This window comes from Oncorhynchus gorbuscha, linkage group LG20 (genome assembly GCF_021184085.1).
Source record: "Oncorhynchus gorbuscha isolate QuinsamMale2020 ecotype Even-year linkage group LG20, OgorEven_v1.0, whole genome shotgun sequence".
NCBI lineage: Eukaryota > Metazoa > Chordata > Actinopteri > Salmoniformes > Salmonidae > Oncorhynchus > Oncorhynchus gorbuscha.
The window spans coordinates 16,267,661-16,411,839 of NC_060192.1; the positions used below are offsets into that span (position 1 = coordinate 16,267,661).

At 44.2% G+C, this 144,179-nt stretch overlaps 7 protein-coding genes across 33 annotated transcripts in view; 2 read left to right on the top strand and 5 right to left on the bottom strand.

The window, feature by feature from the left end:
• Positions 1–24,493, bottom strand: part of LOC124006701 (far upstream element-binding protein 3-like) — a 27,457-nt gene extending 2,964 nt beyond the window's left edge. Inside the window, exons 1-15 of one of the 11 annotated variants that reach the window (XM_046316784.1) lie at positions 24,169–24,493; positions 20,678–20,789; positions 17,646–17,679; positions 16,254–16,303; positions 16,017–16,088; positions 15,596–15,653; positions 13,386–13,548; positions 12,968–13,066; positions 11,604–11,811; positions 11,136–11,260; positions 10,853–10,987; positions 10,346–10,487; positions 696–856; positions 354–427; positions 67–143 (exon numbers count right to left, since the gene is read on the bottom strand). In XM_046316784.1, coding sequence (XP_046172740.1) covers positions 67–143; positions 354–427; positions 696–856; positions 10,346–10,487; positions 10,853–10,987; positions 11,136–11,260; positions 11,604–11,811; positions 12,968–13,066; positions 13,386–13,548; positions 15,596–15,653; positions 16,017–16,088; positions 16,254–16,303; positions 17,646–17,679; positions 20,678–20,789; positions 24,169–24,267 — 1,609 coding nt within the window. In that variant the 5' untranslated portion in view covers positions 24,268–24,493. The remainder of the gene's footprint in view (positions 1–66; positions 144–353; positions 428–695; positions 857–10,345; positions 10,488–10,852; positions 10,988–11,135; positions 11,261–11,603; positions 11,812–12,967; positions 13,067–13,385; positions 13,549–15,595; positions 15,654–16,016; positions 16,089–16,253; positions 16,304–17,645; positions 17,680–20,677; positions 20,790–24,168) is intronic. The other 10 variants (XM_046316785.1, XM_046316787.1, XM_046316789.1 and 7 more) reach the window with 10 other exon arrangements.
• A 17,272-nt stretch (positions 24,494–41,765) lies between these two features.
• ass1 (argininosuccinate synthase 1) lies at positions 41,766–72,521 on the bottom strand. Its single transcript, XM_046317027.1, has 15 exons — positions 72,364–72,521; positions 71,625–71,756; positions 66,870–66,938; positions 64,714–64,902; positions 64,153–64,209; positions 63,939–64,013; positions 61,678–61,748; positions 61,282–61,312; positions 56,257–56,347; positions 52,897–52,981; positions 50,523–50,587; positions 47,699–47,830; positions 46,444–46,600; positions 42,133–42,198; positions 41,766–41,988 (listed from the first exon to the last, which is right to left on the bottom strand). Exons 2-15 carry the CDS (start codon positions 71,724–71,726, stop codon positions 41,940–41,942), a joined length of 1,239 nt encoding a protein of 412 aa, XP_046172983.1. The 5' UTR covers positions 71,727–71,756; positions 72,364–72,521; the 3' UTR covers positions 41,766–41,939.
• A 2,160-nt stretch (positions 72,522–74,681) lies between these two features.
• surf4 (surfeit 4) lies at positions 74,682–81,639 on the bottom strand. The gene is made up of 6 exons (XM_046317870.1): positions 81,417–81,639; positions 78,646–78,832; positions 78,205–78,281; positions 78,003–78,046; positions 76,690–76,876; positions 74,682–75,895 (listed from the first exon to the last, which is right to left on the bottom strand). Exons 1-6 carry the CDS (start codon positions 81,462–81,464, stop codon positions 75,629–75,631), a joined length of 810 nt encoding a protein of 269 aa, XP_046173826.1. The 5' UTR covers positions 81,465–81,639; the 3' UTR covers positions 74,682–75,628.
• A 1,876-nt stretch (positions 81,640–83,515) lies between these two features.
• Positions 83,516–87,155, bottom strand: LOC124007254 (surfeit locus protein 2-like). Its single transcript, XM_046317686.1, has 7 exons — positions 86,906–87,155; positions 86,534–86,685; positions 86,287–86,390; positions 85,919–86,098; positions 85,631–85,752; positions 85,405–85,499; positions 83,516–83,648 (listed from the first exon to the last, which is right to left on the bottom strand). Exons 1-6 carry the CDS (start codon positions 86,981–86,983, stop codon positions 85,407–85,409), a joined length of 729 nt encoding a protein of 242 aa, XP_046173642.1. The 5' UTR covers positions 86,984–87,155; the 3' UTR covers positions 83,516–83,648; positions 85,405–85,406.
• A 460-nt stretch (positions 87,156–87,615) lies between these two features.
• Positions 87,616–89,346, top strand: bbln (bublin coiled coil protein). 6 transcript variants are annotated; one of them, XM_046317162.1, is made up of 3 exons: positions 87,616–87,757; positions 87,990–88,104; positions 88,287–89,346. In XM_046317162.1, the coding sequence occupies exons 2-3, from the start codon at positions 88,017–88,019 to the stop codon at positions 88,511–88,513; spliced, it is 315 nt and encodes a 104-aa protein (XP_046173118.1). In that variant the 5' UTR covers positions 87,616–87,757; positions 87,990–88,016; the 3' UTR covers positions 88,514–89,346. The 6 variants fall into 6 exon arrangements, with proteins under 6 accessions (XP_046173118.1, XP_046173123.1, XP_046173125.1 ...); XM_046317167.1 differs by having other exon boundaries at positions 87,990–88,095; XM_046317169.1 differs by having other exon boundaries at positions 87,620–87,638; positions 87,990–88,095.
• On the bottom strand, positions 89,194–104,975 carry ciz1a (cdkn1a interacting zinc finger protein 1a). 2 transcript variants are annotated; one of them, XM_046317160.1, is made up of 15 exons: positions 104,839–104,975; positions 104,118–104,371; positions 101,482–101,606; positions 100,020–100,195; positions 98,506–98,614; positions 98,160–98,250; positions 97,898–97,989; positions 97,701–97,768; positions 97,364–97,567; positions 94,042–94,187; positions 93,663–93,870; positions 93,327–93,464; positions 93,085–93,166; positions 92,279–92,400; positions 89,194–92,141 (listed from the first exon to the last, which is right to left on the bottom strand). In XM_046317160.1, exons 2-15 carry the CDS (start codon positions 104,279–104,281, stop codon positions 91,668–91,670), a joined length of 2,199 nt encoding a protein of 732 aa, XP_046173116.1. In that variant the 5' UTR covers positions 104,282–104,371; positions 104,839–104,975; the 3' UTR covers positions 89,194–91,667. The 2 variants fall into 2 exon arrangements, with proteins under 2 accessions (XP_046173116.1, XP_046173117.1); XM_046317161.1 differs by having other exon boundaries at positions 104,802–104,941.
• Positions 104,976–112,059: 7,084 nt separating this feature from the next.
• LOC124007462 (dynamin-1-like) overlaps positions 112,060–144,179 on the top strand; it is a 108,544-nt gene continuing 76,424 nt past the window's right edge. For 6 of the 11 annotated variants that reach the window (XR_006833936.1, XM_046318056.1, XM_046318054.1 and 3 more), the window contains exons 1-5: positions 112,060–112,510; positions 136,883–136,956; positions 142,524–142,673; positions 143,202–143,405; positions 143,565–143,663. Coding sequence is in view for 10 of the 11 variants with exons in the window: in XM_046318056.1 (XP_046174012.1) it covers positions 112,350–112,510; positions 136,883–136,956; positions 142,524–142,673; positions 143,202–143,405; positions 143,565–143,663 (688 nt within the window). In the remaining variant the exon portion in view is untranslated. The remainder of the gene's footprint in view (positions 112,511–136,882; positions 136,957–142,523; positions 142,674–143,201; positions 143,406–143,564; positions 143,664–144,179) is intronic. The other 5 variants (XM_046318060.1, XM_046318059.1, XM_046318055.1 and 2 more) reach the window with 3 other exon arrangements.

A 144,179-nucleotide genomic window follows, 5' to 3' on the forward strand; every position in this document is an offset into this window, starting at 1 on the left:
TGAAATGGCGGACCGATATTGGTATTAAGTGTTATGGGTATCCCACCCTGAACCTAACTGACTTACTGGGGTCTTGCTGGCCCGGAGCCTGCCATGTCTGATATGTTGTGCCCCATCCTCCTGTCAGGAATGTCTGGGGTCCACTAACACCACAAAAACAGAGATAAGCATGTTAGACGGTTTAAGAGACCTACGGTCACAGTTTATATTTATACTAATTGTGTTGGCATGGGAATTGTTAAATCATTGTTTTCATATTTTGGTCAGAGGAAGTAGCAGCCGAGAACGTAGATGAAGGCATGTTAGACAAATGTAATAGTAGTAAAAAGTGTGGAGACCAAGAAGCTACTCACTTCTGATGCGGGGTAGTTGGTCCTTGTCCAAATGGGTTCAGACCAAAACTGCTGTTGCCCCCCATTCCTGAGGCCTAGACGAGAGAGCAAGAAAGGACAGGAGAGACCACACTTGTGGTTAAACGGGGGTGAACAGGCAAGGCCAAAGGGCAGCGCTGGCCGCTGACGCACTCCATTAAGTCCATTTGATGGATTCTTCATGTTTAACCCCGGGTGACATACTGGTGGATGGTAAGGGGCACAAGAACCAGTTGCACCCCCCCTTTGACATGTGCCCTCATGAATATCAGGTCAGACAATAGCTTTTTTTTTGGGGGGGGGGTATAAAAAAGGACCACCTACCCCAATCTTCTCATCGATCAGCTGGCGGGCCATTTCCATCTGCTGGTGGGTGCCGCGGATGGAGAAGATGCGCACGTTGGGGTCAGTGTTAGGTGGCGGGTTTCTCTGCAGCTCCACGTGCGCTCCGGACTGCTGGTTGATGTTCTTGATGGTTTCGCCACCTTTTAGGGAAGAGGAAATACACAAGTTTACATTTTTACCACCAATCAATCAGTTCTTAAAAACCACCAACAGTTCTTCCTCTGCTGTCTGGTTCTTAAAAACCACCGACAGTTCTTCCTCTGCTGTCTGGTTCTTAAAAACCACCGACAGTTCTTCCTCTGCTGTCTGGTTCTTAAAAACCACCGACAGTTCTTCCTCTGCTGTCTGGTTCTTAAAAACCACCGACAGTTCTTCCTCTGCTGTCTGGTTCTTAAAAACCACCGACAGTTCTTCCTCTGCTGTCTGGTTCTTAAAAACCACCGACAGTTCTTCCTCTGCTGTCTGGTTCTTAAAAACCACCGACAGTTCTTCCTCTGCTGTCTGGTTCTTAAAAACCACCGACAGTTCTTCCTCTGCTGTCTGGTTCTTAAAAACCACCGACAGTTCTTCCTCTGCTGTCTGGTTCTATCCTTTACGCTCCACCATACGTACCTAAACTCAACCGACTGAGGGTTAGTTGTAGTGATACCTACACCTTCATCCCCATTCTATTTTAACATCCGTGCTAATCAGAGACAAAGGACGACAACACTTCTTCCCCCACGCTGACGAATCAGACGGCAGCTTCCTGACGTGAAGGAGAGCAATTAAACCAGCAGGAAGAAATGAAACTTAGATGGAGGAGAAAGGACTAATTAAAGCGTATCCTCTTTCTGGGATGTCGTTAGTCTCCTTTTGCTTTCCCGACTCCATGTTGCGTTGTGGGGAGGGGGGGATACAATTACAACCCCTCTCCCCCCTCCTGCCATCCCAGTGAAAGGAGCGAGGGGGCTGTCCCAACATCAATTACACATTTGTTCACTGGTGGCTGACACTGGGCTGACCCCAGCTGACCTCGCAGTAAAAACGCTCATCCAAACCTCTCCTCCTCCCGAAGCCTCTTCCCTGCTGCCAATAGACTACACATGGGCCATTAACCCATTGTCAACCAAATGAAACTTCTGCCTTAATGAAGCCATTATGAGGTCCCCCCAGTCAGACAGCAGAGGGGAATGAAGAGCCACACTATTCATTTCATGAACTGGGCCTCGCTGGGACCACATCATACGGCCTTATTATTGAGACTGGTTTAGTAAGCTGGACAAAAAAAGGAGGGGATATAAAGTGCAACTGGCGAGGGACTTAGGATAAGGGGGAGGGAGCCCAGACAAGTTGGCCAGCAGTATGGGAAAAATCAACCAAGCACTTAAACTTAAGTGAGAATCAAATAAAATGTTTTGTCAAATGCTTCGTAAACAAGTGTAGAATAACAGTGAAATGCTTACATACGAGCCTTTCCAAATGCAGAAATAAAATAAGGAAAAAATACAATGAGTAACAATAACAAGGCTATATAAATGGGGTATCAGTACTGAGTCGAGGTGCAGGGGAACGAGGTAATATTGGTAGATATGTACATATAGGTAGGCATGACTAGGCAACAGGATAGATAAACAGTAGCAGCAGCGAATAATATAATAAAATAATAATAATATATGCCACTTAGCAGACGCTTTTATCCAAAGCGACTTAGTCATGTGTGCATACATTCTACGTATGGGTGGTCCCGGGGATCGAACCCACTACACTGGCGTTACAAGCGCCATACTCTACCAACTGAGCTACAGAAGGACGAATGTGATGAGTAAAAAGTTAATGCAGATAGTCAACCAAGAGCTACACGGACTAACTATTTAGCAGTCCTATGGCTTGGGGGTACAAGCGGTTCAGGGTTCTGTTGGTTCCAGACTTCGGTACAGCTTGCCGTGTGGTAGCAGAGAACAGTCCGACTTGGATGGCTGGACTCTTGGACAATATTTAGGGCCTTCCGCCGTAGAGGTCAACCGATTAATTAGGGAAGATTTCAAGTTCATAAAAATCGGTAATCTGCCTTTTTGGACACCGATTACATTGCAGGCAGACCACCTGTTACGCGAGTACAGCGTCAATGGGGCCTTGTGGCTGCAGTGAGTCAAGGTTAAGTTACAAGCTAGCATTAAACTTCACTTATTAAAAAAATATATACATCTTCACAAAATCACTAGTTAACCTAGTAATATCATCAACCATGTGTTATAACTAGCTTGTCCTGTGGTGCATATAATCAATGCAGTGGCTGTACATTTATCATAGAATCACAGCCTACTTTAACCCAAACGGGTGATGATTTAACAAAAGCGCTATCTTGGCACAAATGTACCTAACAATAATCAATGCCTTTCTTAAAATCAATACACAGAAGTATATATTTTTTTAACCTGCATATTTAGTTAATATTGCCTGCCAACATGCATTTCTTTTAACTATGGAAATTGTGTTCCTTCTCTTGCATTCAGTGCAAGCAGAGTCAGGGTATTTGCAACAGTTTGGCCTACCTGGCTCATTGCGAACTGTGTGACCGTAACTCATTTGCCAGAATTTTACATAATTATGTCATAACATTGAAGGTTGTGCAATGTAACAGCAATATTTAGACTTAGGGTTGCCACCCTTTCGATAAGATACGGAACGGTTCCGTATTTCACTGAAAGAATAAACTTTGTTTTCGAAATGATAGTTTCCGGATTTGACCATATTAATGACCAAAGGATCGTATTTCTATGTGTTATTATATTATAATTACGTCTATGATTTGATAGAGCATTCTGACTGACCGGTGGTAGGTAGCAGCAGGCTCGTAAGCATTCATTCAAACAACACTTTACTGCGTTTGCCAGCAGCTCTTAGCAATGCTTGAGGCACAGCGCTGTTAATGACTCGAGCCTTTCAACTCCTGAGATTAGGCTGGCAATACTAAAGTGCCAATAAGAACATCCAATAGTCAAAAGGTATATGAAATACAAAATGGTAGAGAGATAAATAGTTGATGTGTCATAATTCCTATAATAACTACAACCTAAAACTTCTTAACTGGGAATATTGAACCACCAGCTGAGCAAGGAACATACATTAATTATTATTATTTTTTTTACATGGCACATAGAGAAGTAAAAGTGCGCTAACAGTTTTTGCATTATTTAAACCAAATTGAACACATTTCATTATTTGAGACTAAATAGATTTGATGTATTATATTAAGTTAGTGTTCTGTTGTAATTGTCATTATTACAAATATGAAAATCCGCATCGGCTTTTTTTGGTCCTCCAATAAAATCGGTAACGGCGTTGAAAAATCATAATCGGTCGACCTCTATTCCCCGACACCGCCTGGTATAGAGGTCGTGCATAGCAGGAAGCTCAGCCCCAGTGATGTACTGGGTCATACACACTATCCTCTGTAACACCTTGTGGCCGGACGCCAAGCGGTGATGCAGCCAGTAAGATGCTCTCAATGGTGCAGCTGTAGAACTAAGGGGCCATGCCAAATGTTTTCAGTCTCCTGAGGGGGAAAGGCATTGTGTGTGGACCATTCCTTAGTGATGTGGATACCGAGGACCTTGAAGCTCTCGACACGCTCCAATACAGCCCTGTCGAAGTGGATGGGGGCGTGCTCCGGCCACCGTTTCCTGTAGTCCACGATCAGGTCATTTGTCTTGCTGACAGTTAGGCAGCTCGACCATTTAGCTCAATGCAGATGTTGCCTGTAATTCATGGCTTCTGGTTGAGATACGTACGTGTCGTCACTGTGGGGACGACCTTGTCGACGCACTATTCATGTAGCCGGTGACTGAGGTGGTAAACTCCTCAATGACATCGGATTAATTCCATTACATATTCCAGTCTATGCCAGTGAAACAGCCATGTAGCTTAGCATCCGATTCATTGCACTACTTCTATATTGAGTGTGTCACTGGTACATCTTTTTTTTAGTTTTTGATTGTAAGCAGGAATATATACACTGCTCAAAAAATAAAAGGGAACACTAAAATTAATGAAATATTCTTATTAAATACTTTTTTCTTTATAGTTTAATGTGCTGACAACAAAAATCAGGCAAAAAATTATCAATGGAAATCAAATTTATCAACCCATGGAGGTCTGGATTTGGAGTCACTCAAAATTAAAGTGGAAAACCACACTACAGACAGATCCAACTTTGATGTAATGTCCTTAAAACAAGTAAAAAAATGGGGCTCAGTAGTGTGTGTGGCCTCCACGTGCCTGTATGACCTCCCTACAACGCCTGCGCATGCTCCTGATGAGGTGGCGGATGGTCTCATGAGGGATCTCCTCCCAGACCTGGACTAAAGCATCCGCCAACTCCTGGACAGTCTGTGGTGCAACGTGGCGTTGGTGGATGGAGCAAGACATGATGTCCCAGATGTGCTCAATTGGATTCAGGTCTGGTGAACGGGCGGGCCAGTCCATAGCATCAATGCCTTCCTCTTGCAGGAACTGCTGACACACTCCAGCCACATGAGGTCTAGCATTGTCTTGCATTAGGAGGAACCCAGGGCCAACCGCACCAGCATGTGGTCTCACAAGGGGTCTGAGGATCCCATCTCGGTACCTAATGGCAGTCAGGCTACCTCTGACGAGCACATGGAGGGCTGTGCCGCCCCCCAAAGAAATGCCACCCCACACCATGACTGACCAACCGCCAAACCGGTCATGCTGGAGGATGTTGCAGGCAGCAGAACGTTCTCCACGGCGTCTCCAGACTCTGTCACGTCTGTCACGTGCTCAGTGTGAACCTGCTTTCATCTGTGAAGAGCACAGGGCGCCAGTGGCGAATTTGCCAATCTTGGTGTTCTCTGGCAAATGCCAAATGTCCTGCACGGTGTTGGGCTGTAAGCACAACCCCCACCTGTGGACGTCGGGCCCTCATACCACCCTCATGTAGTCGGTTTCTGACCGTTTGAGCAGAGACATGCTGGAGGTCATTTTGCAGGGCTCTGGCAGTGCTCCTCCTGCTCCTCCTTGCACAAAGGCGGAGGTAGCGGTCCTGCTGCTGGGTTGTTGCGCTCCTACGGCCTCCACGTCTCCTGATGTACTGGCCTGTCTCCATGCTCTGGACACTACGCTGACAGACACAGCCAACCTTCTTGCCACATCTCACATTGACTTGCCATCCTGGATGAGCTGCACTACCTGAGCCACTTGTGGGTTGTAGACTCCTCATTCTACCACTAGAGTGAAAGCACCACCAGCATTCAAAAGTGACCAAAACATCAGCCAGGAAGCATAGGAACTGATAAGTGGTCTGTGGTCGCCACCTGCAGAACCACTCCTTTATTGGGGGTCTTGCTAATTGCCTATAATTTCCACCTGTTGTCTATTCCATTTGCACAACAGCATGTGAAATGTATTGTCAATCAGTGTTGCTTCCTAAGTGGACAATTTGATTTCACAGAAGTGTGATTTACTTGTGGTCGGATTTGCCAAATGGAGGGTGAGGGAGAGCTTTGTACGAGTTTGTGTGGAGTGAAAGTGATCTAGAGTTTTAGCCTCTAGTTGCACTGGGGACATGCTGGTAAAAATGAGGAAAGATGTCAGTTTCCCTGTATTAAAATCAATGGCCACTAGGAGCACTACCTCCAGCTATGCATTTTGTTGTTTGCTTATGGCCCGATACAGCTCATTGAGTGCAGTCTTAGTGCCAGCATTGGTTTGTGGCGGTAAATAGACAGCTATGAAAAATACAGTACCAGTCAAGAGTTGACACATCTACTCGTTTAAGGGTGTTTCTTTTTTTATTACTTTCTACACTGTAGAATAGTGAAGAAATCACAACCATCAAATAACACATATGGAACCATGTAGTATCCAAACGTGTTCAACAAATCAAAATATTGTTTATATCCGAGATTCTTCATAGTAGCAACCCTTTGCCTTGACAGCTTTGCACACTCTTGGTATTCTCTGAACCCGCTTCACCTGGAATGCTTTTCCAACAGTCTTGAAGGAGTTCCCACATATGCTGAGTACTTGTTGGCTGCTTTTTCTTCTCTGTGGTTAAAACTCATCCCAAACCATCTCAATTGGGTTGAGGCCGGGTGATTGTGTAGGCCAGGTTATCTGATGCTGCACTCCATCATTCTCCTTCTTGGTCTAATAGTCCCTACACAGCCTGGAGGTGTGTTTTGGGTCATTGTCCTGTTGAAAAACAAATGGAAGTCCCACTAAGCGCAAACCAGATGGGATGGCGTATCGCTGCAGAATGCTGTGGTACCCATGGTTAAGTGTGCCTTGAATTCTAAGTAACAGTGTCACCAGCAAAGCCCAATCACACCACCTCCTCCATGCTTCGCAGTGGGAACCACACATGCAGAGCTCATCCATTCACCTAGTCTGAATCACAAAGACGGTTGAAAACAAAAACCTCAATTTGGACTCATCAGACCAAAGAACAGATTTCCACAGTTCTAATGTCCATTGTTTATGTTTCTCGGCCCAAGCAATACTTCTTATTGGTGTCCTTTAGTAGTGGTTTCTTTGCAGCAATTCGACCATGAATGCCTGTTTCACGCAGTCTCCTCTGAACAGTTGATTTTGAGATGTCGGTTACTTGAAAGCTGAAGCATTTATTTGGGCTGCAATTTCTGAGGACGGTAACTAATGAACTTATCCTCTGCAGCAGAGGTAACTGGCTTTTCCTTAACTGTTGCGGTAATCATGAGCCAGTTCCATCACAGTGCTTGATGGTTTTTGCAACTGCACTTGAAGAAATTTTCAAAGCTTTTGAAATTTTTCAGATTTACTGACCATGTCTTAAAAGTAATTTTGTTTCTCTTTGCTTATTTGAGCTGTTCTTGACATATGGACTTGGTCTTTTTTACCAAATAGGGGTGGTATACAGAAGATGATCCTATCTTGTCACAACACAACTGATTGGCTCAAAGGCATTGAAAGAAATTCCACAAATTACCTTAGCAAGGCACACCTGTTAATTGAAATGCATTCCAGGTGACTAACTCATGAAGCAGGTTGAGAGAATGCCAAAAGTGTGCAAAGCTGTTAAGGCAAAGGGTGGCTACTTTGCCAAATCGAAAATCTATTTTGATTGGTTTAACACTTGGATACTACATGATTCCATAGTTTTGATGTATTCCTTATTATTCTACAATGTAGAAAAAAGTTAAAAGAAAAATCCTGGAATGAGTGGGTATCTAAACTTGACTGTTACTGTAGATAAAAAAATCTTTGTAAATAGTATGTCCGCAGCTTATCGTGGGGTATTGTTACTCTGCCATGAAAACCTAGAGACTTCCTTAACATTAGAGATATAGCAGACCAGCTGTCGTTAACAAAAAGAAACAACCCCTCTAACTTTACCCGAAGCAGCCTTTCAGTCTTGACAATGCATAGAAAAAACAGCTCGATAATTATCCATGTCCCTGTTCAGCCACAACTCAGAGAAACATAGGATATTACAGTTCTTCAGGTCCCACTGATAGACTCGAACAGAGCTTGTCCAGTTTCTCTAGTAATTGTACGTTCGCCAATAGAACCGAGGGTAGAGGCAGTTTATTTACTCGCCAAAAAAGTCATCAGGAGCCCAATCATTTGTCTCTCATTTGTCTGCTTCAAGAATGTTTCTGAATATAAACTTTTTCTTGAATTTCATTTGCAAAAAAAGTAAATCCTTGAATATGAGTTGTGGACACGAGAGTAGAAGTACTCTTTCAGTTGAATGTTTATATCTCCACAGTTAACATAAACCACAAAGAGATGGGTCTAATACCTTACACATGTTCTGAAGATCTTTTTACATTTTATACCATTTTATACCTTAACCGGACGATGCTGGGCTAATTGTGTGCCGCCCTATGGGACTACCAGTCATTGCCGGTAGTGACACAGCCTGGCATTGAACCCGGGTCTGTGGTGACGCCTGAAACAGACCGCTGCGCCACTCGGGAGGCCGGAAGATGATAGTTGATGACTTGTCTAGAGTTGAATCTCACAAACAATTACCCCCCCAGCCAGTCACTACAAAGACAACGCTCCAACATGTCAGACTCAATCTCAACAGCACAAACATGACTCGAGCCACGCTACGTACCATGGTAAATTCCCGCCCTTAAAAGGGGCAGGTGAATTTGTCACATCTGTGATATTTTGGTTAAATGACCGTTTAAAAATACATTGACAGTCTACCACATTACTTCTTACTAGTAATGCATGTATTGCTTCAGAAACATTACAAAGCATGCTCAGCCGTTGTTTTGTTGGTGTCATTTTAGCAGGGGGAACATGTTGGTTGGTAGATTTTTTTATCCATCTACCTGCCACAGTGGCTGGTGGAGCAAAAAGTACATTTTATGCCCTGTATGTGTGGGTGGGTGGCGTGAGCCCCAAGTTACCAGGCTGTGTGTATTTGGGGGTGTAATCAGTGGGTCAAGCAGCTGCATAAAGGCATCGTAAAGATATTAATCACCTCAGTCTCTAAGGCCAGGCTGACAGGACCCAGACCCACAGTCATATTGGACCAGTTCATATGCTAATGCAGGGAGGGGGGTTCGCAGGGGGACGCAACGCCCAGGTTTATTCGCCCCCCCACCTCACAAAAGCCACTTGACATTTCTATTGCCTTGTTTCTATCATAGGTAAAGAGCCCCCCCCCTCTAACCACGCCCACCACAGCACACACACCCATAGGACAGGGACACACTCAGGGCTCCTCCGTAAGCGCAATGGTCAATGACTTTTAAATAGCTGGCAATGGAGTGAGCATGAATGGCCAATAAGCTAATTCCTCTCATTCATTCCCTCACTCCACTCCATTGAGCTGAAAGGGCCTCATTAGATGCCAGGAAACCTTCCACGTGATTGAAGGCTGTTATTATGAACCTTTAACAATTAATGTCACATTACATGCATTATCCCTGTCATTAAGCCCTTAGGGATGGGACACAATGCCACTTGTGCTGCATGCATGAGCCAGTGGAGGGGGTGAGGTGAGGGGGTGGCTGGACCCACACCATACGGGCTCATTGTGCAACTTTAAATGGCATTTCATCACGAGAGAACAAGCACAAGCTAATGGCCTGGCAATGATTCACTTTGGGCATAATCAAGGTTCTTGATAAATTGCTTATGCCTCTTTAAGTGATGAAGACCGCTGGTAAAAGAAAGAATCGACTGAAAGACAACATTATGCATTAAGGCTTGGTTTTCCCCGAGTAGGCACAGTAGGGGATGGCCTCGAACAATAAAAAAAAAAACTTTTCCTATTGGAAGTACACACACACACACTGAAGGGTAAAAAAAATTTTTTTTTTAAATAAACACTATTTTGCTCAACTGAACTTTAAGGGCTTTCAAGGAGTTGGTCTGACTCACACCTTGTTCCCACCCCCCCACTTGTTCCATGTCATACCTGGACCACCATATGACATGTGCCTTTTGTTCATTTACTCAGGTTTTAAATGAGGTGAAAATGAGACCAGAATAGGACTTTAAATGGGTTAATGGCTTTACTCAAAAATACATCCAAATGACAAAGATTGTTTTTGCTGGTGATGGATCTTGACAGCACCAAATGTAAAACTTGCAGAGTACTTTACTCACTGCGTTTGCTTCCTCACCTTTTCCAATCACCAGGCCACACTTGTCGGCAGGTATCGAGTACGTCACTTCCTGCAGGCCACCAGGCGCACCCATGTTCCAGTCTCCACGGCCTCTGCCCCGGCCTCTGGGCCCCACGGGACTCCCAAAGCCATCCCTCTCCTGTAGAGAGGAACCAGTGGGTGAGAACAGGCTCCTAGACATACACCACAGCACAAACATTTGACCCCCCCCCCCCCCCCCCCCAGTATCACCAGTGCAGCAAAATCTTGTCAAATTAAACCGTTCAGATTGTTAGGCATTCTCTTCAAATTCATGTGACTTGCATTATTTTACCTTCGACCCGATAGAAAGAGAAAGCCATGGGATATGACCAAGAGCGCCACCATGTGGGAGATTCTCTATGTTCTAGGGTTGAGACATGCCTCAGAGACTAAGCTCACCCACCCAGTGTACATTCTCTGCTCAGGGGCAGTGGGTCAGGTGGCAGAAACTAGAAAGGAGGTGGAGACCCACTGCCCTGTTACCTGTCTGTACACCTGTCTGAGGAGGTCCCCCCCACCACCCAGCCACAGGGCTAGGGGGTCCAGAGAAGCTTGAGAGGGGGCCAGGCTGGCCCTGTCCGGGAGCCAGCCAGCTAGAGAATGGTCTGGGGAGGCCTGCTACACAGGCAACAAGGAGTTTAAGGGGGGCATAGCTTACTTCAGAAATACTGTAAGGCAGGAGTGAACCAATCTGATACGATTCATAGGGGGTTGTTCATTTCATGGCAAAATATTTAAAGTAAAAAAAGTGGAATCCGTGCTGTACCTGTACCTGTGCCGTTTGGACCAGCTCATTGATGAGATGCACTGCATGCTGGCAACGGTCAGACTGGCCCATCACCTGGGCAATCCGGTCGGGACTGATGCCATCGTCTGAAGGAGAGGGGGACACTAGTCAGAACTGTTACATTAAACATAGTCCTTTGTCGCCCAGTTGGAAGAGCATGACACTTATAACACCAGGGTAGTGGGTTTGATTCCCAGGACCAGCCATAGGGAAAAAGTATGCATGCATGACTAAGTCGCTTTGAAGTGTAATCATGGCACAGCCTCACTGAACATTACAGATTCTCCAATATATTTGTTGTTACAGCCACCATGTGAGTCAATTGAAGAACGAGACAGGCAAACAAGAGATTCCAGATAGATTCAAGATTGAGGCCATCACTGACATTGACAATTGTATTAGCCAAGCACACGGGAAAACACCTTTAGTAGAGGGGAGCGGTCTCACCTGGTTTGAACTGGATCCTGACCCCAGAGTCATTCTGGATCTTCTTGATCATCTCTCCGTTCCTGCCAATGACGATGCCCACAGCAAACCTGGGGACTGCCACATCCAGACTGCTTCCCCCCAGTCTGGATCCAAAGTCTCCCCTGCTGGCCCGGAAGTCTCCCTGGTCCTTGTCCCGGATGATCTCCACCACCAGCTCTCGTGCTTGCTGCAAAACACCCATGCCACCAGCACAGAAATGTTTACATATTTTAACTGTAATATACAGTTGTATATTGTGGGAGGGGCCAGGTCCACATAATGGTGCAACTTTTTTTTAAATCCCAAAAGCTCTGACGAAGGCCGTCTGGCCGATACATAAGCTTATTAAAGATCGGTGATACTATCAAGAGCAGTGTGCCGTTTCCTTTTTCCTTCATCTTGTTCAATTGTTGCCATGCACCTGCAAATTAGATTGCTCAGACGTGCGAGTGCCTTTTGGAATGTTATATACACAAAGGCTGATTGATACCTTGAATCCTCTATCCTTGCCTTTTTCAAACTCATTGGTCTGACATGTTTTTATGCTTTACAAAAATAGAAAACGCAACAATTTCAACAGTTTTACAGTTCATAAGGAAATCTGTCAATTGAAATAAATTAAGTCGGCCCTAATCTAGGGATTTCACATGACTGGGGAGCCCGGCCCAGCCACTCAGAATATGTTTTATCCCCACAAAAGGGCATTATTACAGACAGAAATACTCCTCAGTTTCATCAGCTGTCCAGGTGGCTGGTCTTAGACCATCCCGCAGGTGAAGAAGCCAGATGTGGCGGTCCTGGGCAGGTGTGGTTACACGTGGTCTGCGGTTGTAAGGCCAGTTGGACATCTTGCCAAATTCTCTTAAGATGACGGAGGCAGCTTATGGTAGGGAAATTAACATTCAATTCTCTGGCAACAGCTCTGGTGGACATTCCTGCAGTCAGCATGACAATTGCACGCTGCCTCAAAAACATAAGACATCTGTGACATTGTGTTTTTTGACAGAACGGCACATTTTAGAGTAGCCTTATTGTCCACTGCACAAGGTGCACCTGTAACGATCATGCTGTTTAATCATCTTCTTGACATGCCACATCTGTCAGGTGGATGGATTATCTTGGCAAAGGAGAAATGTTCACTTAGAGGGATGTAAATAAATGGGTGCACAAAATGAGAGAAATAAGCTTTTTGTGCATATGGACCATTTCTGGGATCTTTTATTTCAGCTCATGAAACATGTGACCAACACTTTACATGTTGCCATTATATTTTTGTTGCGCACACGAGCAGGCTTGGAGTGTCGATATGAAGGAGGGGATCCAGGTTTCAGGGACTGACTGACCTGCACTTTGTAGGGGTCCCCAGTGATTCTCAGGGGTTTGTCTGCTCCAGTGGGCATGGGGCCATCCTGGATCATCATCATCTTCACACCGGTTCTCTCCTGTGGGGAGCAAACATGTCAAAAATAATCTGACCTACCCATTCCAGATGTAGAGGAAGTGAGATGGTTGAATAATGCTGACAATGAAGCACAAACGAGTAGATATCTTCTCATTGCTTATTGACAACTTCCTCCATTTCAATACCAACGGTTTCTGAAGAACTGCCTAAACGAATGTAGTTAACTTCAATAACCCAAAACAGTGGCATAAGGAGACATTTATTTCGCCACTTTAAAAACAAAATCACTAAGACCGGAGCATTTTGTTAATACACACGTGCCTCAACCACAGAATCCACTGAGCGTCTCGTGGACGTACCTGCAGTTGTTTGATGGTGTCCCCTCCCTTGCCAATGACCAGGCCCACTTTGCTGGCAGGGATGAGGATCTCCTGGATGGCGCTGTTGCTGTCCATCTCGCTGTGGAACCCCGGGCCGTTCCGACACCGGTCCACAATCTGACTCAGCAGCCTCTTGGCCTGCCTGGTGGGAGAGGGGCACAGTCCACTCATGGCCATGTTCATACACAGCCAGACCATGCATACAAACTATACCGGATGGGTTTCTCCATGTGCAAAAACTAGATATTGAATAGTGTCAACGGATTGTAAGGTGGTGCCACCTAATAACAGCACTAGACCATTCATCCGGTGCTGGTCATTATGGTGGAGTTCAGGAGGGCGCAGCGTAGAGCATTACGATAAACCGACACAGCCTTCCTCTTGCCAAAGCATTTTGCTTAGGTCTGTAATTGTGGCCGATTTTTGCTAGACAACGTTCCCGTAGATTGTAAAAGCATTATTTGGTCAACAGTAATAGTCTATGCATTATGTTGATTCCTGCTATGAAAGTATACACCGGTCTCCGTTTCGCTGCCGGCTCCCACTTCCCACAGCGAGCACAGAGGGAGAGATGCAGTCGGGAGAAGCATCAGCATATGACCTTTCTTCAAAATGCTATTGCGGGAAAAAAAACACCGTTTTCAAAGCAACCAATGTTCTTGTTGCAGAGCAGAGAGTGACAGCTTTCTGAGAGTATATCATGTATTTCTCACCTCATAATATTGACTTCATGACAACACTTTTACAACCAGTGTAGGCTGTGTTGTATGGGCTTTACGCCACTGCGGAGCAGAGCGTGCTGTTTACAGTGAATAGGCCTACATCACATAGCTTGGGCATTGCGCTGGAAAGCATTTGTGGGACTTTAGCCTACATTTACTGATACATTAATCAATTAGCCTACATTGCTATATAGCAATAATATCATATTTAGAGTTAGCAATCTTTCTAAGGGTTTATCAGCTGGCGAATAATATAACATAGGTCAATACGGACAAAGATTTCAGCAAATTCTCTGGAGCCAAAAATAAATCTGATAATTATGGATACTATTTTTAAAGGTTGCATTTCCAAGATATATTAGATGTAATTGCTTACTTTATCAATCATGGGCTACCATCTCAGTTATCTTACTTGGCACTGGAAAAATGTTTTGTCTAGGGAATCCTTTTTTGTTATCTGGCATAATAGTTCCATTTATTGTGACTGTGTTGCAATAAACTCAAGTTCTGATTTTCACGACTTGTGACTCAACCATTGGGTCCTTCTTGTGACTTGTATTTGCACTTGAACTGGATAGGCTACTATGATAAGCAGAATATTAGCAGCACTGGATGTGCTCAGCAAACGCAGTGGGAAGGACTCGCCACACTGGCACACGCAGCCTACATCAGCTGGTGAGCAGTGGAGGAGAAAGACATGTGGGCAGACAGGCAGGCACCGCTCGTAGGCGACAAGACACCAAAGCGACTCGCTTGCTTCTCCGTAACCACCAGTCACCAGCCTACCATTTAGCTTTGCCTGGTTATGAAAAAACAAACTGTTTATGAAATTGAAAACTATACTATTGTGTTTCCCTCCCAATTTCCCCAGTCTCCATTTAGTCTTCACTCTGGAAAAAAAAAAAACTACACAAATAAAACGGGCATTACAAAAAAGTAGCCAAGAGCCCGTCACAATTATTGTAAATTATAATATGGTCAATCTGACAGGAGCAATAGCCGACTCCGTAGAGAGACCATTCATCCCTTCAAAACAGCATTACCGATTACACATAACTATTGAACATTATATAAAAAGTGTGCGTTAGCCTGTGTGAGAAGGACTTGTTTCACAGGCTATTACAGGCAATCACGACCACATTATCATTGGTTTCACACAGACTAGAGCACTTGACCAGGACTCTAGCACTGGGGCTCAGTCTCATGACTCGACCTTGAGCACACAGGACTAGGCCTTGAGTGACTCGACTACGACCCCCCCCCATAAAAATATTTATAATTAAACCGCTGATTTACCATTATCACAAAAATTGTCCATTTATGGCCAAAAATCCATATTGTCATATCATCCAGCTCTAGTGCCACTTTGCTGAGCAGACATGTTTCCTTACAATATATTTCCATCTGATCACTATGTAGCCAAAACCAAGGTACCAAATCCCCGAGGGGGAATGTTCTGTAACTTACTCAATGTTCTCTGGACTTCCGGTTAGGGTGCAGGCCCTGTCCATCATGCCGCCGCTGTCTGTTACACAACACAACACAACGCTCCATTATACACACCTCCATGTTAACAGCCTACATGCTACCTTATTATTGATTCATGTTTATGAAGTCACATTGGTTATTTCACTACAAAATGACTCAATATATTCATTGTGGGCATATATATGGTTGTAGATAAGATTTGACAAGGCTTCAGTTTCTCTCAGCTGAACCTGTTGAGCAGGTTGTGTCATGAGCTTGCCTCGTACTCAGGGTGTGCTTCTGGGCTTCCTGGAAACGCTATCACCGATAACAGGAAGGACCTTAGTAGCAACTCAGTCAAGTACCGACTTAACAAACTAAGGTATAGAGGGCCACTGTCTCTTCTTTAGGCAGAACTTACCTGCAGCTATCTGAATCTTGCAGCCTGACTCCAACTGAATTCTCGTGATCTGCTCTCCTCCTCTTCCAATGACTGAGTGTGGGTGAGAGGAAAGGGAATTACAACAGTTACAATGTCAATATCCCAGCCCGTGTTTGTTGCAAATGACTCCAAACAGTTCATGTGAGTACTGTAAGTTGGACACAATCACTAGAATGTGTGTGGGAGTATTATCAACAGCTAAATAGTGTTACTTACTGAATCCAACCATCTTATCAGGCACTTTGAAGTCTTCTGTCATAATAGCCCTGCAAGACACCACGACAACAATCAATGACAGAGGCCCCAGTACAAAACCATTAAGGGTGTATACCGTATCTACTGGGATGTAGTATGGCCTACTTATAAATGATAGGATTGTATTATCATACTTATGAAAGCTTGACAGGATAGTTCACCCTCAACCCAAAGATGCATCTCAGTGTTCCCCTAGGATTTTTTTCAGCAGCAATGACAAAGTGAGGTTTTGGGGGGGTTGGGTTGGTAGTGGGCTTGGCCAATGGCACTGTCTCTGACCAAAACTTTAGATAACCTGACATATTTGCTGTTTTAAAGCAATTTTCCTGCAACCCTACACATTTTGCAACGGGGCTGAGAAAAAAAACGTAAGCCAAAATAATATTTCATGCGAACGCAAAACGCAAGTATTATTTAATAACTTTGTCAAATGAACAATACATTATACAAGGCATAAAGCTTAAGTTAAAAGGCAATACTGACATTAACAAGACAATAATGTAGGCACCAGAGACTGAGTGTTCATGGCCTGAGTCCCTAGGGAGGAGAGAGTCAGTACTGCATCTCACCAGAGCAGGTCAAGAACAAAATGCAATTCATCTAAAACCCCTTCATAAACATTGAGCTGTTTCAATAAAAAAAAATCTGCATAGTTAACCAATACTATTACAGATATCAGACCTACAGGAACTAAAGACAACAGAACCTCTGCTTCAGAGGTCTATGGAATTGGGGGATAGGGAGAGCAACACAGAAGGCTAAATGGTATTTGCCATGGTCTTATGCTATCCGACTGACTCAAACAAAATCAAATGGGGGGGCTCCATGCCAGGACTTTTTATTTTACGTTCTGCACGTCTAGTTTTTATTATGGGGATTGTTAGTTCTCAAAGATGATCCATTATCTTTACTACATACATTATATCTGGTTTGAGTCTTTTAAGTTTACACTGAAATCGTTTTAGTCACGAAAAATATATAAATAAATGCATCATCTTTTTCTGGAGTGGTGGCCCGCCTCGGCATCTTACGTTGCGCCCATATTCCCCATTCATTTGGATTGATGGCAGCCGATTTCTACACAACGTGGACTCTGGTCAACTTGAGACATGAAAACTTCCAACTAGGTATCCCTTTAATTCATGAAAGTGTCATTCTGTGCCAAACTTGATGACAAGAAGAACATGTGTTTGACTAAAACCACAAAGGCCTATTTGTTCTGCATGCAACTATCTGAGATGCTACTGGATACAGGGACAATAGTGAGGTTCATAGCCTGATTGATCTACTGTGAAATCAATATCTACTCACACATCCATCAATAACAAAGTCATTCGAGAAGATGAGTCTCACCTTTGATGTACCATTCCACCCAGCTGGTTACCTACTGAGAAACGATATGATGGGAAAACAGGAAGGGGAAGAGAAACAGGGGGAAACAATTAGCTTGAGACCAAATTAACTCAATGCAAAACTCAAAAATACAGAATAACCATTGTGGCTGCGGGACCAAGAGAAGTGACTCCGGGTGGATTGGATAAAAAAAGAAACAGATGGAGATGGCTCTGTCTGACACACAGCAGGGGTGTGCACAGCTAGGGAAATGAGGCGTGTGCATGGTTCAGAGATAGTACCCGGGTCACTGGTTATCAGCACAGACATGCATTTTGACAGGTTGCAATAAGCAGTGGACTTAAAGGTTCACTGAATGATATGGTGCTACTGACAGAACACCATAAACGGATATCTACAAGGTTCACTACATTTTTACGGCCGTTTGCACATATTTAGTTGTTGGAAATGCATTGAGGTAAAGAAATTAAATGCCTATGAATATAAAGCATGTATGATGTGGTGTCAATTCACACAGACATTACACTGCGGAGGACGTGCGCTTAACTTAAACGGTGTTAAATGGTACTTGTATTATTTAAAAGTGACCATTAAGGACATAACAGGGGTGACCGATGTATTTATACAGCGCAACAGCCGACTGTTGTTACATTTCATATTGTGTGTAGCTTAACCTTGAGAAACTGAAGAGCAAATTGTTGAAAACAAGTGAGTTGGCCAGCCAAACAGCCACCAGAACTGCACACAACTTATTCAGCCATGCATTCAGAGCAAAAATACACCACACCATGACAGGTTAAGAGGACAATAACTGACTTGAGTTTCTGCTTCACTGACACAAAATTGCCCAAATCTACATTTTGGGTGCATATGGGTAACCACACGAAACATTCCACCATTCTGCAAAGCCACACCCTTGCGGGTTAGCTACAATTCCAGAGAATCAACCGCCGACATACACAACAACAATAATAATAACAATAATAATAACATGGAAACTAAGGACAGCTTGTCAAACATGCTTGGTGAATTGAAAACATTTTGTTGGTAAACAAGATAGGCTAGTTCAATTTTAAGTTTACTGAGTTTTCCATTGTCATATGCTTCTAAAACAGACTGAGTAAAGTACGCAGGAAAATACTGACCTACAGAGGGAAAACTATGAGCAATGACAGATACACACTTTAGACACAAGTATTAGGACAAGTCATGAATTCTTTCACAGACAAAATGCGGTGTACATTTGAAATCAGAAACACACCCAGCGCTAGAGGCCCAAAGGAAAAGGCAGATGTTGGAAAATGAAAATGCATACAGTTCAGTTACATTTCTAGTTTGCCAGGTTTCAAACTGCGAGAGCAAAACAGAATTGAGCCAGAATGTGAATCGAGGGCTTCAATACAAAAACGTAAAACCATGTTCACACTGACCTTTGCGACCATCAGACAATACCTCTTAACCCCTTATTAGATTAGGCCAAGACATTTCCTGTTTTATAACATAAATGCTCTGACAGAACTGCTTCCTCAGGGAGAGGCTGGAGTTAAGTCATGAGTAAAGCCTTACATAAGGTTTAGCTGACTTCTGTTGCTCCTGCTTTTACTGGGCCTGTAAGCTTAGAAGGTAATTTTCCACATCAAGGACCCCCCCCCCCCCGAACTGGTCTCAGCTCATCCCCTGCAATTCCTTCAAGGCAGCTGCAGCCCATTTGCTGAACTGATTCTGCAGCAAGATGTAGCAAACACACTAACACCACAGAATTTCAATTCCTATAACCACTGGAAGTGTGAACGCGAAGCCAATGCAGCAAGATCCTTAATGTAAGGGCTCACTCAATTACAATGAAATCCAGATCAGTTGTGCTGTCTATTGAATTGTTTTCATCTGTAAATACACGTCATTAGCATAACAAAAAGTAACCATAAGGACAATAGTTACAAAAATGAATCTTTATGAATAGCAACAACTGATATGAGCTCAATCAGCATTATCCACATTTCTAGAAGCACGGTTCCTTTCTCTACTTGGTGGACTTGCCTCTAACCACAAACCTGTTTCACTTGCTGCTGCTCGCTGCATTTGGCCTTTTTTTAAAATCCCTTACAGCTTTGGAGGCATGTAACCTGCAGTTTGTGGTTTATCAAGCAACCAATGTCGATCAATCATATCTGTCGCAGCTAGAGCATTGTGCTGCAGGAAGAGTGAGGGTTAGAATGAGAAATCCCCTCAATGGCCTCTGGGTAACTAGGGATCTGCTTCTGTTCTGACCTAACAGTTAATTTACTTTGTGGTGTTGGACAGTAATCCTGCCCTGAAATAACACAGGACGAGGAGGAGAAAGCTCTGTCTGAATCGAGCTACAGAGAGGCAGAGCACTTCCCAACTCCTCCTGGCTAGTGGTTCCTCTACCCACTTCCACATTTCTCCTCGCATTGGCACAAGGCAGCACCGATCCAAGCCAGCCCACTACTAGTACAATTACATGTCATTCAAAACGCAACAGACTTGCTATCCAGAGGGCCCCATTGCTTGAGAAACACACTGGCTAGCTCCTACACCTTCCACAAATAGGCTACGAGACAGAATATACATAAACAAGTGACAAGAGCTCACATTACGTAGTGCCGTCATGACTGATCTCTTGACCTGGGGGTCGCTGGTTATCCTGGTCAGTTGGCTACACCACAGTCTCAAGACAGCTGAAATATGGAGTGGATTTAAAAAGCTAAGGTGGACCAATCAATTACTTCATAGTGTTTGCAATGGCACTTCAGACAACAGGGTTTGATTAAGCCAACACGGTATTTGGCTTAAGTGTTGTACCACAGTCCTCAACAAGTACGGTAAGATTGCATAAAAACCAGAAGGACCCTCACACTCGGTTGCAGCGCCCTTTCCCAAAGCCGTTTGAAGGGTACCCAGTTGAGCATACTGTAACGGGGATAAGTGTTAAGGCTCATATTAAAACAGGAGGATTGTTTTGTATAGTGCATGAGGGAGAGTGGAGAGACCCACTGCCACCGCCTGCTTACCTCCATCATCCATTGAGCGCTTCTGGCCTCCGTAGCCATAGAGAGAGGGGTCTAAGACTGGAGAAGAGTTGTTCATGTGGGGCATCTGGTCACCTCCCATCTTCGCCGCAATCTGAGGAGACAAGAGGGATAGAGGAGAGGGAGGGCTAGGGTGTGCACACTGATAGCAGCACATAACCGGTCCTAGATAATTAGACTAGTTATATCATTAGAAAGGTTTTATTTTACCTATTATTTAGCCAGCCAAACTATTACCCAAAAATATGTACTACTTTTCATGTTCTAATTTCAGTAATCAGACATTCTTACTCAGTCCCCTACATCTGAAGGAACATGAAAGGCAGTAACTACCTAGTTATGAAACTAGCTATAGCTGCACCACATGCACATTTGATAAAAACACTGCTTGCAACTCCTCACATGAAATTTTCCCCTTGCCAACACCAATTAACTACATGTATTCTCAGTAGATTGACATTCAAATCCAAACGTCGCACAAAAGCATGAGGCCAGTTTCTCCTAAACCCCTCCTCCGCCACTACCTCTAGCCATTAAAGAAAGTATAGAGTTTCTGCAACATAGTCGCAAATTAGAAGCTGACAATTAAAGCCTTCCATCAACTTCAGCGATCATTATCTACTTCAGTGCCACCACAGAGCTTCCTGCCTGCCTCTGAAAGTGAGAGGGGAGGAGAGAAAAAAAACAGCTTTCCACCATGGCTCCTGATCCCAGTTAGGGCTGAGCTGAACTGGGTAGGGGGCCACGGACTGGGTGAGTGAAGGCTCCCCCTCTTCCCTAGAGCTAAACCTTCTTTCTGGGAAATGTCGGGGTGGTATGTCAACACTGTGAGCCGCACACTGATAAATCAACTACCTAGCGAAACGCTCGTGCCTAGAAGACTAGTATAGTCCTCACAAAACAACTGTTGCCGACTGTCAAGGGGGTTTGGGGCAGGCTAGTTCCATGAGGGAAGAAATGCCAGAGGATATTCTGATGCTCAGGGAACATGCCCGAGGTTGGTGAGGCCAGTTTGCTCTGAAATTACAGGTCAAACACTCATGTGTCAAGGGGTAATTCCGCTCTGCATACCACACTATGGCATTGATGTTAAGGTTCTTGAAGTAAAAAATATTTGTATTCTATTTTTCATTAAGGACTGGATGACATTTGCGTAAATATTCAGCTATATCAAAAACATTGCGAAGTGAAAGACTCTCCGGAACTTCTATATAGTTTTTGTCCAGTATTTTTCGGAAAGTAGCGCAAGGAAAAATTGGTCCCCCAAAAACTACAACACATATGTGTACGTGTACCACATCATTGCTCACTCGCTCTGCTCTGGGTGCATCTTGTGCCTCTTGCTAGATGTCACTCAAATGACAAGGGGCTGAAGCTCATTGGATTGAACTCAAATTGCTTGGGGGCTGGCCCACGTGGGGGGAAATGGCACAGCTTCCGGAAAAAGTCCATTTTAAACAAGGGATTTCGTGGCTAAATGAGGTAATACAGTAATTCCACACAGATTATGCATGTATGAACTACACGTCGACCCATCCAGCGCAAAGCTTGAAAAATTGTGATATTTTATAAATCTAACCGAAAACAAACTCAAAAAGCACTAACCTCTCAGCACTAAGAAGCAGTGTATTGAAATCTTTGGTCTTTGCACAGGCTAGCAGTAAAATGGGCAGGGTCTCTGGACCTGTTCTACTTTTCCCGCTATGGAGTTGATAAAATGGGCAAATGGCATGGCTGTCCTATTCCTCTTTCGTAGAAGCACAGACCTGGGGCCTATAGGGAAGCCGCAAGGGACAGCACGGTGCCACGGTTATCAAAGGAAAACTAAAACCTGACCCACAAGCGTGATGCATGACTACAAGGCCACATGCTTGTAGCTCATGGGATACACACACAGCTGAGAGAGTTGGGGGAAGAGACCTCGGGCATTATGAAATGGACACCAGTACACCCAAACATGTGCTTATGCCATATGTTCATCTGGGTTTATTTGCAGGAATGTGTCTTTCTCAGGGCGAATATATTGTGAATATGGTAATGAAGACTAATAGTTGCTTTTAAAATACGCATTTAGGAGGATTTCAGCTCATTATTTTCTTTGTCATATTTCCCTGGCCGAGACTATGTGAAAACAGGTGTGGGTTTTAGCCCTGGGAGTAAAGGCTTCACAAGAACTCGGCCCCGAGTGCAGATACCAACTAGGAAGGAATGGGGAGCGGTTAGCAGTTTTCCTTCAATGTTTTCAATAGCCTACGTCCTGAAGTTATAGTCATCTCGGGAAACGTTTACCATGTTGCATGCATGATACTGTTATTTTAAATTTAATAATTTGCACCGTAGTAGCCAACTGTGGTTTTATGATCAATTGTAATATTGTCGAATACAGAGTGTTTGGGAGGTTAAAGATTAATACATTCTGAATAACTACAGTGCCTAGCATTTTTTCATCATATGCCCAAATGACATTAGCTAACTTCGAGACGTCAAGAAGTAGCTAGTTAGCCAGCTAAAACAATGCATAGGAAATATTGGACGTTACAACTCGTTAGCTAACGAGCTAGATAAGGTTAGCTAGTTAGTTACCGGTAGCTAATTCCAAGACTAGAGTAACGTTGTTGCACCGTTAGCTAGCCAGTAGCCACTGAGTTATAACGTCCAATACCATTTAGCTAGCTGACAGCCTGGCTGCAAAAAAAAAGTTCAGTGATCACATTTTCGCTTTACGGTCAACATAAGCTGTTGCCGTTGCTAGTTAACCGTGCATGTTTATCTGGCTTAATTTGTATAATCGAGGTTAGCTAGTTTTGCTACCAGACTGAAGCACTCGATAGCTTAACAGCTAGCCAACGTCAACTCGGTCCTGGATTCTGAAATAGTTTGACATGGCTACATCGCTGTAGTTAACTAGCCAACTTATTTTATCCAGTGTAAATGTGCGAGTGGTTGCAATTCAACACATCGAGTTGTCTTGTTTTCTGCTAATAAGACAACTTTTGACAGCGCTTGGCTGAAATCAGCTGATATTTCTGGCTTCACCACGAAACTAGGCCACGGCCATACCGGTAGTTTCTCGACGCTGGTGGTAGAAATAGTTAGCTAGTGTTAACTAGCTTCAACTTATGTGGCTTTACAACAAGTTGCAATTTGTTGCTTATGCCTTGCTTTAAAAAAAAGTTGCCCTCACCTCAGTTTCATGCAGTTGATTTCTATGTTGCGTCAATCATGCTTTGCCTAATTAACTTGCTTGTTATTTTGACTTTTTAATTGTGCGTCTTTTGGTCCGCATTCTCATAATCTGCAGGCACAGCCATGCAGTCACTTGGACCTAGTGTGGTTAGCTAGCTAGCTATATATACGGGAGAAGTGTGTTTTTTAGAGTAGAGGGGGTTCTGTGGGTGCGCTGGTAGAAAAAAAGTGCACTCCTCCACCACGCAGAATGGTCTTGTTCGTTTCTCTTCGTTGTAATGAATTACCTGTCGGGCCCGGTGTAAAGCGTCGGCGAAGCCATCTGCTTTCGTTCCAGGCTGAGCCACCGAGGCCTGTCCCTGTACCAACTCCGCCATCATCATCATCCCTACTACAGCAGCTCAGCGACACACCAAAAAAAACCTTTAGACTAGCGAGCAAATCAAACAGCACACGCGCCGACCTCAGGAAGAAGAAACTGAGCTCCTTTCTACACGATACCGCGAGATTCAGAACCATCCATTTTGGATACATGTATTTGATGAAATCACGCGTTACTTGACAGATAGCATGACCATTTTAACCGGAAGAAGTACTGATGGAGGTCAGATGGGTCGTCTTTAGTTACCACAGCCACAAAGTCATAAACTCCGCCTATTTCTAAATGTAACTTCTTAAATATGCACTTCCTGAATGCTAAAATTATAATAGGTCGCCTAATTTCAGTTTATGTGATAAAACAAGAACGTATAGTGTAGATAATCATTGTAAACCGCTGTGAAATATACACTGCTCAAAAAAATAAAGGAACATTAAAATAACACATCCTAGATCTGAATGAATGAAATATTCTTATTGAATACTTTTTTCATTACATAGTTGAATGTGCTGACAACAAAATAACACAAAAATTATCAATGGAAATCAAATTTATCAACCCATGGAGGTCTGAATTTGGAGTCACATTCAAAATTAAAGTGGAAAACCACACTACAGGCAGATCCAACTTTGATGTAATGTCCTTAAAACAAGTCAAAATGAGGCTCAGTAGTGTGTGTGGCCTCCACGTGCCTGTATGACCTCCCTACAACACCTGGGCATGCTCCTGATGAGGTGGTAGATGTTCTCCTGAGGGATCTCCTCCCAGACCTGGACTAAAGCATCCGCCAACTCCTGGACAGTCTGTGGTGCAACGTGGCGTTGGTGGATGGAGCGAGACATGATGTCCCAGATGTGCTCAATTGGATTCATGTCTGGGGAACGGGCGGGCCAGTCCACAGCATCAAGGCTGTGTGGCTCCCCAAAGAAATGCCACCCCACACCATGACTGACCCACCGCCAAACCGGTCATGCTGGAGGATGTTGCAGGCAGCAGAACGTTCTCCACGGCGTCTCCAGACTCTGTCACGTCTGTCACGTGCTCAGTGTGAACCTGCTTTCATCTGTGAAGAGCACAGGGCGCCAGTGGCAAATTTGCCAATCTTGGTGTTCTCTGGCAAATGCCAAACGTCCTGCACGGTGTTGGGCTGTAAGCACAACCCCCACCTGTGGACGTCGGGCCCTCATACCACCCTCATGGAGGCTGTTTCTGACCGTTTGAGCAGACACATGCACATTTGTGGCCTGCTGGAGGTCATTTTCCTGCTGCTGGGTTGTTGCCCTCCTACGGCCTCCTCCACGTCTCCTGATGTACTGGCCTGTCTCCTCCATGCTCTGGACACTACGCTGACAGACACAGCCAACCTTCTTGCCACAGCTCGCATTGATGTGTCATCCTGGATGAGCTGCACTACCTGAGTCACTTGTGTGGGTTGTAGACTCTGTCTCATGCTACCACTAGAGTGAAAGCACCGCCAGCATTCAAAAGTGACCAAAATATCAGCCAGGAAGCATAGGAACTGAGAAGTGGTCTGTGGTCCCCACCTGCAGAACCACTCCTTTATTGGGGGTGTCTTGCTAATTGCCTATAATTGTCTATAGTGTTGTCTATTCCATTTCCACAACAGCATGTGAAATGTATTGTCAATCAGTGTTGCTTCCTAAGTGGACAGTTTGATTTCACAGAAGTGTGATTGACTTGGAGTTACATTGTGTTGTTTAAGTGTTCCCTTTATTTTTTTGAGCAGTGTATTTTCCATAACCAAAGTACTGTATTTTCAGCTGTTTTTAGCTGGTGTACAAAACCGAAAGTAAAATACGCAAATATGAAACTTAAGACCAGGAAGCATAGAAATAGTGCACATTGAACATATCTACATAGGAATAGCGCACATAGAACAGATATACCGCTTCTTAGACTTGCTTAGACCCTATGGGAATTTGGTCATGTCACCCAAAAAGTAACATATTGCAACTGTACAATGTCATTTTAAACCTAACCTTAATAACACTTCTAACTTTTAACTAGGCAATTCAGTTAAGAACAAATTCTTATTTTCAATGACGGCCTAGAAACAGTGGGTTAACTGCCTGTTCAGAGGCAGTTCGGGGATTTCAGCTCGGGGATTTGAACTTGCAACTTTCAAGGTTACTAGTCCAACGCTCTAACCACTAAGCTACCCTACCGCCACTTTATGACCAACCTTAACTTTAAATTAAGACAACAACGTGGAAACCGGTCAGATGGTGGTTGGTAGGTTATGTTTCACGATATTGGATCGCTCTAATATATTGGTATCACTCCGTGGCGGAGGTAATGATTTACAGATTCACTCCGGTGTACACCCTATATATAGACCCCATGGCCGTATGGTTTGAGGTACAAACTTTCTGAAGTTCTCTTGGTAAGTCACTGGTAAGTGTAATATAACAGATTACTGCACCTGTACATAGCCCACCTATAATTTAGTCCAAACGACTACCTCTTTCCCTACAGTATTTATTTAATTTATTGATTTATTTTGCTCCTTTGCACCCCATTATTTTTATTTCTACTTTGCACATTCTTCCACTGAAAATAAACCATTCCAGTGTTTTACTTGCTATATTGTATTTACTTTGCCACCATGGCCTTTTTTGCCTTTACCTCCCTCATCTCACCTCATTTGCTCACATCGTATATATAGACTTGTTTATACTGTATTATTGACTGTATGTTTGTTTTACTCCATGTGTAACTCTGTGTCGTTGTATGTGTCGAACTGCTTTGCTTTATCTTGGCCAGGTCGCAATTGTTAATGAGAACTTGTTCTCAACTTGCCTACCTGGTTAAATAAATGTGAAATAAATAAATAAAATATATTGCGTGGTAGTATACTCACTGGCTGTTTGCATCCATTAGTATGGTGGCTCTTGCTATTATAAAATGTAATTTACCCTTCACAACTTGCCGACAGGCTTGTTCTATGTGTGTGTTGTGAATTGCTTTAACATGCTGCTGCATGCGTGGGTTCTGCGCTAATTACCCTGCTATTTATTTTCTGGTTCTTTCCTCTGCAGAGTGTAAGAGTATCATGGTGGGCTTTCCACTACGTAGAGACAATAACTTTGGAGTTCCTTAACGGAGTTACTCCATCATATGGCTGTTTTTACTGCTTGGATATTAAACCTGCTAGGTAATATTGCAGTTTGCATAAAACAAATAAATAAAATCCATTACCTGTTTTTTTGTCTGTCTGTTTTTCCCACATGGGTCTTCCCTGTTTTTATTGCAGAGGTACTGGGTAATTTATCCCTCACCGGGTTTCTATTCCTCACTGGGTTCCTACACCGGGTTCCTATTCCTCTGCCATGGCACAGGTGGTTACCTCCCGGCGCCTTCTCTGGCTGGCCCAATCCCATCTCCCAGCTGCTCTCCAGAGAACCAGAAGGGTTCAGGCGATCTTATCTTGCTTCAACCACTTTCAGCAGGGGCGGGTGGTATCCGCCCTGACCTGCCAACGCCTGTTGGGCCTGCTGACGGCAGCCTCGTTGCTGATTCCCCTGGGCCCGCTCTATCTTCGGCCTCTTCAACGTTGGTTCCACCGACTGCACCCGAAACATCACCGTCACCGCCAGCTGCGGGTGACTGCACAGTGCCTCAGGGCATTGTTGAGGTGGCACTGTTGCTCCTTTCTCTTAGGGGGTGGAGATGCTGAGGATGTGTTGCTGGTCAGTACAGACCCCTCCCAGATCAGCTGGGGGATGTGGCCAAGGGCAAGTCGGCAGGTGTCTGTTGGCTACCCCCTTGGAGCGGCAGGCGCATCAATACACTAGAGCTCCAAGCTATACTGCTGGCCATGCGGTCTTTCCTTCCACATCTGAAGGGAAGACATGTCCTGGTGAGAATGGACATCACCACATGTGTGGCATCAACCATCAGGGTGGACTGAGGTCCCACTGCCTCTGGGACCTCTGGTGCAGCACCTGTGACAAGTTCGGGTAGGTGAACCTGTTTGCCTCCCTGGACAATGCACACTGCCCCCTGTGGTACTCTGTCGGAGCCACCAGGGCCTCTGGGATTGGATGCTCTGGCTCACAATTGGCCAGGGCTGGAGCTTTACGCATTTCCCCTGATCCAGGGTGTGCCAGACAGGACCGGGATGGCAGAGCATCCTCTGCTGCTGGTGGCCCCATACTGGCTCAGATGACTCTGGTTCAGCCTTCTCCTGTCCCTGTTGTCTGGGGCCTTCTCCTGTCCCTGTTGTCTGGGGCCTTCTCCTGTCCCTGTTGTCTGGGGCACCTTGGCAACTGCCCCTGAGATCTGACCTGCTGTCTCAGGCCTCCCTCCGGCATGCTGTGTCCTGTATGGGCACTGGCTGCCTATGTGGAGCAGACTCGGTGAGTGAGAACAACACACGAGCTCTTTGTCTGCTATGGTGAGAGAGTCCTGGGGGCTGGGTTATCAAAGCAGAGGCTCTCTCACTGGATCATGGACACGATTATGACAGCATTCCACCTGGTTGGCAGGCCAGTGCTGGGATCTGTGGTGGCACATTCAACACGAGGTGTGGCTGCGTCTTGGGCTCTACTGAGAGGATTGTCCCTCGCTAATATTAGTGCTGCGGCCAGCTGGGCTTTGCTAGATACTATTGGGTAAATGTGGTACCTCCCCTCTATGGTTGGCATCGCCTCCCCTTCCCAGGGACTGAGTCAATCACCACCTTCTGGAGACACCTGAAACCCCACCTCTTTAAGGAATACCTAAAGTAATCCTTCTCACCCCCCCCCCCTTAAAATATTTAGATGCACTATTGTAAAGTGGTTGTTCCACTGAATGTCATAAGGTGAATGCACCAATTTGTAAGTCGCTCTGGATAAGAGCGTCTGCTAAATGACTTAAATGTAAATGTAATGGACTGGGCCAGGACCCCGCCCCTTCCACATTGATGGCCCCTGCATCTCAGTTCCGCACTGGGACTTCGCCGTTTGCTGGCCAGGTCCCTCTAGCACCAACTAAATCTGGTACGGGTATAACAATATATTGGAGGGATCCAATATAGTGAAACATAACGAAGGTTACATATGTAACCACGGTTATGTGAGCTATATGGATCACTCCAATCCTCTATGGCACTACAGGCGCCACAAAAATGATGCAGAGAACGTGTCGCGGCCATGGGGTCCATATATAGGGGCGGACCCCAGCCATGACACATGTGTACACAGGAGCGAATCTGTAAATCCTCACCTCAGATGTATCCCTCCACTGCGGAGTGATACCAATATACTGGAGTGACCCATATAGCTCACAAAACCGTGGTTACATACAGCTGAAGTCGGAGTTTACATACACTTAGGTTGGAGTCATTAAAACTAGTTTTTCAACTACTACACAAATTTCTTGTTAACAAACTATAGTTTTGTCAAGTCGGGTTAAGACATCTACTTTGTGCATGACACAAGTCATTTTCTCAACAGCTATTTATAGACACATAATTTCACTTATAATTCACTGTATCACAATTCCAGTGGGTCAGACGTTTACATGCACTAAGTTGACTGTGCCTTTAAACAGCTTGGAAAATTCCAGAAAATGATGTCATGGCTTTATTAGCTTCTGTTAGGCTAATTGACATCATTTGAGTCAATTGGAAGTGTACCCGTGGATATATTTCAAAGCCTTACCTTGAAACTCAGTGCCTCTTTGCTTGACATCATGGGAAAATCAAAAGAAATCAACCAACACTTCAGAAAAAAATTGTAGACCTCCATGTCTGGTTCATCCTTGGGATTTCCAAATGCCTGAAGGTACCACGTTCATCTGTACAAACAATAGTATGCAAGTATAAACACCATGGGACCATGCAGCCATCCAACCTCTCAGGAAGGAGACGCATTCTGTCTCCTAGAGATTAATGTACTTTGGTACGAAAAGTGCAAATCAATCCCAGAACAACAGCAAAGGACGTTGTGAAGATGCTGGAGGAAACAGATACAAAAGTATCTATATCCACAGTAAAACGAGTCCTATATCGACATAACCTGAAAGGCCGCTCAGCAAGGAAGAAACCACTGCTCCAAAACTGCCATAAAAAAAACAGACTACGGTTTGCAACTGCACATGGGGACAAAGATTGTACTTTTTGGAGAAATGTCATGTGGTCTGATGAAACAAAAATATAACAGTTTGGCCATAATGACCATCGTTATGTTCGGAGGAGAAATGGGGACGCTTGCAAGCCGAAGAACACCATCTCAACCGTGAAGCACGGGAGTGGCAGAATCATGTTGTGGGGGTGCTTTGCTGCAGGAGGGACTGGTGCACTTTACAAAATAGATGGCATCATGAGAGTGGGAAATTATGTGGATATATTGAAGCAACATCTCAAGACATCAGTCAGGAAGTTAAAGCTTGGTTGCAAATGGGTCTTCCAAGGACAATGACCCCGAGCACACTTCCAAAGTTGTGGCAAAATGGCTTAATGACAACAAAGTCAAGGTATTGGAGTGACCATCACAAAGCCCTGACCTCAATCCTATAAAAAAGTTGTGGGCAGAACTGAAAAAGTGTGTGCGAAGCTGACTCCGTTACATCGGCTCTGTCAGGAGGAATGGGCCAAAATTCACCCAACTTATTGTGGGAAGCTTGTGGAAGTCTACCTGAAACATTTGACCCAAGTTAAAGAATTTAAAGGCAATGCTACCAAATACTAATATAATGCATGTACATTTCTGACCCACTGGGAATGTGATGAAAGAAATAAAAGCTGAAGTAAATCATTCTCTCTACTATTATTCTGACATTTCACATTTCACATAAAGTGGTATTCCTAACTGACCTAAGTCAAGGAATTTTTACAAGAATTAAATGTCAGGAATTGTGAAACTGAGTTTAAATGTATTTGGCTAAAGTGTATGTATACTTTCGACTTCAACTGTACATAACCTTTGATTTTTAAAGAGCGCGAGCAGTATGTTGATCAATATGAAAATGTTTGATTACATGAGGCATTAGGTGTGAATGTTTGTTTTGGAATGCTCTTTAGAAATGTTTTTGTATAAATATAAGTACAAGCTGATGTGTATTTTTAAATTTGCCCACTTAGTATGCAGTAGCACAACACTGTTCTTTTTCCGATGTTTGGTGAAATAAAAATGAATTGTTTCCAGGTAAAAAGTTTTTACCACTTCCTCACATCGCCCTCGTCACATCGCTAACAGTGCGTATGGTCTTGAATTTGACCAGGTCACAGGATTTATTTAACTGGCAAAACGTTTTCAAACAAATTTGCAGTTTGTTAATTTTCTTCTGTTACTATTTGTGTGCCCTCCTTTGTTTAACACTGAATGTAGCCTACTCAGATAATGGGCTACAAGGCAATTGGTTTTAAAATGTTTGTTTTTTGTTGTGTGTTACAATTGCCTCCACAGTTGGCTAAATGTGTCTGTTTTTGCATGCAGGCCTATTCCTTATGAGTGTTTTATTGTGTAATATGGGGAGCATCGTGTAACCAATCTGGTTGGACCCAAAACAGCCTACAAAGAGATGAAAATGGAGGAATATTGATTTTCCTTCTCATTTTCTCCTTGCACATGTGGAAACATCTATCGTTACACATCTGGCAGATTCCAGCACTTTGGAGAGAGGCAAGTAAAATTGCCTCAAATTTATAGACGTTTATGCAAAACAGTTCATGTTCCTTAAATTCCACCCAATCCCAATGCTACAAGAACAAGATGCAAGTAGGCCTCACTCAAATGAATTTGGAGACGATGTAATAATGAAAGCACATTTGTTTGAGTAGCCTATTTTTATGTTTATTTTTTTATTGTCCATGAAATGCAGTGCTTTACATTTTTCCCCTAACAATGCAAACGTGGTGTTCTCTGTATGTACACCAAACATTGGGAACACCTTCCTCATATTGAGTTGCACCCCCTTCTGCCCACAGAACAGCCTCAATTCATCAGGGTATGGACTCAACAAGGTGTTGAACGTGTTCCTCAGGGATGTTGGCCCATGTTGACGCCAGTGCTTCCTAACAGTTGTGTCAAGTTGGCTGGATGTCCTTTGGGTGGTGGACCATTCTTGATACACACAGGAAACTGTTGCGCATGAAAAACCCTTCAGTGTTGCAGTTCTTGACACAAACTGGCGAGCCTGGCACCTACTACCATACCCTGTTCAAAGGCACTTGAATCTTTGGTCTTCACATTCTAAATGGCACACACACAATCCATGTCTCAATATTTAAAAATCCTCCTTTAACCTGTCTCCTCCCCTTCATCTACACTGATTGAAGTGAATTTAACAATTGACATCAATAAGGGATCATAGCTTTCACCTGGATTCAGATGGTCAGGCTGTCATGGGAAGAGCAGGTGTTCTTAATGTTTTGTATACTCTGTGTACAGTATGTGTGGGATATAGACATGTGTCAATGCTGTGGGGTGCTTGGACATGACTGATTTGGGTGGCCTGTGAGACAAGGAGATTGACGTTCCCTTGGTCTGCTGCCTCTAATGGACACAGAGATATCCCTTTTCCTGCCTACTCAGCCTCATGCATTTTATCACTTCCAAAAATGAAGAGAAGAAATTAAGTGGCTGAGAAGTAGGGGTTTCCATTACCATAACCAGACTGACACCCACTAAATTAAGATATCACATGTTTGTGAAGTATCATCTTGCGCCGATATTGCTACCATGTGCTCAGCAATGTATTCAGACTCAGGGATGGGTAGGAAGGGAAGTAAAATTCACACGGAACCATTAGAGATTCGGCCGCCTGCAGCCCCCAGTCTCTCTCTCTCTCCCAGCGGTACAGGAGAACAGGGATAGCCAAAGCAGGTGTGGTGGGCCTCTGGAGTCCTGCCAGTCCAGTGGGAACTTTCATGAGAATGGAGGGGATGGTGGAGTGTGCAGAGTGTGGTTACCATACAAGGCTGATCAAGTGTCATGTTGCTCCCTCTCCTCTCCATTATTGTTGAGAAGGGTCTCTTGTCTCCTGGGTCGTCTGTGGTGAAATGTACAGACTTTCTCACTGTGTGTGTGTGTGTCCTGTGGTAAGAGCTAAGCTTTACAACAACATGCTGAAGAATAACCAACGTGTGGGATTCCTTCCAAATGACAAAAACATGACTTTCCTCTGAATGTTCCACTTGCTTCAGGCTTGTGACGTAGATCTATCACAGTATAAATGGGCGAGGGGGAATAAATGCACACATGCAATTGTCAGTCTCCATGATTGATTGCAATTTAGACAGGCAGCCCAATTCTGATTTTTTTTCCATTCATTGATCTTTTAACCAATCAGATGAGCTCTGAAAAAGATCTGTTGTGATTGGTCAATAGACCAATTAGTGGAAAAAAATCTGAATTGGGCTGCCTGTCTAAATGCAAGCCAGGTGTTTGAACTGGTTTTGAGTGCAGTAGTGCTAAGCTTGGGCTGCCTGTCTAAATGCAAGCCAGGTGTTTGAACTGGTTTTAAGTACAGTAGTGCTAAGCTTACGCATTCATGCAGTTGTGAAAAAAGCATACATATGACTGCTAATTTTCAAAATCAAAAGTAACAGTCAGTATCTGGTGTGGCCACCAGCTACATTTAAGTACTGCAGTGCATCTCCTCCTTGTGGACTGCACCAGATTTGCCAGTTCTTGCTGTGAAATGTTACCCCACTCTTCCACCAAGGCACCTGCAAGTTCCCGGACATTTCTGGGGGGAATGGCCCTAGCCCTTACCCTCCGATCCAACATGTCCCAGAAGTGCTGGCCATGGCAGAACACTGACAATCCTGTCTTGCAGGAAATCATGCACAGAACGAGCAGTATGGCTGGTGGCATTGTCATGCTGGAGGGTCATGTCAGGATGAGCCTGCAGGAAGGGTACCACATGAGGGAGGAGGACGTCTTCCCTGTAATGCAAAGCGTTGAGATTGCCTGCAATGACCACAAGCTCAGTCAATGATGCTGTGACAGACCATGACGGATCCTCCACCTCAAAATCGATCCCGCTCCTGAGTACAGGCCTCGGTGTAACGCTCATTCCTTCAACGATAAACACGAATCTGACCATCACCCCTGGTGAGACAAAACCGCGACTCGTCAGTGAAGAGCACTTTTTGCCAGTCCTGTCTGGTCCAGCGATGGTGGGTTTGTACCCATAGGCGACGTTGTTGCCGGTGATGTCTGGTGAGGACTTGCCTTACAACAGGCCTACAAGCTCTCAGTCCAGCCTCTGTCCCTAATAGGCTGAGAGTCTGAGCACTGATGGAGGGATTGTGCATTGCCATCCTGCACCTGTCCTGCTGGTGTGATGTTTGGATGTACCGATCCTGTGCAGGTGTTGTTATATGTGGTCTGCCACTGCGAGGACGATCAAGCTCTCCACCCTGTCTCCCTGTAGCGCTGTCTTTGGCGTCTCATACGGACATTGCAATTTATTGCCCTGGCCACATCTGCAGTCCTCATGCCTCCTTGCAGCATGCCTAAGGCACGTTCACACAGATGAGCAGGGACCCTGGGCATCTTTCTTTTGGTGTTTTTCAGAGTCAGTAGAAAGGCCTCTAGTGTCCTACGTTTTCATAACTGTGACCTTAATTGCCTACCGCCTGTAATCTGTCAGTGTCTTAACGACTGTTCCACCGGTGCATGTTCATTAATTGTTTTCTAGGTTATTGAACAAGCATGGGAAACAGTGTTTAAGCCCTTTACAATGAAGATCTGTGAAGTTATTTGGATTTTTACGAATGATCTTTGAAAGACAGTGTCCTGAAAAAGAGACGTTTTCTTTTTTTTTTACTGAGTTTAAATGCTTTAATTGAGCTACTCCAGAACCATGAAATATCCAGATGTTGGGCTTGTTCAGTAATTACTTTGGAAAAAGAAACATGGATAGAAGCTAAAAAATAAGAAGCTAATTTAACACCATTTTGAAACATCTCAGAAAATGCAGGATTATGAAAACAGTACCTCCTCGGGGGATTATTGGGAAATAGAAAGGTTAAACACAAACACTTGCATACTTATCCCAGTTGCCGCTGAATATTTCACCCTCTCCCGCAGAAGAAGGGGCCATATAAAACTGTAATTGCCTTACATGCTGAGAGATACTGCGATTATATGTGGAATTCTGAAGGCAGGATACATACAGGGAAATTGTTTCATTGAGAACCCTCTTAGGTATCTCTCTCTGTCCAGCTTTCAGTTTTCCTTCAAATACAAATCATTGTCTATGGAGAGAGGAAACACCCCCCCCCCTCCAAAAAAAAAGTTTCATAAAATGCAACTTCAAAAGGCAGTAAAGGGAAAGATCATTTTCACTACCAGTGTAGTGTAATTATAAGAAGACTACAGACAATAGGAAATTAAAAAGGAGATCAGGCAGGAGAAAAAGGAATCTGATCAGTAAGTATCACTGATGCAAAAGTGAAAAAAAAACAGAAATGAAATGAAACTGTATGACGGCTGGAGAAGGAGTACCTTAAAATAAAATCCCTGATAGGACAAATCCTGCAATTCCCCAATTTCTTTTTGACAGATTAACATTTGAAAACAGACGGTCTTTCTCCAATGACAGGAAATGTACATGTTTACCTCCTTATTTCCCCCCTTGTCTTTTCAGCTTCCTCAGCCCCCAACCCGCAGCCACTTTGCTTTGATTCAGCTCTGTATCTGTATTTGAAATGACTCAATTACATTGGATCCTGTGGTGAAAATTACGGATGTTTTCCACTATTTCTCTCTCTGTCCTCTGGGACAGCATGACCCCGCCCTGCCACCAATCAACCCCACCTCTTTCCCTCCACCAATTTTTCCTGCCCTCCTGCCCCACCTGTCCTACTCTCCTCTTCTTTCCCCAGCTCTTTCCTCTGAAAATGTTCACTTTATTGTGTGTCTATCTGCGACTGAGAGGAAATAATAGCTAAATGGGCTTGTGTGCGAGTTCTTTTCGCCGTGAACTGACAAAGAGAGTGTTTGGTTGCTGTTTTTCCAGCAGCTAAAGCTTCACCTGTCATCACTGTATAAGTCAGAGTCTAGAGAGTATCCTTTCGATGACAGGAGCCCACAGTGCTTCCAGCCATTCAAAGCCACCCAGACAGAAATCAACACACACATCAGCAGGAATAGTAAACAAAATCATCTTTATTCTTTAAAAGCAACAGACGTTTCCCTTCAGACTCACAGTTTTACAACCCTGGTTAATCAGGCTCACATTTTTACAACCCTGGTTAATCAGGCTCACAGTTCACAACCTTGGTTAATATGTATGTCTGTTTCCACAACAACGAAAATGAAAATAACGTCAAGGAAGTATTCATAAAATGCAAGTTGTACCGGCTGATTATTCTCTCTCTGTGTGAGAAAGACATGGATCCACAATTGAAATCTGTCTCATTACAATCTCTGTTGAAGCACAAATGGAATCAATCAGAATATGAGGTGCTTTTTCTAGCCCTCTAGTGGTGAAAGTGATCCATGTATATTATATTATATATACTATTGCACCGGTGTATTTCCCTGATTAGAGCAGTAGTGTAAAGTGGTCATTAAGAAAAAAGTGGCTCTGATGAAGATTTCAGAATGTGCAAAGATGCTAACAAGACACTCCAACCGACCACTGACAATCAGCATCAGTCATTACACCACATGCACATATTCAGCACACTGATCAAACTTTCTGAACATCTTCCAAATATTGAGTTCCACCCCCTATTGCCCTCAGAACAGCCTCAAGTCGTCGGGGGATGGACTCTACAAGGTGTTGAATGGATGCTGGCTCATGTTGACTCCAATGCTTCCCACAGTTGTGTCAAGTTGGCCGGATGTCTGTTGGGTGATGGACCATTCTTGATACATGCGAATAACTGTTGAGCTTGAAAACCACAGCAGCGTAGCATTTCTTCACACAAACCGGGGCGTCTGGCACCTTCTACCAATTTATTGGCCCTCACCAGACATCACTACTACCCCGTTCAAAGGCACTTATATTTTCTCTTGCCCATTCACCCTCTGAAGGACACATACCCAATCCATTTCTCATTTGTCTCAAGGCTTAAGTAGCCTCCTTTAACCTGCTTCCTCCACTTCATCTACGCTGATTGAAGTGGATTTAACAAGTGACATCGATAAGGGATCATAGCTTTCCCCTGGTCAGTCTCATGGAAAGAGCAATGTTTTGTATACTCAGTGTAAACAGGGCCATTAAACATTAAAATCACCTTCCTAGGGATACACTCAAGCAGGATCACCACCTTGAACCTGATACGCCACTCATCCATTCACCACCTCTCCCAGAAACAAATCGAAGGACATAATGAGTGGGCCTGCTAACAAACCAGCAGACTCCAGGGAGGGAGCCAGAGAGCGTAGTCACTGCCAGGGAGATAAATCTATTGATTTGAGATAAACATACTACATTACTGCTGCCCTGGGGAGTTGGATTTTGGAGCTGGTCCGAGACCACAGGGCAGCTGGTTATGGGATAGAGACCAGATCCCTCTGATCCTGGCTGATTCTCCCTGGTGAGATCTGTGAAGACTTCCTGGCTGCCCACTCCCTCTATGGAACTGGCTGGGGGAGGAAAGCTCCTCTTAGAGAAGCTTTAAACCCCATGGATTTGGCATCTATGGATTTGTATTGGTCTGAATGGGGCACAGGGCAAACCATCATTCGCATCTATCCCTACACGAACACTGTTGTGACAAAGAGGAAGAGAGGTATGAATGGGGTGGAGTAGACAGCAGGTAACATTAATTTATTTAACTAGGCAAGTCAGTTAAGAACACATTCTTATTTACAATGATGGCCTATGAACAGTGGGTTAACTGCCTTGTTCAGGGGCAGATTGACAGATTTTTACCTTGTCAGCTCGGGGATTCAATCTAGCAACCTTTCAGTTACTGGCCCAACGCTCTAGCCACAAGGCTACCTGCCGCCCCTAACATAACTGTTAAAAATAATATTGAGAATATGAAAAGTAAAAAAGTGTGTTGGACAATATTTAGCAGATGATGAAATACAACAATTTCTGTGCAGTGACCACATTGTAAATCGACCAAACCTTCCAACATATTTAAATCTTGTATTTTGGTGAACAAGATTCAGCCTGGCCACAAAGACCTCGTAGACCAAGAAAAAGTTAATCTGGCATTGTAAAAGGCTATCGATTAGCCATGGCCCCAGGGGGACAGACCCTAGAAGTCTAGTTGCTGTAACAGGAGACAGGGTATCCCAAACACTCATTAACCCTCTCAGATGGGCAACATTATAAGCAGGAGGCAAAATATTTATAATTTTCCATCAATATTTCATTACTGGCTGTGTCCAAACAAAGACGAGGCTTTGACCATAATGGTCCTCCATCCGTTTATAGATTTTGGGGAGAGGAAGTAACATACCAGTGTCCTTTGACACCAGAACGAAGTCTGTCCCAACTGCCGTGAACACAGGATCCATGCATATTAGATAGCTAGGTTGTCCTACACTCAAGTACTGTAGAATAAGTACTGCAAAAGGAGAGGCTGTTATGATACACTTTCACAGCATGGGTTTGCTTCACATTAAACATACTGCAACTCATATGTCAGACACGGTGGTGGCATCTTCGGTGTCACATGTCACCCTCTGTGAAACCTCCTTATACCATCCTCACATCTCATCACAGTGGGATTAAGTCACCTAATGCCTACATCCATTAATCCCAGCGGTTCCACTTAACACACTAGAACAGTATATAGTAAGTCCGAACCAATCTGTGGTGTGTCTCGGCCTGTCGTAAATCTCCCCGACTCACTCTGCAGTGAGAGGATGACCTCATTGTCTTTTCCTGGCCCATTAGCTTTCTGGGAAAACCTCTGGGGAACGTTATTAACCCCTCTGGTGCTGGACCAAGCAGCATTACACTCCATCCCAACCAGGTGGAATTGGTTTCATATGATAAAATATTGATGGACTAATTTGCTCTACATGCTATGCAGATAATGTCACACATTGGTTTCATAACATTGAGGATTACATGCATATTATTTGGGTGCATTGACAGTCAAAAGTGTCTGCCTCCCCACACATCTTCATTTGCACTGATCTGTACACCTAGGGGCGTTGAAGGCAACAAGGTACATACTGTGAACTTTATTTCACCCATCCAGATCCTTCCTCAGTGCCAATCTACTCTGCCCCCAGAACCAAAGCTCATGTGAGACCCGGCCTCTTAATGTTTCCATCTGTCAGGAGAGACTACCTCAGTGCAGACGGAGTGAACACAGGGAAGGACTGCGCTCATGCGTTACTGCCACTCTTCCAGGTGTCTAGCTGGGAACCGTGGACGCAGGGTCTACACTCCCAGTCCCAGGGTGAAGTGCACTACAGACATAATAGAGAAAGCTTATGGGGCTGTCGTCTTAGGTTACAGGTTCACCATAATGATGGGACCTGCCTTGCATTCTAATTGCAGGTAATTGACCTCCTGTGGACTGTTATTGTTCCAGCTTCTTTTGTGCTGGCTGCCATTTAGAGCAGAGGTCAGTGAACCTGGGACCCCTGACTCCTCCAGACAGGTAGGCAGGGATTAAATGACCCAAGACGTTCTGTTAGAGAATAGACTCATCTTCTGTGCTTAATAGACCCCCAGCTCTCCCTCCTTTACTGTTACATTGTTTGCCATTAACTTCAGTTTACAGAAAACTTTTGAGGTTGACTTGATTGAAGAGATCGTTTCTCGTTCAGTTATACACTTTAGAGCAGGTACAGATGAATTCCCGAGAAAGAAAAAATGTATAATTTGAACTGAATTCAGAATTTGAGATATCGCAGTTACAAATTGGACTACAGTCCATGTCGTTCATATTTTTCACTGCAGCAGAGACAAATCACCTGCACCCGTGCACCCTCTGTCACAAAATACTAGAGGATCCGTCTCAAGAGGCCACAGTAACCTGGGAACAATGGTGTCCTTTGTGTGCAGTGAGAGAGTGACAGAGAGTGAAGGTCTGCTCCTACGGAGACAGACAGAAGAGCATCCATTAGGGCTCCATTCAGTGACGCTGTTGACTTTCATGTCATCCCATTGTGGCGCGTCTCCTTGGAGAGGCTGACACAGAGTGGGTAATGAGGGGTAATTGACTCAGGGTCAAGGATGATTAATTCCCTTGGTCAGGTGTCCTCGCTTTCATACCTGACAGAGACGCAGGTTGCCGTGAAGCCACAGGCGGGCGGGCAGAGCAGGAGGCTGGCTGGCGCTGAAACACGAGACACAGGCAACACACACGGTACACACTGCCCAGGCCGTTCTCATGATGTCATCCAATCCTTGGATAGGCTAGTGGTTAATGCTCTGAACTGCGGCACCTTGACTGCTGCCACAGACCACAGCTCTCCATCACTCTCTCTCACACACCTAGCAGTGTTCACATGTCAGTCTGCTTCATTTATATGGCTAATGACCTGGGGTAAGACACAAAGGTGAAAGGTCATAACTATCTTCCCCCCTACACAGAGCTATACTGAGCTCCCACCACAGACCACAGATTGAGAGTGACAGTCGTACTACCCTACCCTCCTTTCTCCTTCAGCTTCACTGGCTAATCTGAATCCCTCATTTTCTGCACAAGCAATCCCCCCCCCCCCCCCCCCAAAAAAGGCCAGTGATTACAGGCGACCTGCTGAATGTATGCACGCGTTACTAAATGCCAGGGCTAGCTGGTAATTGACCAGGCAGACTGAGACGCCTGCGGTGTAATTGAGCAGGGTTGAGGGGTTCTGGTGGGACTGAAAGGACCTGGGGATCCCCCACCGGCCATTAAGCCCAGCAGGAGGGCTCCTGCCTGGGTCCACCTCAGGCTCAGGGCGGCCCCTCATCCAGCCTATCGCCCCTTCAACAGTGTGGGACACCCCAAGATTTGGAGAGGGTTTGGATCATATAGTGTGAGAGGAAGAATGAAAAATAATAAAGACTATATATAGGGCACTAACTTTAAAAACGGTTCGTTTACATTTTAAAAAAACAAAAAAAACATTGATTCTGCATTGGGACACACACATCCATGTCAATGGAGACTCAAAGCGAAGGTATCACTTAACTGCAATACATATACGTGTCATAAGTTCATCTCTTGCTGGCTGTCTGTCCATATGCAGTTGGGATGAACAGAGCAGAGCACACATGCTGAGCCTGATATACGTCAACCCCCAATTGGCCTGTCCTTTCACTCCAGTCGCGCCGTCACATACCAGAAATAGCCTCATCACTTCCACTACGGTAGATGACAGCTAGCCTAGCAACAAGGCCCAAGCACACCAGTGCAACCAACCAACCTCCCACTAGGCAACAGCGTCATCTACTGATCTACATATACTGTTTACATGATACAGCTTCCCTGATACCCTTAACCTCTTGACGGAACAGTGCCCAGATACGACTGTTCTGTACCAAAAGGACACCTATCAGATATACTAAATCAATGTAAGAATTTTCATTTACCCTCTTAAGCACAAAATGTTGTGTGACAGCAATACACTTCAATGATTCAAAGATTCAAATACGTTTTATTACAACATACAGTAACAAACACCTCATTTGAAATATGCAACTAGACAACTACTCCGGTAAGGCAAGAGGGGTGAGAGTAAACATTAGGAAGTGTAAAGCTGCTTAATACACAGGGGAGAGAAAGATGATCCAAGGCTGACCGTCTAGCCCTTAGTGCTTGGAGCGATGTTCCCCCTGCAAACGGTGGTGCTCCCTTAGTCTGCAGTGAGAGAACAGAGCTAGTCAGCGCATTTATCTAAATCAAAAAAGTGTATGTAAAAAATAAATATGGTTGACGCTCAAGAACCCTTCATGAAAATATCACTTTTTGGGACAATTGAGTTTGCTTATGAAGGACACAAACCTGACAGCGTTGATCTTGATGAATCCAGAGGCATCACATGGGTCATAGTCTCCCTGCACATCCATACTGGGACATAAAAACAGGGGTGTAAGTCACGTTATTGTGTCGGCCTACGTGGTTGGGGAAGGGCTTTTGCAGTCACATTCTAAATGGAAGTTATTCCAACACCCGTCTAGCCCACAGGAGAGGTAGGATAGTGAATAACATTAACCACGGATTATTGCATCATTCAAAATTTTTTCAATAGATTTCTCTCTGAACGCATTTGCTCTTTATGTTTGCGATTTCAGAGGGGAAAAAAAACAACCACACGTTGAGAAAAAGCACAAACACCCAAATCATTTGTAGATAATCCAGTTTTGTACAAACTCCTAAGCAGAGGAAATGAGTTTCTCATAACCGGATGTTTTTTTTGTCTGTGACATCCTTTCTTGTAAGCAACGCCTGTGATGTAAACATTGTGCTTAGTGAACATCTATTATATAGGCCTCTTGTGGCTCGTTCCCTTCTCCTCCTCGGTGTGTGTATTTGTAAAGGGGTGTGGTTTTGTAAGGTGTGCGTATTTGTAAAGGTGTGTGTGTGTGTGTGTGTCGGAGAGAGAGAGGGGAGAGTATGCTCCTCTATGTTAGAGCCTCGCTACCCTCCGAAGGTAGTACGCGACACAGTTGAAGCAGGGCAGTGGAAACAATTGTCTCCCTGAGCCAACATTCCTACAGTATAAAAAGGTAATAGCAGAGGAATATTTTTTTAAACAGCTGAAATGTATAGACATTTTCCTTATATTGGAGACTTGTTATATTGCGTTTTTACCTGAAATTGCAGTAACAACCCGTTTAATATGGAAATTGTAGCTGCCGGCTGCACTGAGACATGTATAACATGAAAGACCATCCCACTACCAAAAACATGTCAAAGGTAGATCCTACACATAGGATGTGTTGTTTCATTTGTAACATTGTGTGGTGGTTTCAGAGGTGACACCACAGGTCCCAGAGTGGTGCTGGTGGGGTTGTTCTCCTGGGGCCCAGAGTTTCCCCTGACCTGGTAGTAGGCTAACCTAACCAACTTCGGACCCAAGTTGTGGCGTATGACATAGCAATAAATCAGCTGTAAAAAAACAGTTTTATATGGGCTATGATGGGACCAGATAGATTTTCTAATCTGGTCATGTGGTTGAAAATAAAACTCCTGGAAAGACTCCTGGCCCTAGGGAGGATTAAAACGTTTAAACCATTTACAGAAACATACTAGTCTGAGCTCGCTGTATGCAGGGTTGCATCATGTAGACCTAAAAAGACACACACTCAAACAGCATGTCATCACTATTGCGTTGATTCATTCCACTAAAAAGATTTATAGTTAGCGCAGCCACGCGAACGAAGTGTGACTAGAAACCAAATTTGATCACATTTTCTCAAACACAAATAAACAGGCCTACTTTAGGCTATAAAAACCCACCGTTACATTTCCCCTGGCCCACATGGGATCAGAGAGCATAGGACTCTCTGGGCTACCTGCAGCTGTGGTTGTTATCAGTAGCCCACAGTTGATCAGACTGAAGCACAGACTAATTGCACACGTTGACCAATCCATGGTGGCAGGTATGGGTTTCCATACAACACAGCTCATCTAGGTCAATTCACCTATGCCCATGTTCTCAGTAGCAATGAGCTTTTACCACATTTAATCGATTCACATGATATTGAACAAATAATAAGCCTGGTTTGTTTTAAGGTAGGCCTAGTGTACTTTTATATTCACATGAGAAGGTTGAGCGTTCCTTTTTGATAGGCTAACGTTACTTGATGAAGGCATGATATAAATCAAAATGTAATGAGTGTAGCAAACAGACAAGAAAATAAACCTTTCATTGTCTGCACAATGCACATAAATGCCTATGAATTATTGTATTACCCAGGAGTGTAATATGCTTGTTGTATTACCCAGGAGTGTAATATGCTTGTTGTATCACCCAGGAGTGTAATATGCTTGTTGTATTACCCAGGAGTGTAATATGCTTGTTGTATTACCCAGGAGTGTAATATGCTTGTTGTATTACCAGGAGTGTAATATGCTTGTTATGTAATTGCTTGTATTACCCAGGAGTGTAATATGCTTGTTGTATTACCCAGGAGTGTAATATGCTTGTTGTAATTACCCAGGAGTGTAATATGCTTGTTGTATTACCCAGGAGTGTAATATGCTTGTTGTATTACCCAGGAGTGTAATATGCTTGTTGTATTACCCAGGAGTGTAATATGCTTGTTGTATTAGTAAATAAAAGCTCGGTTTCCATCCAATTGGCAACAGATTTCCATGAGAATATTCTAAAATCAGCATAAACACAATATGTGCATTTCCTCACCAGAAACGTGTTTCCGTCAAATGGACTTGTTGTGGATAAAAGGCTGTGCGTGATGACGTAGTGCACATAAAAATAACTTGGTTAAATTACCATGTAACCAATTAAAAAGTACAAGTTAAATGGGTTTCCATCGCATTTTCAACTCTGCTGACGGTCTTGTCACAAACAAAATGTATGTTTTTTAGTGACTGTGTCCATTCTGGTGTGGGTACTTGTGCTCTAGCCACCAGCTCCAGATACAGTGCAGGTATAGCCTACATGATGAGAATATTATGGACAGCGAGATTGCTTGGTTGCCATTTGACAAATAAACATCGATCATCATGTCACCAGAATAAGACCCTCGATATTTATTGGAAAGTTGCATCAAGCTCATCACTGTGACGTTCATCATAACTTATTTCATGTGTAGCCTCAAACTGTATACGTGGAAGACACAACGAGTCATCGCATGACTCCAAGTTTACTTCCATATGTTGGTTATAATATAAATATTTGCGTATAAAAGCGTTTCCACCTCCATTTCTCACAATTAACTTTACCGACAAAAATAGCCCACCTTGCTAAGCGTGTTTTGTTTCGTCGACATTTGGAAAGTTTTCCGACAGATTGTCTGTTTCCATCAGGCCTGTTGTGATTTATCTGACATGTACTTTATTCGCATAAAAAGGCTGGATAGAAACCTGGTTATTGCTGAATATTTTGTGTTTACTTGCTACTGTGATATTTACGGTCAATTTGAGCTGCGGACCAAGAATGACGCATTGCCAGCCACAACAAAAGGTTAGACAAGGATGTAATGTGAATTGAAAAGTAGAATTATCTTTTCGCCACCCCACCCCCTCATACTCGCCTTCATATCTCGTAGTGGGAATAGGGCCTAATTACAGTCGTTTTTACCTGCAGCGCTAACACCCTCAGCTCCTCCTCCACGGAGTCCCAGCTGCTAATCTAAGACCTGCACTCATTCTTCAGACACACCGTGCTGGAGGAAATCAAAGAATGTAAAAAAAATAAAAAGACTCCGTGGAGAGAAAGAAAGGCAAGACCACCATCAACTCTCAAAACAAGGCTCCCTACCTACCATCTTATGAGTGCGGCCTATGAGGTGTTGAATGGCTGTGGAAGCAGGTTTCCAGAAGGTGAATACATAGGAAAAACCATGTGGTCTAATTGACTGCCAAACACCTAGCAGGAAACCTTTTGACATTTGTCCCAGATCAATGCAGCGTGTGTGTGATGCTATACCACTGTGTTAATGACACTGTTTACTGAGGAGACGCAGCTAGCTGTCCACCAGGGTCTTACAGTTAAGCATGGGTTTGGAGGGTGAAATGGTGTGTGTGTGTGTGGGGCTGTACTTCAGGTGGTATAAGTGGACTTTGCACCACAATGGGACCCTTCACAGGACACTCAGCACATCTGTTACCTCAGAATAGTGCCCCTAAGATCTTCTCCTCCAGTGCAACCCAACACTCAGTCACCAACAGGAGTGTGTGTGAAAGAGAGCGAGGTTGAGCTCTCAGCTGCACAGCTCCCCCTGCTTAACTAGCATGAAACCTGTGCTTTGGCCCTAAAAGCAGCACTCTCCTCTCCTTTGGCTGGAAATGCCATTAGCGGCGGAGGGTAGATGGAAGGGGGCATATGGAGGCTTTGCTTTGGTCAGCACTGAGCCAGCCCAGGGGGCATTGGGGGCTTAGGTGTCTGAATGGACTCACTGTTCCACAGCGAAGAGACCAATGGGGAGAAAGCCCTCCAGGAATTGAGCTTGACACCCCTGCTCCGCACTCTGATGTCTTTGGAGCCAGTGTCCATTTATTGTTGGTGTGGGGTCAGTGGAGAATGAAGTGACCTGAGCAAACAATGGCGATACTGCATATATGCAGTGAACTGATTATACTGTACCCAGAGATTAGTCACATGCACACAATGCTAGAGGTCCTTACCTGACCAGTTCCTCGTTGTAGAGGGATTTGGGCGACTCGCGGCCCAAGATGTAGACTTGGCCTTTGAAGACAGACAGCTGCACCTTGCCCTCCACGCTCTCCTGGGACTTGTCTATGCAGTGGCGCACAAACTCACACTCCGGACTATACCAGAAACCTGGGGACAAGGAACTGGATGTATACATGCTACTATAATGGAAATCATCCTTCAGCCTCCATTAGAAGTGTGGTTCGAAGTGTGGTTCAATTGTGCACTTCCATTAGAAGTGTGGTTCAATTGTCCCCCCCCCCCACCACCACCACATTCTCCTCCCATCCCACTCCTCATGCGAGCGCTTGTCCCATCGCTCCAGGTGAAGCTCAGACCCCCCTCTCCTGCCTCACCCAGGTGACCTGCTCTGTCGGTCTGAGGGACAGCTGGACTGGGGGGGGGGGAAGAACAATCCTCTCACCCAGTCCCTTTCCACTGAATCTGCACTGGTGTGAGTATCACACAGTCAGGCCAGGGCTGAGTGGATGGATCAAGCCACAGCTGTCCTCTTTTTCTCTCTCTCTCTCTCCATACTGTGTTCTGTTCAGGGAATCCCCTGTGGCTTTAGCCCATGCAGTGGGCCAGGCAGAGACAGTGGTATTTCACGCTTTAAGACCATAATGAGTTTAATCTCTGCCCCCCTCCTAGAAGGAGCTAGCTAGCGCCTGTACCTTGGTGTCTCGCTCGCTCTCCCTGGTCTCTCTGCCTGCCTGGCCATCTCCCTCCTCTCATGAGGATTTAAATTGCAGTGGCTCAGTAATCAGTTTTCTAACGGCTGTGATCCTATTATAGGGGATGAAGGAAGGCCGGCCGGGGGGGATTAGGACACCTGAGCCAGGCGGACAGGAGGTTTAGGCCCCAGTCATTCAGTCACACATTACCTCTATGAGAGGCAGAAGTAACATAGTCACTCCTCACCTGTCAATCACCGTGATTGCCACTGTGTGAGGTGTTCTGGCACAAAATGGCTGTCGTGTGCCATGCACAATTTATCACCCAGGTCAGTGTAAAGTATTTTGCATAATTTGATCATCAATGTAAAGTGCTTTGAAAGCAAGTGAACATGATATAAATCAAATATATTATCAGGAGGCTGAATAGTTTTTGGCTAACCATTTAGTGTGTGTTCTAGGAGAGAACATAACCATGAATGCACCGTTTCTGAATGCTGTATGAGCACTGTTTTAAATGTGTGTTTTTTTTTGCATAATACACCAAACGTACCGTTGTAGAGCATCTCGGCGAACTTGACCCCCAGGCCCTGTTTGATCCTCCTGACCTCTCGGTCCATGGTGAAGGTCTCTATGTCCAGGTGAGCGTGGTACAGGATGGTGCCTCCTGGGGTCTCATAGATACCTGAGGGAGCACAGAAACACACAACTAGGTGCGGAACGAAAGGTGGAGAGACAAATTAAGCACATAGGTTGCATTGCATTTCAAAATAGTCTGAAGTTGTCCCCCCCTAGGAACACAAACATTTAGCTACAGCCACAATAACATCTGCTAAATATGTGTATGCAACCAATATAATTTAAATTGATCAGAAGAGGTCTCTGGTGGTCCTGTGTCCATGACAACCTCATTGTACTTCCTTCCAGGACCAACTCAACTGAGACAGCTCTATTAGGCACCAGCCATCGTCACCCTCCTCCTCCAATACCTTGGCTGACAGACAGGCCAGCACCACAGTATATCAACCCAGTCAGAATGAGCCTGTCGCGGGCAAATGACAGGGTAGGAGGCCCCCGCCAGCCCTGAGCTAGGCCCCAGGCTCTCCCGACCCTGCAATTTACCCCCACTGCACTGTTGAGGGGAACGGAGGGAGAAGACAGAGGGGGGGGATGACAGGCGAAATGAAGCTGTCACTCAGCTGTCTGTCTTATGAGGTCGAAAAGAAAAGGCCGAAAGAGACCAGAGGAGAGATCGCGTTTCTCTATTCAAATAATGCCATTCTAATATGCTAAACCACTGGGACATCTCTGTTTAATTGACTATGGTTGCGTGTGGGCAGCATTAACAGGATATTCCTATCCTTTCCATTCAGTCTTTGGGATTAAACTCTGCGGATGGGCGCCTTGTGTTGGGACCTCAATTCACTGTTAGAAGGGGCACAGATACAATTCTTGTCTTAGATGGAGCCTACTTGAAGGTGAGGGGGGGACAAAAACATCATCTGAAAATTGGGAATCACTTACAAAGTACTGGCTGCCCAAAACAGGATTTAGCAAAACTGCTAATCATCTAAAACTCAAAAAGTGGCCATTTGAGCCACTAAAACAAGGCAACAGAGGGCAAAACAGGGGCAATTCAACTGTCACTATCTGATAAAACAGTTCAAACTGCCCTTTAACCCAATTTACCTTAAGCACCCCAAAGAGAGATTAGAAAGACAAATGAACAATAAAAAGTCTCTCTTACCTTAGCTAAACCAACTGTGGCTTAGTTAAGCTTAGGAGGACAAAAACACCAGTGATTTCCAGGTATTAATCTTTTAAACAGTTTCTCTGTATGTAGGCCAATTCTGCTAGAGGGGGTAGAGGGGTTAAGACTAAGCATTAACCCCACCTGGGCTGAGCCTGTGCTCCCCTTTGGGCGTACAGTCCACGAATGCAGGCACAAACACACACATTTAGCCTGCTTCCTGCTTTCCTGATGTTCCTCTGATCAAGAATCAAAACACACACACACACACACTTCAGAATTGTAGTTCTTGAATTCAACTAGGCCTAAATTCCTGAAACACGAATAAGTACAAATTTGTCTGATATTCTAAAATGTCTGAAAAACAACAAAAAAATGCCTCCAAAAACAAATCAATAATATATCAATCAAACCAGTTAATCATCACCATAACGTTCTCTACAGATCCTCAGCACAACATGGTTCGTCACAGTGGAGAGTTCAGAGCTCAGACAAGGGTTGACAGGTGTACACCACTTACATACACCAGTGAATGTTTTGTCCAGAACTGACAACATTCTTGACAACCATTTCCATGCCCCGCCTTCTTGACCCCCCCCCCCCCAAAAGACATACAAAATAAATGACACATTCAGTCTGTCAACTAGTCAAACCTCCTTGGCATCTTTTGTGCAAACCCCCCTTCTCCCCCTGCCGTCAACACACAATCTTTACTAGTTATTCACTGCAGTCAAAACCTCACACTCCTCCTTTCCCATTTCTGTAGAAAAGATGAGCTTTGATCTTTTGTGCAGCCAGGAGGGAGAAAAGTGGGCTTCCCATTTTTCAATTTCTACCTGCCACTACGCCAGAGGCGGAGTGTGTTGGCGAGTCAATTTGCTGGTCAGGTTATTGTGAGGAGTAGAAATGCAGTGTGGCAGGAGGCAGGGGCCACGGAGGGAGTCAGTGACGTGCTGTCTGACATGGGACACGGTGCCACAAACATCTTGGCCCCTCACGGCCCTTAAGCATGCAGGAATAAGGAGGTTTCTGAGAAGCTCTGTTGACGGAGAGGGCAATTCGAAGTCATGCGGAGGAGTGGCCGACTGCCAAGATGGAGTGTGTGTGTGTGAACAACAGCGTGTGTCTGTGTGTGGGAGGCTGCAAAAAGAGAAATGCGAAGGCTTTCTGCATGTGAAAGTGAATGTGGGTCACATCAGACCCTCAGTTTACAGGTGAACCAGAGAAAAACATTTCCTCTGAAAGGAAAGAGAGGCACATAATGCTGTGTTTGTTCATGGTCTTGCTTTTCCTCCACAACACTTTTATGCAAGTGGAATAGCAAGTGTTCCCTTTTAGCACTGACATAAAATGACTGCAATTGCCTGAAAGCACTAGAGATGTGACAGGAAGCTTTACAAATGGATAGGACTTGGAAGTGTTGGCACTTACGGCGGAGTAGGTACTGTATGTCTTTGTGCTAGCTTATCTATAAATCTAACATTTCTATAAAAGGGAAGTGCATTTTAACCAAAGCTATTGATACAGTATACATGTTTTTCCTCTCAATTCATTTAATCTGTATTCTCTCAGGATCTCTTCTCTTTATACATATAGGCTCTCTCATTACACTTAGTCACTGCCTTACCTCTGGACTTCATGCCGATGAAGCGATTCTCCACGATGTCGATCCTCCCAACTCCATGCCTCCCTCTGAAACCACAATGGAAACCACAATAGAATTCTTAGTCACCAAGAACAGTAGTCAATATTTCTGTATTCTCGCCTGAAAACACCCACACTTTGCTGAAAACACTGCAGCAAGAGTTTACACACTGCCCTCTAATGGTGATTCCATGCAGTCAATAAAGGATTCTCATTCGCAGTTTGGCTCTCCCTACTGATTGTCCGACTCACCCCATCTCATAGAGGTAAGAGAAAGTCCGACTCACCCCATCGAGGTAAGAGAAAGTCCGACTCACCCCATCGAGGTAAGAGAAAGTCCGACTCACCCCATCGAGGTAAGAGAAATCTCACCCCATCGAGGTAAGAGAAAGTCCGACTCACATCCCATCGAGGTAAGAGAAAGTCCGACTCACCCCCGAGGTAAGAGAAATCTCATCGAGGTAAGAGAAAGTCCGACTCACCCCATCGAGGTAAGAGAAAGTCTCACCCCATCGAGGTAAGAGAAAGTCCGACTCACCCCCGAGGTAAGAGAAATCTCATCGAGGTAAGAGAAAGTCCGACTCACCCCATCTCATCGAGGTAAGAGAAAGTCCGACTCACCCCATCTCGGTAAGAGAAAGTCCGACTCACCCCATCGAGGTAAGAGAAAGTCCGACTCACCCCATCTCGGTAAGAGAAAGTCCGACTCACCCCATCGAGGTAAGAGAAAGTCCGACTCACCCCATCGAGGTAAGAGAAAGTCCGACTCACCCCATCGAGGTAAGAGAAAGTCCGACTCACCCCATCGAGGTAAGAGAAAGTCCGACTCACCCCATCGAGGTAAGAGAAAGTCCGACTCACCCCATCGAGGTAAGAGAAAGTCCGACTCACCCCATCGAGGTAAGAGAAAGTCCGACTCACCCCATCGAGGTAAGAGAAAGTCCGACTCACCCCATCGAAAGGTCACCCCAAGAGAAAGTCCGACTCACCCCATCGAGGTAAGAGAAAGTCCGACTCACCCCATCGAGGTAAGAGAAAGTCCGACTCACCCCATCGAGGTAAGAGAAAGTCCGACTCACCCCATCGAGGTAAGAGAAAGTCCGACTCACCCCATCGAGGTAAGAGAAAGTCCGACTCACCCCATCGAGGTAAGAGAAAGTCCGACTCACCCCATCGAGGTAAGAGAAAGTCCGACTCACCCCCATCGAGGTAAGAGAAAGTCCGACTCACCCCATCGAGGTAAGAGAAAGTCCGACTCACCCCATCGAGGTAAGAGAAAGTCCGACTCACCCCATCGAGGTAAGAGAAAGTCCGACTCACCCCATCGAGGTAAGAGAAAGTCCGACTCACCCCATCGAGGTAAGAGAAAGTCCGACTCACCCCATCGAGGTAAGAGAAAGTCCGACTCACCCCATCGAGGTAAGAGAAAGTCCGACTCACCCCATCGAGGTAAGAGAAAGTCCGACTCACCCCATCGAGGTAAGAGAAAGTCCGACTCACCCCATCGAGGTAAGAGAAAGTCCGACTCACCCCATCGAGGTAAGAGAAAGTCCGACTCACCCCATCGAGGTAAGAGAAAGTCCGACTCACCCCATCGAGGTAAGAGAAAGTCCGACTCACCCCATCGAGGTAAGAGAAAGTCCGACTCACCCCATCGAGGTAAGAGAAAGTCCGACTCACCCCATCGAGGTAAGAGAAAGTCCGACTCACCCCATCGAGGTAAGAGAAAGTCCGACTCACCCCATCGAGGTAAGAGAAAGTCCGACTCACCCCACCGAGGTAAGAGAAAGTCCGACTCACCCCACCGAGGTAAGAGAAAGTCCGACTCACCCCACCGAGGTAAGAGAAAGTCCGACTCACCCCACCGAGGTAAGAGAAAGTCCGACTCACCCCATCGAGGTAAGAGAAAGTCCGACTCACCCCATCGAGGTAAGAGAAAGTCCGACTCACCCCATTGAGGTAAGAGAAAGTCCGACTCACCCCATCTCATTGAGGTAAGAGAAAGTCCGACTCACCCCATCTCATTGAGGTAAGAGAAAGTCCGACTCACCCCATCTCATTGAGGTAAGAGAAAGTCCGACTCACCCCATCGAGGTAAGAGGAAGTCCGACTCACCCCATCGAGGTAAGAGAAAGTCCGACTCACCCAATCTCATCGAGGTAAGAGAAAGTCCGACTCACCCAATCTCATCGAGGTAAGAGAAAGTCCGACTCACCCCATCTCATCGAGGTAAGAGAAAGTCCGACTCACCCAATCTCATCGGAGGTAAGAGAAAGTCCGACTCACCCAATCTCATTGGAGGTAAGAGAAAGTCCGACTCACCCAATCTCATTGAGGTAAGAGAAAGTCCGACTCACCCCATCTCATTGAGGTAAGAGAAGATGTCCAGCGGTGTGTCCTTCGACTTCCCCTCCTTGACGTGGGTCACCTTGATGGGCACACCTGTGTGGGTTGGAATGGAACAGTCAGACAGTCAGTTACGCAACTGTGCTACAGTAGGTCATTCAGGTTAACAGTATTGTTCTCTTACAGTATCAAATCTGATCTCGTCACATACAGCAAATTTTGGATTTGGGCAGAAGCTGTATTTATGAATCTGACAGAATCAATATGTATGGCCAAAATTGTTACTACATTTCCACCTATTCGTTTAATGTTCACTAAAAACAAACAAAGTGAAGAGATTGATTCCCAGGCACTGAACACAGTTCACAAGGGAGATGGGAGAGACCATGAAAAGAGTGAGGGAGTGGAGAGGGAGATTTGGATGTGGAGGGAGTGTTAATGGTAGAATACTTCAATGGGATGTGGTGAGAAGTACTAATATATTCAAAAGCCCTGCTCATTTGAAGGCTGTGAAATCCCAGACAGGCCTTTCCTAAGTTAATTACACACCCGGGCTTTGAGTCACCCATACCTTTTCTACCAATAGCCTCGCACTGCGGTATGAGTGAATGTGTGTGTGCACATTATTAGGAACGCATTGACCATTCCTAATACGCACACACACACACGCCTAGGTGCTCACCAATCAATCTCCATCCCCAACTTTCCCTACAAAGACACACTAAATTCAGTTTATTAGGTACACCCATCTAGTACTGGGTCGGACCCCCCCCCTTTGCCTCCAGAACTGCCCGAATTCGTCGGGATTCTCTGTGGAAATGTTGCTCAATTGGTATCAAGGGAGCTAACGTGTTCCAGGAAAACATTCTTCTCACCATTACACCACCAGCCTGTACCGTTGACATCAGGCAGGACGGGGCCATGGACTCATACTGCTTACGCCAAACCATGACTTTTCCGTCAGCATGACGCAACAGGAACCGGGATTTGTCGGAACAGGCAATGTTTTTCCACTCCTCAGTTGTCCAGTGTTGGTGATCCGGTGCCCACTGGAGCCGCTTCCTCTTGTTTTTAGCTGATAGGAGTGAAACCCGGTGTGGTCGTCTGCTGTAATAATCCATCCGTGACGAGGACCGACGAGATGCGTTCCCGAGATGTTCTGCACATCACTGTTGTACAGCGCCGTTATTCGCCTTCTTAGCTTGCACGATTCTTGACCTTCTCATTCATCCTCTCATCAACGAGCTGTTTTCGCCCACAGGACTGCTGACTGAATGTTTTTTGTTTGTCGCACCATTCTCGGTAAACCCTAGACACTGTCGTGCGTGAAAAGCCAAGATGCCGACGGTTTCTGAGATACTGGAACCGCCGCACCGACAATCATAACATGCTCAAAGTCGCTTAGGTCACCTGTTTTTCCCATAATAACGTTTAAATCGAACAGTAACCGAATGCCTCGGTGCCCGTCTGCCTGCTTTATATAGCAAAGCCATGGCCATGTGACTTACTGTCTGTAGGAGCGAACCATCTTCATGAAAGGGGTGGTGTACCTAATAAACTGGCCAATGTATTTTGGCCACTGTCATTTACTTGCTTATTCATAGTATTCATAGGTTAAAATGAGCAACGCAGAGGTCAAAGGTGGAGGAGGTGCAATAGAATGGGACATGGGCGGGGGAGGGGGAGGTGGGGGGCTAAAAGAGCTTTTGAAGACACACGAAGGATAGAAGAAAGAAAAATACATCTGCAGATAGTCACTCCCCTATCCATCCAGCGCTCATTAGCATTTAGCATGCTTGCAGTTGCCAATCAAGTCCCGGTAAAAAAGCAGCACTCCTGGTTGCATTTCAATGGGCCCAAATGTAAGCCCTGTTCGAATGACACGTAAAGGACTTGACAAAATATTTTTAGACAAGGGCTTTGTCACTTCGGCCCCTGAGGAAAACTCCCAGAGCCGGAGAGGGCACACGGATAGCGCTCCGACAAAGCCCCCTGATCCCCCAAATAGTTAATAATTAGATTAAAAGTTCAAATAAATTAAGTGAGGGTGTGAATGCGGGAGCCGGGCCCGGCCTCTCGTCCTCCTCTCCTCCATCTCGCCGTGTCTATCATTCACTGGGCCTTTCTTTTCCCTGCCTGCCCTTTTCTTCAGCGCTGAAGTGAACAGTGCAAACAATGGGACAGCAGACACAGTTGTAGGAAAAATTACTGCTTTAAATTTTTCCTCTCTCTTTTTCCTTTTCCCCCCCTCTTTCAATGAAAGGAAGAGGGATAAAAAAAAAAGGACAGAAAGAAGGGGAAAACTGCTGCTGATGAAAGAAAGTTTAGTTTATCTTTTTTAATCAGTGAGAAAGCCCGGTGAAAAAAGGGCTGGTGGGAGATGAAAAGATGGAAACATTCTTGCGCTGATCTTGTGCTTGAGGAGGAGGAGTAAGCTGAAGCCTTTGTGTGAGCCACTAAAACAGCTTTTGTCATCGTCACTCAATAAGGGGAGAGGAAAAAAAACTATGAAAACTGATTGCAAATGAGCAAAGGGCCGAGGTGAAACCAGGTTATACGATGACGTCACCGTTTCAGATTCCTATTACCATTTTTTAAATTGTTTAAACCTTCCTTCAAATGAAGATTTAACAGTTCTCTATGAACTTTATCATTGCTCCTCCCCCTCCAATTTCACTTACTTCAGATATACATCTCAAATAAACCCCACAAACCTTCAAAGTTGCATACATCAGCAGACAGATACCAACGTAAATCACAGATGAAACCTCCTTTCTCTTCTATTCCTCTCTGAACTGCTTCAGTGTAGTAGCAATGTCATAAAACTGTCACTGGTCATCACCATGATCAGAGGCTAATGTCCTGCCATGTCTTTTGAAGCCCCAGCAGGCCTCAGTGGCCTGTAGCCCCCCCATCCATACATTTATACACACAGACACTTGTGACCAGGATCTAGATTAGAGGGATTTCTGCTTCTGGCCCCAGGCTGGGATGTGTGTCTCTTTTCGGCAACTGGGCTAATGTGTCACTTTCCTGGGCCTCCCTCAGTCAATTGTATTAGCTGGCTTAACGCTTCCGGCCCCTCCATGCCCCCAGGCAGGCTGCTTTAGTTTAGACTGCTCCGGGTTGTGGGGCTGGGCTGTCCTAGGTCTGGGTGGTCAGAGTGATAAACACAGCCAGGGAAAGGCAGGGTAGCACGGGGTCTACAGCAGCCCTGGGGCTGTGGGTATGGCCAAGCCATTGGTGGACAAGACGAACAAACTAACACAGGTCAGGACTGGACTTGGAATCATAAACCCCGGCTGAACTACAGGACTAAAAAGTCCCACTAGATGGGATGAGGAGATGTAGACAGACGGACGGACACACACCTTTTTTGAACTCGATCTCCAGCACATCTGGGCTGTTGGGGGCGTCCTCTGGGCTCTTGGTCATCAGGTACAGGCCAGCTGGAGCATGGCTCTGTAATATACACACAATGACATTCACATTTCAGCACTTAGTATGGTACTAGGAGATTCAGTTGAGAACATGGCAGACATAGCCAGTCTGCTGTGGGTGGAGGGACGGGATGATGCGTGAAAATAAATAACCTTCAAAAGCTGTCAGGATCTGAGCGAAAAAGACAAAAATCTACATCCTATTTTTCTCCTCTATTTGGTTTCATTTTTCCCTGCTTGGCCTTTCACCACAGAGGGAGGTGGAGAGAAGAGGAAGCGATGCAGCAGGACAAAAAGAGAGAAAGACAGACCCCAATCCACTGAAAGAAGACACTTCATAAGTCAAAGCACATCTGATACTATGACAGGATGTACTCAAGCGAATGCCACACAATATTCACCGGCTGTTTGGAAAGGCGCAAGCAAATCTTCCAAATCCGCCATCCAGCCCCCCTCCCCCCCCCCATAAGCTTTTCCACATCTTCTGGAATTGACTTTCTGACTGACATTTTCTCCTTTATTTCTCTTCAGATGAAGAATGAATCTTTATGGGAACCACACAACAACAACAACCTATCCCTCCTACCCTGAGAGCCATAGGAAGTTGTAGGAGCCGACACAGACGTTTTGTTGTTTTCCAGTTGGGGGGGAGTTGAGCACTTAAATAAAAATCGGGCTGACACCCCTGCCAATTACCTCACATTACAACCAGACGATGGCCAATGTCCCCTGAGCTGAGGCAAATTGCAGGGGAACTATGCAAAATAACCACTGGGTGCATTTAAATGAAAACCTTTACCAGACGGGGAAAAAAAAAAAATCATACGATAACTAATCTCGCTCTCAGCCGCAGAGAGATTGCCCATGTCGGGGAACGAATGCAATCGCTCCTTTCCTTTTAACTAAACACCAACGTCGACTTTCAAAAAGGCTCCCATCTCTCCTTTTTATTTTCTGCCTCAGTGCCCAAGAAGACGACAAACGAGAGGGAGAAGGAGTGGGGCAAAACGACTCCCCGAAAAACCCATTTGATGCATACTATTGAAGGGGACAGGACCGAGGAACACAGCATGATTTCATTTGAACAACAGACTGAGCAGGACTTGCTCTGCGAATCTGGGTATGATAACTATTGTTGTGTGGTTACTATAGTGTTCTACAGAGTTGACTTACCTACTAGTGGTTTAAAGCCTACGCAATCCTAACCAATGAAGATGCATTGTTTCTGCCGGCTAGAGTTCACTCTATGATAAAGACGTTATCCTTCTTACCTCTCTACACAGACACATTATCACAAGGAAATACATGGAATATCAATTCAAACATGTATGCTCACGAGACGCGAGTGACAAAGTGGGAGAGAGAGAGAGAGAAATGGAAAGAGCGAGGGAATAGTTTCCAGTGCTTAAAGATCAATGCATTTCAATTCCAGCCCCCCGCAGGTGGACCGGTCCCAAAGCCCCTGGCCCCGAAAGACAGGAACATTTAGAAATGGAGCGAGAGTGAGAGAAAGGGAGAGCGATGCTGTCAAATGGGGCGTGAAGCTCAGCCATCATGTCGCTGTGCTTAGCTCCCTTTTGCAGCCATTCTCCAGTTCTGCCATATTGTGGTGCGCTGCTGTGGTCCCACTCAATGCGGCCCCCAGAAAGAGGGCTGTGGCAGCGTGAACTTAAAGTGAGTAAATTTCTATCTTTCCACACGTTAGCTGCCTCATTGCCTTTCAATTGAGTCCGGTGGCCTCAAAAGAAAAGGCAGAGGTGGGGAGAGAGTTGGGGGGGGGGGGGGGGCTGGAAGAAAATCTGGCCCACTGGTTTATGGAACTGACACTTAAATCACCACGTCTAAAGTCAGGCCTTGTCTTTAAAATGCCATTTGCAAACATGGCATATTGAGAATGTATTAAATCTGATTTGTGCGGACTATTTTTTATGTTTAACACCCCGCTACATTTGGTTAACATTATCATTGGCCGTATCATGGGGCGGCAGGTAGCCTAGCGGTTAGAGAGGCTGGCCTGTTCGAATCCCGGGTCAGTTGGGAAAAATCTGTCAGGAAGTGAGCTGGCAACTGGAGGGTTGCTGTATCAAATCCTAGATGCCATTGAGCAAGGCACTTAACCCCTCACAACAACAGCTCCCCAGGTATCCAGTGTGGTAGCACCCGCACCTCTCCAATACCTGTGTATGTGTGTATTTCAGGGGGGTTGGAAGCGGAAGTAACATTTTGGTTGAATCTTGTGTGCAATTGATCAATAAAGAAAATCTTAACCTTTGTCTACAGTATCTACCAACAGCTTTGCCCAAAAGGTAACACTAGAAACAAGCACAAACTATAAGACAACAACTAAATCAGAGACAAATAGATTGACAGAGAGCTCTATAATAGGTCAGACCCAACCATCTGACCAAGGGGCGAGAAGGTTGCGTGACAAATCTAACCCTCCGTGCTTGAAAAGATACCTACACACCATCCAATGCATCCTTCCCCCTAGGCAGCTGCGTCACGGGCCGGGTCATTTCCAAACTAACAGAAAACCAGTTTCATTTCCTCTGTGTAGCTACCACCTCTTTAGTCAATAGCATCAAAGGGGCTCGGGGTTTACCACACAACATCGTTGTCCTCCACTCCTACTGGGCTACTGGGCCAGGGGAAGTCCGGCCAAAGCCATGGACTATCATTTAGACAGAGGGGATGTTTTAATGACTGCTGACGAGTGTCACACTGCCCCAGGGACCCGGCCCCTGACCGGTAAACTGACAGCACAGAGGATATTGGGTTGTGTTTCAGGACAAATAGCTTGCCTTTTCAAGTTAAATAGCTTCACGTTATTTATACAAGTTCAATCGGATCAGGAAAGCAGCTACAACGTGTTCTCGATACGGCAAATGATAGATCTGTTACATAGGGTTTAAACTTCAAGAGTTGAAATGCTTGTCTTTAAAATTTGCAATGGTGTTCAAAAATAAAAATGCATCATCAAAATTCCATCATTCATAGAAACTTTAATCCCCTGGTTGCTCCTAATCCAGTAAAACTGTCTAGAAGAACAACGTCAAATGTGAGCAGATAAAGACAATGTAGCCTAGTGGTGTAGCTAAAGCCTAACCTCCGGCGTAATGGGAGAGAATCCAGCTAGTGGGAATAGCCACAGCGCAACCTGACCCTGGCTACCTTATCTCAGAAGGAACATATGAGCGACCATTTGGACATTTCCTAATCTGTGTGTGGGGAGAGTGGAGCCATTGTGTTTCCAGGTGGGCGGAGAGGCACTGTGAATGGAGGGAGTCTGCTCCGGCCTTGGGGGGGGGGGGGGGGAGTAACTGGACTCTTAGGAGGCAGATGCCCAGTTGAGAACTAGAAGGTTGAGATGACCTTTTCAATATCTCCTCACGGACAGTCCTGTTTGGGTGCATATGTTGATAAGAGGTTAATAATGATAAAGTACATTGATGTAGTATTACCATCTGGGTTGTACATTCAATGTACAGTAAGGTTTCTTCAAAGCCCGAAATGGTTTTAAATTGACACATAAAAAGTAAAATGTTTAAAGTACTTGGAAAATGTGTAAAATCTCAAATAATCTCCTACGGGAGCAGAAACTGAGCAAATGAGTGAATTATTACAGTCTGTTCAATTTGAAATGGATCATAACAGGCCCCGAGTAATGTATTCAAATCCCTTTATCACTTGTAGTATCTCCTCCACCATAAATATTTCATCGCATTTAATTCCATTGATAAATTCATTGTGAAAGTAAATGGGACTAAAACCATGAATTAAATCAATTACACAATACTGTCATACTACACATCGCTATGCTATTGAGTCGTTTCTTTTCAGGATGAATTTCTCCACAGGGCGAGCGTCGGAGAGAGAAAAGCCTGCGTTACATTTCTGCCCCTGCCCCGCCAATCCAAAAGCGGGGGACCCCTCGCCTCCCTGACACCCCGTCCATTGGGACGCTCATCTGTCTGCCCGCCTTTGTACTTTACTGTTACTGGTGACATTCTGGTGTCACGGTGAAATGGGTCCCTCCCACGTTGCAGCCTGCGGCGGCGCAACCAGAAACAATGGTCCCCCAAGAGCCGGGGGGGACCCAGGAGGCCCAGCTGGGCGCGCTGCCCTAACCCTTCCCCCGGCTCCCATGAAATCGGGAATTATGCGAGCCGTTTCTGATGACAAGTCAGTGTCTGTGTGTCCCAGGCTCTTCCCAGGCTCGGCAAGGTTTAGGGTGAGAAGAGACAACAAGGAGGGATGAGGTTTGAGTCGTCAAGGGTGACCTTTGTGTACAGCCTTGACCTCTGACCCCTGAAGAGATCAAACTATCTCTGTCTCACTGTGGGCTCAGGGTTTGGTTCATCTGTGCTGGTGCCAATATAAGAGATTGGGGGGGGGATCTTCTTAACTTTATCTCAATAGAGATCTAGGGTTGCAAAATTCCAGTAACTTTCCCCAAATCCCCTGGTTTTCCAGAAATCCTGGTTGGAGGATTCATGGAATTTAGGAGGGAATAAGCAGGAAATCTGTGAATCCCCTAACCGGGATTTCAGGAAAAACTTTTTTGGGAAAGTTATTTCACAACTCTACTCCTATCAGCTATTGCTTTGTACATATTACAACACAATAATATATACTGTAAAAAAGAAAACGTGAAACAGGGAGAATCTATAAACTACCAGGCAGGTTGACTATGGAGAGAAATGTTAAATATGAGTAGGAGGACAAAAGATGTGATAGATACTGTATGGTCAATGACATGGATTAGCTGACACTATGTGAACCTAGGTCCAGTGTATCCATCCTGATACTCTTGAGAAGTTTGCTGTTGTGATTCAGACAGCAGGAGGTGAGATGAACAACCTGCTGAATCTGGCACTGGGATGAACGGTGACATGATAGGGGCCATAATTGTCCTGATTGATTCCTCAGCCTGCTCATGCATGCAGAAGATCTTACCTTAGGGTTTTCCAGTATTCCAGACTCATAGCTGTTGAAACAGACAATGAGAAGGTATGTTGGTGAACACATTCATTCCCTTTGTCATTCTACAGCAGTGTTTCCCAACTAAGCACACCCGATTCTACTTTTCAACTAATCATCAAGCCCTTGATAAGTTGAATCAGGCGTCATTGTCCGGGTAGACAACAAAAATGTGTGGCGTTGGGGGTACTCAAGGACCGGAGTTGGGATGCACTGCTGTACAGGATATAGCTAATGTGGGAGACAAGTGACCAAAAAGGGCCAATACCGCCTGAAAGTTACAAACTATTCTTGTAAAAATAAAACTTATGTATTTTCTTCAACCTTAATTCAACCAGGAAGTATTGTGAGCATCAGTGGTGTTCTTCTCACCTGATGTGCATGAGGTTGGCATCCATGCTCCAGGGTGCTTTAGGGGTGACAGGCACAGGGATGCCATGTTTCTGGGGGTGATGGGAAAGGTCAGAGAAGAGTCAATGATAACAGTATATTAACACTTCAAGTGAGACCGCTCTGAGCAATACATTTTTATCTGCTAAATTCTGAATAGTTAAACCAATCATATCACCTCCAGCTGTTCTCTAACAACTGCAATGGTTGATTTGACTTCAAATCTGGTCATTCTGTTATTTATTTAAGTTCAACGTTGTATAACACAATCATGGGAAGGGAGAAAAGCTTGATAAAAAATGGTGACTGATGCACACATGGGACTAAAAGGCCATGATCCCCCTCTAGTGGGCTGAGTGGAGAACACCACCTCATAGACAAACACTGCTAGGCAACATGTTATGAAAAGAACCTATCATATCATCAGGTCAACATTGGATCATTCAGAGATCCTCACTGAACTTCTGGAGAGAGTTTGCTGCACTGAAAGTAAAGGGGCTGAATAATTTTGCACGCCCAATTTTTCAGTTTTTGATTTCTTAAAAAAGTTTGAAATATCCAATAAATGTCGTTCCACTTCATGATTGTGTCCCACTTGTTGTTGATTCTTCACAAAAAAATACAGTTTTATATCTTTATGTTTGAAGCCTGAAATGTGGCAAAAGGTCGCAAAGTTCAAGGGGGCCGAATACTTTCGCAAGGCACTTTTATGCATCTGTCATTCTCAATGAAAGCAAGTCTAAGAAGCAGGAGATATAGCACACAGAACATATCTATGCTTCCCGTTTTTAAGTTTCTTTCTTGCATCTTTTAATATCGGTTTTGTACACCAACTTCAAACTGCTGAAACACAATATTTTGGGTTATGCAACAAAATATTTCACAGCGGTTTAGATGGTACAATGATTCTCTACACTATATTCGCTTGTCACAAACTGAAATTAGGTAAACTATTTGAATTTTAGCAACCAGGAAATGGCAGAGCAAACAAAATTAAAGTCACGGTGCAGGTTCCGATCATCATAATGAAAGGAAAAGTAACAATTTAACAAAATGCCTAACGTGCTGACCACACCGCTCGAGTTTCGTGCTTTGTAAAATAAATGTACACATAGACGTTATTCAAATCATTGCACCTGCACGTCTGCATAGCCAGTCGCTAAAATAGAACTTGGTTCTATTTGTGACTGTCACGTCCTGACCATAGAGAGCCCTTATTTTCTTTTACCTTAATATAATGCATCAATAAAATCAATTTAGCCTCAAATAAATAATGAAACATGTTCAATTTGGTTTAAATAATGCAAAAACAAAGTGTTGGAGAAGAAAGTAAAAGTGCAATATGTGCCATGTAAAAATGCTCATGTTTAAGTTCCTTGCTCAGAACATGAGAGTCAGACAGGGACACGACAGCAGCGAAGCCCTGTATACTTTGAGAAGTTAAATGAGAAAGTGGTCAAATAAATGCGAGGTGGAATTGAACTACAGTGGCAGGATAGTTGCAACGCTTAACCATCTGAAAAGGGAGACATCGAAAGACCCAAGCCGTTGCTGGCAGCAGTGCGATAACGGATGGAGTGAGAAAATCACAGCGTTGATGACAGAAATGATTGCAGTTGATATGCAGCCACTGTCAATGGTAAAGGACGTAGGCTTCAATGCACTGATGGCATATCTAGAACCAGACTACAAGATGCCAAAAAAACTTGATGGCCCGGGTGGAGATATTGTACAATGATTGCTCTGCAAGTACAAAGGGCGAACTTTCAAAAACCATACGTGGCGTTAACACATTGTCAGAGGTCTATGAACACGCTGTCATGCATCACTGCAGCGAGCCATCACATTACATTTACATTTAAGTCATTTAGCAGACGCTCTTATCCAGAGCGACTCACATTGATGAGAAGTGGGACATGTACTGCCAACTGAGAACATGGAGGAGAGGGTCACAGTAGAGAAACTAAAATGGCATTAACTACAGTCATTGTTGAGTGGGAGGGGTACAGCAGTAAGGTGACTGCCGCCTGTTAGGTAGTCAGGGCTGCACTAGATTGAACGGCACTGCCCCCTAGCGGTCACACACAGGACCAAATGTGAATTGTGAATTCACATAATTTAATACTTAATTTTTTTTTTTTTTTTTTTTAAACCATTTCAAAATGGCAGTTTAAACTTTCAAATGTTTACATAAATCACATCCCTAATGTATATGAAGTGATTCTATCATGTGGAAGTGTTACCTCGGCATACTCCATCAGATCCTTCCTCCCAACGAAGCGATTGTAGAACTCAGGGATCCTCCATGGAGCAATAATCTGAGCGGGAGAGAGAGGAGCGATGGTTACGCATGTCATTTGTATGGTGCATTATCTGAAGTAAATGTTGGATGATGGGACAGTCATGTTGTGTAGTTACAGGTGTTCATGCAGAGGAGCTGGGGATGACCGAACTGACCTGAACCTCAGGGTAGAGGGCATAGCAGGTGAGCTCGAATCGGATCTGATCGTTGCCCTGAAAGTCACAGTTAACCATTCAGACACAAAACACTAGTAACATGTCCAGAAATAAATCTAAAAACTACTAGCAAAGACAGAGAGATAATCAAGCAGGTGATTTCTCACTCACCTAAGACAAGTTAAGGTTCAAATCACTTCCATTGGTAGTTGAAAAAGCATGTAAACTGACAAGCTTCCAGTGAGTGACTTCTTGCAGTTACTGTTGGTTGAAGGCTCAATTCAGTGGCATTTGTCTCCATCTACAGTTGGAGCAGGGACACTACATCTCCCCACAGTATCGTTACACTTGTGGCTGACTAATGAATGCCATTGTGGTAGCTGAGGGCTATTTGAATGTGACCTTCCCACTCACTCCAAAAGCTAATTGGGAAAACAGTCAGATTTCAACAAAACAGACAAATATCTCAAATGAACCTTGACAGATGTTAACAATTTGCTAATGGTTCCACCTAGCCCTCCGGGTTCTTCTCGGCTCTCCCCTTGCAGATTTACCCCTCACCTTTCCCGTGGCACCGTGGGAGACGTACTGGGCGCCCTCCTGCCGTGCGATCTGGATCTGGCGGCGGGCAATGCAGGGCCGGGCCACTGAAGTGCCCAGCAGGTAGCGGTCCTCGTAGATGGCGTTGGCCTGGACCGACGGCCAGATGAACTCTTCCACAAACTCTGCCCTCAGGTCCTCGATGAACACCTATACATGGAGGGAGGTTACACTTGAACCATTCGACGTAAAGCTTACGTCAACAGTATTTCACTAAATGCTCATTTGACAATCTTAATACACGAGCGCAGTCAGTTGAGTTCACCTGCAATGGCTTTGCGTTGACAAACTTTTGCTTACAAATCTTAACTCGCAAGGCAGAAAGAGCGCAGACCTCTGCCAGTGTTAGCTGCTAAGAAGACGACAACCCAGACCTCATATCCTCACGTATCTTTGATAACAATCAAGATCCGATTTGCCTGCTCAATCATTTCCCGTAACTGTGACCCAGATGTCAGGACACATAATTCTAGACCTCAAGAACTGACAATCCAACCTTGAACTGGCTCATCACCATGTAGCAAATGTACCACTGTTCTCATTGTTCAATTGAAAGTTGTATCAGTTTCATATCAACCAAGGTCTAATTGTATTTTTATTTTTGCATACATACAGTACCGTGAAATTATTTGCCCCATTTTTTATTTTCTATACTTTTGCATATTTTTTTATACTGAATGTTAACAGATCTTCAACCAAAACCTAATATTAGATCAACGAGTGAACAAATAACACAACAATGACACTTGTTTCATAAACAATTTCAGCAACACCCAAAATGTCCCTGTGTGAAAAAGTAATTTCTTCAATAACTGGTTCTGCCACCTTTAGCCCCAACCAAACTCGTCCACGTCCTGGCGGAGGAATTTTGGCTCACTTCCATGCAGAACTCTTTGTAAATCAACGACATTTGTGGTTTTTCCAAGTCCTGCCACAACATATCAATTGGGATTAAGACTTGCCTTTGACTAGGCCATTCCAAAACTTAAAATGTGTTGCTTTTTTGCCATTTTCATTTAGACTTGAGCGTTTTGGATCATTGTCTTGCTGCATGACCCAGCTGAGCTTCAGCTTCATCTTACAGACGGATGGCCTGACATTCTCCTGTGGAATTCTCTGATACAGAGCAGAATTCATGGCTCCTTCTATTAAGGCAAGTCGTCCAGGTCCTGAGACAGCCCCATCACACTACCACCATTATAATTGACTGTTGGTATGAGGTTCTTACTATGGACTGCAGTGTTTGGTTAGCGCCAGACATAATGGGACCCGTCGTCAAAAACGTTATACTGTTGAATCATCTGTCCGTAGAACAGAGTCTTGATGATCCTGCAGGTGCTATTTGGCAAACTTGAGGCAACTTTTTGGACGACACGGTTCCCATTATTCCTGGCGAAAACCAAACACTGCATTCCACAGTACGAACCTCGTACCAACGGTCCAGACCTAATCCCAATTGAGATGTGGCAGGACTTGAAAAGAGCAGTTCATGGTTTAAAACTCAAATGTCGCAGAGTTAAAGCAGTCCTGCATCCAAGAGTGAGCCAGAATTCCTCCACAGCAACGTGAGAGAATGATTAACAACTACAGGAAGCATTAGGTTGCAGTAAATGCAGCTAAAAGGTGGCATAACCAGTTATTGAGTGTAAGGGGGAAATTACTTCACACAGGGGAATTGAGTGTTGCATAACTTTATTCATGAAATAAATAAGATATTTGTTATTTGTCATTTCAGGTTCCTTTTATCTGACAACATTCAGTATCAAAAATATGCACAAAAAAAGAAGAGAATCAGGAAAGGGCAAATACTTTGACGGCACTGTATGTACTTCAGAGTGACTCATCTTGAGACTCAAGAAGGATTTGCTCCTTTTAGCCATGTTTTGTTGTTGTTGCCACCATGGCCTTGGCCTTGGCTTTGTAGCCCCTGGTACCATTAGCCTATGCATTTCTTGTTTATAATGTTTGTGTATTTGTATTGTATCCGCAAGAGATTCTACTGCACTGTTACTTCAACCAGATCCTGGAACTCCTCTTTAACCGTCTCTACCGTGTCCTCCACACCACTATGCTACCATGTCTTGCCAATGTCATGACGCTTAGACTCCGCTTTTTACCTTCTTTGCTCCAAGACTCTCTGCTTTCTTCTTTGCAGCATCAAAGTCCTCTACTTGTCCAATATTGGCCTGCAAAGAAGAGAGTTTGTTACATCTAATCAACTGGTGCCCAAAATAGTACACTACAGGAGGAGTGTTTCAGTGAAAATGTTTAATGTTCTCCAAACTTCAGTCGCGGGTTTTTTTACGAGAGCACTTAGTCAGAAAATCAGAGTTTTGAATTCTGCCATACACTCTTTGAATCAGCTATTTTCTCAAAGGAGAAGAGCATGCAAACATTTAAAAACAATATGTTACTTATCCTTCTATGTATAAAATGTCTTGCACAACAAGCAAAATTGGTTTTTGATCACTTTAGACATTTGGGATTCCACCCTGTAAAAGTACTTTGCCTGTTGACACGATTGGAGAAGTAGTCCCATCTCACAAAAGCAAGCTTCTCCTCAATTACCTTTGACCTTTTTCAAAAAGGAGGCCAGGGAGGATGGAGAGGAGAGAGGATTCAGGAGTTGAGCTAATTTAATTGAAAAAAAAAGAAGGCCTTTGTCTTCTCTCCAGGTCCTTCTCGCCAGGGACCAAAGCCATTGATTGTCACAGATTGGCTGCTGAAGTCCCGTCGCCCACCATTTTAACATTCAGGTCACATCTATGACATGATAACACTGACATACTTCCACACAGTCTAGCAGTGCACTGCTGCTCCAGGAATATCATGGAGAGATTTCTGCTGAGATTGTTGATTAACCATGTCTTTTTCCTTTTGACCGGTAACTCAAACTAAGACTTAACAAAAACCCAGCTCAGACAGGAAAATCAGGTGCGGAGTGAGCCGGCAACCTCGGGATTTCTGGCATTAACTTTACAGTGCCTTCAGAAAGTATTCAGACGTATTGACTTTTTCCACATTTTGTTACGTAACAGCATTATTCTAAAATGGATTATATATATTTTTAAATCCTCTGCAATCTATACACAACACCCCATAATGACAAAGCAAAAACAGAAATACCTTATTTAATAGGGATGCATGATGTATATCGGTGACCATATCAGAATCGGACCATATTAGCTAAAAATGCCAACAACGGCCCCGATATCTAGTTTAACGGCGATGTGCAAAACCCATGTCAAAGCTGACGTGTATACCTATATAAAATGTAGGTACATGACGTAATGACGCCACGTAAAATGTTGCGCAACACAGCATTCCTAACCTAGCCCATAATGTCTGCTGTGTGGATCGAGCAGTCATTTGAAAGAGTAAGAACATTTCAGCGAGACAACGCCAAGATAATGCAATTCATTGCCCTTGACAATCAACCATTCACTGTCGTGCGCGGTGTTGGCTTTCACCGACTGGTCGAGCACCGGTACACAGTAATAGCATCACTGCTATTAGCTTCACGACATACTATGGAACGCAGTTTGGGTCTTTGGGTGTCAAAAAAGATACATGTCAAATAACACTATTTGATGAGACAAATAAAACCTCTTTGACATGTTACATAAGCTTTTAAATTTGACACGTCAAATAACACTGTTCTATTATAGAATGTTGTGTGTTCTGAATTTGCACATGCAAGCCAAGCAACCACCACTACTATCAGTACCACTGTCAAAGCAGACAAATAATGTCTGCAAAGAAGTAAACACCGGCCAAGAACGATGTGTTTATAACACAGCGTTGGTAATAAAGCATCATTTGTTTGACTGCAACTTCTGGGGTAGCTAGCTTTAGCTTAGTACCCAGCTAGCACCAATACAACCAGCCTGAACACAATGACCAGTAGAAACTGCAGTCACTCATTATTCTTAGCAATGATTTAAGAATCCTTGTAAGTATTAGCTAGGTAGCCACTTGTTGTTCTCCTACTGGAATTTAACTTCAGTTCATGAAAAATAAATAGCTAGCCAATTACTTAACCCTGTTGCCCAAAGCTAACGTTATAAGCAGCCAGCTAGCTTCATCTGGCTAGTGAGGCTCGACCAGAACGTGTTGTGAAGCGAGCCACAATAAGGATTAGGCACGGTGGAATTTGCAGTTAATTTTCAAAATAAAATAAACTCTTTGAAAGTGATGCAGAAGGTTACAATTGGTGGAATCGTGCCATATTCAGACTATATAATGTTAAACTAGGTCGGAATGTGAAGCAATGAAATGGGGTATCAGTCTACTCAGTGACACCCACAGAACACAACTGTGCAGAGTTTATGCAAATATTAGTGTTGTAGCTCTTATCGCGGGACTGACTGTGTGAAATCACCTCCCCAGTCAGCCTATTGTGTGTATTGACATTCATATTGCACTGTACAGCTTTACCTAAGAATTGGGGATTTACCTAAGAATTGGGGATCAATGAAATGGGGTAACAGTCTGCTCGTTTCCCAACGCCATCCTCTGAGTTATCAGACTCCCAAACATCCACGTCCCGATGATACTCCCAATCACGGCCGGATGTGATACAGCCTGGATTTAAACAAGGGAAGGTAGTGACGCCTCTTGCACTGAGATGCAATGCCTTAGACTGCTGCGTCTATGTGTGTGTTAACTATTTAACTGTACTAGAATTCTTAAAAAGGACGCAAATTTTTTATATTTTTATAATCGGTATCGTTTTTGGCAAAGAAAATATCGGATATTGCTATTCGCCAAAAAATGTCATATCGGTACATCACTATTATTTACATAAGTATTCGAACCCTTTGCTATGAGACTCGCAATTGAGCTCAGGTGAATTCTGTTTCCATTGATCATCCTTGAGATGTTTCTATAACTTGGAGTCCACCTGTGGTAAATTCAATTAATTGGACATGATTTGGAAAGGCACACACCCGTGTATATAAGGTCCCAGAGTTGACAGTGCATGTCAGAGCAAAGATCAAGCCACGAGGTTGAAGGAATTGTCTTTAGAGCTCCAAGACAGGATTGTGTCGAGGCACAGATCTGGGGAAGGGTAACCAAAACATTTCTGCAGCGTTGATGGTCCCCAAGAACACAGTGGCCGCCATCATTCTTAAATGGAAGAATTTTGGAAACACCAAGACTGTTCCTAGAGCTGGCAGATGGAAGCCACTCCTCAGTAAAAGACATATAACAGTCCACTTGGAGTTTGCCAAAAGGAACCTAAAGGACTCTCAGACCATGAGAAATTAGATTATCTGGTCTGATGAAACAAAGATTGAACTCTTTGGCCTGAATGCCAAGTGTCACATCTGGAGTAAACCAAAAACCATTCCTACGGTGAAGCATTGGTGGGAGCATCATGCTGTGGGGATGTTTTTCAGAGGCAGGGACTGGGAGACACGTCAGGATTGAGGCAAAGATGAACAGAGCAGAGAGATCCTTGATAAAAACCTGGTCCAGAGAGCTCAGGACCTCAAGACAGGGGTGAATGTTCACCTTCCAACAGAACAACGACCCTAAGCACACAGCCAAGACAACGCAGGAGTGGCTTTGGGACAAGGCTCTGAATGTCCTTGAGTGGCCCAGCCAGAAACCAGACTTGAACCCGATCGAACAGCTCTGAAGAGACCGGAAAATAGCTGTGCAGCAACGCTTCCCATCCAACCGGACAGAGCTTGAGAGGATCTGCAGAGAAGAATGGGAGAAACTCCCCAAATACAGGTGTTCCAATTTTGTAGGGTCATGCCCAAGAAGACGAGGCTGTAATCGCTGCCAAAGGTGCTTCAACAAAGTACTGAGTAAAGGGTCTGAATACTTACGTAAATGTGATAAAGGTATTATAAATGTACATTTTCTAAAGACCTGTTTTTGCTTTGTCATTATGGGGTAGTGTGTGTAGATTGAGGAGTGAAAAATAACTTTCATCCATGTTAGAATAAGGTTGAAACAAAACATGTAAAAAGGTCAAGGGGTCTCAATACCTTCCGAATGCACTGTAGATACCATTGACTGCCGTTGTACCTTTGAGCAAGGCACTTCACCCCCTACAACTGCTCAAATGGTGCTGCACTGCAGCTGACCCATAGCTTTCAGGCCCTTAGTGTGTGCCGGGTTGTGAGCATAAAGCCATCTGGTCTCTGCAAGTTCATGGACAATAAAGTACATCTCTCTCACATACGTAGAATGTATGCACACGTGACTGTAAGTCGCTTTGGATAAAAGTGTCTGCTAAATGGCATATATTATTATTATTATTATTACTTAGTCAACAAAACAAATACACTTTTGGGGGGGGCAAGCCATTGTTCCACATAACTGAGGTAGCTGTGCCTGTCTTTGTCTGCCTCTGTGGAATTCTGAATGCTTGCTTGGCAGAAGTTTTTCTATCACAACATAACATGAGCAGACAGGGATTCCAACAAGAAAAACAGGTTGCAGATTGGGACAGTGCCTTCCTGCCCACCCATAACCAACAGGCGGTGCCATAGCCCTTCAGCATATCCACCCTTTTCTCTAGCCAGACAATGAATAAACAGTTACACAATAAAGAAATCTGCATTGGGTGCAATTCTGAACTGGCCTAAGGGCAAAAAGTTAATCTAGACTGCTATTCATCAGCATTATGCAGCCAGAAAAGTGCTAACTCACTGCTATGGTGAATGAATCCCTTCTTTACAAATATCTAATACTGCATGAAATGAACATTCACTGGCATTTCTGCTGCACAAGTGAAATATTTAGGCTCTAATAGGTTGACCTACAATAAAGGAGAGCACCAACTGGATGGCTGTGTGCTGTCCGACCCAAAGTTATATTGGCCCCACATACAGCTACTTATGTGTGTTCCTTACCAAGTATGTGATGACATCATAGCCTTCTTCCTTCAACCACACCAAGATACAGGAGGTGTCCAGTCCTCCACTGTAGGCCAGAACCACTGTGCCTTTCGACATGATGATGCAGGTCAAAGGGGGCTGTTGTGTCTGGGGGCAACAAAATACAAGGAAAATACAGACTTTTTGCATATAGAAAATTAATTACAGTAATACAATTACGGAAATCTCCAATCATCTTCTATCCTGAACACACTGGCGTATTCATAAGGCTGTGACTGGATGCAGGGTGAAAAATGGATGGATGATGACATCCATCCATTTTCCTGAAAGAATATCGTTATAGAAACTAGTAGCAATCTCCAATCGCATTACAAAGACTATGGTTACATACACCAATAAACAGGTAAAACACCAATAAAAAAGGTTCGCGCTCAATAAATGCACACATGTAAAACACGCATGTTATACTATTAAGTATTCTACTGTTATTCAACACCTGTTGTTAAGAAGAATGTGGCAAATAACATCTGCTTATTAGCTACCTAGTTGGCTGGCTAGCTAACACGCTTCACTGAAATACCAACTGTTGCATTCGAATCAGTAGTTAGTTAGTTAGCTACCATGGACTCAATAATCAGCAGAAATCACGCACGATGTGGACGTTATCCCGTCTGATGTTTTGATAGCAAGCCAAGTGTAAAGTTAAATATTTAAAATATAGGTGACGCCATTTTACAATGATATATGTATTTACCGTTCTTAAAGCTTGACTGGGCGAAATGAAGTCTTCTCTCCAGTCCAGTCACCACGATGTGCAAATGTATTGGGCAGTGGGCAAGATTTTGTATACAGCTGCAGCCTTTCACTAATAGTATCGCCATCTACTGGCCGTGGTTTATCTCTACCACATACTGTAAATGTAAACTCCTTTCTTTCCTCAATCCCTTTCCTTTCCTCCTTTCCGCTCTACTGGCGGTTGTTAACCCCTACCACATACAAGTGAACAACCTCATTTTATTTCCTAGATTCCTTTCTGCATTTCTTTGCTCCCTTTCCTAGCTCCTTTTATTTTCTTCCTTTCCTGTCTACTGGTTGTGGTTAATTCCTACCACATACATGCGAACTCCATTTCTTTCCTAGATTCCTTTCCTCACTCCCTTTCATGTAATATCCAAGCTCCCTTTCTTATCCTCCTTTACTAGCTTCATTTCATAATTTCCTTTCATTCCCTTACCTCCCTTCCTCATGTCCTTCCTAGTTTATTTCTTTAGAGGAAAAAAAATTAAGGAAGCAAGGAAAGGAAACTAGGATAGGTGGAAATGATATAGGAAAGGAGATAAGGAAAGTGAGATAGGGATGGAGAGGAAAGGGTGGTAGGAAAGGAAGCTAGGAAAGGAAAAGTTCACATGTATGTGGTAGGAATTAACCACAGCCAGTAGAGGAAAGGAAGTTAGGAAAAGAAGAAAGGAAGCAAGGAAAGGAATATAGGAAAGTAGGAGTTCACATGTATGTGGTAAGAATTAACCACAACCAGATGATGGCAAATAGTATTGGTTTTAGGTTTTAGTGACAGGTTAGTTTTACTCATGGGCTGCAGCAGGGCAACAGTAATTGCAAAATTTGGGAACACCAACAGCCAATCAAAACTCGACTACCTTTGGAAGGGGTGTATGGAATGGGTGTGATGAGTCAGAAAATCTGCTGTCTCAGCCATTGCCTGTCACAAAGGGAGTACCCCAAGGCTCAATTCTAGGCCCCACGCTCTTCTCAATTTACATCAACAACATATCTCAGGCAGTAGGAAGCTCTCATCCATTTATATGCAGGTGATACAGTTTTATACTCAGCTGGCCCCTCCCCGGATTTTGTGTTAAATTCTCACAAGGCTTTCTTTGTGTCCAACAAGCTTTCTCTACCCTTAACCTTGTTCTGAACAACTCCAAAACAAAGGTCATGTGGTTTGGTGAGAAGAACACCCCTCTCCCCACAGGTGTGATTACTACCTCTGAGGGTTTAGAGCTTGAGGTAGTCACCTCATACAAGTACTTGGGAGTATGGCTAGATGGTACACTGTCTTTCTCTCAGCACAAATCAAAGCTGCAGGCTAAAGTAAAATCTTGACTTGGTTTCCTCTATCGTAATCGCTCCTCTTTCACCCCAGCTGCCAAACTAACCCTGATTCAGATGACCATACTATCCATGCTCGATTACGGAGACGTAGTTTATAGATTGGCGGGTAAGGGTGCTCTAGAGCCATCAGATTTGCCACCAATGCTCCTTATAGGACACATCACTGTCCTCTATACTCCTCTATAAACTGGTCATCTTTGTATACCTGTCGCAAGACCCACCGGTTGATGCTTATTTATAAACCCTCTTAGGCCCCACTCCCCCCTATCTGAGATATCTACTGCAACCCTCATCCTCCACATACAACACCGTTCTGACAGTCACATTATATTAAAGGTCCCCAAAGCACACACATCCCTGGGTCGCTCGTCTTTTCAGTTCGCTGCAGCTAGCGACTGGAACAAGCTGCAACAATCACTCAAACTGGACATCTCTTCATTCAAAGACTCATTCAATGACACTCTTTACTGACAGCTGTGGCTGCTTTGTTGTCTCTACCTTCTAGCCTTTTGTGCTGTTGTCTGTGCCCAATGACTTGATCCATGTTTTGTGTCGCTACCATGTTGTTATCATGCAGTGTTTTCATGTGTTGCTGCCTTGCTGTTATTTTCTTAGGTCTCTCTTGTCGTGATGTGTGTTTTGTCCTATATTTATATATTTTTTAAATCCCAGCCCCTGTCCCCGCAGGAGGCCTTCGCCTTTTTGGTAGGCCATCCCTGTAAATAAGAATTTGTTCTTAACTGACTTACCTAGTTAAATAAAAATAAGAGTCAGAAGGGGAAGACCGGCCCCTGGTTGTGAGTTTAGCCAAAGATTAATACAGTAAGAATTATTTTTTTTAACTCAATATAAAAATACCGATTTTGAGATCAAGCAGATGCTTTTTTGTAATTTTCCATGAACTCAGAAAAACAATTAAAAATACTATATAAACTTCTGAAAATCAATAAACTCAAGATGTTTATTTCCTTATACAGTATAAAGTAAAAATACTGAACAAAGGAAAAAGTCAGGGTGATTGTTGACTCTTCAGTTCTGCTTGCTTCTTTAGATTGAGGAATATGGCGTTTCACAAATGTCAAACTCCCACTACTGCCCTGTTAAAATACAGTTACTAGTTAGGCATTTGCCCTAGATGTAAAGAACAAAGAGCCCAAAAAAGAGTTCTGGTGCTAACAATTGTTTCAATATTCAATCAAGCACAACTTCAATTCATCATTTTGAATAGTAGTATACAATGCACACATCCCCCACAACTCATCTCCATATGCAAACCATGAGTCACAGCCATGGGACTGGATGTGTGTAAGGATGAGGCCTGGGACTTCTGAAAAGCAGGGAAGATGGCAACCTAGAGTGAGGGAGAATCGTATTGTATTCAGTGCCAGAGGTCTCAGTATTGATATGAGCAAGTCACAGATGGTCCAACAAGCAGCAAAAGATTGGCGCCTTCCTTGGCCAGCAAACTGATACACGTACTCACCACTGTTTTTCAGCTATTCACAAAAAAACGGTTTCTTTCTGAAAGGTTATGATAACATCCATAAATACATTGTGATATGCATACCTCTCCAACACAGAACCAATTTTTTTTTCATCCACCCATCACTCATGAATTAGTTACTTTGCACTTTGACAGTTTATTCAAAATCTCACTTTTTCCTTGCCACCAAAATAAAGGGGACATAAATAGGTGTATAAAATAATCCAGTACCGACCATATTGACCTCATAAAAACAAACAGCAGCTGGAAAACAAAATGTGAAAAAAGAAAAGGAGGAGACAGAACGGTGGAGGGAGAGGTTGCTGTGGATGGTCAGAAAAATGACGAGTAACCTGGGGGTCCTTGTGTGTCCTGGGGTCAGTGGTGTTTGTGCATCTCCCTCTCCCTACCACTCCTTCTTCTTCTCGTCCATGGACACCCCGCCGGGCCCCAGTGCCACGACTAACAGCAGCCCTCCGATGACGGACGTGGTCTGGAAGAAATCGTACTTGAGGAAGTCATGCATAGGCTTGTAGGCGGGCACCGTCCAAAAGGCGTTGAAGTAGACGTTGATGGCCAGCAGCCATATTACCAGGGTCAGGGCGGCCAGCTTGGTCTTGAAGCCAATGGCCACCAGGATGATGAGAGCCGTGCCCACCATGTTCTGGAGGATCTGGGGGAGTGGAGAGGGACACATGGGTCAGACTGAGTCAAAGCACTGTCAAATTTCTAAATACCATACAATACAAAAATGATTGCTTATAATCTTAACAAAAACTATCAACACCCCACATGCATCAAAGCCAGGACCAAGAGACTGAAAAACAGCTTCTCAGACTGTTAAATAGCCATCACTAGCCAGCTACCACGCGGTTACTCAACCCTGCACCTTTGAGGCTGCTGCCATATATACATAGACATGGAATCGCTGGTAACTTTAATAATATTTACATACTGTACTGCTTTACTCATCTCATATACTGTATTCTATTCTACGGTGTTTTAGTCAATGCCACTCCGACATTGCTCATCCTAATATATATTTCTTAATAGCTCAGTTGGTAGAGCATGGCGCTTGTAACGCCAGGGTAGTGGGTTCGATTCCCGGGACCACCCATACGTAGAATCTATGCACACATGACTGTAAGTCGCTTTGGATAAAAGCGTCTGCTAAATGGCATATATATATATATATATATATATTAATTCCATTCTTTTTCTTTAGATGTGTATATTGTTGTGAACTGTTAGATACTACTGCACTGTCGGAGCTAGCAACCCAAGCATTTCGCTACACCGGCAATAACATCTGCTAAATATGTGTATGTGACTAATAGAATTTGATTTGACACAAACTCAGCTTGATCTCCACATATGTCCATGAGAAAATGCATTACACAGGTTATTCTCCTCCGGCTTTAGTCCCTGCTGAGTGGTACCATAGAGGCAGGCTGGTGGCCTACTCACCGAGAAGAAGCTGGGGTCAAAGTGCAGCAGGGTCATGAACATGAGCACCAACAGGACTCTCCCTCCCAGCTGCATGTACTGCTTCGGTGAGCTCTCCCCCATGGAGGGGACGCCAGCGAACATGCTCTTCCCTTCTGAACGCGACTCTGCTAGTAACAGCAGGAGTCCACCGCCAAGAGCAAGGTTCCTGATAGAGGAATGGGGGGGGGGGGGAGATACATTGTGTAGGAGAGGGGAAATAAGACCAATACTTAGTTCAACGCAGTGCTGCAGTACTCGAGTCTGACTCGAGTCCAGATTTTCATGACTTGTGACTCGCCTTCTTGTGACTTGTATTTGCACTTGGACTGGATAGGCTACTATGATAAGCAGAATATTAGCAGCACTGGATGTGCTCAGCAGCGAGGGTTCTGTTCTCTCGCAGTGGGAAGGACTCGCCACACCGGCACACGCAGCCTACATCAGCTGTTGAGCTGCGGGAGCGCAAGCGATGATTGTGGGAAGGCAGACTCCGCTCCGATCATTGGCTACACATCATGCAAGTGACTCTCTTGTTTCCCCGTAACCACCAGTCACCAGTCTACTATTTAGCTTTGCCTGGTTAAGAAACACAAACTGCTTCACAAAATTGAAAACACTAGTATTGAGTTGAATAGTAAAACAACAGTTTAGCCATTTGTCTCTCTCTGGCCTTGAGCAGAGAAAAGTAGCCCATCTTTGAACGTGTTGCCTCGTCATACCCTTCCACTGTCCCCCTTCATCCCATAACCACATTCTGATAAGCCTCCCTTCAGTTTTCATTTTGCAAGAAAAAAATTCTACACTATCAGTGGGCAATTAAAAGAAAAGTAGCTGAAAGCCTGACTTACCATAAATGTATGTAGTAAATAAGTAGTGAAACAAGTCCCGAGTAGAACTTGTGAGCTAGTGATGAATAGTTAAAAAAATTGTGAGAGAGTGGTCAAATGGTGGCTACTAGACACAATTGAATAAGTCCTATTATAAATTGATGGCCTCGTGACTCGACCATTGGTGACTCGGACTTCAGCCAAAGAGGTTAATGACTCGACTCTGACTCGTGCATAGGGGACTTGTGACTCAACCTCAAGGTTTAGTGACTCAACTACAACACTGGTTCAATGTATGGGGGGTATAAAATGAGTGGGACAGACAGACAGTGGAAAACGTACCTATGGTTTAAAGACACTTAAACAACTAATATAATTGGTCATGTACAAGAGACTAAAGTCAATTGCATATTTTCAATTTAATATGTAAAAATATTATTCATCAACTTATTGGAAGAGACCTACCTCATCAGAAATTTTATATCCCATAAAATACTGTATGCAACCGTCTGGAAAAAACAAGTAAAAGAAATTCATCATGAAATGTTACATAGCCCGAAATTCATGAACATAGCCAGTGACCGGGTTGTCAACCATTTGAAATGTCAGCCCAAAATCACAGAAAGGTGCATGAAATGCAATGCCAATAGATGTGATATTTCCTCACCTGTAGAGCTATGACTCCAAATAATCCAAAGCAGGCATACTGTACAAAATTTCTACTGAGGATAAGGACACAGCCACCTGTTGCAGTGGGGGGAATAAAAGAGAGACAGAAAGTTAGGATTGTAGAAACTCGTTCAATTGAACCACACAACTGTACCCCATCTTCCCCAAAAAGGGTGGCATTCCCACTTAATACAACTCCTGTATCTTTCCCCAGCTTTCAAAGACAGCATGGGGTCATCATTCTAGTCTTAGGCCCTCACCACACTAACCACTCAAATGAGTCGATAGTAAATGAATGATCACATCATGGGGGTTTGGGAACGAACCCAGATTGACATTCTTCTGAACAGCTTTTTTTCAATCCACACATTGGACCCATGCAGATTGCTGTTTGTTTACATTGATGACACTAACAGGCTAATGATCACAGCCTGCTCACCAAGCTGTCCTGTGAGGTTGAGCAGCACAAAGCAGGTGGCCAGGAAGTAGCCACAGCCCCACGTCGCCTCGATGTAGTCCTTTTGCTCGTTCCACTGGAACCACATACGGATGCCGTCCTCCAGGAAGGTGCTGATGAGACACAGCCGAGCCAGGTGAGGCAGGTACTGCTTCGTCATCCGCAAGAACTGGGAGAGGGGAAAGGGACATTTAGGCCAACATATGACATATGGTTACAGCAGACACTAGCATTGACAGTGAAAGAGTGAATGAGGACCTTTAAATAAATCTACTGAAAATCTACAGGAGTTTACATGAAAGGTCCTTTCAGAAGAAATTTGGGAGAAGAGACACAGTAGGCCAACTGGTAGCATTTCAGCAGGGAAAAAGGTAATATTTCTTTTTTTAACTCCCCTTTTCTCCCCAATTTCGATCTTGTCTCATCGCTGAAACTCCCCAACGGACTCAGGAGGCGTCCTATGAAACATGACCCGTCAAACCGCGCTTCTTAACACCAGCCCGCTTAACCCAGAAGCCAGACGCACAATGTGTCGGAGGAAACACTGTTCACCTGACGACCGAGGTCAGCCTGCAGGTGCCTGGCCCGCCACAAAGAGTCGCTAGAGCGCAATGAGCCAAGTAAAGACCCCCCGGCCAAACCCTCCCCTAACGCGGAGCCAATTGTGCGCTGGCCTATGGGACTCCCAATCACAGCCGGTTGTGATAAAGCCTGGGATTGAACCCAGGTCTGTAGTGCCACCTCTAGTACTGCGATGCAGTTCCTTAGACCGCTGCGCCACTCGGGAGGCCCTAGAAGATGGTATATTTAATGACAAGTTGGACGAATACAGGCATTCAGAAAAGCACCCTGCTTTGTGTCAGTCTCAAAGTACTACATACTAGGTTAGAAACATCTGCAAATACCACAAGGCTCTCCAGAGGGTGGTGCAGTCTGCACAACGCATCACCGGGGGCAAACTACCTGCCCTCCAGGACACCTACAGCACCCGAGGCCAAAAAGATCAAGGACAACCACCCGAGCCACTGCCTGTTCACCCCGCTACAATCCAGAAGGCGAGGTCAGTACAGGTACATCAAAGCTGTGACCGAGAGACTGAAAAACAGCTTCTATCTCAAGGCTATCAGACATCAGAAGCAAAGAGAGGCAGCTGCATACATAGACTTGAAATCATGGGCCACTTTAATAAAGGATTCGATAGTCACTTTAATAATGCCACTTTAATAATGTTTACATATCTTGCATTACTCATCTCATATTTTATTTCATACCGTGTGTGTGAAATCAATCCCTGCTCACTTAGTTAAACTTGAACAAAAACCAACTGCCCTACATTCAATAAACCCCCATATGTTGGCTTCCCTCCAATACTTTGGAACTGATCATTGTCTACCTACTAAAGTACACCATAAGAACAGTAACCATCTCACAACACCTCCCACCATACAGTACACATCAGCACTGCCTATTTTGAGGTGGCCTATCACAGTTCAACAACTCCCACATGTCATTCATAGAGCACACGAATGGGAGGGCCTTAGCAGCCAATCAGAGAGGACCGAAAAGGTGCCGCTGAAGCCTCAGTCGAGTAGCCTACATTAGATCAGAACGGTTTGCTTACAGCTTATTAGTGAGGAATTTTCAGCACTATCTTAAGACATGTTTCATGGCACAGCAATTTAAGAGGTGAAATTTCCAGACTATGCTATTTTACAGCAATGCTAAAATGTCAACGGGGTGAACTAAATATTTGGTATCAGCTGGGGATTATTGAAAACAGTGTTCAAAAAATTAGCAGGCCTATGTTACACCTTTACTTAATGTCTGTCCGGAAAGTATGTAAACTGGGCAAACAGAAAAGTTCACATGTATAGTGGAAGGCTATAGGAGAGGAAATAGCCCAGGTCTTTCCTATCGACTGAAATACAGCACGATTTGACTTCCAGTCCAATCTTCAACCTGGGTAACAGCTCTGTAACCTGAACTATGGCTCTTGACACAGTCCCCTTATAGATCCGAATTCCAAGGGGATTGCAATTTCATCCACGGGGCAAAGAGCTAGACTTACCAAAGGGGCATACAATAATTTAACATTTTCTGCCTCTGTCTTGTACATTTCACAACACTCTTCTATTGTGTTCTTACACACACTTCATAAGAGTTGAGTGTGGTGTCTCTGTGGGGAGTGAATTTGCATAAACAGTCAACTTTAGTGTGTTACTGTGTGGCTAGCTGAGAGTTCTTAACTCCACAACTCAATTGAGAATGAGATGTGAAATAGTACGGTAGCAGACGGTACCGTTAGCTAGCTACATATCGTGGAGTTGAATTTTACGCGACTGTGTGGCCAGAGTTGCATCATTAACTTGTTAACCGGGAATTATGAATCATTGCTTCCAAGTTCACTGGCTAGGTAGCGTGCATGTGAGCTACCTAAATACAAGCTGCTAGGGAAAGCACGGTAATAATATGTGCAGTTGTATTCTGCTGCAGTAATTAGCTACCTACATCATGCTACCTAACGCGTAGGATAATTGGCAAGCTGTCTTCCTCAAGTTATCTAGCAAATAATACGTGTCGCTAGCTATTTGCGCAAGTAATATTAGCTAGCTAGCAAGATATAAATGAATAACCCACTCGGGCAGCTGTGGCTACCTAGCTAGAACCCGCTGTTCCTCTGAATCGGTCTGAAAAGTTAGCAACCTAGCTAGCTAACAACTAACTTTAGCCTGTGAAACAACGAAGTTAGCTACCTGGTCCGCCACATCTTCGGCTCGACTCATAAGCTCCTCCTGCCCCATGTCTAAAGAAACTGAGGCTTAGTGCTTTTAGTCAAACTATTAATTAGCTAATACAGAAATCTTCTGCCTCCGATATTTACTTCAGCAAGTCTTGCCGGTCTCAATGAAGAGAAGGCCGCCTCTGCCCCACAATGCTTCACGTTGCTACGATAGCCCCCGGAGCTGCTCTACCGACTGCTGTGTGCCACGTACACTGATCCAGGGGGTTTGTCGTCATGCCATGTTTGCGTCATGTAAACACAAGTTGACATAATTAGCTGAGACCATTCCTAATTGACATTAGACAAGATGGCCTACTGTAGTGTATCATGCAGCATCTTCAATGTTACTCAATACTTGCATGTTACGGACTGATTTTTATTTTCATACTCTGAGGATAAGATCACATTTTACTATTCTATCGTTAGCTACTAAATATGGACTATTTTGAATACTGGGGTACTTTTATTATACTGTTTAATTAAATAATTTCTGGAGAAGAGTGAGGTAGTAAGTGGACAGAAAATAATGCATGATATCTTAAATCCCATATTGAAAAATTAACAATTTTCGACAATCTCAGAAAAAGTTTTTTTTAAATGTACCAAACAGACAGTCAATGCAGTAGAGACAGACACTACACCACCTTTGTTCAACAGTTGCAAAATTCCCTGATAAAGTAAACACTCTATCAAAGTTCATTGAACTGTTCATGACTCCCGAGTGGCACAGCGGTTTAAGCCACTGCATCTCAGTGCAAGAGGCGTCACTGCAGTCCCTGGTTTGAATCCAGGCTGCATCACATGTGGTTTAGATTGGGAGTCCCATAGGGCGGCGCAGAATTGGCCCAGTGTAATTTGGGGTAGGCCGTCATTGTAAATAAGTATTTGTTCATAACTGACTTGCCTGGTTATATAAAAAACTGGAGTCCAATAAGACTATAGAGAATATCTACAAGTGAATAATTTAGTAAAAGTAAATATTTTTTTACACCTGCAACAGGTAGCCATTACGACGGTTCCTGTTTGCACACCATTCCAGTCGATCTAGGGCCTGAAGCTGAGCTGACCCCATAGGTGTGACTGACCACATAGGTGTGACTGACCACAAATGTAAGGTGGCTTTCAGAGAGTCTGTGAAGTTGGTCTTGGCAATCCAGACCTGTCTTCGGATGGCTACAGAAGAAGCCATGACCCTTCCAGACAGTTCAGCCTAGGTGGGAGGACAGCTAAAGCGTGAACTGGCCAATGATCTTCAGCTTACTGAGGATAGCCACAAAACTCTGTGCTGAACGATCCTCAGTGTTCTCCAGCAGCAGCCTCCTCTGGTAGTCGGATAGGTAGTGCAGGTAGTTGGCCGTCTTGGCAAGCATGCTAGCAGTCTGGTACATCTTCTCAACTAGAGTCTCAGTGAAATGCAATCGCACAGCCGGGACCAGCGCATCCTTGTTCTCCGTTGGCTTCATTGCCTGGAAGATGGCCGACATAATGCCGCGACTCTCTCTGAGACCTCCTCCACTTTCCAGAGGGGCAAAAGTCTGTAGGAGGAAGACGAGGAGGATGGAGAGCGTCTCCGCTGGAGGCTACCGTGGCTCCGTTTGGAGTGATTGGTGCAGCGCGAGCGGCATTTTGAGAAACGGTATCGTTTGCCGAACCCTGGAAGTCAGCATGTGGGAACCTGACTGGCTCATGGATGGGGTGGAGTCAGCTGACTGCTGAATAGCAAGTTGTGAGAGGAAAGTGTTTTTTGGGATGCTGGAATTGGGCCCTGTCTGCAGGGAGAGGATGGTGAACAACACTGGCATGGTGGATGAATATACAGGTGTAGTAGTAGAGAGCCGAGGTGGGGGTAGAATGGGGACTGGGTCTTCCCCCAGTTTTGGTTCCTTGATGGGAGCCGAGGTGGTCTCAGACTTGAGCTTAACTTCAGACTGTGCTGCCTCGTGCCTCCTCTCATGATGCATTATCTCCTGAACTTTGGTGAAGCGGTTGATGCAGGTGCTCCAGTCCATCTTGGCACACTGGGGGCATTTCCCATACTCCAGCACAGCCTCCTTGGCATGTTGGATGCCGAGACAGTGTAGTCACAGCTCATTGGTGTCTTTGATAGGAATCTTGTGTTTTGAGTCACACCACCTGAACCTTGAGGATGAAGTTATCATGGCAATGTTCAATGTTCTCCGTTTAGGAGACATTGTTGGCTCCCCTGTAACAATAAAATTGCCATATGAGCCCAACACAGGTCATCAACGTTCATCATAATTGTACATATATTTTTTAATGTTAAGCTGACTAGCTTGGTCAGTAGCTAGCTAGCTATCATAAACTACTGCTGGCTACGAGCTAGTCCATTGCCGAAAAGCAAAATAATGAAGATTTTATTAGAAAATGGCAGAATACTTAAAGGTTCTATATATATATATATCATAAACATAATTTAGAAGTATACTAGGCAGTATATGCGAATACAATGTGCATTAAACTGTCTTTGTGTTGTCCTTCATCCATGTTTGTTGATGTTGCGGAGACCAACCAGGCAAGTTACCTAGAAGGTAAACAAACATGCATCGAAAACGTAGCTATGCATATTGGAGACCATACGGAAGAATGCACGCACTCCTACCCCCATTCGAATCTGATAAGGTTTGCTTTGTTTTTTATTCGAAATTATGATCTGCAAGGATACAGGAAATGTGTAAATATGTCCTGCAGAGTTGCTCCTACGTCGTACTCTATGCGACAGAAGCTAAAGAGCAAAGATATGGTAGTAACAACCAGATCCCACGATTGCACAGTCTCCTGTAGAATTAGTGAAAACACTAGAATGCACATGAACCTGATGGTATAAAGATCAGCCATTTGGTCAGGGAGTTGGTCAACCTGCCAGTGCTGTGATAAGATAGTGTAAAATAATGCATTTGAATGTATCTGCACTGTATGTTTGTTAGCTAGCCAGACAGTTTTAGATTCATTATTCCATACATTAAAATTAACTGCCAATATTCTATTCAAACTATGCAGTCAATCCACAGCGTTGAATTTGTCCAAAATAAACAATTTTCAGATTTAAAAAATAGTTTACTTTTGACAAATTCAGGGGTGTACTCATTCAGTTGATTCTGTTGTGCAACCGAATGCTTTGCAACTGTTGATTACAGCCCTAATTGCAACGAATGATTACAGCCCTAATTGATTGAGAAGGCATAGACAGGGCTATGTCATAAATCCTCAAAGTTCCAGAATGGGTTGAAAATAGCAGCCATATTGGTCAGGGAGATATCCAAACCAGTGTAATTGGAATGAATGGCAGTAGAGGCCTAATCAACATTTGAGTAGGTAGGAGGAAGGTCATTTTGGGTGGCTTAAAGTAGACATTTCTTCAGTTTTTGGAACTCCTTGTATTTGGGTGTATCACAGCATCTGTCCAGAGACAGATTTGCAACTGTTTGTACTTTCTACTAGACAAATGTAGGTAATGCCCTCCCTGTTTTGTTGTTTGCTTAGATTTTGCAACATAATCAGTGGAATGAATAAGTCCCTTACCGTTTCATTTGCTTTTGTTTAAGAAACATTTAGCAATAGAATCGGCGGAATGAATACAACTCAGTCTTTAAATACCTTAGCTGGCAGTTACTTTATCAAACTTTTCCATAATCTCTTCTATTGATACTGAATGAATACTCTAGTATGTTTGGGACCTTTTCATAATTGGAGCTAATATGATGAAGATGAAATGCTGTAGTTGAAATTAGAAACAGGCCTATATTTACTTCTGGGCATTAGCAGAATCCATGTTATGACTGTAAAATGCTTGTGTGAGGAACATTACAGATGTAGTGTTTATCTGTCAACTCTTGCTCGAAATAGGACCTACAAATCATTAAGTAGCTGTTACAAGTAGTGTTTAACCATGTTTGCATCTACAAATTCAGAGTACGATTAGAGAAACATTTTATATTCACCTTTATTTGACATTTTTTACTTTCACATTGGTCTTTAAACCTTTTCTTTTCAAGTTATGATTCTTGAATTTCTTCTGGAAACCACCAGACTGAACCTGTTGAGAATACAGAGAGAGCTGTGTTACTAATTTCAATAATTCAAAAACCACAGTCAGACCTGTTTGTGTGGAAGACCACGCAACACTATTGGTGTAAAGACAGTGTTGAGCGAGTTAAGCCGTCTGACCTTCTTGCGTTTCTGTGGCGCCTGTTTATCAACTTCCATCTGCTCATCGTCATCCGTTTTAAAGTCATCTTTTTCCGCCTCCATACCCTCCTCAGTCTCTTTTTGCAGAGAAAATAAAGAGGCTGTTGGGAAACAAAAAGACAGACATCAGTTTTCACCTTCCAGAAAGGAAGGAAATTGATGAAATAAATCTAAATGTACTTGAATCCACATATCAGGTTATTGCTCATCCACAGCAGACATTGTCCCCATTGACTGTTTTACACGTTAAATGACTGAGGTACTAACATGGGTACAGGTCACTCATGCTGTCCTCTGAGTCGCTGCCACCCTCATTGCTGGAGTCAGGAGCCCACGCTCCATTCCCCCGCTGGGTGTTACGCCCCCTCTCCCCATCGCTATCTCTGGGCTTCTTCTGTCGGAGGCTGGCTGGAATGTACTCCATCCCCTGTTGTACACACGCTTCATCTAGGGGAGAGATTAGATCATTCATAAACTGTACTGACAACAATGAAAACAACCTATGTGGTGTTTCAGGTAGTTCTACTCTACCTATCCAACAAAACTCAACATGGAAAACCCTCTAAAACTTTGAGTGGAAAGGAAGCATCAACATTTGAGTGTAGGAAGGACATTTTGGGTGGCGACAAACTGACATTTCTTCTTTGCTTTTTGGAACCGCTTGCCATTGATGTGCCGTAAGACCTGGTGTGGCAGGCGATTGATATGTCTGAGTGTTAACTTGCAGAAGAGATGATTGCTGTAGGTCAGACATACATACTTTGTCAGTAACAATTCAAATAACTGGTTGACAGGCAGCTGATAAATCACACAGGTCCTGTAATCAGGTACTGAAAGTCCTGTATCCAAGTACTGAAAGTATGACTCTTGGAGAATACTTACGGTTGCTTCGAGCTGGGCACAACATGAGGTTCGTATTGACCATAGTTGAACTCTGCAGTAGAACTTAGTTTCTGATATTTCTTCCCTTTGGTGAAGTTCTGGAGCTCTGTAAGGTTGCAAGGACAATCATGTCCATTGAGTGTGCATTTAATCTGAAACGGGGGTAAAACAAAAACACATTTTTTACGTCTTGTTCCTCACATCATTCGCAGATACAGCCGGCCATTTGACAGAGCAGAAGCTAGTGGCTGACAAACTAGCTGCGCAGCCTATTGTCACATCTGTGCTATCATTATGAGCTAACTAACGTTAGCTGGCTAGTTTATACAGTATTTTGTAAAAATACGTTTTTTGGAAATTCTTCTAGCTAACCTTTTTACCGTCACCCGTATATTCAAGAAATGGATGGTTCAGAAGGAACGCTTTGATATCTGCAGGTAGGTCCTCCATGGTCGAGTAATCAAGTGGCTAGCTCGATAAGGTTATTTTATTTGAGCTCACTAGCTACTAGCTGACTGTCTCTATCATGTATGCAGGGTCCGAGACACGTGTGTACGCCGGCGTATTTCTTCCTCGCAAGATGCGTAGTACTTTGGCACCACCTATTGTTCATTACCGTATGAAGCAGTCTGAGATAGGGTCTAGTACTCAAAGACAAAATAAACACAACTGTCTGTAATGCATAAATATCAATATAAATTGAACGTTAAAATGAATCCAATTAAACACTTAAAAGTTTAACATTAACGTTGGAATGAATGATAGAGGGCATTTGCCAAATATAATATACTAATATAAATCTCAAGATAGACATCACGAAACTGGCCACAAAACTGCCTGATGTGAATCTATCGATCCTGATATTGTGTTCCAGTCTGATACACATGCTAAATTAGATTTTTTTATACTCATCATTACAAGGACAGATATATTGTAGATGTAGATTTATTGAAGTATTTGTAAAGCAATTTTTGGACAATGCGTCAAGGCATAATTTCCGGCAGCTTGTTTCGGTTTCCACTAATTACCACAACCACAAAGGAAACATTGGCTATATCGTAAAAATATATGAAAGTATAAATGTGCTTTTTGGTCTTAATTTAAGGTTAGATTTAAAATCCTTAAAAAAATATATACATATAATTGGGCGAGGTTTAGGACTTTATGGTTGTGGTAACTAGCGACGACTAGTATTGTTATCAGTCAGCTGACAGTGCGTGACAGGTTAGACCAAAGACACTTGCGGTTGCAGTTAAGCAAAATCCAATTTGTGCATTACGATTGTCATTTTAACTTTTTCAGCGGAATTTTCTGTTAGAACCCCCTCTTATATGTCAAATACACTGGTGATGAACATAGTAATATAAGTCAACTAGCATCTGTTGTTAAGTTAGCTACTATCAATGCTATGGGCTATGTCTAGCTAGCTAACGCATCCTTCCCTATTTCATTTTAGTGTAGTTAATTATACGTAAGCAACAATATGTCTGGACCAAATGGAGATCCTAACATCCCAAGTGACGATGGCATCATTGAGGATGAAGATGAATTCAACGAAGAAGGTAATACTGGTATGTTTCAGATGTCAATGTCATCATACACCATCTAGCGTCATCTCTTCACCTGTGACTAAGGGATACGGTGTGTGTGTATTCTCATTCTCCGCTGTCTACATAGGTAAGTCAAAAGAGTGCCTGTATTTGTCTGTTAGGACTTGCATCGTCTCTGTTCTCACATCACTCTTGTTTGGCAGAGTATGCAGCCATCAACACTATGCTGGATCAGATCAACTCCTGCCTGGATGACCTGGAGGAACGCAACGACTCCCTGAATGGCAAACTACATGAACTGTTGGAGTCTAACCGGCAGGCCAGGCAGGAGTTCAGAGGTCAGCTGACCACTGCTACACCCCCAGGAGAGGAGAAATTGTTCCCAGACCAGGATTCTCCAGCCACTGAAGGGGAGAAGGGCGGAGAGTGAGAGGACAAAGCTTGACTAGAGATCTTCAACAACATTCCTTCCATCTATATGAGCATATTTCCTCAAGTGTTTCTGTGTGGTGTGTCGACACTTAGATAAGTGTGAATAGGGTTTGTCCTTTTCTGTCCCTTACATGTAGTGCTTATGAATCCACACTCTGCTGTTGAAATCTTAAAATGGTTCTTCACAGGGGAAGGTAAATTAGCCAAAAGCTGACAGTTCATTCTGTGTGTTGAAGTGATTACTTTATGCCAACACGTATCCACCATCACATACGATGTATACTAATGTTTAGCTACCTGTATACAGTCCTCAATTGATACTATAGTACGTATTTATCCCTGTGCTTGGTATGGGGTGAAAGCATGTGGAATGAGCTCATTGATTGACATAACTGGTTGTTTGTAGTCAATATTTACCTCTTTGTGGGGAAACTACCTTAACAGCAATAATACAATATTCCAAATTACGTGACTTTCATTGGTCAATGTTTTTCAGTGATGTGCAAGAAGAGATTAATGTTTTGTGCTGTGTTCCACTTTTTCCTATTCTGTTTTTGTTAGCCAGGTATAAATACAGTATATTTCATGTTACTGAGTGTGACATCTTGAGAATTGCTAACTTAAAAGCACTAGGTCTCTAAAACATTTCAAACAATGAACAGGTGTGATATATTCAAGTGAGGCAATAGTCATATTTTATTTATAAATTAAAAGGAACCCAATACAGAAAACATCCCCCAAAAAATACAAGAAACTTCTAGCTGCTAGAAAACAACTATTTTGTTCATCTGAGTTTGTCATTTGTTGAATAAAAATCCATTAAGAAACATACAGCTTTGAAATGTCTCTTAAATGACCATTTTCATCACGCTCTGGTCCTGTAATATTTCAGTGGGACCGGAACCAGATAATCTTGCAGACAACTGCGCTTACCTTCATCAAAACCAATATGTATCTGCTCTTCCTCTGTGCAGGTTAACTAATAAAACTGGCCATTCACTTAAAGTACAATCTGGAAGGAAAAGATTGATTCCTTGAAAGAAGAAAATAAAGTGTCTATTTCCACCTGCTGTGATTGGTGACTTATCTGTGCAGTGCTACATTACTTTTTAGTTTTGTGTAGTTCTGTCTACAACTTAAACATCCTATATTCAGTTAGAGAAGTCTCCTCACCAGTAGATCTGTGACAAATGCCTATCCATGTCTTGTGATGGACCATGAATAGATCTCCATTCTTGTGTATTGTATTCTTCTTGTGGACTATTTTAACTGCATTGTTTGGAAGGGCTGATGAGCATTTCACTGTGAAGTCGACACCCTTGGTATTCGGCGCATGTGACAAATCATATTTAATTTGAGATCACAGGCAGATGAATCATTCTATTCCTTCTGTTGGTGCTCATCAAAATCAGAGCTGCTGGTTATCAGTTTCTTAAACTGCTACTCTGCTTCACTAATTGATTATCACTGGGGAAATGACACTTAATTCTCCATGCCAGGGGCCAAGAGTTTTTCCTGACCAGTTAGGGCCCCGAGTTTCACCCAGGCATGTCTCATGGTTAGGAAAAACTCAAAAGTCCTATCATTCCACTTCATTGGTGTTGATAACCTTGATGTTAGGTTACCCAGTTGAAAGGTGACAACACTGCCATGCAATTCCTGTACGGACAATTCTACTCCAATGAAAACGACTCTACTAGTCAAGTGTACTGGAGCGTACAAGATGTAGGTGAGAAAAAAAGAACGAAGTAACAACGCAATTTAAAATGTTGGGAAAACAAGCACAAAACTACTCAACTCTTTTAGTGTCACGTTTGTGTTGTGATGTGTAAACTATGTTAATGCAACATTGCAGGACATTTGAAATTGTAAATATTAAATGGGGTGACAGGCTTTGGAAATCCACCCATCATATCAACTGGCAATAGGTAGACCTAATGCTCACAACTGAGGAAAAATATAAGTGATCACTTACCTTTGCATAAAACTGGTTCTCAGTGGAGAACAAACTATGGCAAAGATAACCTTTTCTCAGCCAACTCTAAAGGAACTGTTTATGGTCTTAGGATTTGTCTACTCCAGCACTTTCACAACATTATGAGACTTTCAGTAAGAGAAGCTACATTCTAACGCTCACTAAAAGCATGTACTGCTTCCTAACATTGCAGAAACACTACTGACCCAAAAAAAAAAAATTCTCCCAGTCTTGACAAAGCCATATGAGCTAATAGCTCAGCCTTTTGCAGGTTCATGTGCAACTTAGGCGCAACACCATTGGGATTTAGGCAGAGTTTCAGCAACCATGGAATTAAAGAGCTAAACAAGTCAGAATGACTTTAGTAGTACAGTGATGATGGGAAAACAGTAGCTCACACTGTATCTGAGCAGAATAGACAAAGCAGTTGGGACTTATCTCCTTTGAACCTCTAACCTATCCCTATCCCTTTCGCCTGCCTTCCCTTTCGCCTGCCTTCCCAAGAAATCTCCATTACAGTTCAGTTTGTGTAAAAAAAAAAATGTCAAGGACAGTAACACTTCAACAAAGCTAGGATCAAATCAAGGGTCATCGTTACTCGACATTCAAACAAAAGTACAGTTTACTTTTTAAACGTTTAGTCGACCCCCCCCCCCCCCACATTTTTTTTGTTCTTCAGATAAAAGTCAACTGCTAAAACGCTACATTCTAAGTCTCACTAAAAGCTTGACAAAGCATTGTTGTTAGCTTTATGGGAAATGCCTGGACTAAAACAACACCACTTCCTTCCTAAACGTGGCTACAATGTGTTACGGAGTTAGATTGAACACAACGTGTCGTTGAACTAAGCTTGACCTGTGTTTTCACTTGACTCTTAACACTATGATAGAAACACAAAACGTCCACTCGTTGTTCCCCCGACGGTTCTCCTCTTCGGTCAGGTTTAGCTGAACGCCTGTTAGAAATACATCTGTATCTAGTTGTGGTTGTGTTGTAAAAAAAAAAAAAATGAAACACCGAGGTATGCTAGGAGGACCCCTGGTTTTGAGTTGCCAGGGTGTTCTTTTCTTGGTCCATTGAGCTATACAGAAAAGGAGGTGGGGGAACCTGTCCCAAACTAACCGACCCTGTCCTAGGGTAGCGATTGTACTGGATATCATCTTTTTCTTCCACTCTCTCAACGTCTCTGTGTTGTCCTCCCAGACCTTCGTTTGGATCCCCCCTTCGCGTTCACGTCGCCCAGCTTCTCCTCTTGGGCAGCTGCCTCCTCTTCAGTCTCTCCTGTGACTGGCTCCTCCTCTGTGTCTTCTGTGACTGGTCCTAGGTCTAGGGTTGGCTCTTCCTCCTTGTCCTCAGGCCCAGCGAGGCTCTGCTGCTCTGGGGTGGCTTGGCCCAGGGTCCCCTTCGTGCTGGTGGTGGTAGGGGTGCCGGTAGTGGCGTGGTGCTGCTGGGATAAAGATGAGGCTGAGGGAGTGTTGTCCTGGGGTTGAGGGCAGGGCTGAGAGGGCCTCAGCGCGGTGGTGGGCGACAGTAAGGCAGGGCTGCCGAGGACCTCTGAAGGCAGGCTGTGGTTACTGTCACACTCTGCATCCCCGTCCACGGGACTAGGTTCCAATGTCCCATCCTTCTGGCTACGCAAGGCCCTGTACTTCTGGAAGGGAGAGAAGGCACAAGCGTATAGGATTTAACGGCGATGACTGCAATAGACAGACAACCGTAGGCAAACCCGTAAATGTTGTGTGGGTAGGGTCTTAATTCATACACAGTACGTGCCATTAATCAACCAACCTTGAGGTTCTCAAAGTGTTTGAGTGACTTGCAGTGCGAGTGGCGGGCTGAAGACTCAAAATGGTAGAAGTGCTGGCAGATTCTACAGAGGAACCCAGCCACGGGAACCACAAAGCTTGAACCTGGGAGATGAGCAGAGAGAGGTACTGTTAGTCAATGAAAATGGAATGGCACATGACAAAATCATAATGTGCAATATACAAATAACATGAACAGAAAAATGATTGATTCGAAATGGCTTTTCAAGTCCGTGACTGGTGTGTGGTGAGACAATCCCCAAAGCCAACACTTACTTTGGCCGCCTTTCCTTCCAGTTCTCTGCTGCCAATGACTGGAACGAATTGCAAAAATCACTGAAGTCTTATATCTCCCTCTCTAACTTTAAGCATCAGCTGTCAGAGCAGCTTACAGATCACTGTACCTGTTCACAGCCAATCTGTAAATAGCCCACCCAACTACCTCATCCCCATATGGTTACTTATCCTCTTGCACCCCAGTATCTCTACTTGCACATCTATCACTCCACTGTTAATGCTCAATTGTAATTATTTCAACTCCATGGCCTATTTATTGCCTTTACCTCCCTACTCTTCTACATTTGCACACACTGTACATACATTTTTCTATTGTGTTATTGACTGCATGTTTGTTTATGTGTAATTCTGTGTTGTTGTTTTTGTCGCACTGCTTTGCTTTATCTTGGTCAGGCCACAGTTGCAAATGAGAACTTGTTCTCAACTGGCCTACCTGGTTAAATAAAGGTGAGATAAAAAAAACAATGACCCCTGGTAGAGTGTGTCACTCACCGTACACCGTGTCAGGGTCATATTCCTCATCTTCATCTATGTCCTCCAGTAAAGCCACCTCCATCTGGGTAGGCCAGCCCTCCTGCCACACCAAACACATACATGACCAAACAGATGGAAACCAACACACACAGAAGTTCCATGGAGAACACTTCAAAATGTCTCTAGTATGGATCCTGTGACAAAGTGAATGTGGGAGAAAGAGCGAGGAACGACAAAGCATGTACGAGCAGATGCCTAACCTTTCCATGGGAGCTGCTTCGGTCACCATCTTCCTCGTCCTCTTCCCCCCCCTCCTCATCTCCGTCATCTACAAAACAGCCCTGTTCGTCCATGGCAACCAGTTCAGCTAAGGCCGCTGGCCCTCCCTCCTCCCGAAGCTGTCGTGGGAGGAGCACAGAACAGTGAATAAGAGGGGGGAGGGGAATAGCGGACACTGATTGTGTCCCAAATGGCACCCTATTCCCTAGTTAGTGCACTATATAAGGAATAGGGCGCCATCTGGGACACAAGAAAGGTAATCAATTGAATGGATTTACAAGCTGCCGAGGCAGAGGTGAGTAGACCGGCGGACACACCTCGCCGACTCTCTGCTTGTGCTCCTGGGACTGCATGTGCTCCAGGAACAGGAGTGCGCTCCTGAAGTGCCTCTTGCAGACAGTACAGGAGGGGTTGGAGGTGCGGCTGGTGAGCTTGTGCTCACTGGTCCTGCGGTGGTCCATGACTGTACTGGTGTAGTGGATTTGGCAGGTGGCACACCAACGCTGCAGGCCGGGTCTCTTCTCTCTGTGTTAAGCACACACAGCTCTGAGGACCATCAGGGTCGTATTCATAGACCGTAGCAAAACATTTTGCAATGGAAAAGGAAAACAAGTGTTTCTTAGTGGACAGACAGACCCTTCCAATTTGGGTCAGTTTTTATCCGTATGGTGCCTAATGACGTGCATTAGTACTGACCCGTCCCTGAAGGAGCTGTCCCTGCAGCCTCCCTGCAGTGACTCCTGGACGCGGGGCATCAAGGTGACCAGACAGGCACTGGACATGTGTTGGATCTCCATCATCCTCTGCTGGTGGACCAGGCTGTTCATGTGACTCTGGAAGTCCTAAAGACAAAAAATAAATGGAGCGAGAGAGCGAAACAGCGAGAGAGCGAAACAGCGAGAGAGCGAAACAGCGAGAGGGAGAGAGAGCGAGCGATACAGAGAGGGAGAGAGAGCGAGCGATACAGAGAGAGGGAGAGAGAGCGAGCGATACAGAGAGAGGGAGAGAGAGGGCGAGAGAGCGATACAGCGAGAGATGGAGAGCGATACAGAGAGAGGGCGAGAGCGATACAGCGAGAGATGGAGAGCGATACAGAGAGAGGGCGAGAGAGCGATACAGCGAGAGAGGGATACAGAGAGGGCGAGAGAGCGATACAGAGAGAGGGCGAGAGAGCGATACAGAGAGAGAGGGATACAGAGAGAGAGAGAGAGCGATACAGCGAGAGAGGGATACAGCGAGAGAGAGAGAGCGATACAGCGAGAGCGAGCGATACAGCCAGAGGGAGAGAGCGAGCGATACAGCCAGAGGGAGAGAGCGAGCGATACAGCCAGAGGGAGAGAGCGAGCGATACAGCCAGAGGGAGAGAGCGAGCGATACAGCCAGAGAGAGCGATACAGCCAGAGGGAGAGAGCGATACAGCCAGAGGGAGAGAGCGATACAGAGAGATGGAGAGCGAGCGATACAGAGAGAGGGAGAGAGCGAGCGATACAGAGAGAGATGGAGACAGCGATACAGAGATGGAGAGAGCGATACAGAGAGAGATACAGCCAGAGAGAGATGGAGAGCGAGCGATACAGAGAGAGATGGAGAGCAGCGATACAGAGATGGAGAGAGAGCGATACAGAGAGAGATGGAGAGCAGCCAGAGAGGATGGAGAGCGAGCGATACAGAGAGAGATGGAGAGCGAGCGATACAGAGAGAGATGGAGAGCGAGCGATACAGAGAGAGATGGAGAGCGAGCGATACAGAGAGAGATGGAGAGCGAGCGATACAGAGAGAGATGGAGAGCGAGCGATACAGAGAGAGATGGAGAGCGAGCGATACAGAGAGAGAGCGATACAGAGAGAGATGGAGAGAGCGATACAGAGAGAGAGCGATACAGAGAGAGATGGATACAGAGAGAGAGCGATACAGAGAGAGATGGATACAGAGAGAGAGCGATACAGAGAGAGATGGAGAGATGGAGAGAGAGCGATACAGAGAGAGAGCGATACAGAGAGAGAGCGATACAGAGAGAGATGGAGAGCGATACAGAGAGAGAGCGATACAGAGAGAGATGGAGAGATGGAGAGAGAGCGATACAGAGAGAGAGCAATACAGAGAGAGATGGAGAGAGATGGAGAGAGAGCGATACAGAGAGAGAGCGATACAGAGAGAGATGGAGAGAGAGCGATACAGAGAGAGATGGAGAGAGAGCGATACAGAGAGAGATGGAGAGAGAGCGATACAGAGAGAGATGGAGAGAGAGCGATACAGAGCGATACAGAGAGATGGAGAGAGCGATACAGAGAGAGATGGAGAGAGAGCGAGAGATGGAGAGAGAGCGATACAGAGAGAGATGGAGAGAGAGAGCGATACAGAGAGAGATGGAGAGAGAGCGATACAGAGAGAGATGGAGGAGAGATACAGAGAGAGATGGAGAGAGAGCGATACAGAGAGAGATGGAGAGAGAGCGATACAGAGAGATGGAGAGAGAGCGATACAGAGAGAGATGGAGAGAGAGCGATACAGAGAGAGATGGAGAGAGAGCGATACAGAGAGAGATGGAGAGAGAGCGATACAGAGAGAGATGGAGAGAGAGCGATACAGAGAGAGATGGAGAGAGAGCGATACAGAGAGATGGAGAGAGAGCGATACAGGAGATGGAGAGCGATACAGAGAGAGATGGAGAGAGAGCGATACAGAGAGAGATGGAGAGAGAGCGATACAGAGAGAGATGGAGAGAGAGCGATACAGAGAGAGATGGAGAGAGCGATACAGAGAGAGATGGAGAGATGGAGAGAGAGCGATACAGAGAGAGCGATACAGAGAGAGATGGAGAGATGGAGAGAGAGCGATACAGAGAGAGATGGAGAGAGCGATACAGAGAGAGAGCGATACAGAGAGAGATGGAGAGATGGAGAGAGAGCGATACAGAGAGAGAGCGATACAGAGAGAGAGAGAGAGAGCGATACAGAGAGAGATGGAGAGAGAGCGATACAGAGAGAGATGGAGAGAGAGCGATACAGAGAGAGATGGAGAGAGCGATACAGAGAGAGATGGAGAGAGAGCGATACAGAGAGAGATGGAGAGAGAGATGGAGAGCGATACAGAGAGAGATGGAGAGAGAGCGATACAGAGAGAGATGGAGAGAGAGCGATACAGAGAGAGATGGAGAGAGAGCGATACAGAGAGAGATGGAGAGAGAGCGATACAGAGAGAGATGGAGAGAGAGCGATACAGAGAGAGATGGAGAGAGAGCGATACAGAGAGAGATGGAGAGAGAGATGGAGAGAGAGCGATACAGAGAGAGATGGAGAGAGAGCGATACAGAGAGAGATGGAGAGAGAGCGATACAGAGAGAGATGGAGAGAGAGCGATACAGAGAGAGAGCGATACAGAGAGAGATGGAGAGAGAGCGATACAGAGAGAGATGGAGAGAGAGCGATACAGAGAGAGATGGAGAGAGAGCGATACAGAGAGAGATGGAGAGAGAGCGATACAGAGAGAGATGGAGAGAGAGCGATACAGAGAGAGATGGAGAGAGAGCGATACAGAGAGAGATGGAGAGAGCGATACAGAGAGAGATGGAGAGAGAGCGATACAGAGAGAGATGGAGAGAGCGATACAGAGAGAGATGGAGAGAGCGATACAGAGAGAGATGGAGAGAGCGATACAGAGAGAGATGGAGAGAGCGATACAGAGAGAGATGGAGAGAGCGATACAGAGAGAGATGGAGAGAGCGATACAGAGAGAGATGGAGAGAGAGCGATACAGAGAGAGAGCGATACAGAGAGAGATGGAGAGAGAGAGCGATACAGAGAGAGATGGAGAGAGAGCGATACAAAGAGAGATGGAGAGAGCGATACAGAGAGAGATGGAGAGAGAGCGATACAGAGAGATGGAGAGAGCGATACAGAGAGATGAGGTAGAGTGATTCCTCTGTCGGATACGTCGAGCTGAGTGCTTGCCTTGGACCATCCAAAAGCAAACACATTTCACTCTACCCCCCCAGGGTGTGTGTGTGTGTTTGCGCTACCTGCTGGTTGTGACAGGTGATAGTGCAGATGTAGCAATAGAACTTGTTTGCAGCATCAACCCCCTCCTTGCCCTCTTCCTGCCCTCCTTCCAATACCCCTGAGGCAGCCTTGCCCTCTGCCATGTCCTTTAGGCCTGGTGTAAATGCCTGGCGCTCACCACTCAGCTGCTCAGAGGCTGGCATGGCCGACACACCACTCTGGACCTGCTCATACACAGGAAGGGGCCCTTAAAGCAGGTCATGATATCACTTTGGGAGCAGAAATCAGGTGCCATCTGTCTGATCTAGCATCACACTGACAGTTTGGTCTTCAGTAAAGCCTGATTATAAAACTCACCTTGGCTGCTCTGCTTTCCTCAAGTGCATCTGGACCAGCCGTGCTCCCATCCTCCAGAATGAAACAGTCTGTTCATGGAAGCGAGAGACCAGGTGAGATAAGGGAAGCACTCGTCCCACCAGGCCACATGTGAAAGGCCAATGCTGTAGCTGGGTGGGAGGAGGAGGCGTGGAAGGATGTTATACGAGACCACTCACCTTCAAGCTGGTTGTCATCTGGTGGGCTTTGATGCACTGCTGCACCTAGGACCCCATCTGTCTCCGGAGGCTGCTCCACAGTCTCCTCTGCCCTGAGACAGAAAGGATCAGGGAGGGGATACATGTCACTACAAGCTGCTACCCTCCAAGGACTCATCTCAACACATGGATACTCAGTTAAGTGTAATCTGAATAGGTACGTAAACAAAACAACTGCCCAAGACCTTGAGATATTCTCTAAAGTCAAAACAGTGTTACTTACCCCTCGGTCCTCGGCTTCTTCAGTGCTGGCTCCTTGGGCTCAGGTTGCACTGCGGGCCGTGCCTGTCCACCTGGCCCTCCCACTCCTCCATCTGCAGGGAGAGGGAGACACAAGGCTATCTACTGTTCCAACCACATATTGACTGTTTCACACCCACTCAAAAAACACACAGAGAAGGAGACATAGGAAAAAAACAAACCCTTTTCATGCGTCTGAGATTTCACAAGCTCTAAAGGAAAGACACCAAATTAACACTAGTGCTAGCAGGCGTTGCTAGCAGGCGTTGCCAGCAGGTGTTGCCAGCAGGCGTTGCCAGCAGGCGCTGAGTGCTCAGGTACGGTCCTACCTTTGAGAGTCTTGTCATTGGGCAGGGTCCTGCTGGCTGCAGGTTGGTTATCTGTGCTCCCCCCGGCTCTCTGCTCCCTCTTTCTATCCGGGTACCGTGAAGCATAGTCCTACATGGACAGGGTGAGCAATTTGATCAACCAATCAACTGCTCCCTCAGCAATCAGCAACAGTTAACGTGTGAAACAGGTATAGAGGACTAAGAAGTGTTATTTGAGCATTTCAGTCGAACAGTGCATTCGGAAAGGATTCAGATCCCTTCACAGCCTTATTCTAAAACGGACTAAATAAAAAAAGGTCTTTATCAACACACACTATAATGACAAAGCGAAAAACAATGCAAATGTATTAAAAATAAAAAACAGAAATACCATATTTAAGTATTCAGACCCTTTACTATACATTCAGGCCTTTATGGTAGAGTGGCCAGAAGGTAGCCACTCCTCAGTAAAAGGCACATGACAGCCTGCTTGGAGTTTGCCAAAAGGCACCTAAAGACTCTCAGACCATGAGAAACAAGATTCTCTGGTTCTGACGAAACCAAGATTGTACTCTTTGGGCTGAATGCCAAGCGGCACGTCTGGAGGAAACCTGGCACCATCCCTCCGGTGAAGCATGGTGGTGGCAGCATCAGGCTGTCGGGATGTTTTTCAGCGGCAGGGACTGGGAGACTAATCAAGATCAAGTGAAAGATGAACGGAGCAAAGTACGGAGAGATCCTGGATGAAAACCTGATCCAGAGAGCCCAGAGAGCTCAGGACCTCAGACTGGAGCGAAGGTTCTCCTTCCAACTGGACAACGACCCTAAGCACACAGCCAAGACAAAGTAGGAGTGGCTTTAGGACAAGTCTTTGAATGTACAGCCAGAGCCAGGACTAGAACCCATTCCAACATCTCTGGAGAGACCTGAACATAGATGTACAGCGACACTCCCCATCCAACCTGACAGAGCTTGAGAAGATCTGCAGAGAAGAATGGGAGAAACTCTTAAAATACAGGTATGCTCAGCTTGTAGCGTCATACCCAAGAAGACTCGAGGCTGTAATCACTGCCAAAGATGCTGCAGAAAAGTACTGAGTAAATGGTCTGAATACTTACGGAAATGTTGTTGTTTTGTCATTATTAGATGAAATAGTTTTTTCCCTCATCGATTTTAGAATAAGGCTGTGACATAAGAAAACGTGGAAACGTCTGAATACTTTGCGAATACCCTGAATACGCATTTTGCCTAATCATGATGTGGCAGGTGACACTTTGCTTCTTGAAAGTCCAATATCTTGAAAACTTGACTGCTGACACGCAAAACATTTCGGCAACGTATCAAACAGTGGACTAATGAACAAAATACAGAAAGATAGTTTGAGTGGATTTCCCCTTTAAGCCTCATAGCATTGTCCCACAGTTAAGACAATCACAGCAATCTTAACAACTCAGACTAAAACTCAACCGGAAACTGCTCAGAGTGGGTGCTCAGTGCCTTGTAGTTCTCCATAATGAAATTGAGGTTGTGATTACATTGTTGTTGTTGTTGTAGTAGCGGGTGTGGGGATGGTAGTGTCGGGCAGGGAAGCCCATGTGGGGATTCTTCATGGACATGCCCATGGGTACAGGCCCCAGGAGAGAGGACCGGGCCCCCGCAGCAAAGAACTGGGTGAACTGCTGCCCGCTCGCTGTAAAGCCACGCATGCTACCTGGAAAGCCAGAGAAATAAGAGAGAGAGGTGGGAGAGGCAGAGATGGGGGATGAGTATGAGGGAAGGAGAGAGAGGTGGGAGAGGCAGAGATGGGGGATGAGTATGAGGGAAGGAGAGAGAGGTGGGAGAGGCAGAGATGGGGGATGAGTATGAGGGAAGGAGAGAGAGGTGGGAGAGGCAGAGATGGGGGATGAGTATGAGGGAAGGAGAGAGAGGTGGGAGAGGCAGAGATGGGGGATGAGTATGAGGGAAGGAGAGAGAGGTGGGAGAGGCGGAGATGGGGGATGAGTATGAGGGAAGGAGAGAGAGGTGGGAGAGGCAGAGATGGGGGATGAGTATGAGGGAAGGAGAGAGAGGTGGGTGAGGTGGAGATGGGGGATGAGTATGAGGGAAGGAGAGAGGTGGGGAGGTGGAGAGATGGGGGATGAGTATGAGGGAAGGAGAGAGGTGGGAGAGGCGGAGATGGGGGATGAGTATGAGGGAAGGAGAGAGAGGTGGGAGAGGCAGAGATGGGGGATGAGTATGAGGGAAGGAGAGAGAGGTGGGAGAGGCAGAGATGGGGGATGAGTACGAGGGAAGGAGAGAGAGGTGGGTGAGGTGGAGATGGGGGATGAGTATGAGGGAAGGAGAGAGGTGGGAGACGCAGAGATGGGGGATGAGTATGAGGGAAGGAGAGAGAGGTGGGAGAGGCGGAGATGGGGGATGAGTATGAGGGAAGGAGAGAGGTGGGAGAGGCGGAGATGGGGGATGAGTATGAGGGGAGGAGAGAGGTGGGAGAGGCGGAGATGGGGGATGAGTATGAGGGGAGGAGAGAGGTGGGAGAGGCGGATGAGTATGAGGAGAAAGATCTAAATGGGGTCATAGTTTCTATCAGGTGGCCTTTGGAGCGATAAGGAACACCAAATCAATGTTAACAGTGCAGAGACCCATACAGCTTTTAATATTTATTTATTTTATTTAACCTTTATTTCACTAGGCAACTCAGTTCAGAACAAATTCTTATTTACAATGACGGCCTACCCCGGCCAAGTCCTAACCCGAAAGGATGCTGGGCCAATTGTGCGCTGCCCTATGGGACTCCCAATCATGGCCGGTTGTGATACAGCCAAGAATCAAACCAGGGTATCTGCAGTGATGCCTCTTACACTGAGATGCAGTGCCTCAGACCGCTGCGCCACCCGGGAGCCCTTTTGCACGTACACACCAGCGACGTAGATATAAAGATGTGATACCATATTGGAAACATATGTCAATCTACTAGTCTGTACATTTGCTGACATTCACCTTGCATCTGCTGCATCATTAGAGCCCCTTGTAACATTGGGTTGGGGGCAATGATGGTGGCCTGGGCAGCCAGGTTGACCATATGGGGAGGTGGAGGAGGAGCAGGGCCTGGTCCAGCCATGGCCCTGGTGATCACAGAGCCAATGGGCATTAATTACAAAGCAGTATTTATATCTAAACATAATACAGCCACAGAGTTTGGAACAGTTGGCCAGTGTAATTTTCAATAACAAATACTATTCATACAAAGACAATGTGAGGTGCGTTCAGCAGGACAGAAAGGTGAGCAACGTTTAATTCAATAGAATTAGGGGGGGGTGCTGCACAAGTTTTTGCAAATGGTCACACACATGGTCAGGCCACACCCCACTGCACCCACCTGACGGAAGCAAACATACGGGCACAGAGTTGCTAAACCCAGAGGCCCAATATCGTGATACTTCCGGGAACGCATCACGAAGCATACCAAACCGGGGTTTGGCAAGTCAATAGGAGAAGTGAAAAATGTGCCCTTAGTTCATTTTCTCAACATCTAAATGGCAAAACCTAATGCTGAGTGATTAACCAAAATGTTAGTTATTTTTTTCGTTCGTTAAACAACTAATTGACAGACATCAGTCAATTATTTGAATTCCATTTTGTTCTGTTTTTCCCCCCTTCTGTCAGCGCAAAGCAGTTTCCCTGGCGATCAAACAGCACAAGCCCGAACTGTGCAATGTAATAGCAAGTTGTAGTTTCCAACAATATTAGACATAGTTCAGCGCAGAAAACATGGTAATTAACTACAATGACCATAATCCATTGTACGTCTACTGGTCCAGACGGTGTGGGATGCACGACCGAGAGGGATAGAGAGCAGTTGCTTCACGAGCTATCTCTACCTGAAAATACACGATTAAGTGATTGATAGTTGGCATTCAGCAGTCATAAAAGTATGCCTTGTTTATTTTGATGAACTACTAAAAATAGCGATTTTGTCAGACAGCAGCTCTAGAGATGAGATGAGTTGGAATGAAATAATCTCATCAAATAAAACAAATGTGATACACAACTGTAATGTGAATAAAGGATGGTTAATAATTGATAAGCACTAATGGGCAGTCACTACCATCATGCCACATATTACGAATTGTTTAATTTTGTGCTGTTCAGCATTCAACCCACAAAATGCATAGTGCATTTCAAGTAAAACATTTGTATTGAAATCAAAAACCGTGATAATTTTTTTATTATCGAACCGAAACTACCTCAAAAAGCACTCAAATTACTCAGCACTAGCTAAACCTAGATTCGGGCCAATGTCTTAAGTAGCTGAAAGTGTACTACAACCTTGTGAAAGTGACAAACTGACACGTTTGAGTGACTTTGATTAATCGGCCTGCACGTGTGCAGTTCAGCACAAGATGACGGTGTTTCTGCGCATGAGCTGAGCCGACTTACGTCGCCATGACATCGTCTACAAGCGTGATCGGAGATTTCTATTGGATTAGGAGTTTCTAGGCCTCTTTATTTAAAAATGGTCTTTGATACCGGGGTGCGTTTAGTTTGCTTAAACTTTTGCTAAGTAGTGTGACAGTTTGTTGCATTTCCCTAAAACGATGCCCACCGTTCTTCAGCCTATGGGGTATGTTTGCTCTTGTTTGGTGGGTGTGTGTGGCAATATGTGGCCTACGACATAACTGTGTGAATTCACTGTTTCACACAGTTCTGTCACACTGAACATAATCCTGGGGTACATTCAGTTGGATTCAACGTTTGCTACGTCGCCTGCCGGTTGGTACTCTACACAGGTGGTACCTTAATTGGGGAGGATGGGCTCTTGGTAATGGCTGGAGTGACATCTGTGGGATGGTATCAAATACATCAAACTCATGGTTTCCATGCGTTTGCCATTCCATTGGCGCCGTTCTAGCCATTATTATCAAATGTATTTATAAAGCGCTTTTTACATCAACCGTTGCCACAAAGTGAAAAACAGAAACCCAGCCTAAAACCCCAAACAGCAAGCAATGCAGGTGTATAAGCCTTCCTCCCCACAGCAGCATCCATTGGTACTGAAAAACAAGTTTCCCCAAAATGGTGCGCACTGTTCTTCAACAGGGGTGTATTCACTAGGAATCAAATGAGGGGCTGAATCTGAATTTGTACAATATCAACTTGCTTATGTTGCAACTGTTTGCTTTGGTTTAATGATTACAACCCAGCCTTTGAGGTACTTCTACTCCCGTTTGGTGGGTGTGGCCTGATCATCAATATGTGTGTGACCATTTTAAATCCAAAAACTAAATGCAGCACACACCAAACATCTCCCTCTGGGCCACCATAATCACACCGTTCTTGAACAGGTTGTTCAGTAGCAGAGTCTTTTCCGTATTATTAAACGCCCTTCTCTTGTACTGAATGCAGCCCCCTGTAGAATGGTTTTCAGCGTTTTGGCAAAGCTTGTCTAAAACAGTTAGGCAACGTTGAATGAACTGAACCAGAGGAAGATATATCTAGATCGTATTTGACTGAACGCACCCCTGGCAAATGTAATCCCAAGCTAAACATATTACTGCTTGTCTGATTTTAGAAGCTGTTGCTAACAAGTCAGATTTAGGGCCTTATATCCACGACCTCGAGTTCACATTTCTTACCGTCCTCTTTGATGGTGATGTGGAACATGGTGCGATGGAGGGGGTTGGGGTTGTGGTGGAGGAGGCGGCGGGGGCTGGTGCTGGAACAGTTGCTGAAGCTGCCGCAGATGATGGTGAAACTGTTGCTGTTGTTGGTGCTGTTGGTGGTGGTGTGGGTTAAACATCCCGGCGTTGTGTTCAGTAACGTGTTAGCTAACGTTAACTGTCCGTGGTTGCTTGCAGAAAAGACTATCGACGATACCTCGGCTCAGGATCTTGAGAAGAGAAAAAAAAATATTTTGATTATCTGATCCACAATAAACCTTGAATCCAGCTACCCATCATGCGGAGTGTAACGTTGGCTACATAACAGTTAGCTAAATACGCCTCCTGGTTATATAGAACATAATAAATACAGCTCGTTGAAGTGTAAGTTATTTGTGCTTTTCTAGCGAGGATGTTCTAACGTTCCTGTCCGTGGTTTCTAGCGAGCTAGTCAGCATTAGCAACGCTAAAGTCCGTGTCTACAACCTCTGGCAAACATAACCAGCTAGCTATCTACCCTATAACGTTAGCTAGCTAGCAATTTAGCCTAGCATTACCAACATAGCTAGCTATTTGGCTTGCATTAGCTGCAAGCTTTAGTTAATGCCTTTGTTTTATGTAATCGGAATAATCAATGGTAGCGATCTAAATTGTATTTACATGAAATGGTTTTTTTAACCATATAACGATAACCTACGTTTTAACAGAAAAAAAATAGTTTAAATTATTTTAGAAGCGCAGGTTTGTATCGGTCTGCAGCCTTTTAAAATTTATCAGTGATTGTTCCGTTGAGACTGCAATCGCTGTGAAGCAGGCAAGACTAACTAAGCTTTTCCGGGTAATTTTGGAATCCTTCAGAATAAAAGTCCCGTCTCTTGTACTTTGTAAATAAAACAGTTGGGTGAAAATGATGGAACATTGACACAATTATCAATACATTTTACACTAGTTATATTACAAATAATTATTCATAGTATGTCTATAAGATATTATGTGATGAAAACATATTGTTGTGTGTAATCCTATCATGTATTGAACTGTACACAATCTTCTATATATTGTGTCGCAGTAAAAGGGGGATCCGTTCTACTCAGGAGCAATTCTGCTTTTCAAATCCAAAATCCAAATCCCCAGCATGTTACTGCTCATTTAGAGGACTTTGCTTCTCGTTAATTTCTTAGAAAATGAGCTACTTTACATTCACAGTCTTGATTTTCTCATTTGTAATAACAAGGCAGTGGTTTATGGCAAGAATAGGAAAGATCTCATCCTTGAAATAAGATACGTTTCAGATGTTCAAAGGTTACCTTGAACAGCAATTAGCCCAACAGGGTAGGATTTGTAGCATGTATGTTTACACACTGCTGGGTGTGTGAAGTCTGTGGAAAAGGAAAGCAGAAGTGCACCTGAATAAAATGGACCACCTTTTATTGCGACAAAGTACAGGAAATGATGTACGGTCAATATGTATGTCCAATATGAAAAACATACTGCATGTAACATTTTACTGCAGTGGGCTAAGTCAGGGTCAGACAGTGTTTCTTGGTAGTCTTAAACAAATCTACTTTGAAACCAAAGTATACACCTCACACACATGGTTATGGGCTTTAAAAAATAAGACACCTGGTACCATTTGAATTTGTATTGATTAAGGATCCCCATTGGTTCCTGGCAAGACAGCGTCTACTCTTCCTGGGGTCCTGCAACATTAAGGAATTTATATACAATTTAAAATATTACATGACATTGCATTTCAAAACAATTTCCCCAATACATTTAGTGTGTTCCCTCAGGTCACTGCTCCACCATCGTATACTTACAATACAACATCCATGTGTACGTGTGTGTAGAGTGCGTGTCTCATCATGTCTATGTGTGTCTGCCTGTGTGTGTGTGTCTTAGCAGTACCCGCTGTTCCATTAAGGTGTTTTGTTATCTGTTTTTTAAATCGGATTCTACTGCTTGCGTCAGTTACCTGATGTGGAATAGAGTTCCATGTAGCCATGGGTCTATGGAGTACTGTGCACCTCCCATAGTCGGTTCTTGACTTGGGGATTGTGAATAGACCTTTGGTGGCATGTCTTGTGGGGTATGCAGGGGTGTCCGAGCTGTGTGCTTGTAGTTTAAAACAGACAGCTCGGTGCAATTCAGCATGTCAACACTTCTTACAAAAACAAGTAGTGATGAAGTCAATCTCTCTTCTACTTGGAGCCATGAGAGATTGATGAGAGATTTACATGCATATTGGTACTTTTAGCTCTCCATGTACATTTAAGGGCCAGCCGTGAAGCCCTGTGCTGAGCCAAGTGTAATTCTGTGGCACCTAACCACATTTTATTTTTGTATTTTTTTTCACCTTTATTTAACCAGGTAGGCTAGTTGAGAACAAGTTCTCATTTGCAACTGCGACCTGGCCAAGATAAAGCATAGCAGTGTGAACAGACAACACAGAGTTATACATGGAGTAAACAATTAACAAGTCAATAACACAGTAGAAAAAAAGAGAGTCTATATACATTGTGTGCAAAAGGCATGAGGAGGTAGGCAAATAATTACAATATTGCAGATTAACACTGGAGTGGTAAATGATCAGATGATCATGTACAGGTAGAGATAATGGTGTGCAAAAGAGCAGAAAAGTAAATAAATAAAAACAGTATGGGGATGAGGAAGGTAAAATTGGGTGGGCTATTTACCGATAGACTATGTACAGCTGCAGCGATCGGTTAGCTGCTCAGATAGCAGATGTTTCAAGTTGGTGAGGAAGATAAAAGTCTCCAACTTCAGCAATTTTTGCAATTCGTTCCAGTCACAGGCAGCAGAGAACTGGAACGAAAGGCGGCCAAATGAGGTGTTGGCTTTAGGAATGATCCGTGAGATACACCTGCTGGAGCGCGTGCTACGGGTGGGTGTTGCCATCGTGACCAGTGAACTGAGATAAGGCGGAGCTATACCTAGCATGGACTTGTAGATGACCTGGAGCCAGTGGGTCTGGCGACGAATATGTAGCGAAGGCCAGCCGACTAGAGCATACAGGTCGCAGTGGTAGGTGGTATAAGGTGCTTTAGTAACAAAAATGACTGAACAGTAGTCCAGGTGTGACAAAACTAGAGCCTGTAGTACCTGCCTTATTGATAGTGTTGTTAAGAAGGCAGAATAGCGCTTTATTATGGACAGATGTCTCCCCATTTTAGCTACTGTTGTATCAATGTGTTTTGATCATGACAGTTTACAATCCAAGCAGTTTACAATCCAAGCAGGTTACAATCCAAGCAGTTTACAATCCAAGCAGGATATTCCAAAAAGTTTATTCACCTCGACTTACTATATTTTCATATTATGTATTGCAAGATTTAGTTGAGGTTTATGGTTTATTGAATGATTTTATATTTAGGACTAACTTATTCTCTGCCACCCATTCTGAAACTGCAGCTCTTTGTTAAGTGTTGCCGTGATTTCACTCGCTGTAGTAACTGACATGTATAGTGCTGTCATCCACATACATGGAGACAGACACTGGCTTTTCTCAAGGCCAGTGGCATGTCATTAGTAAAGATTGACAAAAGTTAGGGGCCTAGACAGCTGCCCTGGGGAATTCCTGATTCTACCTGGATTATGTTAGAGAGGCTTCCATTAAAGAACACCCTCTGTGTCCTGTTAGACAGGTAAATCTTTATCCACAAAATAACAGGGGGTACAAACCCATAACAGATATGTTTCTCAATCAGCAGACTATGATCGATAATGTCAAAAGCAACACTAAAGTCTAACAAAACAGCTCCCACAATCTTTTATCATCAATTTATCATCAATTTCTCTCAGCCAATCAGTCATTTGTGTACTGTAGGTGCTATAGTTGTTTAATGTTATTCCCTATAAGTGTGCTTAAAAGTCTGTTGTCAATTTGTTTACAGTAAATAGCATTGTATCTGGACAAACACAATAAAATATAAAAGTTTACTAAGGATTGGTAACAGGCTGATTGGTTCGCTAGTTGAGCCAGTAAAGGGAGCTTTACTATTCTTGGGTAGCGGAATTACTTTTGCCTACCTCCAGGCCCGAGGGTACACACTTTCTAGTAGGCTAGGATTGAATATGAGTGGCAATATAATCCGCTATTATCCTCAATCATTTTCTCAGTAAAGTTGTCAGACCAAGTGGCTTGTCATCGTTGATAGACAACAATACTTTTCCCACCTCTTCCACACTCACTTTAGGGAATTCAAAATTACAATGCTTGTCTTTCATCATTTCATCAGTTATACTTGGATGTGTGTAGTGTCAGCATTTGTTTCTGGCATGTCATACTTAAGTTTGCTAATCATTAAAGTAATTGGCGATGTCAGTGGGTTTTGTGATGAATTGCCATCTGATTCAATGAATGATGGAGCTGAGTTTGCATTTTTGCCCAAAATGTAATTTAAGGTGCTCCAAAGCTTTTTACGATTATTATTTATGTGATTTATCTTTGTTTCATAGTATAATTTCTTCTTTTTTAATTCAGTTTAGTCACATGATTTTTCCATTTGCAGTACATTTTCCAATCTGTTGTGCAACTCAACTTATTTGCCATTCCTTATGTCTCATCCCTCTCAACAATACATTTTTCAATTCCTCATCTTTCCACAGGGATTTAACAGTTTGTTTTTACAGTCATTTTCTTAATGGGTGCATGCTTATTTGTAACTGGAATATGCAATTTCATAAATGTTTCAAGTGCAGTTTCTGATTGCTCCTCATTACACACCACAGACCAACAAATATTATTTTCATCAACAACATACACTATATTAGGCCCAGCATTTTGGAGCTTTGGTATTTCTAGATATGGCCACTAAATTGTGATCGCTACATCTGATGGATCTGGATACCACTTTAAAGCACATTTCTGCAGAATTATTAAAGATGTGATCAATACATGTTGATGATTTCATTCCTGTACTGTTTGTAACTACACCGGTAGGTTGACTGATAAATTAACCTGTACCAGGTTGCAGGTACTAGTTACAGTGTTGAGCTTTTTCTTGAGTGGGCAGCTTGATGAAAGCCAGTCAATATTTAAATCACCCCGAAAATATACCTCTCTGTTGATATCACATACATTATCAAGCATTTCACACATGTTATCCAGATAATGACTGTTAGCACTTGGTCATATATAGCAGCTTCTAACCTGAATGGGCTTTTGGTGAGGCAGATGAACCTGTAGCCATATTACTTCAATAGTATTTCACATGAGATCCTCTCTAATCTTTACAGAAATGTGGTTCTGAATGTAAACAGTAATACCTCCACCTTTGGCATTTATGTCAATGTTATAACCATGTATTGCTTCCACTGTATCATCAAAGCTATTATCTAAGTGTGTTTCAGAGATTGACAGAATATGAATGTCATCTGTTACTAGCAAATGATTGATTTCATGAACCTTTTTTCTTAAGCTACATATGTTAACGTGGGCTATTTCAGATTCGAGTTGAAATGTATTCCATTTTGAGTTTGCATCCCAATATAACATTTTATATACAACACAGAAGACTGAAATACAACAAATCATGTTTGACAGAAACACCGGATTTTTGGCAGGTTTTAAAAAAGAATGTTTATGAATTATTAGGAACATTCCACTAGGTAATTTGACTGCAGGAAAGGAGTCTGATTTGCCATTCTTCAAGGGCTGCAGAATGAGCCGCTACACTGCTTGGGGTGTAAATCTGTGGATTTGGAAAGTAGAGGTGCTACTAAGTAGTATCGAACCCCCTTTAACTGTGACACGACACACAGCAATGGTAAATGGTTGGCCATGGTAAATGGACGAGGTGAGAAAGTCTGCCTACCTTGTGTAGAGACCAGCATTCCCGATTGGGTTCCTACTATCTGGGATCCTTGGGACATCCATACCCCATTGAAGTTGAAATATAAAATGTTTAAGGTTAGGGTAAGGCTAGGCGTTATTAAGGTTAGGGTTTATTGTAGTGACGTCCCAAGGAACCCGGATAGCACCGTCCGTCCCGGTTGTGCTCAGCCCTTCTCCCATTGAAGCCTATCACGGTAGCGAGCACCACGAACCGTGCCACTTGCAAAACTGCTTGCGTTTTGCCATCCGCCGCCCTACTCCCATTGAAGTCAATGGTACCTTTGGCGCTCACAGCGGACCGTCTGTAAATGCCTTTAAAGGGCCACAGAAGTGGAAGTGCTCCTGAGTAGAATGGACCCCCATTTACTGGAACATAATGTACAGAAAATTGTGTACGGTGCAATATGTATGTTCAATTTAACACTGAAGCCTTCAGTCATTAGTTCGGGTTTATAACAGACAGTAGATAGGGTAGTTGTTCAAAGTGAAATGTTCTTGTGTTTCTCTTTTTAATCCATGAGCTAGATGCGTCGGTCGGGCTCACTTGGGCCAACCATGTCACGTGACAATTTTTTGGAAGTATTATGTCCCTAGAGTTGGAAAATGTATGATGGCAGTGTAGCAATGGTAGCTTGTTGTGACATCTTTTAGATATGACTACACGTTTAGAGCTAGAAACAGAAGCATTTCGCTACAACCACAATAGCATCTGCTAAACACGTGTATGTGAGAAATAACATTTGATTTGATTTGGTTTTGATTAGAAAAGCACAAACATAGAACATAGAAATTGGTTTTTTGAAAAGCACAAACTTAATATGTCCATCACATACCCCCCAGAGGTCAAAGGTTAAAGTTCTGTTGACCTGAACATTCCTGAAAATGTGTCTGATGGATTGCTGTTACTCTAAGCTTTCCGATGGTATATGATTAAAGGGTACAAGTGAGCAATATCTTGTTGTATGCTGACATTGTTTGTCAATGAATGGGATGGAGGGATGAAAGATGATAACACACAGAAAGCTACTATTGATGCACTGCTATCACACATTTTCCAACTCTAGGGACATAGACCTTCAAAAAAAAATCACTTTGAGACATTGAGCCTGACAGCCTAAATCTGGGGTTCTGGCTCATGGACAATTGAATTGAATTATGTTCATTTTATTATATCTTATGTAAGCTGCACTGCAATTCAGTTTGATTGTAACCTGCAAAAGTGCTCCTTTGTGGCACCCATTGTGGCACATGTATTTTTGTAAATAAAACGAATCTATTTAAAATGCAAATATTGAATACATCTGAATGACAGAACAATGGGATATAAACGTGTTTTCTAAAGTGGATTATTATAAGATATTATTATTCATAATAGTAGCATTATAAATAATGTTTTGTGATTTAAATTAGGCCTACTGTTGTTAACATAATTACTATCTAGTAGGGCCTAATCATTACTCTCATTGCTGTTAACAATATTGCCAGTGCTATAATATTATTTGTGCTTTTACGGCTTTTAACTATTTCCTTTCCCAAAATTCAAAGTCTGCTAATATTTCCAACATTTTTTAAACGAATTTTGTCTTTATTGTGGGACTTTTATTTTGAAGGAACATCGCCGAGGTCACTTATTCCTGGTAGGTATTGCTTATTCTTGCTGGTAAAACGGAGGTGAAATTGTGCACCTGCTCCCGGTATTTTACAGGGATGCGCACCTCTTATTATTCCTCCGTGTGCGTACTGTGACTGTCTGTAGCGTATGTCGCCCTCTCTCCCCTAGGAGGCTGAGGAACAGATGACGTTATTTAACAATTTCAGCACCATGGACAGATCAACACTGCCATCCACGCAAAGCCCACCAAACACAATCAGCATGGGCATAGCATAATTAATCTATGATGTAGCAAAGTATCAATATAGCCTATTTATAAATACAATGTTTACATAGCTTGTATTTTCTATTTCTTACAGCATAGCGGTAAGAGAGAGCACACAAAGCCTAGGGCGCAATTCTGTTGAGGTAGATCGCCGCTGAGTGGTGCATGCGCGTCAGTGCAAGGATCCCCTAGCGTATTCTAAGAAGAGATCATCCCTCGGTGCTGCGTGGTAGAGAGTTGCGTATAGCTGTAGAGGAGAGTGAGGAGAGGAGAAGCGTTCTGTGTAGAGGGGACACCGGGAAAGCGTAATCAATGAGGGTGCAAGCAATATTTATATAGAAGGCGGATTCCAAACGTTGAAACACCCTCATAACGGAAGGCTGATAAAGGGGGGGTACAAGCGCTCGTTTCTGAGTGAGAACGCTTTCCCTCATTTGTTTCTACTAAGAAGGAGCGACCGAATCCCTTGCAATCATGGGGAACCGGGGGATGGAAGACCTTATTCCTCTTGTGAATAAAATGCAAGATGCCTTCTCTGCTATCGGTCAGAATTCCCAGTTGGATCTACCTCAAATCGCTGTGGTCGGCGGGCAGAGTGCAGGGAAAAGCTCGGTGTTGGAGAACTTCGTTGGGAAGTAAGTGGTTTTGTGTTTCTGTACGCAAATGCACCCCTCCATGATCAAAGCCTCCTAGGCTGCACTCGTTCTTACACACCTATCTAGACGCAGCACTACCATACCCCCCCCCCCACCCCATCCCTTGATTTACAGCCATTGAGATCCATTGGATAACATCACACTTATATCGAATGTATTCCATTTAGACGAGTTGCTGAAATTGCTGCCTTGAATCACCAGTCTCTCCTCTTCACGCATAATAAACGTAAACAGCTTATTTGGTTACATAAAACCTTTCATGTGCTAATTGCTGCATTATATGCATTGGCAGAATAGAATACCAAACCAAAATGGACGTTGGATTTTGTTGTTTGTGCTCCCTATGATAAAACTATTGTATTTAAGATTAATCTATAATAATTGTAATCCTTATTGGCCAATTATGTATTTCTCTATGGTGCTATTCTAATATTTGTCATAGTACAACTTTACAGTAGATATAAAATAATCCCCCAACATGTTGTATTTCCTTTGATATTACAAATTGCATATTGGAGGTTTCCAGTCCTTATGATTAAAGACATCATAATGTACTGGTTTAATTGAGTTGAATACGGTGTGCATTTCCCCCCATCCTCTCGTGGGCTCTTCCACGCTCAGGTCGCATAGCGCATTGAAGGCCACTGCCCAATATTTCGTAGGCACCTTGTAAGCACACAATTCCAACAAGATAGTCTAATGTGTGGTTGTTTCTCAGACAGGGTTGCCATTTTGTCGTTCATAAACTAAACACAGACCACCGAGGATAGATAGTATGTGTATCTGACTTTCAGGCATTTACGGATTAGGGTACACACTAATGTGAGATGTGAATGAATACATAACATGAATTATGTCATAGTCCCTGTCACGACTGTCACGGTGTTGATGATGGATAAACCACAGTTCTCCGGGGACACAACCCCGCTATGCTGCAGTATGACCTTGCGAAAATACATGGAGAGGAGAAGGAAGGGAGAGTCGCTTTGAGCCCTTCGATGTCGGCTCCCCATCCATCTGTTCGTGCTTAGCTCGGCTGGTGCACCCGCTCAGCACCGGGCGATATGACAGCTGACTGACTGATTGTCAGGCCTCCCTTGGCTGTTGCAAATTTCGCAATACAATGCTTTGCTTTATTTTACAAAATCACACAGCCTGCACATTTCTTTTGTAATGTCAATGGGAACAGTTGGATGCCCTGGTCAATATGAATTATACGTGTTCTCAGCAGCATTGTCATCCCCACAAGTTTATACAGTAAGTGCCTATGAAGATGCATACTGCAGTCTCGACGCAATGAATTGCCTGCTGACTAGCAGAATGTACCATCATGCAGTCTACTCTCCCTGACCAGATGCAATGACGTCACCTGGGTCTTCCTAATCACACACTACTGCCGCACCCCCTCCCTGCTGTTTTCAGTTTTCTGTTTTCTAACACTTTTATACACACACACACACACACACACACACACACACACACACACACACACACACACACACACACACACACACACACACACACACACACACACACACACACACACACACACACACACACACACACACACACACACACACACACACACACACACACACACACACGCGCACACACGCACACGCACACGCACACACACATACACACACACACACGCACACACATACACACCCATACATACACTACCGTTCAAAGATTTGGGTTCACTTAGAAATGTCCTTGTTTTTGAAAGAAAAGCACATTTTTTGTCCATTAAAATAAGATCAAATTGATCAGAAATACAGAGTAGACATTGTTAATGTTGTAAATGACTATTGTAGCTGGAAACGACAGATTTGATGGAATATCTACATAACCGTACAGAGGCCTGTTATCAGCAACCATCATATCTGTGTTCCAACGGCATGTTGTGTTAGCTAATCCAAGTTTATGGTTTTAAAAGGCTAAATTATCATTAGAAAACCCTTTTGCAATTAAGTTAGCACAGTTGAAAACTGTTGTTCTGATTTTAAAGAAGCAATAAAACTGGCCTTCTTTAGACTAGTTGAGTATCTGGAGCGTCAGAATTTGTGGGTTTGAAACAAAGGAATTTCTTCTGGAAATTTCTTCTGAAATTTCTTCTGGAACTTGTCAGTCTATGCTTGTTCTGGGAAATTAAGGCTATTCCATGCGAGAAATTGCCAAGAAACTGAAGAACTCGTACAATGCTGTGTACTACTCCCTTCACAGAACAGTGCAAACTGGCTCTAACCAGAATAGAAAGAGGAGTGGGAGGCCCTGGTGCACAACTGAGCAAGATGACAAGTACATTAGAGTGTCTAGTTAGAGAAACAGACGCCTCACAAGTTCAGAGGCAGAGTTCCTCTGTCCAGTGTCTGTGTTATTTTGCCCATCTTAATCTTTTCATTTTATTGGCCAGTCTGAAATATGTCTTTTTCTTTGCAACTCTGCCTAGAAGGCCAGCATCCCAGAGTCGCCTCTTTACTGTTGACGTTGAGACTGGTGTTTTGCGGGTACATTTAATGAAGCAACCAGTTGAGGGACAGCGTTGTACGTGATCTTCAGTTTCTTGGTAATTTCTTTGTTTCTAGCCATTTTGAGCCTGTAATCGAACCCACAAATGTTGATGCTCCAGATACTCAACTAGTCTAAAGAAGGCCAGTTTCATTGCTTCTTTAAAATCAGAACAACAGTTTTCAACTGTGCTAACTTAATTGCAAAAGGGTTTTCTAATTATCAATTAGCCTTTTAAAATGATAAACTTGAATTAGCTAACACAATGTGCCATCAGAACACAGGAGTGATGGTTGCTGATAATGGGCCTCTGTACACCTATGTAGATATTCCATTACAAATCAGCCGTTTCCAGCTACAATAGTCATTTACAACATTAATGTCTACACTGTATTTCTGATCAATTTTATTTTATTCTAATGGACAAAAAAAGTGCTTTTCGTTCAAAAACAAGGATATTTCTAAGTGACCCCAAACCTTTGAACGGTAGTGTACATACATACATACATACATACATACATACATACATACATACATACATACATACATACATACATACATACATACATACATACATACATACATACATACATACATACATACATACATACATACATACATACATACATACATACATACATACATACATACATACATACATACATACATACATACATACATACATACATACATACATACATACATACATACATACATACATACATACATACATACATACATACATACATACATACATACATACATACATACATACATACATACATACATACATACACAATGCACATGTGTTTACACACTCTCTCACTGTCAATCCTACTCTCCCTCTCACAATAATTTAATTCTCTCTTTCTACTGGGGCCCTACTCTAATCTGTTGGCCTTCATTAAGCTGCTTGCTGTTTAACCTTTTGACTTTGAATAGAATCTGTCAGCGTGTAGAATGGTGGTGGCTCATAGTGTGGATGCAGACAGAGACACCGCCTGTCTGGACGTGTGGACAGGGGACCATTCTGTTGGCACTGGCGTTTCCTAAAGAACTAGGAGACCACCTGACCATGTCTTGTCAGTCCATTCACTCCCTTGACCCCATGGTGACATCATTGGCTTTACAGGAAACTGTAGAAACACGGAGAGATTAAAGCAAAGAGAGAAAGCGAAGTAGTTGTTATGAAAGTGTGTAAATGCAGAGAGATGTATAGAGAGAGAAAGAGAGAGAGAGAGAGAGAGTGAGAGGGAGACGCAGAGTCTCAGGCCACAGTCTTATGAAAGTGTGTGAACACTTTACTTAACAGCTGTCATAAGAGGTACAAAATAACAATAATTACATGATATGTGAACAGTGATGAGAGTTGGTAACTGACTTTACACAGCCATGACAACAATCTTAACATTTTGCTGATCCCAATTCTGAGTTTCATATTGCATTGAGATATGCTGTAGAGGCACATTTCCTATTTAGAATTCCTCAAAATATTTCCTCGATGTGATGACTTGCAGGCAGATGTAAAATGACACGATTCATCAAACAGTTGTTATAACACCTGTGGCAAAGCAATTCCCGTTATGTCCTGAATACAACGTGTTTCCCTTATGTTTGGGGCAAATCAAATACAACGCATTACTGAGTGCTACTCCTCATATTTTCAACGATAGTGGTGGCTGCATCATGTTATGGGTATGCTTGTAATCGTTAAGGACTGGGGAGTTTCAGGATAAAAAGAAACGGAATTGAGCTAAGCACAGGGAAAATCCTAGAAGAAAACCTGGTTCAGTCTGCTTTCGACCAGCCACTGGGAGATTAATTCACCTTTCAGCAGGACAATAACCTAAAACTATCATGACACAAGGCGAGACCCAGATGCTGTCACAGGAGGCAGATGGTTTAAGTCTAACAATGTTTATTAATCCATAAAGAGTAGGCAAGAGAATGGTTGTGGACAGGCAAAAATGTTAAAACCAGATCAGAGTCCAGGAGGTACAGAGTGGCAGACAGGCTCATGGCCAAGGCAGGCAGAATGGTCAGGCAGGCAGAATGGTCAGGCAAAGTACAAAGTTGAGAAACAGGCAAGGGTCAAAACCGGGAGGACTAGAAAAAGGAAAATACAAAAAGCAGGAGAACAGGAAAACGTCTGGTTGACTTGGAAAACATACAAGACGAACTGGCACAGAGAGACAGGAAACACAGGGATAAATACACTGGGGAAAATAAGCGACACCTGGAGGGGGTGGAGACAATCACAGGGACAGGTGAAACAGACCTGGGCGTGACAAAAACACAAGGCGAAATCTACGTGGGAGTTACTTACCAAGAAGTCTATGAAGTGGCCGAGTTACAGTTTTGACTTAAATCTGCTTGAAAATCTATGGCAAGACCTGAAAATGGTTTTCTACTAATGATCAACAACCAATTTGACAGAGAATCATTTTTAAAAGGATGGGCAAATTCTTCCCAATCCAGATGTGCAAAGCTCTTATAGACTCACCCAGAAAGACTCACAGTTGTAATCGCTGCCAAAGGTGATTCTAACATGTATTGACTCAGGGGGTTGAATTCTCAAGATACTGTATATTAGTGCTTTATTTTTCACATCTTTTCTTTTACAAATGTTTGAATTTCTCTTCCACGTTGACATTACGAATGATTTTGAGTAGATCAAATAAAATCAAAGTTTATTTGTCACATGCGCCGAATACATCAGGTGTAGACTTACAGTGAAATGCTTACTTACAGGCTCTAACCAACAATGAAAAATAGGTATTAGGTGAACAATAGATAAGTAAATATATAAAAACAACAGTAAAAAATACAGTGAAAAAAAACAGTAGCGAAGCTACATACAGTAGTAAGACTATAACAGTAGAGAGGCTATATACAGTAGTAAGACTATAACAGTAGAGAGGCTATATACAGTAGTGAGACTATAACAGTAGTAAGACTATAACAGTAGAGAGACTATATACAGTAGTAAGACTATAACAGTAGAGATGCTATATACAGTAGAGAGGCTATATACAGTAGTGAGACTATAACAGTAGAGATGCTATATACAGTAGTGAAACTATAACAGTAGAGAGGCTATATACAGTAGTAAGACTATAACAGTAGAGAGGCTATATACAGTAGTAAGACAATAACAGTAGAGGCTACATACAGTAGTAAGACTATAACAGTAGAGAGGCTATATACAGTAGTAAGACAATAACAGTAGAGAGGCTATATACAGTAGTAAGACTATAACAGTAGAGAGGCTATATACAGTAGTAAGACAATAACAGTAGAGGCTACATACAGTAGTAAGACTATAACAGTAGAGAGGCTATATACAGTAGTAAGACTATAACAGTAGAGAGGCTATATACAGTAGTAAGACAATAACAGTAGAGGCTACATACAGTAGTATGACTATAACAGTAGAGAGGCTATATACAGTAGTGAGACTATAACAGTAGCGAGGCTATATACAGTAGTGAGACTATAACAGTAGTGAGACTATAACAGTAGTGAGACTATATACAGTAGTGAGACTATAACAGTAGCGAGACTATAACAGTAGCGAGGCTATATACAGTAGAGAGGCTATATACAGTAGTGAGGCTATATACAGTAGTGAGACTATAACAGTAGCGAGGCTATATACAGTAGTGAGACAATAACAGTAGCGAGACTATATACAGTAGTGAGACTATAACAGTAGCGAGGCCATATACAGTAGTGAGACAATAACAGTAGCGAGGCTGTATACAATAGTGAGACTATAACAGTAGCGAGACTATATACAGTAGTGAGACTATAACAGTAGCGAGGCTATATACAGTAGTGAGACAATAACAGTAGCGAGACTATATACAGTAGTGAGACTATAACAGTAGCGAGGATATATAAAATAGTGAGACTATAACAGTAGTGAGACTATAACAGTAGCGAGGCTATATACAGTAGCGAGGCTATATACAGTAGTGAGACTATAACAGTAGCGAGGCTTTATACAGTAGTGAGACAATAACAGTAGCGAGACTATATACAGTAGTGAGACTATAATATAATAATAATAATATATGCCATTTAGCAGACGCTTTTATCCAAAGCGACTTACAGTCATGTGTGCATACATTCTAGTAGCGAGGCCATATACAGTAGTGAGACTATAACAGTAGCGAGGCTGTATACAGTAGTGAGACAATAACAGTAGCGAGACTATATACAGTAGTGAGACTATAACAGTAGCGAGGCTATATACAGTAGTGAGACAATAACAGTAGCGAGGCTATATACAGTAGTGAGACTATAACAGTAGCGAGGATATATACAGTAGTGAGACTATAACAGTAGTGAGACTATAACAGTAGCGAGGCTATATACAGTAGCGAGGCTATATACAGTAGTGAGGCTATATACAGTAGTGAGACTATAACAGTAGCGAGGCTATATACAGTAGTGAGACAATAACAGTAGCGAGACTATATACAGTAGTGAGACTATAACAGTAGCGAGGCCATATACAGTAGTGAGACAATAACAGTAGCGAGGCTGTATACAATAGTGAGACTATAACAGTAGCGAGACTATAACAGTAACGAGGCTATATACAGTAGTGAGACTATAACAGTAGCGAGGCAATATACAGTAGTGAGGCTATATACAGTAGTGAGACTATAACAGTAGCGAGGCTATATACAGTAGTGAGGCTATATACAGTAGTGAGACTATAACAGTAGCGAGGCTATATACAGTAGTGGGACTATAACAGTAGCGAGGCTATATACAGTAGTAAGACTATAACAGTAGCGAGGCTATATACAGTAGTGAGACTATAACAGTAGCGAGGCTATATACAATAGTGAGCCTATAACAGTAGCGAGGCTATATACAGTAGTGAGACTATAACAGTAGCGAGGCTATATACAGTAGTGAGACTATAACAGTAGCGAGGCTATATACAGTAGTAAGACTATAACAGTAGCGAGGCTATATACAGTAGTGAGACTATAACAGTAGCGAGGCTATATACAGTAGTGAGCCTATAACAGTAGCGAGGCTATATACAGTAGTAAGATTCTAACAGTAACGAGGCTTTATACAGTAGTGAGACTATAACAGTAGCGAGGCTATATACAGTAGTGAGACTATAACAGTAGCGAGGCTATATACAGTAGTGAGACTATGACAGTAGCGAGGCTATATACAGTAGTAAGACTATAACAGTAACGAGGATATATACAGTAGTGAGACTATAACAGTAGCGAGGCTATATACAGTAGTGAGGCTATATACAGTAGTGAGACTATAACAGTAGCGAGGCTATATACAGTAGTGGGACTATAACAGTAGCGAGGCTATATACAGTAGTAAGACTATAACAGTAGCGAGGCTATATACAGTAGTGAGCCTATAATAGTAACGAGGCTATATACAGTAGTGAGCCTATAACAGTAGCGAGGCTATATACAGTAGTAAGACTATAACAGTAACGAGGATATATACAGTAGTGAGACTATAACAGTAGCAAGGCTATATACAGTAGTGAGACTATGACAGTAGCGAGGCTATATACAGTAGTAAGACTATAACAGTAACGAGGATATATACAGTAGTGAGACTATAACAGTAGCAAGGCTATATACAGTAGTGAGCCTATAACAGTAGCGAGGCTATATACAGTAGTGAGCCTATAACAGTAGCGAGGCTATATACAGTAGTAAGATTCTAACAGTAACGAGGCTATATACAGTAGTGAGACTATAACAGTAGCGAGGCTATATACAGTAGTAAGACTATAACAGTAGCGAGGCTATATACAGTAGTGAGACTATAACAGTAGCGAGGCTATATACAGTAGTGAGCCTATAACAGTAGCGAGGCTATATACAGTAGTGAGACTATAACAGTAGCGAGGCTATATACAGTAGTGAGACTATAACAGTAGCGAGGCTATATACAGTAGTAAGACTATAACAGTAACGAGGATATATACAGTAGTGAGACTATAACAGTAGCAAGGCTATATACAGTAGTGAGACTATGACAGTAGCGAGGCTATATACAGTAGTAAGACTATAACAGTAACGAGGATATATACAGTAGTGAGACTATAACAGTAGCGAGGCTATATACAGTAGTGAGGCTATATACTGTAGTGAGACTATAACAGTAGCAAGGCTATATACAGTAGTGAGACTATGACAGTAGCGAGGCTATATACAGTAGTAAGACTATAACAGTAACGAGGATATATACAGTAGTGAGACTATAACAGTAGCGAGGCTATATACAGTAGTGAGGCTATATACAGTAGTGAGACTATAACAGTAGCGAGGCTATATACAGTAGTGGGACTATAACAGTAGCGAGGCTATATACAGTAGTAAGACTATAACAGTAGCGAGGCTATATACAGTAGTAAGACTATAACAGTAACGAGGATATATACAGTAGTGAGACTATAACAGTAGCAAGGCTATATACAGTAGTGAGACTATGACAGTAGCGAGGCTATATACAGTAGTAAGACTATAACAGTAACGAGGATATATACAGTAGTGAGACTATAACAGTAGCAAGGCTATATACAGTAGTGAGACTATAACAGTAGCAAGGCTATATACAGTAGTGAGACTATAACAGTAGCGAGGCTATATACAGTAGTAAGACTATAACAGTAACGAGGATATATACAGTAGTGAGACTATAACAGTAGCAAGGCTATATACAGTAGTGAGACTATAACAGTAGCGAGGCTATATACAGGCACTGGTTAGTCAGGCTGATTGAGGCAGTATGTACATATAGATATGGTTAAAGTGACTATGCACATATGATAAACAGAGAGTAGCAGTAGCGTGAAAGAGGGGTTGGCGGGTGGTGGGACACAATGCAGATAGCCCGGTTAGCCAATGTGCAGGAGTACTGGTTGGTTGGGCCAATTGAGGTAGTATGTACATGAATGTATAGTTAAAGTGACTATGCATATCAGATGAACAGAGAATAGCAGCAGCGTAAAAGAGGGGTTGGGGGGAGGGGTGGCACACAATGCAAATAGTCCGGGTAACCATCTGATTACCTGTTCAGGATTCTTGTGGCCTGACAAAAAAAGACAACTCTTTTTTAATCCCACTTTGTAACAACAAAATGTGGAAAAAGTCAAGGGGTGTGAATACTTTCTCAAGGCACTGTAAATACTCCCCCAGATTTATGTCCATTGGTTGAAAGAAAGGAAACGTACTATTGCACGAGTGAGCCCATAGGTTCATCAGCAAGCGTAGTGGAATTGCCTTAGTGTGCTGAAGTGAATAGGTGAATGACATTCCACACACTTGCTAATAGTAAAGGAGGAGAGACATGACGCTATGCTGATGAGGTAACATTATGACACTACCCTATGAATACCTGCCATGCTGATGAGGTAACATTATGACACTACCCTATAAATACCTGCCATGCTGATGAGGTAACATTATGACACTACCCTATAAATACCTGCTATGCTGATGAGGTAACATTATGACACTACCCTATAAATACCTGCTATGCTGATGAGGTAACATTATGACACTACCCTATAAATACCTGCTATGCTGATGAGGTAACATTATGACACTACCCTATAAATACCTGCCATGCTGATGAGGTAACATTATGACACTACCCTATAAATACCTGCCATGCTGATGAGGTAACATTATGACACTACCATATCAATACTGTACCTGCTATGCTGATGAGGTAACATTATGACACTACCATATCAATACTGTACCTGCTATGCTGACGAGGTAACATTATGACACTACCCTATCAATACTGTACCTGCTATACCAATGAGGTAACATTATGACACTACCCTATAAATACCTGCTATGCTGACGAGGTGACATTATGACACTACCCTATAAATACCTGCTATGCTGATGAGGTAACATTATGACACTACCCTATAAATACCTGCTATGCTGATGAGGTAACATTATGACACTACCATATCAATACTGTACCTGCTATGCTGATGAGGTAACATTATGACACTACCATATCAATACTGTACCTGCTATGCTGACGAGGTAACATTATGACACTACCCTATAAATACCTGCCATGCTGATGAGGTAATATTATGACACTACCATATCAATACTGTACCTGCTATGCTGATGAGGTAACATTATGACACTACCATATCAATACTGTACCTGCTATGCTGATGAGGTAACATTATGACACTACCATATCAATACTGTACCTGCTATGCTGATGAGGTAACATTATGACACTACCATATCAATACTGTACCTGCCATGCTGATGAGGTAACATTATGACACTACCATATCAATACTGTACCTGCTATGCTGATGAGGTAACATTATGACACTACCCTATAAATATTGTACCTGCTATGCTGATGAGGTAACATTATGACACTACCATATCAATACTGTACCTGCTATGCTGACGAGGTAACATTATGACACTACCCTATAAATACCTGCTATGCTGATGAGGTAACATTATGACACTACCCTATAAATACCTGCCATGCTGATGAGGTAACATTATGACACTACCCTATAAATACCTGCCATGCTGATGAGGTAACATTATGACACTACCCTATAAATACCTGCTATGCTGATGAGGTAACATTATGACACTACCATATCAATACAGTACCTGCCATGCTGATGAGGTAACATTATGACACTACCCTATAAATACCTGCTATGCTGATGAGGTAACATTATGACACTACCATATCAATACAGTACCTGCCATGCTGATGAGGTTACATTATGACACTACCCTATGAATACCTGCCATGCTGATGAGGTAACATTATGACACTACCATATCAATACTGTACCTGCTATGCTGATGAGGTAACATTATGACACTACCATATCAATACTGTACCTGCTATACCGATGAGGTAACATTATGACACTACCATATCAATACTGTACCTACCATGCTGATGAGGTAACATTATGACACTACCCTATAAATACCTGCCATGCTGATGAGGTAACATTATGACACTACCATATCAATACTGTACCTGCTATGCTGATGAGGTAACATTATGACACTACCATATCAATACTGTACCTGCTATACCGATGAGGTAACATTATGACACTACCATATCAATACTGTACCTACCATGCTGATGAGGTAACATTATGACACTACCATATCAATACTGTACCTACCATGCTGATGAGGTAACATTATGACACTACCATATCAATACTGTACCTACCATGCTGATGAGGTAACATTATGACACTACCATATCAATACTGTACCTACCATGCTGATGAGGTAACATTATGACACTACCATATCAATACTGTACCTACCATGCTGATGAGGTAACATTATGACACTACCATATCAATACTGTACCTGCCATGCTGATGAGGTAACATTATGACACTACCATATCAATACTGTACCTGCTATGCTGATGAGGTAACATTATGACACCACCATATCAATACTGTACCTGCCATGCTGATGAGGTAATATACACAGCGTGGAGGTGGAAGTCGCAATTAGGGCACTGATCCAGGCCCACGTTTCCTTTTCTAGCCTTTAATAATTAGAAACAGGACAGGTGGAGAAATCACTATTACTGGATGATTCTATCCATTGGTGGTAATAGTCTACCTGTATAAAGAATCCTATTGAAACCAGAGGACTTTAAAATATCAACCGGTGCAAAAGGGCCTCAAGGCAGGTTTCAAATCAATTGACTAATATGAAGGAAACTGCTGTCAGAACCAAACTGCAAAAACATGCATTTGGGCAGTGTCAATAAAGGACCATTTAGAGGTGCAAGGTGGAGAACAGTGATTGTCCCACGCAGTGAACCGACAACGGCATCCACAGAACTTCATGATTGAGAGTGCAGGAGGCAGGCGGCGTTCTGCCTACCAGACAAACAAACCAAAGAATCATCATTCACCAGAAAGCTCGTAGTGGAGACCTCACACACACTGTTATGCTGTCACGGTCGCCGCTGAGGGTGACCTAATGTACCCAAGGTACAGGTGGGAACGGACATCAGTTACAAACATCTTGGTGCGATGCCTCCGACAGTTGCTATTGCAATGATGAGTTGAATTTGTCCCTGTTACTCTACATGTCCTTATCAGATGAACACGGGTTGGTTGCTGGCTGTTTGGTGTACAGAGCCTGTACTTATCCTCTAAGGTGAAGTATTCGCTCTCGAAATATGAGCCTGGTCATCAGATTTCCAAATGAATGATTCATCGAAAGATGAAGATATCTATTTCTCAGATCGCCACCAACTTCTACTGATGCAGTTGTTCTCGGTCAAAGAGGTGCTTACTGCGGAGTGGGTTGCGCTGCTCCCTTCTGGAGAACCCAATTTGAGACACGTTTATTAGAGTGCTGGCGCTCGCAGCATTTAGACTAGAATAGGTCAAATGGTGTCTTCTGCCGCGTAGGCTTCCTCTCATTTGCTGACAAGTCAAAAAAGAAAAGAAATCATCTCTACTGGTCCAATTGGAGAGATTATTCATGCAGGGTGGAATTACAGTGTATTACACAATGTGGAGAATGCAAAATGCAAGGGGTGATCTGTATCCCCAACATAAGCAGGACAGTGTGGGCTGTAGTATGGCCCGACTCTCTTTCTCTAATCCTATTTCTAGTCTGTGCGAACGACGATATACTGTAGATAGATAGCCCTTCACTGTCTGACTGACACGAAAAGATAATGGGCTCCTCACTGGCTAGCACTGCTGGGAAGTGTAGTCTACTTTGGGTATTTATTGGTGATCGTTGTTTTTCCCTTTTAAGATATTTATCACTGCATGTCACTTTATTTCACCTCGTTTCATTCACGTTGGCCTATTATTAATGGCGGAAGGTGGGTCTAGTCCTACTTTGTACACGCTATTGTTTTTAGGATAACTGATAGAGGCAGTTGTGTCATTGCTTGTGAAACGATTCTGGCGAGAGAGGGTAAAATAAGCAAGATATAGTGGAAGATAGGGGGTAGAGACGAGGGAAAGAGGGAGAGGAAAGAAAGAGAGAGAGCGAGAGTGGGGCTGGGTTTGCTGCCTTTACACTGCTCAAAGGGATTAGATTTAATCTGTGAGGCTACACACAGCTCACCAACAACCAGCACTCTCATTGGCTCCCACCCTTACTTTAATCTGGGCGCACGCCATCGGCCAAGAACGAGCTGCTTGATTGGCCCTTTCACTACAACGACTGTAATCTGGAGGTGTACATGGCGATACAACAAGCAATCTCAGCCACTAAGGCTGTGGCCTGGGGGATAGTGAAATAGCTTTTTCTGGTTCTCGTATTCATAGTGTGACTGTAATTGCTGCACCCCATTGATCATGATTAGATTACAGCCTGTAGACTGATATTATGCATTTACATTACATTTACATTACATTTAAGTCATTTCACTGTTAGTCAACACCTACAAATTGTTTACCTTATGACAATGTGGACAAACAAAAGTGCATCTACATATTTTTGAGAAGGATTACTTTATCCTATCCAGGTATTCCAAATAGGTGGGGATCATTCTGGCAGGATTGATCCACTGGTGAGGGAGTTTGTTAGTTGGGGAGCCAGAGCACGAACAGTTTTGACTGGGCACTATCATCACTTCCACCCAGCTGGCTAAGTGGTTGGAGCTTATTTGGGTGTGTTCAAGCCTGGAGGCTGATGGTCACAGTTAGCAAGCACCATGGTCTTGTAGCGGATTCAAGTCCTGGAAGCCAGTGGAGGACGGAGGAGCGGGGTGACGTGAGAGAACTTGGGAAGGTTGAACACTAGACGGGCTGCGGCGTTCTGGATGATAGGGTTTAATGGAGCCCAGTACATGTTGCAGTAATCCAGACGGGAGATGACAAGTGCCTGGATTAGGTGACTGTGTGAGGAGAAAACAATGGAGAGGAAATGAGGGTGTTGTCAGGATCACGCCAAGGTTCTTAGCGCTCTGGGAGGAGGACACAATGGAGTTTCTGATTGATCATGGAACGGGCAGTCCTTCCCCGGGAGGAAGAGCCTCCAGTCTTGCCGGTTCAGCTTGAGATGGTGATCCGTCATCCACACTGATATGTCTGCCAGACATGCAGAGGATGCGATTCGCCACCTGGTCATCAGAAGGGGCAAAGCTTTGGAGATTAATTGTGTGTCGTCTGCATAGCAATGATAGGAGAGACCATGTGAGGTTATGACAGAGCCAAGTGACTTGGTGTATAGCGAGAATAGGAGAGGGCCTAGAACAGAGCCCTGGGGACACCAGTGGTGAGAGCGCATGGTGAGGAGACAGATTCTCGCCACGCCACCTGGTCTGACCTGCAGATGCCTGGCCACGCCGGAGATGTCGGAGTGCTGGAGGAGGATCTGATGGTTCACTGTATGTGTCTGTGATAGGTCTAGAAGGATGAGAGCAGGAGTTGCTTTAGTGTGCGGAGTGCCTTATACAGAGAAGAGCAGTCTCAGTTGAATGATAGTCTTGAAACCTGACTGATTTGGATAATCATTCTGAGAGAGATAGGGGAGAGTTTTTGACCAAGGACGGCACGTTCAAGAGTTTTGGAGAGAAAAGAAAGAAGGGATACTGGTCTGTAGTTGTTGACATCGGAGGGATCGAGTGTAGGTTTTTTCAGAAGGGGTGCAACTCTCGCTCTCTTGAAGACGGAAGGGACGTAGCCAGCGGTCAGGGATAAGTTGATGAGCGAGGTGAGGTAAGGGAGAAGGTCTCCGGAAATGGTCTAGAAGAGAGGAGGGGATAGGGTCAAGCGGGCAGGTTGTTGGGCAGCGGCCGTCACAGACGAGATTTCATCTGGAGAGAGAGGGGAGGAGGTCAGAGCACAGGGTAGGGCACTGTGAGCAGGCGGTGTCGTTTGGTAGCAAACGAGGATCGGATGTCGTCGACCTTCTTTTCAAAATGGCTGACGAAGTCATCTGCAGAGAGGAGGTGGGGGGGGGGGAGGAGGATTCAGGAGGGAGGAGAAGGTGGCAAAGAGCTTCCTAGGGTTAGAGGCAGATGCTTGGAATTTAGAGTGGTAGAAAGTGGCTTTGGCAGAGACAGAGGAGGAAAATGTAGAGAGGAGGGAGTGAAAGGATGCCAGGTCCGCAGGGGGCAGTTTTCCTCCTTGGGCTGCCCGGAGCCCTGTTCTGTGAGCTCGCAATGAGTCGTCAGCCTTGGGCGGGAGGGGAGGACCAGGCCTGGAAGATGGGGACATAGAGAGTCAAAGGATGCAGAAAGGGAGGAGAGGAGGGTTGAGGAGGCAGAATCAGGAGATAGGTTGGAGAAGGTTTGAGCAGAGGGAAGAGATGATAGGATGGAAGAGGAGAGAGTAGCGGGGGAGAGAGGCGAAGGTTGGGTGGAGGAGAGGGGCAGTGTGGGAAGTGTTGGATGAGAGCGAGAGGGAAAAGGCAAGGTAGTGGTCGGAGACTTGGAGGGGAGTTGCAATGAGGTTAGTGGAAAAACAGCATCTAGGATGAGGGAGAGTATTGCCTGCCTTGTGAGTAGGGGGGAAGGTGAGAGGGTGAGGTCAAAAGAGGAGAGGAGTGGAAAGAAGGAGGCAGAGAGGAATGAGTCAAAGGTGGGGGAGGTTAAAGTCGCCCAGAACTGTGAGGGTGAGGTCCTCAGGAAAGGAGCTTATCAAGGCATAGCTCAGATGCTTGGGACCTGGAGGGCGATAAATGATAAGGATGGCTTGAAAGGGCTGTAACTGTGACAGCATGAAATTCAAAGGCTAGACAGATGGGTGGAGAAAGAGAGAATGACCACTTGGGAGAGATAAGGATCCCGATGCCACCTTGGGTGGACCAGAAGCTCTCAGGCTTGGGTGGGCGGAGAGGTACAGGCTTAGCAGTGTTATCTGTGGTGATCCATGTTTCTGTCAGTGCAAGAAGTCGAGGGTGGAGGGAGGCATAGGCTGAGATGAACTCTGCCTTGTTGGCTGGATCGGCAGTTCCAGAGGCTACGGAGACCTGGAACTCCACGTGGGTCGGCGCGTGGGACCACCAGCTTGGGTGGAGGCCAGCGGTGTGGACGTTTGTATGGTCTGTGCAGAGAGGAGAGAACAGGGATAGACAGACACATAGTTGACAGGCTACAGAAGGGTACGCTAATGCAAGGAGATTGGAATGACAAGTGGACTACACGTCTCAAATGTTCAGAAAGTTGGAGCAAGAATCTTATTGACTAAAATGATTAAAATGATACAGTACTGCTGAAGTAGGGCTGGCAGTGGCTGCGTTGTTGACTTTGTAGGCTGGCTGGGTGGCTGCGGTTGACACTACACTAATCAAGTTGTTCCGTTGGGTGTAATAGTTTCTACAGTGGCTTGGGTGGCTAGGAGTGTTGATTACGTTACGTTAAAAGGACAACAATTATCTTTTGGGTGGAGGAGTAGCTAGGATCAAACAAATCAAACCGTTGTGCTGTAATGAAATGAAATATGGATACTACCTGTGGAGCGAGCGGGCTGGGGTGAGGGGAGTTCTATTCAGTAGACGTTGGCAGCTGTTGGCTGGGGTGGGGGACGACAAATAGCTGGCTAGATAACCTCAGGCTAAGGGGTACGAAGACAGCAAAGACAACTAGGTGCTAACATACACTAATCAAGGTTCAGTGGAGTGTAATAGTTTCTACAGTGCTGTTTGGGTGGAGGAGAGTGGCTAGCTGCTGGGGATAGCAGGGGAGGGACAGTTGCTAGAAGTACTGGTTGTCCTCTTTCTTTTCCTTTTTCTTCTGTCCTTCTTTTGTCCTTATTTTGTCTTCCTTTCTTCTGTTAACTAGATATTTTTTGTTGTTATTCTTTGTAAGCTAGCTAGCTTCTTCCAGGAGAGTCCCTAGCAACTGCTTAGCAACAAGTAAACAATTCTGCTAGCAATTCAGCTAGCTAAGATGGAAAAATAGTTAATTTTTCAAAAGCCTGTCTTTTGGTTTGTTCCTTGTTTTGTCTTCTATTGAGTCTTGAGTTTTCTCTTGATTTTTTTGGACAGGCTAAAAAAACATTTAAATCTCAATATATACAGGAGCTCATTTTTCAGCAGGCTCAATTTAGAACTCCGGAACATCAGCCTTATGCATTGTAGGGAAGGGGGGCATTTCACTGGTCAACACCTGTTGTTTACCAACAATGTGACAAACAAAAATGGGCCAAATACATGATCATTACTGGAGGAGATCCACTGGTGTTGGGTTTAAAGCACCGTATGGCACTATCATCACTTCCACCCAGCTGGCTAAGGTGTTGGAGCATGGTGTTAAAGCATGGTGTTAGCAACACTAAGGTGGGGGTGGGTTCAAGTCCCACCAGGACTGTGTGTTTTGAATATGTGTTGACCCTAGGCTTGGTTTAGATAAATGTATGTAATGTTATTGTGAATCAATCAGAGTGACTGTGTAGGAGAAAACAATGGAGAGGAAATGATCGGACTGTTATTGGACTAAAGCTCATTGTGGTTCTGTTGTTGTTCCTCACAAAGCTCCAGGCTGGGGTGGACAACTCCCTCTCAGGGTTTCCACTAAGCAAGGCATAGGATATTCACGTGCATATAGGCATGGGGGAGTGTGTGTGTGTGTGTGTGCAGTAAATGTGTGCTGAGGGTGGGCTCTGCTGCAGATGCCTGGCAGGTTGTCAGTGCTGGGTCTATTGACTGTGTGTGGGTACAGGTGTACAGGTGTGTTCGTGTGTATTTATACACAGCAGAGACACAATATAATATTGAATAATCTGTTTGTTTATACAGTTTCCTTATGGGTGGATATGTTTTTCTGCTCAGTGCCTTCATAGGCTGCTTTGACAGTGGATAGCCGCTGGCTGGGGTGTTTGTATGCTATCACCAGGGGGAGAGGGGCAGTCTCCCAATGGGATTAGAAGGATGGAGAAGGGTGGACTGTCCATAATTACAGCTGCGTGACCGAGAAGGTGGGGGTGGAGGAGAGGTACAGGCTGGGGGGTGGAGGAGAGGTACAGGCTGGGGTGGAGGGGAGGGGAGGGGCAGGCTTGGGTGGAGGAGAGATACAGGCTTGGGTGGAGGGGAGGGGCAGGCTTGGGTGGAGGAGAGATACAGGCTTGGGTGGAGGGGAGGGGCAGGCTTGGGTGGAGGGGAGGGGCAGGCTTGGGTGGAGGAGAGGGACAGGCTTGGGTGGAGGAGAGATACAGGCTTGGGTGGAGGAGAGATACAGGCTTGGGTGGAGGAGAGGTACAGGCTTGGGTGGAGGAGAGATACAGGCTTGGGTGGAGGGGAGGGGCAGGCTTGGGTGGAGGGGAGGGGCAGGCTTGGGTGGAGGAGAGGGACAGGCTTGGGTGGAGGAGAGATACAGGCTTGGGTGGAGGAGAGATACAGGCTTGGGTGGAGGAGAGGTACAGGCTTGGGTGGAGGAGAGATACAGGCTTGGGTGGAGGAGAGGTACAGGCTTGGGTGGAGGAGAGATACAGGCTTGGGTGGAGGAGAGGTACAGGCTTGGGTGGAGGAGAGATACAGGCTTGGGTGGAGGAGAGATACAGGCTTGGGTGGAGGAGAGGTACAGGCTTGGGTGGAGGAGAGGTACAGGCTTGGGTGGAGGAGAGATACAGGCTTGGGTGGAGGAGAGATACAGGCTTGGGTGGAGGAGAGGTACAGGCTTGGGTGGAGGAGAGGTACAGGCTTGGGTGGAGGAGAGATACAGGCTTGGGTGGAGGAGAGATACAGGCATGGGTGGAGGAGAGGTACATGTTGGGTGGAGGAGAGGTGCAGGCTGGGGTGGAGGGGAGGGGCAGGCTGGTGTGGGGGAGAGGTACAGGCTTGGGTGTAGGAGAGGTACAGGCTTGGGTGGAGGAGAGGGGCAGGCTGGGGTGGAGGGGAGGGGCAGGCTGGGGTGGGGGAGAAGGGCAGGCTGGGGTGGGGGAGAGGTGCAGGCTGGGGTGGGGGAGAGGTGCATGCTGGGGTGGAGGAGAGGTACAGGTTTGGGTGGAGGAGAGTGGCAGGCTGGGGTGGAGGGGAGGGACAGGCTGGGGTGGGGGAGAGGTGCATGCTGGGGTGGAGGAGAGGTACAGGTTTGGGTGGAGGAGAGTGGCAGGCTGGGGTGGAGGGGAGGGACAGGCTAGGGTGGAGGAGAGTGGCAGGCTGGGGTGGGGGAGAGGTGCATGCTGGGGTGGAGGAGAGGTACAGGCTTGGGTGGGGGAGAGGGGCAGGCTAGGGTGGGGGAGAGGTGCAGGCTGGGGTGGGGGAGAGGGGCAGGCTGGGTTGGGGGAGAGGTACAGGCTTGGGTGGAGGAGAGTGGCAGGCTGGGGTGGGGGAGAAGTACAGGCTTGGGTGGAGGAGAGTGGCAGGCTGGGGTGGAGGAGAGGTACAGGCCTGGGTGGGGGAGAGGGGCAGGCTAGGGTGGGGGAGAGGTGCAGGCTGGGGTGGGGGAGAGGGGCAGGCTGGGGTGGGGGAGAGGGGCAGGCTGGGGTGGAGGAGAGGTGCAGGCTGGGGTGGGGGAGAGGTGCAGGCTGGGGTGGGGGAGAGGGGCAGGCTGGGTTGGGGGAGAGGGGCAGGCTGGGGTGGGGGAGAGGGGCAGGCTGGGGTGGAGGAGAGGTGCAGGCTGGGGTGGGGGAGAGGGGCAGGCTGGGGTGGGGGAGAGGGGCAGGCTGGGATGGGGGAGAGGTGCAGGCTGGGGTGGGGGAGAGGGGCAGGCTGGGGTGGGGGAGAGGGGCAGGCTGGGGTGGGGGAGAGGGGCAGGCTGGGGGTGGGGGAGAGGGGCAGGCTGGGGTGGGGGAGAGGGGCAGGCTGGGGTGGGGGAGAGGTGCAGGCTGGGGTGGGGGAGAGGGGCAGGCTGGGGTGGGGGAGAGGGGCAGGCTGGGGTGGGGGAGAGGGGCAGGCTGGGGTGGGGGAGAGGGGCAGGCTGGGATGGGGGAGAGGTGCAGGCTGGGGTGGACACACACACCCACTCCTTCACTCTGTTTTCCCCTGCACTCACATATAACAGGCTATTGATGGGGTGAATGCTTGTCAGCATTGCTACATGATGGTTTGTGCATGTGTGCGTCCATCCGTGTTTGCTCATTTGTGCGACTGAGCCCATTCAGCAAGTATGTAGCAGATGTATGAATGTGTGCACGTGTGTGGGGTGGATACCCCAGGAACCATGCCTTGCCTTGAGCCATCCCCCCAGCCAAAGCAGCGTTTGGGATGGAGATGGATTGGTGTGGTGTGTGTGACAGGGTCTGGTTGGTTGGTGCCGGCTCCGCCCATCTGGATAGTCCATATGGTGGTGTTTTTGGGGAAGGAGGGGACCTGCAGTGGAGTGGTGAAGGGGGAGAGGAGGAGATCTGCAGTTTGGGTCATCTGTCCCCTACAAGATGTTACTAGAGGAGAGGAAGGTGCAGAGAGAGCCAGGTTTACACCCCAACCAGAGAAAGGCCTTAGACAGGAAATTGATTTGACACAGTAGGAAACGGAGCTGTTGTAGACAAGACAGTGCTGCCAATGATTTCTATGTTTATCTATGTTCAGGTAGTGACATGAAATGGATAATATCATTCAATTAATGTAATGAAGTAGGTTAGATGTGTGTGTGTTAGGCATGTGTGTGTTTATGTGTATCAAATCAAATCAAATCAAATTTTATTTGTCACATACACATGGTTAGCAGATGTTAATGCGAGTGTAGCGAAATGCTTGTGCTTCTAGTTCCGACAATGCAGTGATAACCAACAAGTAATCTAACTAACAATTCCAAAACTACTGTCTTATACACAGTGTAAGGGGATAAGGAACATGTACATAAGGATATATGAATGAGTGATGGTACAGAGCAGCATACAGTAGATGGTATCGAGTACAGTATATACATATGAGATGAGTGTGTAGACAAAGTAAACAAAGTGGCATAGTTAAAGTGGCTAGTGATACATGTGTTACATAAGGATGCAGTCGATGTTGTAGAGTACAGTATATACATATGCATATGAGATGAATAATGTAGGGTAAGTAACATTATATAAGGTAGCATTGTTTAAAGTGGCTAGTGATATATTTACATCATTGTAAACGTGTGTACACGTGTGTACACGTGTGTGTCTATAAGTGTGCCTGCTTGTGTGTGTCTGTGTGTACATGCGTGTGTTTCTGTGTGTGCACAAGTTTGTGCGTGTTTGCTTTGGAGAATGGCTGGAACATATTTGTTCATAAACACTTATAACACTCATAAACACTCATTTGTTGTGAGACTGCAGTTCAAATAGCATAATCTCTTCCTCCCCGGTCAAATGGGTCTTCTGTAACTGGTAGCACTGTGCCTCTGGTTATAGTAATATCCACAATTGAAGTCACATTATCTGGCTAGCCGGGCTACTATTCTTAGTTGGCCAATCATAATTCATAACTGAAAATATTATCATAAACTGCAGCTCCGTAAGCTGTCCATTTAGAAACCCACTGAGCGTACTTTTTTTTTGTTTTGAATTTTACCCCGTTTTCTCCCCAATTTCATGGTATCCAATTGTTTAGTAGCTACTATCTTGTCTCATCGCTACAACTCCCGTACGGGCTCGGGAGAGACGAAGGTTGAAAGTCATGCGTCCTCTGATACACAACCCACGCAGCGCGCATCCAACCCGGAAGCCAGCTGCACCAATGTGTCGGAGGAAACACCGTGCACCTGGCAACCTTGGTTAGCGCGCACTGCGCCTGGCCCACCACAGGTCCCCAACCCGGACGACGCTAGGCCAATTGTTTGTCGTCCCAGAGTCTCTGGTGGCTCAGCTGGCGCTGCAGTACAGCGCCCTTAACCACTGCGCCACCTGGGAGGCCCCACTGAGCATACTTAACTAATGGCATCGTCAGTCAATATTCAGCCATGGTTGCTATTGACCCGCAAGCACCGTAAAGTTAAATCTATGGTGGTGATGCAATGAAGAGATCAGGCACTACTACTATTCAAATCAAATCAAATGTTATTGGTCACATACACATATTTAGCAGATGGTATTGCTGGTGCAGCGAAAAGCACAGTAGTAGTCTACACGCTCTTGGTTTACAGGACCCTATGAGATTCTATATGGGTGCATGTCCCTTCTAGACCCCTGTTGTTGAACCCAGGTGGAAGTGAGTTAGCTTCAACTAGTGTCAGGTCAGCAGGTTATGTAACAGCATATATACAAACAATGTCACCATGGCTGCTACTGTCGGTGTCGGCAGAATACTACAGAAGAACACGCACGCACGCACGCACGCACGCACGCACGCACGCACGCACGCACGCACGCACGCACGCACGCACGCACGCACGCACACACACACACACACACACACACACACACACACACACACACACACACACACACACACACACACACACACACACACACACACACACACACACACACACACACACACACACACACACACACACACACACAGCCACTTTAGGACCATGTTGTGTACCATACCATCTGCATGTTACCAGTCTCACAGATGGCTGGAGGCAGGTGAAGACACTCATATCTCTCTCTTGCTCTCTCACTCTCTCGCTCTTTCTCTCTCTCGCTCTCCCTCTCTCTCTCTCTTTTTCTGAGGTAGTTGAAGAGACACTCTCTTGCTCTCTCTCTCTTTTTCTGACCCAGAGCTGCAAATTAAAAGAAAAAATGAAACAGTTGAAAACATTGATAAAAGCTTCAGAGGGAGTCTATATAGTCTACAATGCTAGTGTGTGGAGAATGTCTTCTGAGAGCCTTTCAGTCTTTTTTAAAGAGCTTACATTGAGTGTGTTCTGGAGCACAGAAATAGACTGCAGAAGAAAAACAAGGAAATGTTTAATTTCTCTTCTCACTCCATAGAGAATTAATGGAGAATTAATGGAGAATAAATGGAGAATTAATCGTTTTATGTGGGATATTTGTCCCAATAAGATTTTGTATATGAGATTAGTGTTGCTCTTCAGCAAACACCCCGCAGAACGTAGAGTCCTGTTCTCAGCTTGCAGAAGCACCACTGTCACATGATAAGGGTAGGCTCTCAGGCTACTAACTTTAGCAGCCCCTTGTTTGAACAAAGCCTGCAATTATGGTGCTGATTATCTAGTGATTTATCCATTAAAGACCCAGGCCTGCCTGGCAAGGCACTGATTCCATTCAATGCCACCTGACAATGGAGCTGAGGAAAGAGAGTGCTCATCAGCTGTGCTAGAGCTACAGTACAGCTCTCTCTCCCTGTGCCTTCTTTCTCTCTCTCCCTTTCTCTTGCTCTCTCTCATCCTCTCTGCACCCTCTCTCTCTCACTGTTTTTGCTATTATGTACTCTGCTCTCTCCCTTCCTCACCCTCTCAATAATTTTCTCCCTCTGCAATCTTCTTTTTCTCTCTTCCTCCATCTCGCTCTCTCTCTCTCTCTCTCTCTCTCTCTCTCTCTCTCTCTCTCTCTCTCTCTCTCTCTCTCTCTCTCTCTCTCTCTCTCTCTCTCTCTCTCTCTCTCTCTCTCTCTCTCTCTCTCTCTCTCTCTCTCTCTCTCTCTCTCTCTCTCTCCTGTCCCAGTGCTTATCAGTCCCTGCATGCTCAGACCTCACACAGGCTCTCAAGTGGGCTACTCTCAGAAAGAGCTAATTGTATCGCATCCCAGACAAAGACTGCCAGGTGGAATAGAAAGTGTTTCCTGAAAAACAGCACCGATTTTAAGGCAACAGCCATTTACAGAAACTGCAGTGACAGTCTGTCCATTTTCAGCTTCAATATGTCTCGCAGTCCCACTTTCCATGAGGTAAAAATGTACGAAACACTCCTACTCTGAGATGCTTAATGAATATGGGCCCAGGTGTTTCCATAACCATGGTTCTCTCCCATGTGTTACAGAGATTTCCTTCCCCGTGGCTCTGGCATCGTCACCCGCCGTCCCTTGGTCCTCCAGCTGATCAACTGTCCCACAGGTAAACTCTTCCCCATCCCTCCCTTCCACCTGCCTCCTCACCAGAGCAGTGGTGTAGTGTAATTTCCTTAGGTGAGGGATAGCGATTGTTTTTGTAAAGGATGTCATCATTCTCTCAGTCAAAGTTTGTACCGTAAGATATAGCCAAATTAATAGCCTATCAATATTGAATATGCATAAAATGTAATCCTCCAATTGCATCATCTGCCATCATCACTCGCAATTGTGAATGATAATTATTCACGTTTTACCGGTGAAACATCCAAACTGCATCTCCATGCAAATCATTTGATTCATCTCAATCAGTTTCATGGTAATAAGCATTTATATATTCCTGAATGGCTGTTCTGTGAGTGAATTAGAGCAGATGGTGTTAAAACATTATTAGCCTTTCTTGTGTTTTGTTTCATTCAAAGCGTATATCCAGCATAGTGGCTCTGTTGGTATTTGGCGCATTTAATTTACTATTCAGCTTCAGCGAACCATCCTAAAATCTCATTCCAAATGAGGTGTTGTTGGTGTAACAGTAGTGTCGCAGGCCTACTATGTTATGGAAAATGCAAATGAATCATTGTGATCTTACAAGACATTGATTCAGCTTGGATCTAACTTTACTAAACGAGCACCATTGTGAAAAGTGATAATCTTCTATTTGTAGTCGTAATAATATTATGTGATGAGTTTGACTATTAGCTGTAGGCTACAGATCTTGACGACATGCCATTTTAAGTGATTAGAGCGTCCAACTTGTGGTGCTGAAGGACAGCACCAGGATCACCCAATGATGTTAAACAAGTTGAAAAAGATTTGGTGGTCACTGGTCTACACACAATAACCCATATTGTCAACGTGGAAAAATGTTTTTAGAAATGTTTACAAATGTATGAAAAATTAGAAGCTTAAATGTCTTGAGTCAATAAGTATTCAAGCCCTTTGTTATGGCAAGCCTAAATAAGTTCAGGAGTAAACATTTGCATAACAAGTCCCATAATAAGTTGTATGGACTCTGTCTGCGATAATAGTGTTTAACATTATTTTTGAATGACTACCTCACCTCTGTACCCCACACATACAATTATCTGTATGGTCCCTTAGTCGAACATTGAATTTCCAACACAGATTTAACGGCAACGACCAGGGAGGATTTCCAATGCCAAAGAAGGGCACCTGTTGGTAGATGGGTCAAAATAAAAAAAAACTGAGATTGAATATCCCTTTGAGCACGGTGAAGTTATTAATTACACTTTGGAAGGTGTATCAATACACTCAGTCCCTACAAAGATACAGGCGTCCCTTCTAAACCAGTTGTCATAGGCGAAGGAAACCGCTCAGGGATTTCACCATGAGGCCAATGGTAAGTTTAAAACAGTTACAGAGTTTAATGGCTGTGATAGGAGAAAACTGAGGATGGATTGTAGTTGTAGTTACTCCACAATACTAACCTAAATGACAGAGTGAAAAGAAGGAAGACTGTACAGAATACAAATATTCCTAAACACATCCTGTTTGCAATAAGGCACTAAAGTAATATTGACAAAAATGTAGCAATGTAGCTTTTTGATGTGAATACAAAGTGTAATGTTTGGTGAAAATCCAACAAAACAAAACACATCACTTATTACCATTCTTTATATTTTGGTGGTGGCTGCATCATGTCATGGGTATGCTTGCCATTGCCAAGGAATGAGGAGTTTTCTGGGATAAAAAGAAACAGAATAGAGCTAAGCACAGATAAAATCCTAGAAAACCTGGTTTGGTCTGCTTTCCAAACACTGGGAGACAAATTCACCTTTCAGGACAATAATCTAAAACCCAAGGCCAAATATACAATGGAGTTGCTTACAAAGACGACATTGAATGTTCCTGAGTGGCCTAGTTACAGTTTTGACTTCAATCAGCTTGAAAATCTACAGCAAGACACGAAGATGGCTGTCTAGCAATGATCAACAACCAACTTGACAGAGCTTATAGAATTTTAAAAGAATCATGTGCAAATATTGTACAATCCAAGTGTGCAAAGCTCTTAGAGACTTACCTAGAAAGAATCACAGCTGTAACTGCTGCCAAAGGTGATTCTAACATGTATTGACTCAGGGGTTTGAATACTTATGTAAATAAGATATTTTTTATAAATTTGCAAAAATTTCAAAAAAACATATTTTCACTTTGTCATTATGTCGTATACATATATATATTGAAATGTCACGTCCTGACCATAGAGAGTCTTTATTTTCTATGGTGGAGTAGGTCAGGGTGTGACTAGGGGGTTAGTCTAGTTTATATTTTCTATGTGTTGTTCGAGTTTTGTTTTCTGTGTTGGTGATTGGTATGATTCCCAATTAGAGGCAGCGGGTAATCGTTGTCTCTAATTGGGGATCATATTTAGGTAGCCTTTTCCCACCTGTGTTTTATGGGGTATTGTTTATGTGTAGTTGCATGTCAGCACTACACTGTCGTCACGTTTAGTTTAGTCTTCATTGTTTTGTTGTGTGGTTCACTTATTTCTAATAAAAGATGTGGAACCCAGATCACGCTGCAGCTTGGTCCGATAATTATTCCAGCGGACGTGACATTGAAATCCATTTTGAATTCAGGCTGTAACACATAAGTTAAGGGGTATGTATACCTCTAGGCCACCATACATAGTTACTTGGTTTGTCATTCTATTGTTTTTCATGGAATATTTGTGGTAATTAAAAATCATTTATTTGGAATTTATCCAAATTAATTTTCAAGGAATAGTTTTACCAGCCCCGTCTATTGTTGAACGTAAAAATGTGAAGGAGTGCTGTGGCAGCACCACACCAGTGAAGGAGTGCTGTGGCAGCACCACACCGGTGAAGGAGTGCTGTGGCAGCACCACACCGGTGAAGGAGTGCTGTGGCAGCACCACACCGGTGAAGGAGTGCTGTGGCAGCACCACACCAGTGAAGGAGTGCTGTGGCAGCACCACACCAGTGCTCCTGAGGTCCAGGCTGCCTGCCATCCAGGACCTCAACACCAGGCGGTATCAGAGGAAGGACCCTAAAAATTGTCAAAGACCCCAGCCACCCCAGTCATAGATGTTCTCTCTACTACCGCAATGCAAGCGGTACCGGAGTGCCAAGTCTAGCACAAAAAGCGTAAAAGAGGGTGTGTGTGTGTGTGTGTGTGTGTGTGTGTGTGTGTGTGTGTGTGTGTGTGTGTGTGTGTGTGTGTGTGTGTGTGTGTGTGTGTGTGTGTGTGTGTGTGTGTGTGTGTGTGTGTGTGTGTGTGTGTGTGTCTACTCTGCCTGTGTCAACGTGTGTGTGTGTGTGTCTACTCTGCCTGTGCCTACGTGTGTGTGTGTGTGTGTGTGTGTGTGTGTGTGTGTGTGTGTGTGTGTGTGTGTGTGTGTGTGTGTGTGTGTGTGTGTGTGTGTGTGTGTGTGTGTGTGTGTGTGTGTGTGTGTGTGTGTGTGTGTGTGTGTGTGTGTGTGTGTGTGCAAATAGTCCTGTTAGCCATAAGACTCCTAAACAGGTCATCAAATGGCTATTTGCATTGTGTGCCCATCTTTTACGCTGCTGCTACTTTCTGTTTATCATATATGCATAGTTACTTTAACTATACATTCATGTACATACTACCTCAATTGGCCCGACCAACCAGTGCTCCTGCACATTGGCTAACCGGGCTATCTGCATTGTGTCCCACCACCCGCCAACCCCTCTTTCACGCTACTGCTACTCTCTGTTCATCATATATGCATTGTCACTTTAACCATATCTACATGTACATACTACCTCAATCAGCCTGACTAACCGGTGTCTGTATGTAGCCTCGCTACTTTTATAGCCTCACTACTGTATAGAGCCTGTCTTTTTACTGTTGTTTTATTTCTTTACTTATCAATTGTTTACCAAATACCTTTTTTGCACTATTGGTTAGAGCTTGTAAGTAAGCATTTCAATGTAATATATATATATATATATATATATACACTACCGTTCAACAGTTTGGGTTCACTTAGAAATGTCCTTGTTTTTGAAAGAAAAGCAATTAAAATAAAATAAAATAGATCAGAAATACAGTGTAGACATTAATGTTGTAAATGACTATTGTAGCTGGAAACGGCTGATTTGTAATGGAATATCTACATATGCGTACAGAGGCCCATTATCAGCAACCATCACTCCTGTGTTCCAATGGCAGATTGTGTTAGCTAATCCAAGTTTATAATTTTAAAAGGCTTGCAATTATGTTAGCACAGCTGAAATATCTTGTCCTGATTAAAGAAGCAATAAAACTGGCCTTCTTTAGACAGGTGTGTGCCTTTCCAAACCATGTCCAATCAATTGAATGTACAACAGGTGGACTCCAATCAAGTTGTAGAAACATCTCAAGGATGATCAATGGAAACAGGATGCACCTGATCTCAATGTTGAGTCTCAAAGCAAAGGGTCTGAATACTTATGTAAATAAGTCGATCAATCAAATTCAATCAAATGCATTTATAAAGCCCATCTTACATCAGCTGATGTCACAAAGTGCTGTACAGAAACCCAGCCTAAAACCCCAAACAGCAAGCAATGCAGGTGTAGAAGGCACCTGTATAAGTACAAGAATTTGCAAACATAAAAAATATATACTATTTTCGCTTTACCATTATGGGATATTGTGTGTAGATTGATGAGGAAAAAAACAATATTTAATACATTTTTTAATAAGGCTGTAACGTAACAAAATGTGGGAAAAGTCAAGTGGTCTGAATACTTTCCGAATGCACTGTACATGTCCGTACATACACATGTGTAGTGTGTGTGTGTGTGTGTGTGTGTGTGTGTGTGTGTGTGTGTGTGTGTGTGTGTGTGTGTGTGTGTGTGTGTGTGTGTGTGTGTGTGTGTGTGTGTGTGTGTGTGTGTGTGTGTGTGTGTGTGTGTGTGTGTGTGCATCTATCAATTACACATACATATCCGTACATACACACAAACATTTGGTCACATGGGTGAGAGGCGTTGTGCTGTGAGGTGTTGCTTTATTTGTTTTTTGAAACCCAGTTTGTAGATGTATTGCGTTTACTGTATATTACAACATTTCAATATATATTTTAAGGTTCATGAAGACCAAACTGTCCTAGAGGAAAACCTGGTTCAGTCCTTAATGCTCAAGTAATGTATAGCCTACCCAAAGTCATTGGAGAGGTAGATTCTAAATAATCCCTTTGCAAAATAAATAAACAAAACACTAATCTCTGTCAAGACATGGTCACCTGAGATCCTGTTTAGCAGTAGTGTTTACATGTTAGGCCTTATTCATATCCTGTATTACCAAGTGGACAAAATGGGCTTCTAATTCTTCTAGGATCATTACAAGGTCTGTGTCCGTCTCATAGTGCCATCTAGTGTTGCTACATTATCTTTCAAACAGTGAGTGATGAAAAGCAAAGATATGACAGAACAACTGTCCTCATTTCCATTCAAACTGTCCTCGTTTCCATTCATTTCCATTCAAAATGGTGTCCTGGTTTTGTCATGGTTCTTGAATGATTTTGTTATCCTCACTCCCACTTTCCTTTCCTCTCCTCTTCTCTGTCCCCCTCTCCTTCTGCAGAATATGCAGAGTTCCTTCACTGTAAGGGGAAGAAGTTCACAGACTTCGATGAGGTTCGTGGGGAGATCGAGGCGGAGACGGACCGCATCACTGGGCAGAATAAGGGAATCTCACCTGTTCCAATAAATCTCAGGGTCTACTCCCCGCATGGTGAGGACACAGATCCTGCATCTTGGCACATGGGCAACTTGGCAAAACTACCATGGCGACACTCATAATACTTTGATTGTAGGAAAGAGTTTAACTTTATAAAATGGAATACAAGTATCTTAATTCTATACACAGAATTTGGTGAATCAAGTTTCCCTACTCCCTATTGGTCAAAACTGGCAACCAGTTTGATTGTATAGCAGGGCCCAAAGTTGGTTGTTGTATAGTGAGCCTCAATCAGGTACTATTAATTATATTATATAGTGTTTTATTTTCAAGGTTAGTATCATTCATCAGATCTGATATCACATTTACAAATCTCTCTCTGTCTCCACCTCTCTACCCTCTCCTTTCTCCCCCCTCTCCCCTCTCCACACTCTCTTCCCCTTTCCTCTCTACCCTCCCCTTCTATCCCCTCGGCCTTTCACATCTCTCTCCTCTCTGTCCTCCCCTCTCTCCCCCCTCTCTGCCCTTCTCTCTCCCGTCTCTCCCCCCTCTCTGCCCTTCTCTCTCCCCTCTCTCCCCTAGTCCTGAATCTGACTCTGGTGGACTTGCCGGGGATGACCAAGGTCCCAGTAGGGGACCAGCCTGCGGACATTGAGCAGCAGATCAGAGACATGTTATATCAGTTTGTGACCAAGGACAACTGTCTGCTGCTGGCTGTTTCCCCGGCCAACTCTGATCTGGCCAACTCGGATGCCCTGAAGATTGCCAAAGAAGTGGACCCACAGGGTGGGTGAGGTTAACAAGATGTAGGCCTTCTGCTTTCATCTGTGCTCTCAGTATCATTCAACATCAAGTTGTGACCGAACAGTTAGACAAGGATGCAATTGAACCTACCTACAGTGCAGATCTGGACTTTGTTAATGTTTTGTGTGTGTGTGTGACCAGGTCAGCGAACCATTGGTGTGATCACCAAGCTGGATCTGATGGACGAGGGGACTGACGCCAGAGAAATTCTGGAAAATAAGCTGCTCCCACTGCGAAGAGGTGAGACTACACACACACACACACACACACACACACACACACACACACACACACACACACACACACACACACACACACACACACACACACACACACACACACACACACACACACACACACACACACACACACACACACACACACACACACACACACACACACACACACACACTGTCTCAGTGCTTCCCTCTAGTGGTTATTTAGTTGTGTTGCTCACTGCAGCAGTTGAGAGGGGGTTGGAGGAAGTGAGAGAGAGAGAGGGGGGGTTGGAGGAAGTGAGAGAGAGAGAGAGAGAGAGAGAGAGGGGTTGGAGGAAGTGAGAGAGAGAGAGAGAGAGAGAGAGAGAGAGGGTTGGAGGAAGAGAGAGAGAGGGTTGGAGGAAGAGAGAGAGAGAGAGAGGGTTGGATGAAGAGAGAGGGTTAGAGGAAGAGAGAGTTAGAGAGAGAGAGAGAGAGAGAGGGTTGGAGGAAGAGAGAGAGAGAGAGAGAGGGTTGGAGGAAGAGAGAGAGAGAGAGT

Coding starts and splice junctions, on each gene's coding strand:
- ciz1a (XM_046317160.1), bottom strand. CDS start 104,281: ATGTTTAACCCACACCACCACCAACAGCACCAACAACAGCAACAGTTT. Junction 97,568..97,700: donor AGGAAAGCAGAGCAGCCAAG/GTGAGTTTTATA, acceptor GTGTATGAGCAG/GTCCAGAGTGGTGTGTCGGC. Junction 92,142..92,278: donor AACACTTTGAGAACCTCAAG/GTTGGTTGATTA, acceptor TCTCCCTTCCAG/AAGTACAGGGCCTTGCGTAG.
- surf4 (XM_046317870.1), bottom strand. CDS start 81,464: ATGGGGCAGGAGGAGCTTATGAGTCGAGCCGAAGATGTGGCGGACCAG. Junction 78,047..78,204: donor TTGGAGTCATAGCTCTACAG/GTGAGGAAATAT, acceptor TGTTTTTTCCAG/ACGGTTGCATACAGTATTTT. Junction 75,896..76,689: donor TTGACCCCAGCTTCTTCTCG/GTGAGTAGGCCA, acceptor CCACTCCCCCAG/ATCCTCCAGAACATGGTGGG.
- bbln (XM_046317162.1), top strand. CDS start 88,017: ATGTCTGGACCAAATGGAGATCCTAACATCCCAAGTGACGATGGCATC. Junction 88,105..88,286: donor CAACGAAGAAGGTAATACTG/GTATGTTTCAGA, acceptor CTTGTTTGGCAG/AGTATGCAGCCATCAACACT.
- LOC124007254 (XM_046317686.1), bottom strand. CDS start 86,983: ATGGAGGACCTACCTGCAGATATCAAAGCGTTCCTTCTGAACCATCCA. Junction 86,391..86,533: donor GTGCCCAGCTCGAAGCAACC/GTAAGTATTCTC, acceptor TCTGACCTACAG/CAATCATCTCTTCTGCAAGT. Junction 85,500..85,630: donor CGCCACAGAAACGCAAGAAG/GTCAGACGGCTT, acceptor TATTCTCAACAG/GTTCAGTCTGGTGGTTTCCA.
- ass1 (XM_046317027.1), bottom strand. CDS start 71,726: ATGTCGAAAGGCACAGTGGTTCTGGCCTACAGTGGAGGACTGGACACC. Junction 61,313..61,677: donor GCCAACCTCATGCACATCAG/GTGAGAAGAACA, acceptor CTGTTTCAACAG/CTATGAGTCTGGAATACTGG. Junction 47,831..50,522: donor CATCGGCATGAAGTCCAGAG/GTAAGGCAGTGA, acceptor GTGCTCCCTCAG/GTATCTATGAGACCCCAGGA.